The 130,867-nt window shown below is 53.5% G+C and overlaps 1 protein-coding gene across 1 annotated transcript; it reads left to right on the top strand.

Annotated features, from left to right (window-relative positions):
• The first annotated feature begins 52,808 nt into the window (after window positions 1–52,808).
• On the top strand, window positions 52,809–130,079 carry JAKMIP3 (Janus kinase and microtubule interacting protein 3). Its single transcript, XM_031651975.1, is given in 30 exon segments — window positions 52,809–54,659; window positions 71,728–71,798; window positions 71,800–71,895; window positions 71,897–72,215; window positions 89,185–89,400; window positions 90,904–91,023; window positions 91,704–91,850; window positions 92,786–92,917; window positions 93,021–93,056; window positions 93,877–93,936; window positions 96,429–96,557; window positions 97,864–97,992; window positions 101,042–101,125; window positions 101,454–101,516; window positions 103,962–104,060; window positions 105,251–105,349; window positions 105,578–105,637; window positions 108,552–108,617; window positions 109,362–109,430; window positions 109,516–109,593; window positions 118,379–118,522; window positions 118,524–118,583; window positions 119,888–119,944; window positions 124,244–124,285; window positions 125,210–125,357; window positions 125,360–125,410; window positions 125,413–125,454; window positions 125,457–125,543; window positions 125,546–126,255; window positions 127,357–130,079. Coding segments are annotated over 29 exon segments (2,943 nt in total). The 5' UTR covers window positions 52,809–54,524; the 3' UTR covers window positions 125,650–126,255; window positions 127,357–130,079.
• Window positions 130,080–130,867: the final 788 nt, after the last annotated feature.

The raw sequence follows: 130,867 nt of genomic DNA, 5'->3' as shown, positions 1-130,867 counted from the left end.
TTATTATCAATTTCCAATGATAGCCACCAAAATCCAGATTTTGAAAGGGAAAGATGAAGAGGACAGGTGGTGGGTTCAGTTCAGATGCCCCAAAAGAAACTGTCACCAGCATGCCCTGCAGTCAGTGTTTCTCACACTTCAGGTGCCCTGAGGGAGCCCATGTGCAGGGCACAACCTCCACGGCAGGCAGCTCATGGTCAGCAGGTTCCAGGCTCTGGGGTTTGGTCCCACAAGTATGCATCCATGACACTTTTGCAAGATCTAGGAGTTTGTGGAAAATGGCATAACAATAAACTAATTTTTTGAAAAAGATGACACAGGCCGGGCGCGGTGGCTCAAGCCTGTAATCCCAGCACTTTGGGAGGCCGAGACGGGCAGATCACGAGATCAGGAGATCGAGACCATCCTGGCTGACACGGTGAAACCCTGTCTCTACTAAAAAATACAAAAAAACTAGCCGGGCGAGGTGGCGGGCGCCTGTAGTCCCAGCTACTCGGGAGGCTGAGGCAGGAGAATGGCATGAACCCGGGAGGCGGAGCTTGCAGTGAGCCAAGATCACGCCACTGCACTCCAGCCTGGGCGGCAGAGCGAGACTCTGTCTCAAAAAAAAAAAAAAAGACACAAAGGAAATAGCGATGATCAAAATAGTCAACCATGGCCAGGTGTGGTGGCTCACGCCTGGAATCCCAGCACTTTGGGAGGCGCAGGTGAGTGGATCAGGAGTTCTAGACCAGCTTGGCCAATATAGTGAAACCCCATCTCTACTAAAAATATAAAAGTTAGCTGGGCATGGTGCACCTGTAATCCCAGCTCCTCAGGATGCTGAGGCAGGAGAATCACTTGAACCCAGGTGGCAAGAGGTTTCAATGAGCTGAGATCGCGCCACTGCACTCTAGCCTGGGCAACAGAATGAGACTCTGTATCAAAAAACAAACAAAACAAAAAAACCAGCCATCATAAATGTACTTGCTGTATGTATGGCAGGCTCTGTTCCAATTCTTTATCTGTGTTATGGTGTGTGGGTGTCCCACTGTTAGGGTACAAAAGCTGGGCTGCAGGGGCTCCGGAGAAGCCTGAGATGGGCTAGGAAGAGCTGCAAAGGCAGGTGGGGGCCGCACCCTTCACCCAGCAGCACATGTGTCTGAGCACCAGCAATGCCCGTCATGAGGCCACACGGGGAACCAGGCTCAGGCCACACCATCAAGAAGCATGCAGTTCAGCAAGGGGGGGCGTGCAGACATCACCTGTAATCACCAGGACTAAGGAGCTTGGAGTTGCAAAATCAACATTTGGACCTGTGTCTCATTTTTAAAAATATTTAAAAATTTTTTTTTTTTTTTTTTTTTTGAGACGGAGTCTTGCTCTGTCGCCCAGGCTGAAGTGCAGTGGCCGGATCTCAGCTCACTGCAAGCTCCGCCTCCCAGGTTCACGCCATTCTCCTGCCTCAGCCTCCCAAGTAGCTGGGACTACAGGCGCCCGCCGCCTCGCCCGGCTAGTTTTTTGTATTTTTTTTTAGTAGAGACGGGGTTTCACCGTGTTAGCCAGGATGGTCTCGATCTCCTGACCTCGTGATCCGCCTGTCTCGGCCTCCCAGAGTGCTGGGATTACAGGCTTGAGCCACTGCGCCCGGCCAAAAAAATTTTTTTAAAGAGACAAGATCTTGCTATGTTGCCCAGGCTGGTCTTGAACTCCTGATCTCAAGTGATCCTCCTGCCTTGGCCTCCCAGATGGCTGGGATTATGAGCATGAGCCACCGTGACCAGCCAGGACCTGTCTCTTAGTTGTGATTCAAGAACTTAGTCACCTCAGCTTGGGCCGGATCCCATACCAGGCCCCTGTCTGTCCTGCCTTGCCCCCTCGGGTTTTGACACCCCCCATACCCACAACCCCCAAGTGGAACAATCTCAGCCAGGCCACCCACCCTTTCCCAGTAAGGCCAAGGGCTAGACCCTTTCTCCCATGGCCCTGGACAGCATGGTCCCTGCACAGCTGTGAGGCCTGGTCCTCCACACCTGCCAGGACTTCCTGCTGCATGTCACCTGCCTTTGGCTCACTGGCTTCCCCGGCAGAGGTCTCTTAGCACAGCAGCACATCTGTGCACTCTGGAGAGGTGACCCTTGGTTTGAGGCCACCCCCACTCCCTCCATAGCGCTGGGCTGTCAAGCCAGCAAGGTCTGAAAATCTGGCTGGCCCCCCATTCCCTACAGCGGCATCCAGCAAAGGTCTTGAAGATGGGGGGAGCTTCATTTCTGGCCTCCTCCCTCGGCCTCCAGCCGCTCACTGCAAGCTCACTGCAAGCATGGGATGCTCTGCCTCCATGCCCCACATGCTGGGGCGCCTCTGTGCAAGTCACGCTGTGTGTGGAGGTCTCACTGCTCCCCAAGTCTTTGCCATGACACTAAGCACAGGCTCCTTCACAACCTTGTGCTTCTTTTGTTTTATTTATAAAAGTTCTAAAATTTCAGAAGACTGGGCTGAAGACAATCAGTACTCATAACTAATACCTGCCCAGGTGACTTCTGCAAGTCATTAGGTGTGCTGTGGATCAAATTGTGTCCCCCAAGTTCATAGGTTGCGCTCTAACCCCCAATGTAATGGTATTGGGGGGTGGGCCTTTTGGGAGGTGGTGGGGTGAGATGAGGTTGTAGGGTGGGCCCCCGGGATGGGATGGGTGCCCTTACAAGAAGGGACACGGGATTGGGCTGTCTCCACAGGGCATAGAGGCAGCTCTGTGAGCCAGGAAGGACCCTCACCAGGAACCAAACCGCCGGCTCCTTGGCCTCAGAATTCCAGCTCCAGAACTGAGAAATGTCTCGTTTAGGCTACCTGGTGTGTGGCATATTGTGATGGGAATGAGCTGACCAAGACAGGGCCCTCCCCTCGCTCCGTATCTAGACATCTGCCGGCTGCCTGCTGACCTCCTGACCACGGATGGGTTTGCAAACTCCCCCAGCCACATACACAGTTTGGATCATGTTATAATCATTTTATATCCTGCTTTTTAAAAATGTCATATTCGTGAGCATTTTTATACTATTCAATTGTTTCTTTAATCAGTTCCTTATAAGGTATTTTGGGTTGATTTTAATCCTTTATGATTATGAACCACTCCGGATGAGCTTGCTTTTTCGTCTTCAATTTTTTTTTATCGTGGTAGATAAGAACACTTCACATGAGATAAATCCTCTTAAATTTTAAGCGTACGACACTTAAAGTGTCAGTGACCCTTGATGGTTGGTACAGGTTCAGCGCAGAGTAGCAGATTTCTGGAGGTTATTCCTCTCACTTAACATTAACGGAAACTTTTCCTCTGTTGGGAGCTCCCACTTCCCCTCCCTAGCCCTGGAAGCCCCCTCTTCCGGTCTTTTTTGTGATTTGACTATTTTCAACACCTCATAGAAGTGGAATTGTGCAGTACTCGTTTTTCTGTGCCTGGCTTATTTCACTTAGTGCGGTGTCAAGTTTCATCCAGGCCGCAAATGGCAGGAGCACCTGTGTCTCACGGCTGAGTAGTATTCGTCAGATGTGCACACCACATTTTCTTTTATTTTGAGACGGAGTCCCCCTGTCACCCAGGCTGGATGGAGTGCAGTGGCGTGATCTCAGCTCATTGCAACCTCTGCCTCCTGGGCTCAAGCGACTCTCATGCCTCAGCCTCCCAAGTAGCTGGGACTACAAGTGTGTGCCACCATGCCCAGCTAATTGACACCACATTTTCTATAAACATTCATCACCTGTTTATTTTAAGGCTTTCCTGGGGATCAGACAAACGGCGTGCATGTGTTTCAGGGAGTGGAGAGTGGACTGGAGTGGGTGGTAGGTGCCAGTGGGAACAGCCAGGGCAGGGAACCCTGTGAGGAGGTGAGAGGATGAGGGCAGCTGTGTTCAGGATCCCTGCAGAACGGGCTGTGTTCCGGGAGCTGCTGCCACGGACGGGCACAGTGGTGTACACCAGGAGCCAGTGTGGCCCCTCTGCTGGGTGTCCCCAGGCCCTAGGAGGTGCATCCCCGGTGTTGGGAGTATGGGAGACTTGGCTGGGGCTGGGCTGGCTAGGCTGACACCCCCACTCCATTCCCACTGCCGGTGGCAGCATTGAGCACCGTGGTCAGGAGAGCTGGAAACACAGCACGCTGCCCCATGGCCCAGGCTGGGTGGGCATGTGAGCTGCTGAGAGAATTGCATGGTCCCTTATAGCTGGCCTGAACTGTTGTGCTGCCAGCCTGTGCCAGCAGACACCTGCTGTGCCTGGGATCCCACTCTCCGAGGCCTCTTCCATGGCTGCCTGTGTTTCTTTTCTTCTTCTTCTTCTTTTTTTTTTTTTTTTTTTTTTGAGAAAAAGAAAAGTTTTGCTCTTGTTGCCCAGGCTGGAGTGCAGTGGCGCCATCTCGGCTCACTGCAACCTCCACCTCCCAGGTTCAAGCGATTCTTGTACCTCAGCCTCCTGAGTAGCTGGGATTACAGGCATGTGCCACCACACTTGGCTAATTTTTGTATTTTTACTAGAGTCAAGGTTTCACCACATTGGCCAGGCTAGTCTTGAACTCCTGACCTCAAGTGATCTGCCAGCCTTAGCCTCCCAAAGTGCTGGGATTATAGCTGTGAGCCACCTTGCCCTGCTCGCTTCGTCTCTTCCTTCGTCTCTTCCTTCGTCTCTTCCTTCGTCTCTTCCCTTTCACAGGGTCTCTGTCACCCAGGCTGGAGTGCAGTGACATGATCATGGCTCACTGCAGTCTCCACCTACTGGGCTCAAGTGATCCTCACATTTCAACCTCCTGAGTAGCTGGGACTACGTGTTTGCACCACCACGCCTGGCTAACTTTTGTATTTTTGTAGAGACGGGTGTGGGCTTTTCCTCAGGGCAGCAGGACACCACCACGTGCTGCACTCAGAGGATGGAGGTTTTAAATTATGGTGAAATACACATAAGTCACCATCTGAACCATTTTTAGGTGTGCAGCTTAGTGAGAGTAGGTGCAACCACGGTGCTGTGCAAACACCATCTCCAGAAGTATTTCATCTTCCCAAACGGCAACTGTACCCCACACCCAGCCCCTGGCACCCCCACTGGTCTTTGACTCCTTTGGGGCCTCAGCTGTGTAGAATCGTGGTATTTGTGTGTGTGCGCGTGTGACTGGCGTGCTTCACCCCTGTTGCCTGCGTGTCAGGATTTCCTTGAAGACTGAATCCTACTCCAAAGAAGGGATGTGCATTTTGCTGACTCATCACCCGCAGATGGACACTGGGTTGTTCCACATTTTGCTCTTGAGAATCATGCTGCTGTGAACAGAGACGTGCAAATGCCCGTCCGAGATTTTGCTTTCAATTCTTTCATCCTGTGTTTCACAGTGCCTGCCTCAGTTTAGGTTCCCATCAGGCGTGCACAAGCGTTCCAGTTTCCCCACATCCTCACAGCACTCCCTTTCCACTCTGTTCCGTTTTGATCCCAGCCGTCCTCATGGGTGAGCGAGTGGCTCACTGCAGCTGGGTCTGTGTTTCCCTAGTGAGCAGGGATTCTGAGCCGGTATCATGCTTGTTGGCTGCCTGGATGTTGGCTCCTCCCTTCTTCCTGACATGTTTTTGGGCGTGTCTCTGTCTCCCCAGCATATTTTAAGCTCCTCTAGGAGAGGGTCCGAGGCTGACTTAGCACCGCACCACCCTCCACCCGCACCTGGCACGGGCGGGTGCCCAGGAGAGCGAGCTTCCCCAATGAGTGAAGGGCACACGTGGCTGTGCTGAGGCCCTGTGTCTTCCAGTCCTCAAGGACAGCCCGGAGTGTGAGCTGAGGTGTCGAGAGGGAAGTGTACTGAGGTCTGCAGCTCACTCGGAAGTGAATACAAAAGTATAATATGTGTTTATAATCCTTTTTTTCAAAAATATACTTTAGCTGGACACGGTGGCTCACGCCTATAATCCCAGCACTTTGGGAGACCGAGGAAGGAGCATCTCTTGAGCTCAGGAGTTCCAGACAAGCTTGGGCAATATAGTGAGACCCTATCTTTATAAAACATCTGGAAAAAAAAATTAGCTGGGCGTGGGGGCACATGACCCAAGTCCCAACTACTCAGGAGGCTGAGGTGGGAGGATCACTTGAGCCAGGGAGGTAGAGGTTGCAGTGAGCCGAGATTGCATCACTGCACTCCAGCCTGGGTGACAGAGCAAGACCCTGTCTTAAAAAAAAAAAAAAGGCCGGGTGCGGTGGCTCAAGCCTGTAATCCCAGCACTTTGGGAGGCCGAGACGGGCAGATCACGAGGTCAGGAGATTGAGACCATCCTGGCTAACAAGGTGAAACCCCGTCTCTACTGAAAAATACAAAAAAATTAGCTGGGCGCGGTGGTGGGTGCCTGTAGTCCCAGCTACTCGGGAGGCTGAGGCAGGAGAATGGCCTGAACCCGGGAGGCGGAGCTTGCAGTGAGCTGAGATCCGGCCACTGCACTCTAGCCTGGGTGACAGAGCAAGACTCCATCTCAAAAAAAAAAAAAAAAAAAAAAAAATACACACACACACACTCTTTATATTCAGTTTAAGGTAAAATTTACACACAATGAAATGCATGGATCTTGAGTGAGTTTTGATGAATTCACACACCTGTGTAACACCCCTCCTCAACAGATATTACAGAACATAGCCATCAGCCTAGAAGGTTCCTCACACCCCCAGCCGCCGCGCTCCCACCACAGATGCATTCAGCCGCTCTCCGACATCACGTAGATAAAACCGTCCAGGGCGTCCGCTTTGCGCCTGGCTTTCCGTTCTCAGCATCGCGTCTTGGGTCTTCCATTTCTGTTGTCCAGCTCGCCCCTCCTCACGGCCGCGTGCTGTTCCACTGTGAGCATCCACCATGGCTTATTTATCCATTCTCCTGGTTTAGGCTCTTTTAAGTCAAGCTGTCATGAACATTTTTTTTAAGTTTTAAAATAATTTTAGATTGACAAAAAGTTACAAACACAGAACAGAGTTCTGTATACCCCTTACCCAGGTTCTCCTAAGGTTATGTCAACCTAAGAGGAAGAAGCTGAGGCAAAATTAACCCACGCAGAGAGCTATTTGGGCCAAGCTTGAGGAACTTGCCACTTGGGAACACTGATTAAAGTTGCCTTTAATATACACTGTGATTAGCAGTAGTTACAATTGGATTTTTTTTTTAGTTGGGGTCTTGCTCCAGGCTGGAGTCGGGGGCATGATCAGAGCTCTTTGCACTTTGTACTCCTGGGATCAAGTAATTGTCCAGCCCCAGCCCTCCTGAGTCACTGGGACTACAGGTGCCACCACACCCAGCTATTTAAAATTTTTGTGTGTGTGTGGAAACAGGGTCTCACTAGGTTGCCCAGGCTAGTCTTGAACTCCTGGCTTCAAGCAATTCTCCTAAAGTGCTGGGATTACAGCCCTGAGCCACTGCACCTGGCCACAGCAGGTTTTTAAAGGTAAAAAGGCGGGGCAGGGGGTGGACTGATATAAAGTTGTTTGTCAGAAATTCTCATTGGTTTGCAGAGATAACATTGATTGGCATTGGCTGTCCATAGCTAAGCTACAGGCCATGGGTTATGGTGTCTGGTACAGCATTACTGAGCTAATTGATAGTTACCGTGGCAATAGCAGTTTGGAGAGAGGAACGCATAGCTCAAAGTGGGGGAGTATGGCATGACTGCTGCCTCATTTTAATGTGTCTGTGGGCCTGATCATTAAAAGGACCTGCATTCTTCAGATAAAAGTTCTTTTTCTTTCCTAGTTAGCATCTTGTACAGCCACAGTACATTTGCCAAAACCAGGACACTAACATTGGTTCCACACCATCACCCAAGCCACAGACCTGTCCCAATCCCACAGGTTCCCGTGGACATCCTCCTCCTGACCCAGGGTCCCCCCACCCCCGCGAGCTGGCGGTGTACGGAGCTGTGTGTCCCCCGCCCCACCAGGAGCTTTCAGTGCACAGAACTGTGTGTTCCCCATCCCCCGCGAGATGACGGGGCGTGGAGCTGGGGTGCACGGCGCTGTGTGTGTCTCCTCGCATGGCTCCAGCTGTGGCACCGCCTCTGTCTTTCCTTGTATTGGTCCTTCTGGACACTTCTCATCGGTTATTTCATGAAAGGTCCCCAGTGTGGGTTTAGCTGGGGTTCTCTCCTGACGGGAATGAGGTCGTGCATTTTGGTAGGAGCAGCATGAATGATGCATCCTCTGAGTGGAGCGGGTGTGATGTTGAGGGCGACGTTGCTGGACCACGGGGCGGAGGTTGTGTCTGCTGGTTTCTACTCAGGGAAGGGGCTTCGTTTCGGGAAGTCCCTGTTCAGAGCTTTCCTCTGTAGTTAATGGCTCTCGAAGCGCTGCTTTGAGACTGTGCAGGGCCTGGTTCTCCAGTCTCTGCTTCCGGCCTTGGCACCAGGTTCTCTGGGGCCCCTGGGCACTGGCCTCTTGTGCTTTTCCACTCCCTGCGATTTCCTGTAAGGAAAGGCTGTTCCTTCTCCCCATTTATCTGTTTGTTCATGTCAGTAGGGACATGAGGATACTTATTCTGTGGGTTAAAATCCGGTAATGACAATATTTGTTTTGTTAAATCACTCTGGCTTTGAGCTTCAGGAGCTCCTGGCTGGCTGCTGTGTTCTGTTGACCAGCTCATCGTGGTTTTGGGGTTTTTGTGTGTTTGTGTGTGTTTTGTTTTGTGAAGCACTTCCTTACTTTCTGGAACCATCAGAAATTCCAGGCTTGACTGTTTCTAAAATCCTTTGTCCATGCTCTCTTTGATGGAGCTTTTTTTTTTTTTCTTTTTAATGTTGCCGCATTGTTTCTTTACTTCTCTGCATGTCCTGAAAGTCTGCTGCTGGCCCGGGCCTGACTCGTCAAGTTAATTGACCTTTTTGCCTGGAAGCCTTGAGGATTTTATCTTTAGCTTTGAAATGGAATAGTTTTACCAGCATGCCTCAAAGTTGGTGGTCTGGGTTGATTTTTTAGCGGCTAGTGAGCCCTTTGCACCATGGATTTGGGCTTGTTTCTATGTACGGATGGTCTTCCTGGAGCACAGCTGTAGCTATGAGCGCTGACACATGGCTTTGCTTCCCTTCCTTGGGGCTGGGATTGCTGCTCTCCTCACCTTCCACTTCCTCCTCTTTCTTGCTGACCTGTTACTTTTCTCTTTGCATTTTATTTTCTTGCTTCTCCCCTTGCCTATTCCTCAAATGCCTCTTATTAAATTTTCGTTTGTGTGATACTCCCTTGGGCATCTTACAATTTATTTCTCATTTTTGAGGTGCTTTTTTTTTTTTTTTTTTTGAGTTCAATAAATTCTTTTTTCATTTCTCCGATTTTTTTTTGCCCTAAGCTGTTGAATTCCTAATTCAGGGTGTTTTTCTGTACCCTCGAATGCTGTTCGCGTGTGCCTGGTTCTGTTTGGATGTACAGGTTTCTTCTGCCTTGTGTCTTGTTTTCTTTTTTTAAAGCAGGGGGTGGGGAGGGGGGGTCTCACTATGCTGCCCAGGCCGGTCTCGAACTCCTGAATTTAAGTGATCCTCCCACCTTGGCCTCCCAAAGTGTTGGGATTACAGGAGTGAGCCGCCCTGCCCAGCCCTATGGTGGTTTTTAACAGGGAGGGAATTCTTATCAGTTCTTTTTCCTGATTTTCTCCCATAGTCTTCTGTGACCTTTTTCTTTTGGCTCATATTTTTGATGTTGGGATATTTTACAAGGTTCCCAGCTTAATGAGTCCCTTTTCTGTCAGCCTGGCGATGTCCACACATTTCAGTGAGGTTTTTTTGTTTTGTTTTGATGATGGAGGTTTGTGAATATTCCCAAGTTCATGGTCATATTTTGTCTCTCAGGACCTTATCTCTCTCTCTTTTTCTTCTTTTCTCTTCCTCTACCCGATTGCCAGAGGGAGCTTCTCTCTTCCTTTTTGCCGCCGTTTCTCCCCGGAAGCTCTGTGTTTGCAGGACTGATGTTTTCAGTCACACGCCTGTCTGTTTCCATCACTCTTGCCTCTCTAAGCTGAGTTTGCCTCTTTGAAGAGCTCACCAGACCATGTCCTGGCCCTCAGATCCTCGCGCTGCCTGGTAACGGGGTCTGGCTGCTTGGGTCCTCTGAGGCTCCTTTCCTGCAGTGACGGAGGTCCTGGGACGCCCAGGCACCTCTCTGACTCACCCACGTGGAGAGCAGCTTTGTTCTTTCTGGTGGTGTCCGATGGACCCTTCGTCACTCAGCCTGCGTCCCTGTGGTTTCTCCTGGTCACCTTTGCCACCAGAGAGCGGGAAGTAGTGGGGTGGGGAGCGGGAGGATGTGGGGCCTGGATTTGTTGCTTTTCTCTTTTTATTCTGTTACTCAGCAGTTTTTGGTGCTCTCCATCTTCATCTTCACGTCATGCCAAGGGTGTAGTTTGCTGAAGGATTTTTTGAGGTTGTAAAATTATTTTACATAATTTAGGAAGGAGATTTGGGGGGCTGATTATTGTAACAGCCTACAGTAGCTTCCACCTTGATCATTCTCGTACAAGTCTTTTTGAGGGCACATTTTTTCTTTTCTTGTGGAGAACCTTCTAGGGGTGGAACCATTGGGTTGTAAGGTAGGTGTGCATTTTGATTTGTAAGAAAACAAAACACCACGTGTACCATTTTGGATGAAAGTTCCAGTTGTTCTGCATCCTTGGTAACATCTGGCACGGTTGGTCTTGTTAGTTCCAGCCGTTCTGGTGGGTGGGTACCTGCCTGTCTTTGTGGACTTAATGACCATTTCCCTGACTGCTCATGATTTTGGGGGCTTCTTTATGTTTGTTGGACATTCGTACATCTCCTTTTGTGAAGTGCCTGTTGGATTTTTTGGCCTATATTTTTATTAGGTTGTTTGTCTTTTGACTTTCCTTTTTTTTTTTTTTTTTTTTTTGGAGACAGGATCTCCCTCCGTTGCCCAGGCTGGAGTGCAATGGCACCATCTCAGCCCAGTATAGCCTTGACCTCCTGGGCTCAAGCCATCCATCCTCCCACCTCAGCCTCCCAAGTAGCAGGAGACCACGGGCATTGGCAACCACACCCAGCTCATTTTTATATTTTTTGTAGAGATGGGGTTTTGCCACGTTGCCCAGGTTGGTCTCAAACTCCTGAGTTCAAAATAATCCACCCACTTCAACCTCCTAAAGTGCTGGGATTACAAGTGTGAGCCACCATGCTTGGCTGGCAGTTATTTTTCTAAAAGCATATTTAAAACATTATCCCAGCCGGGTGCGGTGGCTCACACCTGTAATCCCAGCAGTGAGACCTTGTTTCTACAAAAAATAAAACCACAATTAGCCGTGTGTGGTGGTGTATGCCTGTAGTCCCAACTACTCAGGAGGCTGAGGGACAGAGAACTACCTGAGCCTGGGAGGGTGAGGCTGCAGTGAGCTGAGATTGTCCCACTATACTCCAGCCTGGGTGACAGAGTGAGAGCCTGTCTCAATAACACAAAAGCACGATTCCATTGTCATGTGGCTTTCCTTGTCCCTATAAGAAGTCAGCTATTAGTCTAAATGTCCTTTGTTTGACCTTGAGCTTTTCCCTCGGGCACATTTTGTTATTTTGTCTTTGTCTTTGTCTTTGTCCTTGCTGCTCCTTCTCCTTGAGTTTTCTTATGTAGATCTAGATTTTGACTTATTTGGAACCTTCGGATAGTTGTCTTTCATCAGTTCTTGAGAATTCTGTCACTATATCTTCAACTTTTATATCTGCCAAGTTTTCCCTTCGTGTCTCCCTCTGAGAGACCTACTCATTCTCTCCTTTCTCTCTCGTAGCTGCTTCTCTGGGCTCTGCCTCTTCGTTTGTTTCTTTGTGCTTAATTCCAGGTAATTTGTTCTGAATTATCTTCAGTGCATCCGTCCTCTCCTCTGTGGTCCAGTCTGCTGCCGAAAGTGTCCATTGTGCCTTTCACTTTAATTATTACATTTATTTCTGAAAATGTTCTTTTATTCAAATTCGGCATATCACCTTTTATAGTTTTCTACTCTATGAAGTTATTTTCAAGCTTGTAATTTATTTCTTCAAAGAAATAGAAAAAGTTTATGTGACGGGGAGTAAGAGTGTATGGGAATTCTGTGCACTTTCTGCTAACTTTGCTGTGAACCTAAAACTGTGCTAAAAAGTCTAGTTTTAAAAATAGAATTGTTTTGTGAACTGTATTTGTCAATTCTAATGTTCAAAAAGTCTGGGTCTTTCAATTATTTTTATCCTGGCTCTTCCTCATGTACCTTGTTTCCCGGTTTCCTGGTTCTCATTGGCTGCATGTTAGGACATGTTTATGGGGTTTCTCTGAGAGCTGGTATGAAGGTGCCTTCTCCAGAGAGGGTCACAGTTGCTCCTGCTGGGCAGCTGGAGGCTCTCAAGTTGGGAACCACTTCAAGCCCAGGTTTCAGTCTGGAGTCCCTTGGTCTGCTGAGGTCATCTGATCAGTCTGTGTCACCACCCTCAAAGTTGGGATTTCTCCTTCCTTTTCCTTTTTTTCTCCTGCTGCCTACCAAGGCGGGCTTCTCTGCAGTCCTGTGGAATTGGGGTGGGGCAGAGCGTGGGTCGTCTAGTTCTGTTTCCCCTTACGCTAAAGGTTTGCATGGGGGAGAGTGTCCTGTGGGACCCCACACCAAAGCAGACACGGGCTTTGTCTCTCATCTCCCTTGTCCCCACAAGGTGATGGAACACAAGTGCAGGCTGGGTATTGGCGAATGCCCTCAGGCGAACACTGCTTTGGTTCTTCAGTAACTTGCTCACGTCTCTCAGTCTACGTAGTCCCACGTGATGTGGCCTCTCAGCACTTTTGTTACTTAGGTGGGAGGTGAGTTCTGACCCCAACCAACCCTAACCTAACCCTAGTTCTGACCTCACCTCGCTCGCCATTACCTGAGAGAGCTCTTGCTGTCCTCGTTGTTTCCATGGATTGAAGAGGCTTTGACAATGTTGGAGGAGTGGAGCAGTGAGAACAAAATGCCAGCCACTGCGGGCGCGGTGGCTCACGCCTGTAATCTCAGCAATTTGGGAGGTCGAGGCGGGCTGATCACAAGGTCAGGAGATCAAGACCATCCTGGCTAACATGGTGAAACGCTCTCTCTACTAAAAACACAAAAAATTAGCCGGTCGTGGTGGCGGGAGCCTGTAGTCTGAGCTACTTGTGGGGCTGAGGCAGGAGAATGGCGGGAACCTGGAGGCGGAGCTTGCAGTGAGCTGAGATCGTGCCACTGCACTCCAGCCTGGGCCACAGAGCGAGACTCCATCTAAACAAACAAACAAACAAACAAAAATGCCAGCCACTGAAAGCAGAGCTGTGAGCGTGGGGCCACCATGTCACAGTTTTCAGCTCATTTCTGGAATGGCCAACGACGGACCAGGGGAAATTTGCATGAACTTGGAAGAGGACATGGAATGAGGCCTCTGCATGTAACTTCGCTTCCCAGTGTCTGTGTAAACTGTGACTTGGAGGAGCTGGCAGGCTCAGGGAAGGTTCTGTGAATGTAAGGGCCATGCCCGGAAAAGGCCTGGGTACCCTCCTCTTTTTTCCCCAATAACTTCGATTTACCAAAAATGTAAAAAATGGGCGTGTGTAGGAAAACCACCAAGAAGCTTCCTCTGTGAAGAAGCTCAGTATCACTCACCTGTGGGGTGCAGGCCAACATGGGAGGCTCTGCCGGAGGTTAGGGGCTGGCTTGGCAGATATGGGGGAAGACAAGGTGTGGCACAGGTGGGGTGTGTATGAGTCTAGGCCAGAACCACCCCTGGGCAGCCCACCCTACGGACCAGTCTCTGCTAGGGCTGACGCCAAGAGCTAGGTCGAGAGTCAGGCAGACGCAGGATTGGTTGGTACCATAGATTAAGGGAGGGGTCACCACTAGGTTTCAGACCGCGTTAACAGATAATACTAAGGTGCGGTCAGTGAGCTGAAGTCAGGAATAGAGAGAAGCAGCACCACGGACAGCACCGAGGCTGTTCCCCTGGGCTCCGGGATAGCAGCCCACTTCACAGAGGCAGTTCCAGCTTCCTGAGCCAGCCCTGGCACTAAGGCCTGCAGATCGAGAGAGTCCTGCACTCCTACACCAAGGACCCTCTGGTACACTTGAAGGGTGTTGGGTGCCTTGGGGGCTCAGGGGGCACAGATTTCTTAGGGCTGCTGGGGTTGGTTTTGTTCTTTTTATCTCTCCAGGGACCTGAGCAGTGATTCGGAAGTTGGACTCTCAACTGGGAGGTGCACAGCAGATTCTTTTCTCAACAGGAGTAGTGCCTTTCTCTGGGAGGCATAGAAAACAAACTGCTATCAATAGAACTCTTTTCAAGACCCTTACAAATAAACCCCAGAAAGACTGAAGCAGATTTCAAATGAATTGTCCAAGTATCAATGACAAACATGTCCTCTATGAGGCAGGTCACGTTGGCCACCAGCATCGATCAGAACTTTGTCTTGAAAACAGTGACTAAGAGCACATGATTTGAGAATGGCATAAGAAAATTAAAATGCAACATCTTTTTTTCTTCAATGTTTGGAAATAAATTAAAACCGAGCAGGTCTTGCCAAGAAGCCTGCAGGCCATGATGACATGGGATTGGGACGCAGGAGTGAAGGAGAGAGGCAAAGGATGGATGTGTGTGTGCTCTTTGCCCGCTGGCGAGCGGGGTCTGAGCCATATCAGTTGGCACGTGCCTTGGTCTTAATTAATGCCTGCTCTCACTTCACTGTCTTTTTATCCCGACATCTTAACATTCTATCTGAACTTGGTCAACGGGAGACTAATGAGCTGCCCCGTGGTGTCCTGGCTCAACCACCCTCTCCCTTTCCTCCCCCGGGATTTGTGTCCCACTGTGCCGTTGGACAACCTGGGGGTGCAGGGAGCCCAGTAATTAGTCTTCTCCCCATGGGGTTCCTGGTCTTCTGCCCCCTTCCTGCCTCAAGTCTCGTTCAGATATTCTGAAGAGGAATTCCAGCTGTCATTTTCCCTGGAGCTCCCCACAGTGCATGCGGATGGTCCAGAATGAGTTTTCTTCTAAGTGCTGTGAATGTGACTCCACCTGGGGACACTTGAGTCTGCCTGGGGACAGGCGCCGCCCTTGCCCGTCCGTCTCCGGCCAGCATTGCCTCCTTATTTCTGGTCAGTTCGTGTTTGTCTTTTTAAAAGTTCTGAGCCAAAGTTGGAAAATCTGGATGAGCCTGGCCTCATTCCTGGTGAGTGGTGGGACCCTGGGCACCTCTCTCACCCCCACACTCGGTTTCTCCACTGACAGTGAGGGCGCCTCTCAGCACATCGCCACCGGCCTGTAAAGCTTGCCCGTGCGTGGGGGAGCCTGGCCTGTGGAGGTGATGGGTGCAGCTCATCCCCAGCATCTCTGCTGCTCACTGTTGTCCACATTCAGTTGGTTTAATCGCAGGCTGTGAGCATGTACTCTGCCTTTATTTTCCGTTCACAGAAATCCCTGGAAACCCAAATACCCACTAACCCCATCCAGGTCTTAGGGTCCCATCTTTTCCTACAGGGCCCTGACTTTGGTGCTGGAGACCAATTGAGGCCGTGTGTTCTGTCCCCTTTGTGACTCTGCTGCCCTTAGAGTTCCTGCGCCTGGTGTTCAAAGGCCACAGGACGCTAGGGCCTCCTTATCTGCCACCACAAGGGCCTTCGGACTTGGGCAGTGTGCCCTGGGTTGAAAGCGAGCCAGACCATGCCTGTCATTTTCTTTATGCGAGGCCACTGAAGCTGCCAGCAGAAGCCCTCTGAAGTCCTCACAGCTGCACTGACCCACGGGAGCCAAGTGGTCCCCACCTCCCGTCTGTACTTTGTCCCAGTGTACCACCAGTGAGGCTGCTGAGTGCCAGGGCATTGCCACCCACACCTACTGCAGGGGGGCTCTCACCTGGCCTGATGGTGACTGATCCGTTTCCAGAATACCAGGCACCCGGGGGTCCAGCTCCCGCCCTGGGTTCCAGGTCCTGCCCTGGGGTTTGGATTCTACCCTGCTTCTAGGTCCTACCCAGGGGTCCAGAATCCCACCCTGGGGGTGGCTCTCAGCCTATATCCCACCAGTGCTCACCCCAAGCGGAGCTGAGACAAGGACCTGCGTGTGGCGTGTGGTATAGGACCTGTGTGTAGCGTGTGGTATTTTAGGAAGGACTCCGGGGACAGGAATGAGGGCTGGGAAGAGTGAACCAGGGAGGGAGGAAGGCCAGCCCCAGAGGATGTGCTGGCTGCTGGCCGCTGGTGTGGCAGCATCTGGACGCAACCCCTGGGACCCGCAAACGAGCCGGAGAGTGAGCCTCACTGTTGTCCAGGAGGGAAGAGGCGTGCGCTCAATCCCTGGCTGTAGACCTGCTGGCCGACATGCACTGGGTGTGAGCTCCTTGCACGCCAGGCTTTGCGTGCATGAAAGAGGCCTCATGTCCTGTGGTGCCAGCAAGCCCAGAGCCCAGCATGGGCAGGAGCACACCACTGACTGCCTTGCCACTGTATAGCCCTCAGAGGTCAGTTGCACGGCCATGCTAAAGGAAGGATAAACGTGGGATGCTCACAGGACACACATTGCCCCACCGGTTAGTGTCAGGACTGCATGAGACGCAGCACCGAGTGCGTTTAGAACGGCCCTGGCATGTGGCACAGGCCCCACGAGGCTGGCAATTCCTGTCGTCACCTGAGCAGCCCTGCACGTGTGTGTTCTCCACTCGGCCTTCTCGTCCCTATGCAGGTATCGCTGCTCTTTCCAGTGCAGCAGGGGTGTCAACCCCCTGGTGCTGGGCGCTCAGGGCTGAAACGAAGGCAGCTGGGTCCTGTGTCAACCCCAGTGAGAGGGACGCTGTCTCCAGTGCTGTCCTGGACAGCGCCTCCCTCCCTCAACCCAGCATGAATGCAGTGTGATTGCGGTAGTTTTGGATCAGATACACTAATAATGCATATAATGGTGCTGTGTCCACACTGCACACTGGTGTGTACGAAGTCGGGAGAGGGTTCAGGTGATGCTCAAACATGAGAGTCTGCAGTCAGGGCCATATCCTCAGCCCCAGACAACTGAAGTCCAAGTGCTGCCCGCCACGTGCTTCTTGCAATTAAGGACTGGTTTGGTGTCTGGTGTTTAGTGCTGCTTGGTGGTGGGAGTGAGTCTCAGATCCTGTGAGAGCCACCGACCTATGAGAATAAGGCCGAGGTCAAGGCCTTGGGGCCCAATTTATTCCCATGGATTCAGCAGCGACTTTGGAACGAGGCTGCTTTCATCTGGTGATGGATTCGTTTAGCACCCATGGGTGGAAATACAAAGTGAGGGCCACAGAGCTGATCTCTGATGTGGTTTGTGGTTCACAGGGCTCTGGAAGTAGCCCCTGCTGCAGCCTGAGTCAGCCCTGTAGACCAGGCACAGGTGTATCCAGGCCCCAGGGGTGCAAGGTGACTGCCTCCATTGGGAAGAGGTGGTGAGGCTTTTGCTCAACTTACCTGCAGGTGAGAGGAGGAGCCTGTCCTCCCCACAACGTTTCTCCGGATGGTCCTGTGTGCTGACCCCACCTGCTGCTGAGCAAAGAACCCCCTCCCCAGAGGCGGCTGCCCTGGGCACACAGGTGGTGAACCTCAGCAGTGACTCATTTGCCACGTGCACCTGATAAAGATGCTTCTTAGTATTTTTATGTGTCATTCGGGCTGCACGTGTGTGAGGATCGATAGTCAGTTACCCAGAGCAGTGGGGAGGGGACACACCAGCTGGCGGAAATCACAGGTTGTCTTGATGGACGCCGCATCCAGATGCTTCTTGACAGATGAGGGGGTCATGTCCTGACAAATCCACCATACGTTCAAATGATCAAAACTGCATGAAGTACCCCAGTAAACCCATCATAAGGTCGAAGCCTTGTAAGTTGGCACCGTCTGCGCTACTGGTTCAGGATTCTGGACGGAGCTTCCTATGTGGCTCCTTGGTTACCCTTCGTGTCGCGCCCAGGTGTGCCCGGCTGCCTGGCTCTGGCTTCATGCCACCGAGGGACTGTCCCAGGGCCACAAGCCCTGGCTGCAGTGGTTGGAGCTGTCAGATGCCCGGCTTGTGTCTGTCTGACTCTGAACGGCTGTTCACGCGTGCGACAAAAGGGACCCAGGATGTTGCCTTCTGTGCATTTTCAGCTGCCGCGTCCCTAAACGAACGTTCTGTGGCTTTTGCTAAACTCCCTGCAGATGGAAAGGAGGAGCCTTTCCTCCCGCTGAGCTTCCTTCGGACAGCCTCTGGGTGCCGTCCCCACCTGCTGCTGGTGCCACGTGTGCCATGGGGCATCGTGATGAAGCAGCTTTGGGAGCCTGGGCCCTGTGCCTGCCAGGAGACGCTGTGCACTGGCCACAGGATTGTGCATTTGAAGTCTTTGATATGAGCCAATAGTTTCCATCTTATTGGAGATGAAGATGCAAGAGATTGACTTGTTCAAGTCAGGGGGAAAAATGCCCACGTTTGTTTATTTCTAACTTAACAGAGCCTGGCGTGGTGACCACAGCAAGGATGACCCAGCTGCCCCATGCAGGAGGAGGCCAGGCCCAGCCCTGAGGCTCTGTCCCTTTCTGGGGCTCTTGGGCCCCCACCATCCTGATGTCTGGGGGTGCTGAGGCCGACCCCTCAGGGCATGCAGCCTCCAGCAGTCTTCAGAGATGCCAGAGCAGCCTCGGAGGATCGCAGCAGCTGCTTAGTGGGGTGGTGGTGGCGAGGGCCCCACCCACCTACAAGAATGAGGCAGGCGAGAAATTGTCCCCAGGGAGGGGGGCCAGTGCCAGGGCATCCCAGCTCCACCCTGCCTGTCCCTTGTCACTGGCCTTGCCAATTCACAGGTGTTCAAATTCCCAGATATAAGCTGACTTTACCTTGGAGAACCAGAGGGACTGAGAGAGAAGGGGGAGGAGGGAGAGGGAGGGAGGATGGGCAGCGTTTGATCTGGGTTGCTGAAAAGGACAGAGGAGAGTGGAGCCGTGAGCCCTGGAGCCACAGCCACAGCTGCTGGGGTGGGCAGGCCACGCTGTCCCTGGGAGCCAGAGGCTGCATCTTCATGCTCTCTTGGGAACAGGAAGAGGAGACAAAACGTTGCTGAAGGAAGCTGCTGCGAAGACCTTGGCATAGAGCTTGGACCCTCAATGCACTGTGCCCTGTGATACTGGACAAAATAAAGCCACCTCAGCACCAAGAGCGGGCAGACTGTTTCCACTGACTCTGGGTAGGAGAACATTTCGGGGGACTTTGAAGAGCCAGGTCTTTGCCTCCCCAAGTTTGAGGCTGGAAATAATGCAATCGTGTGACTGCAAACCACCCGCTGGGGGCTGATAATGAGATGGGGGTCAGGCAGGTTCTGGGAGTTGGGGGTGGGGGCTGGGCAGTCACAGGGGCAGGCACAGGCAGGCTCTGAAGAGACAGGGAGAGAACAATAGGCTATTCTAGTAGATGCAGAGAAAGTGCTTGATGAATTGTAACACCCATTCAGAATTTTAAAAAATGAACACTTAGCGAATTCGGAATACAGTCTTTAACCTGAGGTAGTGAACCTACCAAAATCCTGCAACGACCCTGGTGCATGTTTCTGTAAGACAGGAATGAGAGAGGGGTGCTGGTTCTCTCTCGTGAATGAGTTTGCCTCTCCTGAATGACTAATGATGTTTCGTGTCATGGAAACCCTACCTAGCACAAAAAGGTAGGAAAATAATGTATAAAGATTGGAAGGAAAAAACCAAAAATATTCACAAATGATTTTCTACATAGAAAATACAAGAGAATGGCCAGGCGCAGTGGCTCATGCCTGTAATCCCAGCACTTTGGGAGGCTGAGGTGGATGGATCACTTGAGGTCAGGAGTTTGAGACCAGCTTGGCCAACATGGTGAAACCCCGTCTCCACTAAAAACCGAAAAATTAGCTGGGCATGGTGGCAGATGCCTGTAATCCCAGCTACTTGGGAGGCAGAGACAGGAGAATCGCCTGAACTTGGGGGGTGGGGGGAGGTTGCAATGGGCCAAGATCTCACCACTGCACTCCAGCCTATGCAACAGAGTGAGATTCCATCTCAAGAAAAAAAATACAAGAGAATATAGAAACAAACTCTTAGGACTAATAGATTTCAGCAAGTTGCTAGTATAAGGTAAACGTGAAGTCAGTAGGACTCCTGAACACCACCTTCTTGCTAGTTATGGTGAGGAAAGGTATCAATAGCACAAACACCTGCTATGATGGCAGCACAAATATTAGGCACCAAGGAGTAGATGTATCACAAGTTGTGCAAAACCTTTTGGGGAAAAGCTATATAACTTCATTGAAGACATAAAAGAAGTCCTAAATAAATGGAGAACTATCCTATGTTCACAGGCAAGGTTCAATGTCAAAGAGATGTCATTTCTCTCCCGGTTAATCTATAAACTCATAATTCCCATCAAAATCGAAACCAGTTTTTGAGCTTGGTAAGTTGACATGGGCCAAATTTGAAAATTACATCACTAAATAGAGGCACGTTGGGGCAGAGCTTGACAGAGACCATCACAGTAGAGAACCTTAGGGTCCCCGAAAACGGAGCAGAGCTGCCACCCAAGCTGGCATTGTCAGGTCAGGGGTAGCACCGGGCTCTCAGTGGGGAAGGGTGCATGCTTGGCCTTCCACACGGAGAAGACCCAAGGGTGAAAACCTTTAGGAGGAAGCCTGGGAAGATGTTTTCATGTATGAGACACACATTTCCTAAGCAAAAACATAAAACAAGGAAAACATGGGTAAAATGGTTCACTTGAAAGTTTCTGGAGAACGGAAGGCAACATAAAAATTACAAAGACTAGCGGAGGCTTCACCAACACAGGACTCCTATCCAGATCGCAGAACAGCCTCCTTCAAAGCCACGGATGATGAGCCACAGAGACAGAGGGGAAGGGGGGCCGGGCGAGCCCAGAGGCAGAAACCTGGGCAGCCAGTGAGTGGCTGATCATTAGTACTCAGGAAATACACGTTAAATTCAACAGGGAGAAATCCTCTCCGCCCCTCACACTGTCCATCAGGCTTGGGAGGTGTCGGGAGACAGGCGCTCATCCTGGTCGTTGCTTTGGGTAGCAGCCTGCGGTGCTGAGACCGTCAAAGACGGCTGTCCCTCCCTCAGCCCCACCACCTCCCATTCAAGCGCCTGCTCTGAAGGCTCCTGAGCAGATGGGCCTGAGACACAGGCAGGGGCGCTCATGGCAACACCATGTACAAAGATGAGAAAAGCCGCCTGACTCCCCATCAGCCAGGAGGAGGTGGGAAACCAACACAACACATGGTTACTTCATACGTGGGGATACAGCGAAGACGGATGAAGATCTACACGCACCAGTGTGGATGGCCCTCAAGGACATGATGTTGAGTGAAAAAAAAATTGCGAAAGAATATGTATGGTATGATGCCAATTATGCTGTTTTTCCAAAACACAAAAAGCAGTGGTGATGAATTCATAGTCACGTAGTAAAAATACAGAGCCATGCATGGGAATAAAAACAGGTCTCAGTCATGAGAGGGAGGGACCGAGGATGGGGCTCCCGGGGGCAGTCCTGGCGGGACTCCAGGAGGAGGTAGCTTTGCATGACAGGAGCTGGGTTGGTGGTGGGTCCAACAGCTGTGTGCAGGGCCTGGAGGCGCAGGCCTGTCTGGGAGGGGAGGAGAAAGGGAAGGCAGCCATGTTTTGCTTGGATAATAACTGGTGAATGGCTGTGTCAGGACCTGCAATATAATAGGAAGAGTGAAGTTTGGGGTGGGGCAGGTTATTTCTGGACCCGCCGGGTCTGAGAGGCCCCCGAGGAATAGTATGGAGATACGGGCCGGCAGGAGGCCGGGTGGGTCTGGGAAGCAGCAGAGCCTGGATTTGGGAGTGATCGTGGGGAGTGACCAAGCTCCCCCAGAAAGGACAAGTGGCAACTGCCTGTGGGTGGGAAAGGGAAGCCAGGGATGGGCTGTGGGATTGGACCTGGGCCTTGTGCCTGGCGAGGCAGCCATGTGAGACATGGAGACCCTCTGGAGGTCGCGGTTTTCCCAGACCCTGTCTGTGACACCGGTGAGCCCTGCTGTTTAAGCCTCCTTTCCTCGGAACACGTCCTGGGGGTGCCGGCTCTGTCCCGGGTGCTGAGGCTCAGTTTCCGGGATCTGGAAGAATTAGGGTGGAGCTGGCAATGTGGCTGGGAGGCCCTGCTCAAGCTCAGCTTCTCACAGACTAGCAAGGATGGTTTTCTTATTCATTTATTCCTTTATTTTCCAAATCCTCTACAATGAGCACATTTCACTTTTACAACTAGAAAAATTGATGCCATTTAAAGAACAGGCTACTCCCTGAGCTTGAACGTCAGGCCCCAGCACCCGCCCGCTCCCCGCCTCGGCCAACGTGGGGATTCGGAAGAGGCAGTGTCTCCCTCTGGGCTTGGTGTAAGGACTGAGCATCTGCAAGGGCCATGCTTACTGCAGGAATCAAAAGCACATACATGCATGTGCATCAGTTCGAAAATGAAAACAGATTTTTTTTTCTGATTCTAAAAATATCGTTTCCGATTCTAAAAAAAAAAAAAACCCATACAATTCAGAAAGATACAAAACAAAATATCAAGTCACCTGAGATCCTATCACCTAGAGATACGGCCACTTTAGAGCTTGGTATCGACACTTTCGGGCTTTATTTTTTTCGAGTGCAACACACAGAGGCACGCATTTTTAAAAACAAATGTGATCATACTAGACACGCGTTTTTATAGCTGGCTTTAAAAAACTTAACACGTTGTTTACATCTTTCTGTTAAGCTTGGACTGGGGACATTTTTAAATGGCCCCATTGTATTTGGATGTATGTGCGTTTCCCGTCGCTTGTTAAATCGCTTCTCTGTTGTTGGACGTCTAGGATGTTTCCAATTATTCACTGTTATATTATGGACAACATTGCCATGATCGTCCCTGAGTTATATTTAAAGTCTTCCAACAGTGCCTGGCACGGGGTAGGTGCTATAAAGTATTTGGACTAAAGTCAAATCTTTGCACACACCATCCTTGTGTTGTTTCTGCAGGATCGATTCCAGCAGGAGGACAGCTGGGCTGAGGGGGCACTGCCCGTGTCGGGAAGGTTGTCCCCGTGGCCTGCCTGGGCTGAGGAGGAACCACCCACAGGGATGGGCATGGGCCCCAAGCCACAGGCGTGGGAACCCTCTTTGCTTTGGGGCGACATGGGAGGGGTTTGGCTCTCGGACCCACCGTCCTGGGTCTGAATCCAGCTCCGGGACCTGACAGGGATGTGATTGTGAGGCAGCTGCATGGCCTCCCAGCTCCAGCCTCCTCCCCTGTGACAGAGGCAGCGATGGTTGGTAACCAGGGACAGTGGGCAGCTCTGTCACACGAGTCAGGACGCGTGACCCTCGGAGGGTTGTTGCACCCTGGACGTTTGGCCAGACGTGTGGCCATGGTTGTAATCAGGACAATTTTGTTGCTTGTTCTAACTTACGAGGGTGGCCAGATCTAGACAGACAGCAGATACAACCGGAAGTCCTGGCCTGCCCCGTGTCATCCTCTGACATGCTGTCATCGGCGTTCACTCTGGGCTCCTCTCGGGGTGGTGCCGGCCGGTCTCAGCTTTGGGGTGAAGTGACATTTGGCCTTGACTGGAAGAGGTGGGTTGAGAGGGCAGGCAGGGTGCAGGCGAGGGAACTGAGGCAGAGTGGGCTGGGAACAAAGGGGATGTAGGGTCCTCCCGGGCTGACCACCAGAACCTGGGCGTGCAGGCCTGCTCTGGGGTCCAGGCTCCGATGCAGCCTCAGCGCAGGCCCTGGTGGCTGGAGACAGGGCAGGGCAGGAGCTTCAGGCCACCCGCACCAGCAGCCCTCAAGGCTCCTTTGATGGAATCGGACCCACACGGACTCCAAAAGCCCTCCTGCGTGGAAACCCTGTCGGACCCTGCGTTTTCTACGGAGCAGCTTCAGTTACACGGCTTTTCCAGAGGGTGGTTACGGACTGCATCTGGGACTGATGGGCCAGGAGAGCTCATGTGCTTGTCCTTCACACAGGAATGCTGCTGGTCTCGTGTGTCTGGTTCCCGTCTGCATTTTCATTCCTCCCAGTTGAGTGGGTGCGAATCCCTCCTATCACCTGACATTTAAAATAGATACCCTCAGAGTGGAAATTCGTTCCCATTGTTGACCCGCTCGCTCTGCAATCCTGAAGGGGGTTCTCCAAGCAGGAGGGAAAGCCGGCCAGAACCGGTCCTGGAGCAGCCAGGAAGCCAAGGGAGCAGCGCGGGCGGGGATGGCCCAGCCGTGGCCTCTGCCGCTGGCTCATTTTCACGTGAGACTGCCGCCGGGCCAACCCGGAGCCCAGGCCACCTCTGCATCTGAATAGAACCAAGCTGCTGCCAGGATCTCACCTGCGTGGCTGTGCCTTTGGCCAGCCGTGCAGAGCTGCAGGCCCCTTCCCCACCAAGAAGCCTGAAGCGTCTGTTTGCGCCCTGCAGGGAGCTGGGCTGGGGGCTCAGAGGGTGCCTCTGTGCTTGGCCTTAACTGTGCACAGGGAGCGCTTGGGCGATCTGGCTCACAGGCTCTGCTCGGAAACAGCTCGGGGAAATGGTTCCTCCCCCTGGATGTAGTCACAGCGTGGTAAATTCCATCTGAAAAATAAAAGCCGAGCTCTTTGCTGAGTCATAGAAGCTTGGAGCTGATTTGCGCAAAAGCCGGACTGAGTCTTGGACGAGCTGGGAAAGATTCTCACAGTCGAGCGATGGGAGAGAGGAGCCGACAGGGAGCTTTGGAATGTGAGTGTTTATTTTCTGAATGCTGCAGAGGCTTTGTGGGTTTCGTTTCAGGCTGTCTTCTGCACAGGCTCTTTCCACCTGGGTGCTCTTCTATATTTAACGCTCACACGTATGTGGCTGGGAAGTTGACAGGTCGGGGTCTGTCCTCTGAGGGTGCAGGGACGATCATAGAGGAAGATGCTTCATTTGTCCGTTTTCACGTTCGTGCTCACGCACATATTTGGAGGAGGCTTGGGCCTGCGTTCCGAGTAGTAGGTTTCTCCTTTAAAGCATGGGTGTGTGTTTCATCCCATATGTAAAGCGGATGCTTGTTCACGCGGCAGCCGTGGTGGGGTGCGGTGGGGAGGCCAGGCTGAGTCTGTGTATTGCCGGCTGTGGTGAGAATCCCACGGACACAGCACAGAGAGCTGTCTGCACAGCCTGGGAGGCCTGCGGCGGCTGGGTGCTTCCTGGCTACGTGGGGTAACCGCCTGGACTTTTTTGCTCCTTGTTTTCCTTTTAAAGAATAGGTCATCTTTATGGCTTGAGGCCTCACCACCTACCTGCGCGTTGATTGGATGGTGTCTTCTCTTTAAAACTTAATCAAGAATCACACATCGCTCATTGATATAACTTCTTATGCAAGGAACTCCGGGTTCTTGGGAAACGACAGCTTATTAAGTTACTAATTCACTCTTCTTTGAAGTTATTGCACCATGCCTCAGTTTCTACAGTTGTTCAAAGAAAATCCACTGCTGACGGGGGCTGGCAGGGCTGTGGTGGAAAGGGTATCACAGGTAATTTGGCAATACATTGTTGTACTGATGTTTGCGGAGATGTAGATGAGACTGGCCAGGAAACCATGCAAGCACCTGGGGATGTAAATGCTTGCTGCTGCCATTGATTTTGTTTTTCACAGTGTGGGAGAGCCAGTCACAAAACGGTTTTCTCGTTCCAAACCAAGCCTGGAGTTGTAGATTTGAGAGTCCTCTCAGCGGATCCAGGCCTTTGAGCAGGTCTGTGGTAAAACGCCACCTCAGTTCCCGAGAAGAGAGCAGAAGAGGAAAGTGAGCTGGGCCAAGGAAGGACCCTCAGTTTACCTTCACAGCATTACCGGCAAAAGGCCGGCGTTTGGGTGAGGTTCCCTAAGAATCCCACAAAGTGGGTCATTCTGTGCTTGTAGAAGACAAGACTCCTGCCACATTCACGTTCCTTCTTAAGGCTGAGGGTTGGGTGGAGCACACTGGCAAGCCTGTTATTCCCGAGGTTTCCCTGCCTCTCCTGTGAGTTGAGGGCACCCCTGTCAAACCTAAGGGCATGCTGTGGCAGAGAACACACACGGAGCTCCTGTTTCTCTCCCGACAGCCCTAGGAAGGCCTTACTGCTTTAGGTCCTAACTGATGATATCCAAATGACCAGGTGGTGGTCCCACAGCAAGGGAGCTACCAGAGTCAGCTGTGCCTCAGTCCCCGTATTTTGGATCCAGCTGCTCTAAGAGAAGTAAATGTCCTATACATGCTCTTGGAAGGTTGATCTTGACTGTGGGCTTCCGTGTGGACTCTGGGCTTCCATGTGGACTGTGGGCTTCCATGTGGACTGTGTGCTTCTGTGTGGACTCTGGGCTTCCATGTGGACTGTGGGCTTCCGTGTGGACTGTAGGCTTTCATGAACTGAATTCCATTCAGGACCAATGCCATATCTTTTTATTTTTCCTTGATTCCTCAGTTTCCAGACAGGCAAGCTAGGATGTGGGCTGGATGGTGGTGTTAATTTTCCACTTGGACCCTGAAACAGCCCTCTTTAATACAGGGATTGAATAAGTTCAGGACACCAGCCACCGAGATGACTCTTTTTGAAAGAGCCTATATTGGCCTCCTAGGCTTCTTCCATGAACCTCTTGGGCAGGTGTTTCTTATCTCAACATGGCCCTGTTGGTCTGGCACCCCAAGCTGAGCTCTGAGTTATGTGAGCTAGACGTGCTTTGGGAGTCGGAGACCGGAGGTGTCTCCTGTCCTGTCCTGCACCTCAGCCCCAGGAGCTGCCGGGGCTGCTTTCTTTGCAGACGACTTGTATTTATCAGACACCAGTCTGCTGCAGGCAGGGGCCATGCTTGCTTTCCTTTGGGGTCCCTCTGGAAGGCTCTCAGGAGCCGAGTTCTTGATTGCCTGGGGTTGATGACCCCAGGACGTGACATCAGGAATGTCCTGTGGTTGCCAGTTTCCAAGCAAGCACAGCGGGCAGGGGCATCATGGAAAACCCCCTCCTTGGCACAGAGAACTGGTCTCCAGAAAAACCGGGCCTCAAAGTGAAGCTGAATTCAAACCTAGGGAAAGTGACCCGGGCCAGCTCAGGATGAAGGATGTGACTGAAGGGGAAGGTTGCGAATGTGCTGGATCAGGAGGCTTTGCAGACCTTGCTGGCCTTAGTGCTCAGCCTGTGGCTGAGTTTGAGGTTGAGCGTCTTTAGCTGGACTGATCCAGTGTGTTTAATTGGGTAAGGAGGAATCCTACCCTGGCGCCCTTCTTCCTGGGCAGGGAGCTGATTAAAATTATTAAAACTTGCCCCAGCTGCTGCTCTTCCCGGGATCCATCCTGCCTGGTGGGTGGTTGACCCAGGACCACTTTGACTTTGAAGGACCCCAGGTCTTCCTGCCTGGGGAGGACTCTGAGCACCCATCCAGGGGTGGGAGGCCAGAGGAGGGGTCTGGAGGCCTCGGTTTTTCTTCCGAAGGGACGCTGGGTCTGTGTTATGCCCCTGAGGACACCTTTTCCCAGGTCCACACTGACCTGTTTTGCGTTAAGCTGAGATCCAGTACCATCCTGATGATGGTGGGGTGGGTCTGAGCAGGAAGGGGCTTGGAATCCATCCCATCTTCACCAGGGTCCCCCAGACGACCTTCTCAAGGTGCTTGTGGGTGTTTTGGTAATGAGCTTCGATGGGGAGGAGTTAGGACTTGGGCTGAAGCTCTGCTGTTTGAAGCAGTCTGACGTGTAGGTCTGGCATCCCCCTCTGCGTGCAGGTCTCTGTGGTCAGCCTCCTGTTGTGGCCAGTGGCCATGCCCATTTCAGAGTTTTATTAAAGAGCACAATTGGCAGGTGCGTAGCACCTGGTAGCCTGCACCACGGCTCTGGTCTCAGAGTGGGAAGAACAGGTAACTATGGACAGAAGGACCTGCCAGTGACACTTAGCAAAAAGAAGCAAAGTGTGGTGGTTATGTTGGGTTGGAAATGCGGGGGCTTCCTGAGCCCACCCTTGCTGCTTATCCATTCCGCCAACATTCACTGGCACCAGCACCCTGTGTGTGGGCACTGATGGCATAGGGCACAACGGGAGCACATATGGGGCTCCGTCCCCAGTAGAGTGTGACCCACATGGGGAGTTCTGCAGCCTACCCCATACCTTAGAGAGTGACACGGGGCTGGCAGGTAGCCGGTGGCCTCAGGAGCGGTGAGAGGTGTGGCTGCTGGTATACCGCCCTGTGGGTGCTTCAGGCACCAACTCCCAGTGAGTGTCTCCACCTGATCCACCTCTGTCTAAACAGTACTGTCTTCCCCCCCTTTTTTTTTAATTGCGTTTTTATTTTTTGAGATGGAGTTTGGCTCTTGTTGCTCAGGCTGGAGTGCAGTGGCGTGATCTTGGCTCACTGCAACCTCCGCCTCCTTGGGTTCAAGCAATTCTCCCGCCTCAGCCTCCCAAGTAGTTGGAATTACAGGTGTCCGCCACCATACCCAGCTAACTTTTGTATTTTTAGTAGAGATGGGATTTCGCCATGTTGGTCAGGCTGGTCTTGAACTCCTAATCTCAGGTGATCTACCTGCCTCTGCCTCCCAAAGTGCAGGGATTACAGGCATGAACCACCACGCCGCACCTGTCCTCCCTTTAACAGCACTTCTTACACTCTGCTGCTTTTTGATGTCTTCAGATCATTAATCCCCACGCATGATCTTTGCTTTTTGAAGTAGCGGTGCTCCCAGAAGGCCTTTTGACCCTCTTCCTTTTATGTAGATGCTTTTGTCTACTTACTCCTGAAGTCCAAAGGGGCGCGGGGTCCAGCTTCTGAAACAGACCTCCCTTGAGCCACCGCGCCCGGCCGGCCATTTGTCTTTTGAATAATGTGTTTATATCTATCCTTTGCCCACTTTTTAATGGGGTTTTCTTCTGGTTGAGTTCTTGGGGTTCCTTGTAGATTCTGGATATTAGCCTTTGTTGCATACATAGTTTGCAGATATTTTCTCCGATCCTTTAGATTGTCTGTCTACTCTGTTGATTGTTTATTTTGCTGTGCAGAAACATTTTAGTTTAAGTTCCATTTTTCTATTTTTGTTTTCGTTAAGTTTGCTTTTGCAGACTTAGTTGTGAATTCTTTGCCTAGGCCAATGTCCCGAAGAGTTTTTCCTAGGTTTTCTTCTAGGATTTTTATAGTTTTAGGTCTTACTTTTAGGTCTTTAATCTATCTTGAGTTAATTTTTGCATACGGTGAGAGGTATGGGTCCAGTTTCATTCTTCCGAATTATGGCTATCCATTTTTCCCAGCACCATTTATTGAAAAGGGTGTCATTTCCCCAGTGCATATTTTTGTTGACTTTGTTGAAGATCAGCTGATTGTAGGTGTGTGGCTTTATTTCTAGATTCTCCATTCTGTTCCATTGATCTATGTGTCTATTTTATACTAGTACCATGCTGTTTTGGTTAGTATAGCTTTGTAGTATAATTTGAAATCAGGTAATATGATGCCTCCAGCTTTGTTCTTTTTGCTTAGGATTCCCTTGGCCATTTGAGCTCCATATTAATTTTAGGGTTGTTTTTTCTAATTTTGTGAAAAATAAGGTTGGTAATTTGATAGAGGGCATTGAATCTGTAGATTGCTTTGGGTAGTATGGATTATACCTCTCTTTTAACTGAAATTTTAGTGTTTGCTTTAGGGTTTTCAAATAAATTTACAGTTTTCACAGTCCTTCTTAAAGAAATAATGCTCCCTTTAAGTTTTTCTTTTTTCTTTTTTTTTTTTTTTTTGGCTATTGTTTTCATATACTTCACTGTTTTTTTGTTTTTTTTTTAAAGGCAGCCTCACTTGGTCACCCAGGCTGGAGTGCAGTGGTGTGATCTTGGCTCACTGCAAACTCTGCCTCCTGGGTTCAGGTGATCCTTCTATCTCAGCCTCCAGAGTAGCTGGGATTACAGGCATGCACTACCACACTGGGCTAATTTATGTATTTTTAGTAGAGACAGGGTTTTGCCACATTAGCCAGGCTGGTCTTGAACTCCTGACCTCAGGTGATCTGCCTGCCTTAGCCTGCCAAAGTGCTCATGCCTGTAATCTACTGCGCCCTGCCTCAAATACTTTACTTCTATATATGTTAGGAACCCTCCAATGCCTTGTTGCTAGTTTTTCTGTGCATAATCTCTTATCCTTCCAAATGAATAAAAATAAAAAAGTCTTTTTATATACCCTTTTTTTTACTGTTTTGGGAATGCTTCATTTCTTTATGTAAATTCAGTTTCCATTTGACAACATCTCATCCCCTGAAGAACTTCCTTAACAGTTTTTGTAATGTAGGTCTGTGGGCCACAACTCCTTTCAACTTGTGTCTGTCTGGAAACGTTTACTTCTCCTTTTTTGTTTTTTTTTGGTAACAGTTTCAATAAAATATAACTCACATACCACACAGTTTGTCCCCTCAAGTGTGCATTCACAGGATTTTAGTGCATTTACAGAGTTGCACAACCATCACCACAAATGCAGAACATTTCCATCGCCCCCAGAAGGAACTCCGGACCCTTGAGCATTCACTCCCCACCCTCCCTGCCCCCAGTCCCTGGCAGCCACGCATCTCCCTTCTTCCTCTGTAAATTTGCTTCTTCTGGGCACGTCACATAAATGGAATAATACACTCTGTGACCTTTTGTGTCCGGCTGCCTTCACTTAGCGTGGGGTTTTGAGTTCATCCATGTTGTCGCGTGCGTCAGGGTTTCATTCCTTTTCATGGCTGGAATAATATCCTATCGCGTGGATAGACCGCATTTTGTTTACCTGTTCACGAGTTGACTAATGTTTGGGTCATTTCCACTTTTTGGCCAGTTGTGAATCACGTTGCCGTGAACGTACCTGTGTGTGTTTTTGTGTGGCCTTGTGTTTCCGTTCTCTTGGGTTTACACCTGTGGTGGATGGTTGGACCACGGTGGCCCCAGGTCCAATGGCGTGAGGGCTGGCCTGTGGGGCCCCAGGTCTGATGGCATGGGGACAGGCCTGCGCAACCCTGGGTCTGACTGCATGAGGACTGGCCTGTGGTGTCCCCGGGTCTGACGGATTGAGTGCTGGCCTGTGGTGGCCCCAGATCTGACAGCAGTGTGAGAGCTGGCCTGCGGTGACCCCGGGTCTGACGGCGTGAGGACTGGCCTGTGGTGGCCCCAGGTCTGACAGCAGTGTGAGAGCTGGCCTGCAGTGACCCTGGGTCTGACGGCGTGAGGGCTGGCCTGTGGGGCCCCAGGTCTGATGGCATGGGGACAGGCCTGCGCAACCCTGGGTCTGACCGCATGAGGACTGGCCTGCGGTGTCCCCGGGTCTGACAGCAGTGTGAGAGCTGGCCTGTGGTGGCCCCGGGTCTGTGGTGGCCACACCGTCTTCAGACAGCTGCTCCACCTTCCGCCTCCACCCCAGCACGTGAGAGTTTTCTGCTCTTCCCCAAGCGGCGACCAACTTCTGCCCACGTGGCTTCCTCTCTGTGCTCAGGGGAAAAGGTTTTTGCTTCCATGCTTAGCCCAGAAGAGGCAGATCCAGGAAGAAGGGCGCCTCTGCTTCCTCCCCTCCCGGTGACCTGGGGAGAGAGCTTGCTATGCTTCCCCCATTGGCTTTGTCCGAGACAGGGTTCTGGGCAGCGGGTGTCCGGTACCTGCACCTGGGGCCGCTTCCTGTCTTCTGCCCTCTCTCAGCCTTTCTTGTGGGTGCCTGGTGCCATCCCCTCTCTGGGAACTTGGTCGCAGCTCTTCTGAAGGGCACACCGGGCCACAGGGGGCCCGAAGAGTCCTCGCCCACTGTCTGCTGTGCCCGGCCGGCGTGGGGAACCTGGGCCGAGGGTTTGTCACCATTTGGAATTCAGCCCCTCGGGGGGCCCGGAGCTCATCGGTGGTTCCAGGAAGACATGATTCTGTGGACGGGGCGGTTCTGTTTGTTTCCAGGATGGGAGCAACGTTCTCTTGTGATTTTCTACATCTTAAGCGGAGGTGGTTTTCTCGTTTTTATTTATTTATTTATTTATTTTTTAACTTTTATTTTTTTGAGACGGAGTCTCGCTTCTGTCGCCCAGGCTGGAGTGCAGTGGCCGGATCTCAGCTCACCGTAGCCCGGGCCCGGGTTCCCGCCATTCTCCTGCCTCAGCCTCCGAGTAGCTGGGACTACAGGCGCTGCCACCTCGCCCGGCTAGTTTTTTGTATTTTTTAGTAGAGATGGGGTTTCACCGTGTTAACCAGGATGGTCTCGAACTCCTGACCTCGTGATCCGCCCGTCTCGGCCTCCCAAAGTGCTGGGATTACAGGCTTGAGCCACCGCGCCCGGCCTATTTATTTATTTTTTGAGACAGAGTTTCACCCTTGTTGCCCCGGCTGGAGTGCAATAGCACAATCTCAGCTCACTGCAACCTCCACCTCCTGGGTTCAAGCGATTCTCCTGCTTCAGCCTCCAGAGTAGCTGGGATTACAGGTGCCCGCAACCATGCCCAGCTAATATTTTTTTTTTTTTGAGGTGGAGTCTCACTCTGTCACCCAGGCTGAAGTACAATGGCATGGTCTCAGCTCACTGCAACCTCCACCTCCCAGGTTCAAGAGATTCTCCTGCCTCAGCCTCCTGAGTAGCTGAGACTACAGGCATGTGCCACCACACTTGGCTGATTTTTATATTTTTAGTAGAGACGGGGTTTCGCTGTGTTGGCCAGGCTGGTCTCGAACTCCTGGCCTCAGGTGATCTGCCTGTCTTGGCCTCCCAAAGTGCTAGGATTACAGGTGTGAGCCACCTCACCCAGCCTCTTGTGTTTTTATAAAAACGCTTTTGTTACCTTGTTTCTAAATTACCTCTTTTGATAGTTACCAGTTTATCTAGGGAGATCTTATTGGTTTTGTTATCAAATTTCACAACCTCCTGATGTAGTAAAGATACTTTGTGTTGTATTTACTGCAAAGGTTATTTGGACTGGTTTCTAGTCTCTCAGTTGCATCACACGCTTATAATAAAGATGTGGAAGTATTTCATTTGGTGGGATTGATGTGTTTTTCCTTTTATATATTCCTTTTATCTTTTTTAAGCCTAGAAAGGCCTCTCCTCTCCAGAGATTTGAAAAATGCTCACTTTTGCTTTTTCCCAGTGGTTTTAATGCTTTGACTTTTTTCACCTTTAATTCCCTTTAATCCATTTAGAATTTTAAGGTGGAACGGCAGTGATCCATAGATTCATTTTTCCTCACAGTCAGCAGCCCAGCAGCCCATTCCCTGCACGTAACACGCCCCCTCTCCCGCCGAGCACAAGGTCCTTCTCCGTGTGGGGTGTCCTGTTTCTGGCCATGTGCCCCTCCTGCTCAATCATCTGGTCACTCATGAGGTTTTGGGATTTCTTTTCCAGTTGGGTAAAAACCGCATTATTTGGACTAGGGAATTGTTTTTCTGTTTGAAACAAAGTTTGCCGCTTTCTCCCCAGGCCCATTTGAAGCTGCTGCCTTGGCCTGGCAGCCGGAACCTCCCCCGAGTGTGTTCCTCTTCTGTGGTGCTGCCACTGTGCCGGCTGCCAGGCCTAGGAGGGGCTGGACGATTGGCCGTGGCTGCCCTGCGTCCTGAGCTGCCCGTCACGAGCCAGTGTTGTCTGACTGCACAGGCCATGGCGTTCAGCAGGCACAGGGCTGGGTGGCCCTGAAGGGTCAGCAGCACGTGGGAGTGACCTGAATGTCCACTCCTGCGCTGACACCCTCTCTCCTGGCACCTGCGGCTTTCAGGAGACCCCACAGCCAGCTGCTGAGGCAGAGGAGGCCTGGGCCTGGCTTACGGTGGCCTCCACAACATGGACACCTGGCCTGGAAGTGGACAGCCCAGCCCCACAGCGCAGGGGTCTGTGGACCCTGGTAACCCCACTTCTGGTAGTGGGATCTGCATTTGTTTTCTCTTGCTGCCATGACAAATTCGCATAGAGTTCCCCTCATTAGACGGGTCCCTTTGCTGCCTCTTGCTGTCCTCTCTGAAGTCTGGGATGGGGCTCGTTCCAGGCGCTGGCCCCACTGCCTTTCCTGGGTCTCAGCTCTTGCACTTTGGGTCGTTAGCAGAATTCAGCTGTAGCACTGGAGTGCATGCATTTTCATTTTTGTTTTTTTTTTTTTTTGAGGATTAAAAGTTGTTTGTTTACACACACATGCCAGCAGTTGGCTGCAGGGATACCAAAATGGAAATGAGCCAGGAGGGTTGACACTATTTACGTATAAAAGAATCAAGATTGGGACATGAAACATGAATATGCCACCAGTTTTTAAATTTTAACTGTGGTAAAAGAGACACGACATAATTTTTACCATCTTAGCCATTTTTAAGCATACACTTCAGTAGTGTTATGTATATTCACATTATTGTGAAACCAATATCCAGAACTTTTTCATCTTGTAAAACTGAAACTCTATCCCCATTAAACAGCTCCTCACTTCCCCTCCTCCAGCCCTGGCGGCCACCTTCCATCTTCCGTTTCTATGAGTTTGTTCCAAAGACCTCATGCCTCCGTGTTGTGGCACATATCAGAATTTTCTTCCTTCTTCAGGCTGAATCATGTTCCATCTTGTGTGTAGACCACATCTTGCTTATCCATTCATCTGTCAAAGGACATTTGGGTGGGTGGTGTCTGCCTCTAGGCCATGGTGAATACTGCTGCTGTGAACACGGGTGGACAACTGTCTCCTCCACACCCTGTTTTCAATTCCGTTTTTAATATTTTGAGGGCATGGTGGCTCACACCTGTAATCCCAGCTACTCAGGAGGCTGATGCAGGAGAATTGCGTGAGCCCAGGAGTTGGAGGCTGCAGTGAGCTATGATCACCACTGCACTCCAGCCTGCGCAACAGTGTGAGACCCCACTCAAAAAGATTGTTTTTGAGGATCCCTCATACTGTTTTCCACAGTGGCTGCACCATTTGACATTTGTGCCAACAGTGAACCAGGGTTCCAGTTTCTGTACACCCTTACTAATACTTATTGTTTTTTGGTTTTTGATCATAGCCAGCCTAATGGGTGTGAGGTGGTATTGCATAGTGGTTTTGATTTGCGCTTTCCTGACAATTTGTGATGCTGAACACCTTTTTATGTGCTTATTGGCCATTTGTATATCTTCTTTGGAGAAATGTGTATTCAAATCCTTTCCTAATTTTAAGATCAGATTATTTATTTTCTTGCTATCAAGTTATAGGATTTTTTTTTTTTTAAAGATGGAGGCTCTCTCTGTCGCCCCAGGCTGGAGTGCAGTGGTACAATCTCGGCTCACTGCAACCGCTGCCTCCCGAGTTCAAGCAATTCTCCTGTCTCAGCCTTCTGAGTAGCGGGGACTACAGGCACATGCCACCATGCCCAACTCATTTTTTTTTTCCTAGTAGTGACAAGTTTCACCATGTTGGCCAGGCTGGTCTCAAACTCCCAACCTCAAGCAGTCTGCCCACCTCAGCCTCCCAAAGTGCTGGGATTACAGGCAAGAGCCACTGTGCCTGGCCAAGTTATAGAAATTCTTTATCCTGGCCACGAACGCCTTGTGAGATATGATTTGCAAATATTTTCTCCCATCCCACAGGTTGTCCTTTCAGCCTGTTGATTATGCCCTGTGATGCACAAAAGTTTTAAATTTTGCCATAGTCCAATTTATCTATTTTTACTCTTATTGCCTCTGCACTGATGTCATACTCAAGTGATCATCCTTAAAATGTCGTGAAGCTTTTGCCTTAATTGTTTTTTCTCGAGTTTTGTACTTTAAGGTCTTACGTTTAGGTCTTTGATCCATTTTAAGTTAACTTTTGCATAGGGTGTAAGGTAAGAGTCCAACTTCATTCTTTTGCATGTGGGCATCCAGTTTTCCCATTGAGTAGTCTTAGTACCCTTGTCAAAAATCATTTTATATGTGAACTCACACTTATTTGTAAACCCAGGATTTATTTCTCCTATGTTTGCTTCTATAAGATTATTGTTTTACCTTTCACATTGTTATCTGCAGTCCATTGGAAAATGATTTTTTTTTTTTTTTTTTTTTTTGAGACGGAGTCTCGCTCTGTTGCCCAGGCTGGAGTGCAGTGGCCGGATCTCAGCTCACTGCAAACTCTGCCTCCCGGGTTCACGCCATTCTCCTGCCTCAGCCTCCCGGGTAGCTGGGATTACAGGCGCCCGCTACCTCGCCCGGCTAATTTTTTTTTGTATTTTTAGTAGAGACGGGGTTTCACCGTGTTAGCCAGGATGGTCTCGATCTCCTGACCTCGTGATCCACCCATCTCCGCCTCCCAAAGTGCTGGGATGACAGGCTTCAGCCACCGCACCTGGCCGGAAAATGATGTTTTGTCTATGGTAGGAGCAAGCGATATTTTTGCGTGTGAATGTCCAGTTAACTCAGCACCATTGAGAAAAAAGACTGCCTTTGCCTGGTGCCTCACAGTATTACCTGCATCACAGACCAGCGACTGCTCACATGTCGGTCGGCTCCTGAGCTCTGGAGCGAATCCTCTGAGTCTTGTCTGTTCTTGTCCCAGTGCCTGCATCTTTACTAAAGTGCCGTTGAAGAGGTCCGGATACAGGTAGTGTGAGGCCTCCGGTTCTGCCTTCGTCGTCACAGTTGCCTCGGTTATTCTTGGCCTCCTGTTCTTTTATGTGCAGCACAGGTCTAGCTGCAGTGATGAGCAAGCCCCACTGCTTGGGTTTGTGGTTCTGCTGAGCCAACCGGCCTTTCTGAGGAGTCTCAGGGGGAGACACAACGCTTTCCTGAGGTACAGGAGCAGCAGCACACAGAGAACCACACGTCGCTTCCCTACAGAGCAGTCCTCATCGGCCTGGTTGATTTGGGTCTTTTAAAATCTTTGCATGTCTCTTCTTAATCGGCCACTGTCTTCCTCTGCTTTCCTGCACACAGGGATTTTACTTATCTGGCTGTTTTCCTGTCTCTGCCTACGAATTCTGTCATCTGTATCACGTCTGCATTTGTCTCTGTGGGTCAGGTTTACCCTCCTCATCGTGAGTCCCAGGTCTCTGCTCATTGCATGCTTGGCAATGTTTTAAATTTAATTTTTATTATTTTGCTTCCCATTGACCAAACCCAACCTGGTCATTCTTGATTAGATGCCAGACATTGGGCATTGTTTGTTTTGTGGGGGGGGAGGGGCGGGGGTACTGAATTTTTTTTTTTTTTGCTTCACTTTAAATAATTTTTAAATTATTATGTTTTAAATTTTTTATTTCCAAAGGTTATTGGGGAACAGGTGGTGTTTGATTACATGGGTAAGTTCTTTAGTGGTGATTTGTGAGACTTCTGGCGCACCCATCACTTGAGCAGTATACACTGCATCTAATTTGTAGTCTTTTATCCCTCACCCGCTTCCCACCCTTTCCCCCTGAGTCCCCAAAGTCCACTGTGTCATTCTTATGCCTCCTTGTAGCTTAGCTCCACCTACAAGTGAGAACATACAGTGTTTGGTTTTCCATTCCTAAGTTACTTCATTTGGAGTAATAGTCTCCAATCTCCTCCAGGTTGCTGCAAATGCCATTAATTCATTCCTTTTTATGGCTGAGTAGTATTCCATCATATATATATACACCACAGTTTCTTTATTCACTTGTTGATTGATGGGCATTTGGGCTGGTTCCACATTTTTGCAATTGCGAATTGTGCTGCTATAAACATGCATGTACAAGTATCTTTTTTGTATACTGACTTATTTTCCTCTGAGTTGATGCCCAGTAGTGGGATTGCTGGATCAAATGCTAGATCTACTTCTAGTTCTTTAAGGAATCTCCACACTGTTTTCCATAGTGGTTGTACTGGTTTACATTCCCACCAGCAGTGCAGAAGTGTTCCCTGTTCACTGTATCCATGCCAACATCTATTCATTTCTGATTTATTTATTTATTTCTTTTTTCTTTTTTCTTTTTTTTTTTTTTTGAGACAGAGTTTCACTCTGTCTCCCAGGCTGGAGTGCGGTGGTGCGATCTCGGCTCACTACAAGCTCCGCCTCCTGGGTTCACACCATTCTCCTGCCTCAGCCTCCCGAGTAGCTGGGACTGCAGGCGCCTGCCACCTCGCCCGGCTAGTTTTTTGTATTTTTAGTAGAGACGGGGTTTCACCGTGTTAACCAAGATGGTCTCAATCTCCTGACCTTGTGATCCACCCGCCTCAGCCTCCCAAAGTGCTGGGATTACAGGTGTGAGCCACCACGCCCAGCTTCGTTTCTGATTTTTTTATGATGGCTGTTCTTGCAGGAGTAAAGGGGTATCGCATTGTGGTTTTGATTTGCATTCCCCTGATCATTAGTGATGTTGAGCATTTTTTCATATGTTTGTTGGCCATTCTGTATATCTTCAAGAATCGTCTATTCATGTTCTTAGCCCACTCTTTGGTGGGATTGTGTGTTTTTTTCTTGCTAATTTGTTTGAGTTCATTGTAGATTCTGGATATTAGTCCTTTGTCAGATGTATAAATTGTGAAGATTTTTCTCCCATTCTCTGAGTTGTCTCTTCAGTCTACTGACTATTCCTTTTGCTGTGCAAAAACTCTTTAGTTTAATTAAGTCCCCACTATTTATCTTTGTTTTTATTGCATTTGCTTTTGGGTTCTTGGTCATGAAATTCTTGCCTAAGCCAATGTCCAGAAGAGTTTTTCTGATGTTATCTTCTAGAATTCTTATAGTTTCAGGTCTTAGATTTAAGTCCTTAATCCATCTTGAGTTGATCTTTATATAGGGTAAGAGATGAGGATCCAGTTTCATTCTCTTACATGTGGTTAGCCAGGTATCCCAGCACCATTTGTTAAAAGGGTGTCCTTTCCCCAGTTTGTTTTTGTTTGCTTTGTCAAAGGTCAGTTGGCTGTAAGTATTTGGGTTTATTTGAACCCAAAGTTCTCTATTCTGTTCTCTATTCTGTTCCATTCATGCCATTCAGTCTACATGCCTATTTTTATACCAGTACCATTTTGTTTTGGTGACTATGGCCTTATAGTATAGCTTGAAATCAGGTAATGTGATTCTTACAGATTTGTTCTTTTTGCTTAGTTTTGCTTGGCCATGCGGGCTCTTTTTTGATTTCATGCGAATTTTAGGATTGTTTTCTCTAGTTCTGTGAAGAATGATGGTGGTATTTTGATAGGAATTCCATTGAATTTGTAGATTGCTTTTGGCAGTATGGGCATTTTCACAATATTGATTCTACCCATCCACAAGCATGGGATGTGTTTCCACTTGTTTGTGTTATCTATGGTTTCTTTCAGCAGTGTTTTATGGTTTTCCTTGTAGAGGTCTTTCACCTCCTTGCTTAGGTGTATTCCTAAGTATTTTATTTATTTTGCAGCTATTGTAAAAGGGGTTTGGTTCTTGATTTGATTCTCAGCTTGGTTGCTGTTGGTGTATAAGGAGCGCTACTGATTTGTGTACATTAATTTTGTATCCGGAAATTTTGCTGAATTCTTTTATCAGTTCTAGCAGCTTTTTGGAGGAGTCTTTAGGGTTCTCTAGGTATATAATCATATCATCAGCAAACAGCGACAATTTGACTTCCTCTTTACTGATTTTGGTGCCCTTTATTTCCTTCTCTTGTCTGATTGCTCTAGCTGGGACTTCCAGTACTATGTTGAAGAGAAGTGGTGAGAGTAGGTGTCCTTGTCTCGTTCCAGTTCTCAGAGGAAATGCTTTCAGCTTTTCCCCATTCAGTATGATGTTGGCTGTGGGTTTGTTATAGATGGCTTTTATTACACTGAGTTATGTCCCTTGTATGCCAATCTTGCTGAAAGTTTTAATTATAAAAGGATGCTGGATTTTGTCGAATACTTTTTCTGCATCTATTAAGATGATCATGTGATTTTTGTTTTTAATTCTGTTTATGTGGTGTATCACATTTATTGACCTGCATATGTTAAACCATCCCTGCATTCCTGGTATGAAACCCACTTGATCATGGTGGACTATCTTTTTGATATGTTGTTGAATTCAGTTAGCTAGTATTTTTTTTGTTGTTTTTTGTTTTGTTTTGTTTTGAGATGGAGTCTCGCTCTGTCACCCGGGCTGGAGTGCAGTGGCCGGATCTCTGCTCACTGCAAGCTCCACCTCCTGGGTTTATGCCATTCCCCTGCCTCAGCCTCCCGAGTAGCTGGGACTACAGGCACCTGCCACCTCACCTGGCTAGTTTTTTGTATTTTTTAGTAGAGACGGGGTTTCACCGTGTTAGCCAGGATGGTCTCGATCTCCTGACCTCGTGATCTGCCCATCTCGGCCTCCCAAAGTGCTGGGATTACAGGCTTGAGCCACCGCGCCCGGCCAGCTAGTATTTTGTTAAGGATTTTAGCATCTATGTTCATCAAGGATATTGGTCTAGTTTCTTTTTTGGTTATGTCCTTTCCTTGTTTTGGTGTTAGGGTGATACTGGCTTCATGGAATGATTTGGAGAGGATTCCCTCTTTCTCTATCTTGTGGAATAGTGTCAATAGGATTGGTACCAATTTTTCTTTGAATGTCTGGTAGAATTCAGCTGTGAATCCATCTGGTCCTGGATTTTTTGGTTGGTAATTCTTTTATTACCATTTCAGTCTCGCTGCTTGTTATTGGTCTGTTCAGAGTATCTAGTTCTTCCTGATTTAAGCAGGAGGGTTGTGTCTTTCCAGGAATTTATCTGTCTCTGCTAGGTTTTCTAGTTTATGCACGTAAGGGTGTTTTTAGTAGCCTCGAATGATCTTTTGTATTTCTGTGATGTCAATTGTAATATCTTCCATTTCATTTCCAATTGAGCTTATTTGGATTTCCTCTCTTCTTTTCTTGGTTAATCTTACTAATGGTCTATCAATTTTATTTCTTTCTCTTTTTTTTTTCGAGATGGTCGCCCAGGCTGGAGTGCAGTGGCACAATCTTGGCTCACTGCAACCTCTGCCTCCTGGGTTCAAGCAATTCTTCTGCCTCAGCCTCCCAAGTAGCTGGGACTACCAGCACACGCCAACATGCCTGGCTAATTTTTTATTTTTAGTAGAGATGGGGTTTCACCATATTGGCCAGGCTGATCTTGAAATCCTGACCTCGTGATCCGCCTGCCTTGGCCTCCCAAAGTGCTGGGATTACAGGAGTGAGCCACCGCGCCCAGCCTTATTTCTCTTTTCAAACAACCAGCTTTTCGTTTCATTTATCCTTTGTATTTATTTTTTGTTTCAATTTCATTTAGCTCTGCTCTGATCTTGGTTATTTCCTTTCTTCTGCTGGGTTTGGGTTTGGTTTGTTCTTGTTTCACTAGCTTCTTAAGGTGTGACCTTAGATTGTTTGTGCTCTTGCAGATTTTTTGATGTGGGTGTTTAGGGCTATGAACTTTCCTTTTAGCACTGCCTTTGCTGTATCCCAGAGGTTTTTATAGATCACTATTGTTGTTCAGTTTGAAGAATTTTTAAATTTTCATTTTGATTTCATTGTTGATGCAGGGATCATTCAGGAGCAGGTTGTTTCATTTCCATGTATTTGTCTGGTTTTGAAGGTTCCTTTTGGAGTTGATTTCCAGTTTTATTGCACTGTGGTCTGAAAGAGTGCTTAATATAATTTTAGTTTTCTTAAATTTATTGAGGCTTGTTTTGTGGCCAGTCATATGGTCCATCTTGGAGAAAGTTCCACGTGCTATTGAATGGAATGTGTATCCTGCAGTTGTTGGGTAGAATGATCTGTAAATATCCACGAAGTCCATTTGTTCCAGGATATAGTTTAAATCCATTGTTTCTTTGTTGACTTTCTGTCTTGATTACCTGTCTAGTGCCATCGGTGGAGTATTGAAGTTCCCCACTATTATTGTGTTGCTATTTCTTTTTTTAGGTCTAGTAGTAATTGTTTTATAAATTTGGGAGATCCAGTGTTAGGTGCATGTATAATTAGGGTTGTGACATTTTCCTGTTGGACAAGGCCTTTTATCATTATATAATGTCCCGTTTTGCCTTTTTAAATTGCTGTTGCTTTAAAGTTTGTTTTGTCTGATATAATGATAACTACTCCTTCTCCCTTTTGGGGTCCATTTCCATGGAATGCCTTTTTCCACCCCTTTACTTTAAGTTTATGTGAGTCCTTGTGTGTTAGGTGGGTCTCTTGAAAGCAGCAGATACTTGGTTGGTGAATTATTATCCATTCTGCAATTCCTTATCTTTTAAGTGAAGCCTTTAGGCAATTTACATTCAACATTAGTATTGAGATGCGAGGTGCTGTCTCATTCATCATGCTATTTGTTGCCTGTATTACTTGACTTTTTTTTTTTTAATTGTGTTTTTGTTTTATAGGTCCTGTGAGATTATGCCTTAAAGAGGTTCTGTTTTGATGTCTTTCCAGGATTTGTTTCAAGATTTAGAGCTCTTTTTAGCAGTTCTTGTAGTGCTGGCTTGGTAGTGGCAAATTCCCTCAGCATTTGTTTGGAAAAGACTGTATCTTTCTTTCATTTATGAAGCTTAGTTTCACTGGATACAAAATTCTTGGCTGGTAATTGTTTTGTTTAAGGAGGCTGACGATAGGGCCCCAATCCCTTCTAGCTTGTAGGGTTTCTGCTGAGAAATCTTCTGTTAATCTGATAGGTTTTCCTTTATAGGTTACCTGGTGCTTTTGCCTCATAGCTCTTAAGATTCTTTTCTTCATCTTAACTTTGGATAACCTGATGACAATGTGCCTAGGCAATGATCTTTTGGGGATGAATCTCCCAGGTGTTCTTTGAGCTTCTTGTATCTGGATGTCTAGGTCTCTAGCAAGGCTGGGGAAGTTTTCCTTGATTGTTCCCCCAAATATGTTTTCCAAACTTTTAGATTTCTCTTCTACATCAGGAATGCCAATTATTCTTAGGTTTGGCCATTTAACATAATCCCAGACTTCTTGGAGGCTTTGTTCATATTATCTTGTTCTTTTTTCTTTGTCTTGGTTGGATTGGGTTAATTCGAAAACCTTGTCTTCAGGCTCTGAAGTTCTTTCTTCTGCTTGTTTGATTCTATTGCTGAGACTTTCCAGAGCATTTTGTATTTCTATAAGTGCGTCCATTGTTTCCTGAAGTCTTGAGTGTTTTTTATTCAATTTCACTGAATGTTTCTCCCCTCATTTCTTTTTTTTTTTTTTTTTTTTGAGATGGAGTCTTACTCTGTCACCCAGGCTGGAGTGCAGTGGTGTGATCTCAGCTCACTGCAACCTCTGCCTCCCAGGTTCAAACAATTCTCTTGCCTCAGCCTCCCAAGTTGCTGTGACTACAGGCGCCTGCCACCATGTCCAGCTAATTTTTATATTTTTAGTAGGTTCACCATGGGGTTCACATGGGGTTCACCATGTTGCCCAGGCTGGTCTTGAACTCCTGACTTGTATCATTTTCTTGATTTCCTTAAATTGGGCTTTGCCTTTCTCTGGTACCACCTTGGCTAACTTAATAATTGACCTTCTGAATTCTTTTTTAGGTTTATCAGGGGTTTCTGCTTGGTTTGGATCCATTGTGGGTGAGCTAGTGTGATTTTGGCGGGGGGGGGGGAGGTAAAAGAACCTTATTTTGTCATATTTCCAGAGTTGGTTTTCTGGTTCGCTCTCATTTGGGTAGGTTCTGTCAGAGGGTGAGTTTAGGGCTGAAGGCTGTTGTTCAGATTCTTTTGTCCCATGGGGTGTTCCCGTGATGTAGTGCGCTGCCCCTTTTCCTATGGATGTGGCTTCCCAAGAGGTGAGCTGTAATGATTGTTATCTCTCTTCTGGGTCCAGCCACCCAGCAAGTCTACCAGGCTCCGGGCTGGTACTGGCGGTTGTCTGCCCAGAGAGCTGTGATGTGAACCATCTGTGGGCCTCTCAGCCATGGATACCAGCACCTATTCTGGTGGAGGTGTCAGGGGATGCCCTGGCCTTAGCTTTGGTGGTCTAATGCTGTATTTTTGTGCTGGTTGGCCTTCTGCTGGGAGGTGGAGCTTTCCAGAGAGCATCCACTGTGGCAGCATGGAGAGGATCCCATGGTGAGTGGGGCCCTAGAACTCCTAAGAGTATATGCCCTTTGTCTTCAGCTACCAGGCTGGATGGGGAGGGACCATCAGGTTGGGGCGGGACTAGTGTCTGAGCTCAGACTCTCTTGGGCAGGTCTTGCTGCAGCTGCTGTGGGGCATGGGGGTGAGATTCCCAGGTTAATGGAGTTGTGTACCTAGGAGAATTATGGCTGCCTCTGCTGAGTCATGCAGGTTGTCAAGGAAGTGGGGGCAAGCCGGCAGCACAGGCCTCACCCAGCTCCCACACAAATCAAAGGGCAGGTCTCACTCCCACTGTGCCCCCACAGCAGCCTCGAGTCTGTTTCCAGGCAGTGGGCGAGCAGGGCTGAGAACTTGCCCCTGGCTACCTGCCTCCCAGCTGTGACAGTGGAGCTTTCATTCTTCCTCCACCTGTGGAGTCTACACTGGATTCACGCCCTCCCCTGAGTTCTGGCCAGGAGGCTTCTCCTTATGTTGGAATTGTTACAAAGTTCAGCTGGAGGTTTCCTTCTCCCTGTGGCCTTTCCCCAGTGCCTCTGGCTGCCCTCCCCAAGGACCCCTCTGAGGTAAGGCAGAAATGGCTTCCTAGGAAACCCAGAGAGCCAACAGGCTTTTCCCGCTGCTTCCTCTGCCCCTATATTTTGCTCGGCTCAGCTCCAGGTGAGCTCAGAATCTTCTGCCGTGATCTAGACCTTCAGGTTCCGCAGTGGGGGTGTGTGTTTGGGGGTGAACGGTCCCCCTTTCCCACTTCCATAGCTTGGGCACTCACAGTATTTGGGGTGTCTCCCAGGTCCTGCAGAAGCAATCCGCTTCCTTTCCTTCCCTTCCCTTCTTTCCTTCCTTCTTTTTCTTTCTTTCTTTTTCTTTCTTCTTTTTCTTTTTTTTTTTCTTGGAGACAAGGTCTTCCTCTGTTGTCCAGGTTGGAGTACAGTGACATGGTCACAGCTCACTGCAGCCTTGACCTCCCAGGCCCAAGAGATCCTCCCACCTTAGCCTCCCAGGGAGCTGGGACCACAGGCGCCCACCTGGCTAATTTATTTGTTGCAGAGATGGGGTCTCCCTCTGTTGTCTAGGCTGGTCTCAGACTCCTGGTTTCAAGTGATCCTCCCGCCTTGGCCTCCTAAAGTGCTGGGATTACAGGCCTCAGCCACTGTCCCCGGCCAAGATCACCTGTCGATAAAAAGTGAAATGTGCTAGATTCAGTTCTGCAGATGAGGACTGATGGCTCACTGTCACCATCTAAACATTTATTGATAAAAATGTGAACGTGTTGAAGTCAATGCAGAGATTTTGTCGATGATCCCATGCTTCTTTTCAGAAAGTCCCTCATGGCACTTCCAGAGGACTATGTGGGTTGTTGTGGGATGAAACAGCCTCTTCTCCATCTTGAAGCATCTTTAGCATCCATCGGAGTGGCCACTGCAGATCAGAGTGTGGACGTCCCATAAGGGCCCTTCTAGGTATCACTGCGAGGCCAGCTGAGTGGCGTTGCTCTTCTCCTGGGTGCTGAGTGACTGCCAGAGCCCCCAGAACCCCCACTGGGCTTCTCCCACCCTGGGTGCAGTCTTCACCGTGATCTCCGGCCACACCAGGGGTGTTTGCAGTGAGGAAGGGGGCTCTCTACCACAGTGCTCCTCTCTCAGAGCTGGATTTGCGTCACCGGTCTTGTGATCAGGAGCTGCGGGTGAAGTCCTGGGCACTTCGTCCTCCTGGAGAGACAGGCCATTCTCAGTAAACCTCCTCAGGGTGTTCTTATACTCAGCTGGGTTTGGGAACCATTTAAAAAAATACCTCACAGCCAGGCACGGTGGCTCAGCACTTTGGGAGGCTGAGGTGGGCGGGTCAGCTGAGGTCAGGAGTTTGAGACCAGCCTGGCCAACATGTTGAAACACCGTCTCTACTAAAAATACTAAAATCAGCTGGGCGTGGTGGTGGGTGCGTGTAATCCCAGCTTCTCAGGAGCCTGAGCAGGAGAATCGCTTGAACCTGGGAGGTGGAGGTTGCAGTGAGCTGAGATCGTGCCATTGCACTCCAGACTGGGTGACATAGTGAGACTCTGTCTCAAAATAAATAGATAAATAAAAATTAAAAAATATAATAAATAAATAAAAACCTCCAAAGGGCTGTCTGCCTCGCAGCAGGGCACTGTGAGCCGGGGAGAGAAAGAGGGAGTTCCCGGTTCCCCTTAAATCCTAACTCCCCCAGCAGGTGTGGCTCTGCAGGGGCCAGGCTCAGTGACGCTTTTATTTATCTGAAAGCATCTTTTCATTCCCTCCCTCCCCACCAAATTCCACTACTAACAACTTCAAATCTGTTTCCTGAGAATGGTTAGGGGTTTGTACAAGATCAGCATAAATCAACTTCATTGAAAAACATACAGTTAGAAACAAAGGTTCTAAACCAAGTCCTTAATAATTCTCAATCTGCCTTTTAGGAGATTTAGTGAAAATCACTGTGGGTTTCTAAGCTTGTGGTCCATTTACCCCGAGGCAAGCCTTCTCTATTTGATTTGGAGCCGCATGTCTTGTTGATTGCTGTAGTGAAAGGAAAGCACCTGGGCAGAGCCCCTCAGTCTCGATGGTTTCAGCCTCCAAATGGAATTCTGCCATTCTCGGCAAGACATGCTTCGAAAGTCAGTGGTGTGCCAACGCAGTTCTTCCTTCGAAAGTCAGTGGTGTGCCAAGGCCGTTCTTCCCGGGAACGTGCAGAAAGATTCCATTCTGAAACCGAGGGGTCCGTTTGGAAAGCAGAGCCATCGGGAAGGCAGGAGGAAGGTGGGCTGTCCCGTGATACTGGGCGGTACCACCAGGAAGGCAGGAGGAAGGTGGGCCGTCCCTGTGACACCGGCCGTGACCACATGAGACTTGGGGCCCCGTCTTAGGGTCCGGGAGAAATTCCCGCAGCCCATGCCCCAGGCCGGCCCGTGGGCAGCTCCCAGCGGGTGGGGCAGTTTTTCTCCAAGTCAGGAGTGGGGGATCCAGCCCAGGCAGACTGAAGCCTGGCGGCTGAGGTGAGGGCTCATGAGGAAGACCTGGTCCTGAAGGCCTGGCCTGTGTGTTGCCACCTCTCTGGTCCCTTCTGAGCAGCTGTCCCCTCGCAGAGGCCAGGTTGTCAGGGCCGGGCAGTGGCCACCCCAACGCCTGCGAGGCCACCTAGTGTCCCCAAGAGTGGCTCAGAGGAGAAGGGGCTCCTGCTTTACTCAGAGCCGCAGAATCAGGACAGAAGCGAGATGAGAGTGGCTAACGCCTTCCACAGCCTCGAACAGAAGCCTGGTCGGGGCTCCAGCTCTGGGTCCGTCCTGCAGACCTGGGCGCTGCTCCCCGCCCTGGCATCCCCTGTGCATCTGCCTGTGTGGCTGCCCATTTTCCCCCGTCTCTGTCTCCAGCGTCTGGAAACACATCCAACTTTGCTCTGGCCTCACCTTCACCCAACCCCTTCTCTGACCCACTGGCTCTCTCGGGTGACACCAGCGTCCTTAGTCTGTGCGGAAGGCCCATGTGCTGCGTCTTTGTTTGAGGCTGTTTTCCGGGACCGAGGGTGGACGTGGGCCAGCAGAGTGCGGGGCTGCCCCTGGGCCTTGGGGCCTGGCACACCTGGCTGGACCCCGGACTGACCCTGAGTCGACGCTTGTGTTCTTCACGTGCGTTGGGTCTGACTCTGCCTCTGAAAGGGGCCCTGTGCCGTGCCTTGAGCATGATGGAAGCACTAACCTGGGCCGTGCGTGGGGGGTACCCTACCTGGAGCCCAGCCAGCAGCTTGACCACGTGCTGTGTGAGGGACATGGCCTGGTGGCCTTGGGTCAGGCAGAGCTGGGTCACCTGATCATGTGACCCCAGACAGTGTTTCTGCGTCTGATTCTTCAACTGTGAACTGGACTCGGTGACATTCTCTGTCCCAGGGCTGATGTTTATGGGTGACTAAAGTCTCACCACACCTGCGATTTTCCACAGCGGTGGTTGGGGTGACAGCTGGCCGCCAGGCCTGTGGGGGATGGGCAGTCCCTGGGCTGAGCCTCCGGGATTCCAGAGGTCCGTGGTGCTGGGCCTCCCTCCGGCCTCTGTTGGGTCTTTTACCTGGAGTGGTTGGTTGATCTTGGGTGACATCCACCCCCTGAGTCACCCTCCCCCAGCCCCCACTGCCCCTCCAGCCACTAGAGCCCATGTGCCCTGGCCCCCCAGGCCCTGGATCTTCCGCTCGGGAAACTCCCTGCACCACCCGAGTGAGGTCCTGCTCCAGAAACGCCCTGCACCACCCGAGTGAAGTTCCTCTTTCCTGGCGTTTTCCAGGTGTGGCTCCCGTTCTCTAACCAATGACATTGACACCCAGGCACGAAGGGCCAGCTCATGTCCCCCTCTGAGTGCTATTTGTCTTTAATGGGTGATGTGCATCTCTGCAGGGTCACCTGGAGGCTCATGCCCCGTCTGCCCCAGAAGAGAAGAAAAGGTCTGTGGCCCCTGACCTTTCCCTCAGCCCCCTGCCAGCAGCTCAGCCTGCCAGGATCACTGCGAGAGGCCCAGCGGGTAGGGGAGGCCCCGGGGCCTGCGTCTTCATCCTTTCTCCTCCCCACACAGCCTGGGCATCTGTCAGACATGACCCGCGGGGAGCTGCAGCCTGGACCTGGTGGGTCCATGTGTCCCCTTCCTGTGGGGTCTGACAGGGGTCTCTGACCCTCCTCCATCCCCTCCTCACCCTACACATTGGATTTCTGTGGAAAGGAATCATCAGATCCATCCTTTCTTCTCCGTAAACCATTTAGCCCAGAAAGAATGCAAGTTAAATGCTCACGGCCTTGTGAGGTCACGGGAGCTGCAGAGACATGGACTGTCTCACCCCAGGACGCCCCCGAATCACAGGAGGTGGCTCTGAAGACTGCTCGAGTCTGCCTGATTTCTCGGTGTCCTCTGCATCGCATGGTGGTATTGAAGCCCAAATCCAGAGGCTCAATGCTGAGTAAACAGCCCGACAGGGACAGAGTGGAGCAAAGCCCTGACCAGGCCAGCCTCCTCGTCAGTGACACTGAGGTTCACTGTGGTGATTCGCCAGAGGTGGAAGGACATCTGTCAGCCGTAAAGCTCTGTCTTCCACACGGAAACCTCCTGCCGTAAAATGACTTACCAGAGGTCAACCCAAAGCACTTCTGCAGCCTTCAGATGATGACTGGGAAATAAATTGTCTTTATTACCTCCTCAGAGACCCCGAAATAAAAGATAGGCAATCTGTGCTGTTAATGTAATGACTTCCCTGAGGAAACGATGAAGGTGCAGTCCCGCTCTGCAATTGACAGCAAAGCCCGCTGCAGCACCCTGTGCAGCAGAGGAAGCACTCTCTCCACGGGGGTCTGGGGAGGCCTTGGGTGCAAACTCAACCTCTCTCGGATGTGCCGTGGGTTTTCCCCGACTAGCAGGCTCAGGACTCGTATTTTTCCTGGTCAAATGCAGCTCTGCATGTGTGTAAGATACCCAGTGCTTTAATGCATGTCCTGATTGTATCAATGCGCAGCTCATGTGTGCATTCATGAGTCCTCATTAGGCCGGTCCCCTGGTCACTGCCTGCCCTGTGCCTTGTGGCTCACATGCGTGTCACGGATGGCACATTCCGCGGCACCGCAAACCCCTTGCTGCACTGCCGTGCTGTCCGTCTGCAGCTCCCGTGCTCTCCCTGGTGATGGTCGGCATGAGCAGAGTCCACAGTGTCTGGAGGGCTCGTCCGCATCTGAGATTCACGCTGCGTTGCTGTGATTCCCGGTGAAGGGACAGCCCCGACCCCAGCTGTCCTGTGACCCCATCGTGGTGAGGGGCTGGTACAGTGATGTAGGGGGTGTCTGCTCTGAGCTTGCACCCACCCTGACCCCTCCTGACTCCTGCCCTGGGGCTGATCCAGGCTTCCCAGGGCAGATGCAGCTGTGACTGGACCGCCTTATGAGCGTCTCACAATGTGCTGCCCTCGCAGACCCCCACACAGGCCCCTCAGACCCACTCCCACCCTGTCAGGGAACTGTGGGTCTCCTCGAGCCAGGACGCCGTGGTCTGGGACTCAGTGCTGAGTGTGCCACGTGGGGCCCAGCCCTTGTCATGAGCCGGCTGGACCTCCTACATGGCTGAAGCCCCTGGCACGGCCAAGGTGGGGGCGTCTGGGCTGCCACCAGCTAGATCTCCTACTCTCGCAGCCTTTGGGTCTCTCTCTAGTCACCCTGTCTGCCTCCCGAGTGTCAGGAAGGCCGTGAGAAGATGTATTGACCAGAACAACCTTACACACATGCTTGAGACTGGATGATTCTCTACACCCCTGGTTCCTTATGAGAGATGGGGGGGTGGACAGAAGAGCTCATGAAACCCAGCAGCCACCCCAGGGCTGGAGCACAGGCCACAGCCTCCCAGCAGCTATGAGCTCTGTCTCCTGCCAACAGCAGCAGTGTCCTTGTGGGGAAAGGAGATGCCTCCGTTTACCAAGGCTATGATCATCCAAGGTGCGGAGCCTCCCAGCCACCCCAATATCATTTCGCTTTAGGATGTGAGGCGACACTTGAAAGCCCTGTTCTCTCTGCATGAGGAACCGCAGCCGTGTGCCCCATTCTCTCTGCATGAGGAACCCCAGCCGTGCACCCCGTTCTCTCTGCGTGAGGAACCCCAGCTGTGCTCCTGGGCGGGAAGGAAGAAGGAAGATGCAAATCAGTGGGAAACTAGCTTTGGCACCTCTGGAGCATCAACTGTTTCACAGCCTAGCTGACCAGCCACGGAAATGATCAGCCACGGAAACAACCAGCCACAGAAATGACCAGCCACGGAAACGACCAGCCACGGAAACGGCTGCCTGGAGAGGCCGTGATCAGTCCATCCCTGCAGGGGGAAGATGAGCTTGTGCAGGCCACTGGCTAACGCAGTTCATCCCATGCCTCCCACATACCAAGCACTGTGCCAGGTGCTTTTCACTTCTGGGGTGCCCGAGCCTCAGCACTTGGGGGAGATTCACGCCATCCCTGCTCATTTCATAAGGAATAAACTCAACATAGTTACCGTATCAGTTCCCAGATTGGTGCTGGAGAAAAATATCAACTCTGCCTCTAGGGAGATGCCGATGAAAGCTCTCAGACCAGGGTAGCCAGTGCGGGACCCAGAGTGAGCTTGAAGCCGTTCGGAGGAGCTGGGCAGTCCCAGGCCTGGGACGGGAGGAGGGAGGCCAGTCTGGGGAGTTTTTCTGCAATGTAGACAAGATTTTAACTTTCTACACTTTCGCACTTTCCCTCCTCCAAATTGGAAATCCATGCATGGGAGGCTGAGGCGGGAGGATTGCTTGAGCCCAGGAAGTTGAGGTTACAGCGAGCCGTGATTGCACTGCTGCTCTCCAGCCTGGGCGACAGAGCAAGGACCCCCTCCCCCAGCCCCACCGCTGAAGTCTCCCCAAAACAAAATTAACTAAATGCTACAAACAGTGGGTTAATCAGAAATTAGCTCCTGGGATGGGTCTAGATATCAACCCTTGTGTATTAGCAACCATGACCCTTTACAGTGGATTCTCTTTCAAAAACTGCTTCATCTATTTTCAATAGCAAAGCTATGGGAATGACAACTGTCTGGCAGCCAGATTTTATTTTCCCTTTTCCTCAAATGCTCAATGCCCTATGACAGCGGATGGGAGCGAGTTTCTGCCGCTGTCAGTGAGCACTGCACAGAGTGGTGCTGCAGCCAGGAGAGGGCAGTGGTGGCCCGGGGCTGGGTCCTGGAAAGGATCTGCCGCCCAGAGGAAACCGGAGCCCTGTCTAAGAGGACTTGAATGGAGGTGGGAATGTGTTATTGGAGGTGGGAAGTTTACCAGAACAGTCACCTGTGGTGGCAGAGAACCCGAGTGCACAGGACAGGACCCGGCCCTTCCCCAGTGGGGTCTTCATCCCCCTGGAGGGTCCCCAGGGAGGACAGTGGGAGGTGGGCTCACAGTTCTGGAGTCCACAGGAGCCCACCTGACGCTCATGGGGTTGGGGCCAAGAGTCACTAAAACACTTAAGGGTCAGCTGGTGTCTCTCTTTAGAGCAGCTTGTTATCAAGAGACAGCAAAACACCTTCAGAACCTCCTATCCCATCTCTAGGAGTCCGTGCCCACCCGATGTTCTCTCATGCTCCAGCAGCAAGGCCAGCCAAGCCCCCTTTCCTCCTCCTCCTCAAGCCCCTCTTCTTGCACACTTCTCAGGCCTTTCCCAAGCTGCCTGGGGTTTTGTCCTTAAGACGGAGCCGGAAAGGGGAGAGAGGCAGCGTGCTGGGCCTGGTGAGCACCCTCTCCTTTGTAAATGAAGATGCCTCTGGTGACATCCGCGGGGCGACGTGGGCACAGCCTCAGCCCCATCCATGGGTCCATCCCCTCGGTCTGCAGTGGCATCCTGAGGGCACTTTCCTCCCTCTGTACCCCATGACAGCTTCCAACTTTGCCATCTGCCCGAGCCTGGTCCCGTCAGTCCCCGCCTCACATGTGCAGGGCTGACATCCACCCTGCTGGGCCCTTCTCCCTGTCCAGGTGGAGGCCGGTGGCCCTGCAGGGTGAGACATGCCCAGCATCTTCCCAGTTCACCTTTCAGCCATGCAGGCGCCTCGTGGTTCCTTGGTGTCTGCATCGCCTCCCGGTGGGTCGCCTCCGACCCTCCTTTCACTCTCCCTCTGTGAGGCCATCTTCGCTTGCCCCTGGAAGCCCACCTGGCTGCCCTGTGGCCCTCCCACCTGCCCGTCCTGCCACCTCTGCTGGTCTCTGAGCCCCCACACCCACACAGCTTGGCCTTCATCAAACTGCAGGACCCATATCCAAGTCTCCCTCCCAGGGTCCTATGAACTGATAAATAGGAGGCTGGAGACAGACACAGGAGTAGGGGGAGGGCTGTGTTCACCAGGCTGGAGAGGAGATGCAGGAGTGATGGCGGCCCATGTTCACCAGGAGAGGAGACGCGGGAGTGGGGTGGGGGAAAGTGTTCACTGGGAGAGGAGATGCGGGTGTGGGGTGGGCCTGTGATCATCAGGAAATGGGAGCAGGAGTTGGGGGGATGGGGGCTGTGTTCACTGGGAAAGATCCCATGTTTGATCTGCCTGCTTCTCCCTTCCATCCTGGCTGCCTTCACTGCCCTATAACAGGTGACAAGAGCAGAAGGTAAACAAGGATAAGAGGGAAAGCTGGTCATGGTGGAGATGGAGGCCGCAGGAGCAGGAGGGCCACAGAGGAGCCCAGTGGACCTGTTAGGAACACCAGGGGTCCTTGCCCCTCTAGACAGCCAAGAGGAACATCTGGGGTAGGAGCTGGGGTAGAGAAGCAGCTACCAGAGAGGAACATCAGAGGGAGAAAGGAACAGCTGGAGGGGAGGAGCAACTGGAGGAGAGGAGTAGCTTGTGGGGGTGGGGGAGCCTCTGAGAGAGAGGAACAGCTGGGGAAGGTGCCTGGCAGCACAGAAGGAAATTGTGAGGATCCCACTAGCCTCGTCCAATCACCCCTTCTTAGACAGTGAGAAGCTTCCCTGGGGTTGAACCTGGAGGACTTGCTGTGACCAGTGGAGATCACTGGTTGCCTACACCAGGTTCCTGGTGCCTGGCCATGGATCAGTACCTGTCCGTGGTCTGTTCGAAGCTGGGCCACACAGCAGGAGGCAGGTAGCGGGCGAGGGAGTGAAGCTTCCTGTGTATTTACAGCCACTCCCCTTGATGGGACACAGAGCCAGACCCTATCTCCAAAAACAGAAAGAAAATCCATCTCCATTAAACAGTAGCTCCCGTTCCCTCTCCTGGCAGCCCCTGGCAGCCACCATTCTACTTTGTTCCCGGGTTTGCTGACTGTAGATCCTGAATATATATGTGAAATCATGCGGGGTTTATCCTTCTGTGACCGGCTCATTTCACCCAGCCTAATCTCTTCGGGGATCCTGCTGTCGTAGCGTGTGTCCGAATCTCCCTCCTGGTTACAGCTGGATCATATTCTATTACGTGGATATTCCGCGTTTTGTGTAGCCACTCATCCGTTGATGGACGCTGGTTGCCTCCACTGTGCAGCTACCTGGATTGTGCTGCTGTGAGCTGGGCATGCGCTTCTGTTCCAGTTCCTGCTTTCAGTACTGCTGGGCGTTTCCTGGGTGCAGCTTTCAGGTCTCTGGAGGAGACCGGAGGAGGAGGAGCCCGGTCACGGGGTCCCTCTGCTGTTGGAGAACTCATGGTTTATACTCACTGTTGCCGCAGTGGCCTCACAGTCACGTACAGAATTCCGAGTTTGAAGCTGGGTGCCCACTCCCTCTCTGATTCCGAAGGGGGAAAGAATTCGCCTGTGCTGAGTGTTCATCCCATGCTAGGCACAGGGATGTGCTCTTAGATGTGGGGTCGCTGTTTGGGGGCACCATATGGCGGGCCGATGGGCTCTGCTGTCTGGGGCTGGTTCCCTGGCCTGCGTAGTGCAGGTGGCATCCTCAGCGCTGGGATGAGGGCAGGTAGGGGGTCCGTGTGCCCCCCTCGCACACGAGCCCCCGAGCTCCAGGCCGAGGCTCCGGAGGGGCTGCTCACCCCGTGTGCTTTCCCTCCAGGTGAATGAGAAGATGTAGCACAGCGGCAGCCCGGGTGACACCTGCTGGGAGCTTGGCGTGGACACCCCAGCCACCCCCAGCCCAGCCCAGCCAGAGCACCTTGCCCCTGGGCATCCCCCCGGCCATCCAGCCTCACCATGTCCAAGAGAGGCATGGGCAGCCGGGCCAAGGGGGACAAGGCGGAGGCCCTTGCGGCACTGCAGGCGGCCAACGAGGAGCTTCGAGCCAAGCTCACAGACATCCAGATCGAGCTGCAGCAGGAGAAGAGCAAGGTGGGCTCTCCCCAGACCCCTCCTTGAATGCCCCTCCCTCCCGCCTCCCCCGGGCCCCAGAGGCTCTTCCTAGAGTGGGTTTGGCCAGGTCCCTGTGGAAACCCCCACCCGGTCCTAGAGGCTGCCTGGGACAGACCACGTGGTTGGGGGTGGGGGCGGCAGGCAGTGGGAGACCGGATGAGGGCTCTGTAGGCAGAGGTGCTATGGTGGTTGCCGCAAACCACGGTGAGCTCACAGAAAATATCCTCTGCTGTGCGGGGACAGCCCTCCCATCTGGGGCCGCAGGGCCTTGAGGGTCTGTGCCTAGTGGGGCCGTCCCTGGAAAGGACGCTGACTTTCCCACTGCAGCATCCGTGGTGGAACTGACCTGAAACCGAGTGGGCAGGTGTGGCTCTCGCGTGGGAATAAAGGAAAAAGACGGGCTGTCGGTTTAGAGCTTCCAGGTTCAGAGGGACAGCGCCTGTGACCAAACGCGGAGATGCAGGGGCAAGCCCAGGGGGATAGGGAGGCCCATGATGGCCTCTGGCTGGATGCCCAGCGCTTTGGGGCTCTTGAAGCCTCGGGAAAGATTGGCCTGTGCTGAGCTGTGCTGGCAGCCAAGGTGGGGGGAGTCTGCAGCGGGGGTAGGGGCTGACCAGAGGACAGGCCAAGCCCTAGGGTGGGCCACCCTTGCCTGAACCTCTTTCCACCTCCAGCATGACCTTTGCCCTCTCCTTTCCATCTCCTGGTCCCCAGGAGCCATTAAGAAGTGTGCCCGGGCTCCTGGAAGGAGAAGGCAAAGGAGAGAGCATCTGGAGAGAAGGCAGCACCAGGAAGGGGCTGGGCATGAAGGCAGGTGCCTGCCGCGGGCTTGGAAGCGCCTGGGTCATGCGTGGATGGTGTCCCCGCTCTGGACCCTAGTTCTCTTCCTCCCCGCTTCTTCCCCAGCAAAGGCATATCTCTCGGGGGTGCATGGTCTGCTGGTGGAGGGGAATCGGGTTATTTGGGGCTGGTTGCTTAACCTCTGACTTATTCAACCCCCTGTGATTTCACCTCCTTGTTATATCAAAAGAAGAAGAATGTTGCGTGATACGTGATAATCATGTGTAGTTCAGATTTTGGTGCCCACACCACAAGGAAAGTTGTATTAGAACATGAGTCATCCCAGCACATTAGGAGGCCAAGGCGGGAGGATCGCTTGAACCCAGGAGTGCAAGACCAGCCTGGGCAACATACGGAGACCTCATCTCTGCAAAAAAAAAAAAAAAATGGACAAATTAGCCGGGTGCAGTGGTGTGCTCCTGTGGGCTCAGCTGCTCAGGAGGCTGAGGCGAGACAATTACTTGAGTCTGGGAGGTTGAGGCTACAGTAAGCTGTGATTATGCCACTGTACTCTAGCCTGGGTGACAGAGCGAGACCCTGTCTCTCAAGAAATAAAAATGATTAAAAAAAAAACAAAACCCCACAGCTGCACCTGCTCATTTGCATATTATCCTCAGAGTTGACCCACAAAACCTAAAATATTTACCATCTGGCCCCGCCCCCATTCCTCCCCCTCCTGCCGTGAGTTCCCTCCTCTGTAGGGTGGGGATGAACACAGCGCCCACTGCCTGTGGCCTGGAGGAGGGAGTGCTGCTGAGGCTTCCGGGCACAGCTGGGGGAGAGTCTCGCTTCTAGGATACCAGAAGGCCGATGGCATGGGGACATGGTCAGTAAATGTGCGTCCAGCACCTGCTCTGTGCCAGGTGCCCATAAATTGCAAACAGCAATGCCCAGAGGCCCAGACTTGCTGCAGGAGCACAAGGTCAGGGTGCTAATGCCCCCCACCCCCGAAAATGGGGAGTTGCCCCAAATGGAGAGACCAGGCTGTACGGCGACCCTCAGACGTGGCTGTCGTCCTCCCTCTCCCCGTTTTGCTTGTGGAAGAAGAGATGACTTGTCAAGAGCCCAGGGAGAATGAAACCCTTTCTTTTATTGAGTAAAAGTATAACAATTATCTTTTTTTAAAAAAACAGTCTCTCACTCTGTCACCCTGTCTGGAGTGCAGTGGTGCGATCTCGGCTCACTACAGCCTCGACCTCCTGGGCTCAAGCAATCCTCTCCCCTCAACCGCCCCAAGTAACTGAGACCACAGGTGTGCACCACCATGCCCAGCTTTTTTTTTTTACGTTTTTGTAGAGACTGGGTCTCGCCATGTTGCCCAGGCTGGTCTCAAACTCCTGGACTCAAGCGATCTTCCTGCCTCAGCCTCCCAGTGTGCTGGGATTACAGGGCTGAGCCATTGCCCCCGGCCAATAATTATCTTCTTAACACAAACACCACATGTGGACATCCCAGCTTTAGTGCCCGGTTCTCTGTCCACCCAATTACAGCAGCATCATGTGACGTTTTGTGCAGTTTTGCCAAAGCACATCCATCTGCGATGCCCCGAGGGACACACGCTCCTTGATGGTCAACAGGCCAGGTTTGCGGGCTCTCCAGGTGCCGGCAGGAGTTCCAGGGCCAGCGTCTGATGGCTGCAACCCAGACCCGCTGGGCACCTTGCGGGGTGTGTTTAGTTGTACCTGGAGGAGAGGATGTTCCCTCTTGGCACAACGTGCAGAAGGCACCAGAGGAAAGGAACCGAGAAGAAGCCTGTTTGCCTCAGAGCTCCTCGTCCTGGACACCCTCACCAGAGAGTTCGTGTCCTGGTTTCCTGCATAAGCGATCTGAGCCCCGCCTCCTCAAGCATAAGTGGCAGCTGGACGCACAGGCAGCACCTCCCGTTTGCCAAGTGACCACAGCGCCTCTTGGAGTCAGTTCCACGTGGAACAGTGCAGCTGGCACAAGCTCGTCCATGGTATTCACGTGCCCCACCGTGTTGGGCCTGTTGACAGCATCCAGGCTGATTCGATTTTCGGCTGATACCGCAGCCCTGTATGTGGGTCTTGGACCACATGCAAAAGAATTCCTGTAGGAGACGTTCTTGCAAGCCAAATTGCTGGGCCAGAACGTGTCTATGTTTGCAGTTTGACAGTGACGTCCCCAGGGCCCACGGAGAACAGAGAGGGCCCTTCAGGGAGGTCCAGCTGGCTACAAAGGGCAGCTCCAGGAGCCGGGCCAGGGCAGAGTCCTTGCCACTGGCTCACACCGGTGGGAAGGTGCTGGCTGCTCTGGGACCACTGGGGTTCAAGATCGTGACTCGGTGCTACTCCTTCCTGCAGACCTAGTTATCCGGGCCTAACCAAGGACTCTGAAATATTCTCATCTCTGCCAGGGGGTTCTTTCTAGGCTGGGGTTTTCACACCTCACTATGCAGTAGAGCCAGGACCTTGGTCCTGCTGGAGCAGAAGCTGCCGGGAGGCATGGGGAGGCATCGAACACGCCCAGGGCTGCTCAGCGTCTGCATCATGGACTTGCCCTCCCACACCAGCTCCTCTGGTCAGCTCCCTCCCTCTCCCAGCCCTTTCATCCTGCCAGTCCCAGGGGTCAGTGGATTTCCAACATTAAAGGAGCTTCCAGGAGATGCAGAAAATAACTATTCTTTGTCTCCTCAACTTCCAGGGTCTACAGCTAACTAAAGCAGGGGGCTAGAGAGGAAAAACGATGGGTGGGACACAGATGGCGCCTTGGACAAGAGAGAGCCCCTGGGCCACCAAGACCCCAGAGCATTCTCTGACCCTGCTCCTAACTCATTAACTCCTCCCTCCCCTGCCTCCTTGGCCCAACCCTCCCCCACCTCATTCACCTGCTCTTCTCCTACCTGGTCCTGTCTCCTACTGGTGCCTCCAAGCCAAACCTGGACCTTCCCAGCCAAGCAATATTTAAAACATTCAAGGCCGGGTACAGTGGTTCACACCTGTAGTCCCAGCACTTTGGAAGACCGAGGTGGGAGAATCACTTGAGCCCAGGAGTTCGAGACCAGCCTGGGCAACTTGGCAAAACCTGGTCTCCACCAAAAAAAAAAAAAAAAAAAAAACATATATATATATATATACACACGCACACACACATATGTATATGTTATATGTGTGTGTGTATGTGTATATATATACACGTGTGTGTATAATACACATGCATATGTAATACACGCATATATATATATTTAAAAAACTGGGCATGGTGGCACTCACCTGTAGTCCCAGCTACGTGGGAAGATGACTTGAGCCCAGGAGGTTGAGGGTACAGTGAGCCATGATTGTGCCACTGCACTCTAGCCTGGGTGACAGAGCAAGACTGTCTCAAAAAACAAAACTTTTTAAAATTAAAAACATTTGAGGTTAAAAAAGATCGTGTGCACACAGAAAATAATATGGCAGGCAGGCAGATAGGCACCACCCACAATTAACAAATTACCTCATTTGGGTTCAAATATAAGCAAACTAGAAGCTCTCCGCCTGGCTGCCTGCCCTTGTTCCTGCGCGCCCGCTGAGAGGTCTGGGTCCCCCTGCGCCCAGGCATCTTCCTGGCCTGACAATGACAGCAAGGGTCTCACCGACGGTAATGAGACTTCAGCTCATTGCACCTGAGGGCCCTGAGGACCTGGAGCCTACAGCCCCTTTTCTTCCAGCTCCCACCTGGGCTTTCTCTTCTCCCTACTCCATTCCATAAATGGACTATCCCATCTGAGTCGACCTTCGAGTCTTCCTGAGCTGGGAAGGGCTCGAGGCTGTAGCTTCTGCGTGGTTAGAAACAGGACCATGGGAAGCCTTCAGGGGCCCCTGGGCTCTTGCAGCTCACACAGCATCTTGGCCTCTACCACAAACATGGGGATTCTTGATCTGCAAAACACTTGCATAAGTCATGGCCAAGCAGGGAAGAGAAAATAGGAATTCAATCATTGCAGTGGTCAGCATCAATGCTTCTGAAGTCTTTACTGTGTCCATGCCAAAAGTAATATCGTCATTACAACCCCAGGACAGGAATCTGTAACTAGACCTGCAGCTGTGGAACCGGAGCCTCCTATCTAATTTCCAGCAGATCCAGATACCTCAGAAGCACCCATTGGGGAGAATCCAGTTCTGGACCTCAAGAGAGAAATCAGTGACCGGCCAGAGGAGCCATTCCCAGAACAGACCGACCTGCTCCACTGGCCTCCTGCAGCCTGGAGGGGACAGGCAGCCCCCAAGCCAGTCTGGAATCCAGCGGTGCCCTGGAAGCTCCCACAGCCCACTAGTGGCCAAGGCGGCATCTGGCGGCCTCCACCAGCTCAGGCATGGGCAGGTGCTCCTGGGCTGCCGGTGCCTCCAGCAGGGCCTGAGCCTTCGCAGCTCCCAAGGCCAGATCCCAGCGTGGGCCCACCGATGGATGGGCCCTGCCTTCTGTGCAGTTTCCCTGCGGTTGTGGGAAGGTGTGCTCTCCTCTCACGTGGTGATTAAATCCGTTTACATTGAGCAACCGAGGGAGGGGGTGCTGCTTGTTCCTCTGCCATGGTCTTGGGCTGCTATGCACCGAGGAGCTCATCTCTTTATCAGGAATCATTAGAATTCCGCAACTGCATCATCAGATTTTGCAGGCTGCAATTTTCAGGGTAAAGAAGGTTCCTGTGAGTTCTGGAAAAAGCATTTCGGATTTCAGTCCGATGGTTAATCGATCAGCGAGGAAGACTTGAGCAGACTGAGATTTGACAAGTCAAAAATAAAATGTTTTAAATAAAAGCTGACCCTTCTCCAGGTGCCAGCCCTCTGGGAGAGTGAGATGGACGCTTCCCAGTGAAGAAGGGGAGGGGCTCACAGGAAGGGCTCTCGTGGGAACTGCAGGGACGTGAACTCAGTCTTATCTTGAGCTTGTCTTGAGGAAGGTGCAGTGTGTGCTCCTTTAAAGCGGGGAAGAGCCGTACATGTCGTGAGGATGTAAGTCACCGTGTTTTTGTCGTGGACACAAAGGCTGCAGCTCTGGCCTGGGCACAACAGGGCCCCTGATGCCTGTTCCAGGGTTTGGCCACTGCCCACCCTCCTGCAGGCTGAGCCCCGCCTCTTGGAACTGCTTGATGAGGAACCAGTGCAGGGAGCAGAGAAAATCCACGGCAGTCACACCTTTCAGAGGTGCCCGGAAAGTCCTACAAGATCCCGGCTCTAACTGGGGGGCCTGCTTAGAGGTGGGAGACCCCGTGGAAGCTCCAGCCTCCTGCCCCCACAGGAAATGTGTCCTGGGCAGCTGTGCCCCTGCAGGCCTGTGGAGGGAGGTGGCAATGATGGGGACAGGGGCCGAGGCAAGGGGTGGCAGAGCCAGCAGACACAGTGGGTGGTGCTGGGGTCACTGCTGAAGAAGTGGCTTTGGAGCAGAGACCCCCCATGAGCACAGGAAGGCTCCGGGTGGGGCTAGAGCCCAGGTAGAAATGGGGTGAATGGGCATGGGTGTGACCTGGAGCACCAGGAAGGCCAGGGCAGGTGCAGCCATCATGGGGAGGGTGCAGGAGAGGTTGGCAAAGGTGGCCATGGGCCCCGGGTCCGGGCAAGCGGGGGCCTAGTAACGTATGGTCCACATGGGGACACTTTGGAGGGAGAAAGGGGGTTACTGATCACTATGCTGGAACAACAAGGAAAGCCAGCCTCCCCGGACTGCTGGGCATCCCACCGTGGCAAGGCAGGGAGCTTGAGCCATGCTCCAGGCAGGGCCAACAGCCTCTGGGAGCCTTAAAGCTGGACATGACCTGACTTCTATTTGCATATTATATATTGTAAATACGTTTATTTAAAGTATTTTGATGTTTTGAACATACCCTCTGGCTGCTGTGGGAGGGGCTGAGGGGAGCAGAGAGCAGTGGGAGGCGGCTGCTCAGAGGTCCATGCCGTGGATGAGGGTGGCAGCTGTGGAGGGACACAGGGCAGAGACACCAGGATATGTGGGCAGGCAGGGGTAGAGTCTGTGGGTGGACGGTGTGTGGAACAGCTCTGGGACACGGGGGAGAGGAGCCAGGAGGTGTGGGCAGGTGTGGGGGTAGAGTCTGTGGGTGGACGGTGTGTGGAACGGCTCTGGGACACGAGGGAGAGGGGCCAGGAGGTGTGGGCGGGTGGGGGTAGAGTGTGCGCGTGGACGGCGCATGGGATGCTCCAGGCTCGGGTCTGAGCAGCAGTGGCCGGGCTGCCCTTTGCTGAGGTGGCATCTGGGCAGGATAATGGGCACTGGGGGCCGGAGAACATCAAGGATTCTGCATGGGACAGGGCACCGTGGAGCCTCACACCAACATCCAGGTGGGGGCTGCCATGTTGGCGGTGAGCATAGGTGGCCACTGTCCTGCAGGGCACACGGGTCTCAGGTGTGGGAACAGGGTCTCCGGGTGGTGGGAGATGCTGCCCGGAGAACAGCTCGAGGGGAGACGGGGCTGGGACCCGCCCTGGGCACCCGGCTCGCCAACTGGGAAGCCTGGAGAGGGCAGCGAGGAGGCCGTGCTCTTGGCCTTCACCCGCCTCACATCTGCTTCCAGAACATTCCATCCCGCCTCTGTTCTTTTGGGCTGTTAGGTTTTAAGAAGGGTCTCTTTTCCTGGTTCCTTATTTTGTTCAGTTGTCTTCTTTTTTTCAGTGTTTTTGTCTACAAAGTCCCACGTGGCTCTTTTGATTTACATGAATGTCTTGCATTTAAAAAAAGTCTCTGCCTGCCCCTGGGGACTGTCTGCTTATTACTGTGGGTACCTGTATGTTCTGAGCCTTTAGGAGTGGGGAAATAGTTCCCGTAAAGAGTCTGGGATTCAGATTCTCCTTGTCCACAGCCACGTGTCTCCTGGGACAGAGCAGCTCTCCACCTCCCCTCTGACACCGGCTCACATGGAGGATGCATCCGACTACCCGGCTGCCGCTTCTTGGTCAGCCTCCCGCTGCCTGGCTGCGAATCCCCTCTCTCCACTCCCTCTGTCTTTCCCTTCTGCCCGCTTTGGCTGCTCCATTCTTTCCTACTCCTCAGAAAGAAACAGACAGTTCTCATCAGAGAACATGCACAGCTAGGGTTTGAAAGACTGTGACCTTCCCACTTTCTAAAGCGTGACTTACTGAAATGCACAAGAAATACACCTACCTAGTGACCAGGACGCTGTGTATCCCTGGTCTGAAAGCAGTTGTCACCTCAGTCCAGGGCTTACCAGCCACTCTTGGCTTTAGGGGATTCAACTTGCACCTCCCAGGATTCTGTGATAAAGCTCAGGAGGTAGATCTGTGAATGGCCAAAAGCATTAGCGGTATTATTTAAGGACATGCAAATCAAAACAAAGTCGAAGGCACCTAGTTGCTTTTATACACAGCAGATTCCTGGGGTCGCTGATTGGGTGGAGAAGTGATGCTCTCAGAAGCCGCTGGAAGCTTCTCTGCAGGTGCCTTGGCCACCAGTGCACGGCCCTGAGATGCTGCCAGGCTTCTGTGGCAATGACTCCGCTGCTAGGAAAAGCAGAATCCGGCAGATACACAGCGTGTTGGTTTTAGCTCTGCTAATGAGAAGGAACAAAGTGGCCACCTGGCTGTCCCGACCTGAGGAAACTGCTAAGGATGTTAAGTTGTGTTTATGCAGCAGACTGCCCTGCAGCCATTGGAATCTCATTGAGGAAGAATGTTTGCTAATAGAGGAACTCCCCATTGTCAGGCTAAGAAAAGCCTGGGAAAGGGACAGCAGGGTTTTGTGGAGTTTTCCTGTTGAGGAAAATCTTCACCTGTACCAGGTCATGGAGACACTTTCCTATGTTTTCTTCTAGAAGCTGTGTTGTTTTACCTCTCAATTTTAAATCGGAAACCCACCAGGGATTGATTTTGGCACATGACGTGAGTAGGATATGATTGTGGCTATGAGATGGACCTGGCACCTTTCCCGTGAAAAAGGCTTTACCCGCTGCACTTGCAGCTTCTCTTTTCCAATAAAGCCGTGGCCATGCGTGTGAGCCTGTGACATAGTCAGCGTTACCGGCCAGTCCTTCGCCTCTTCCGGGTGTGAGCCTGTGTCATAGCATTACCGGCCAGTCCTTCGCTTCTTCCGGGGGGATGCCTGTGCCGTGCGACTTTGCAGAGCTTTGCTTTGTTCTGGTCAGTGCAGCAGTGACCTGGGCCAGGCCCAAGCCCAGCCCTCTGTCTCCCCTGCTTACTCCTTCACCTCTGTCCTCCTGTGTCTAGATCAGTGGCCAGTCCCAGGAAAAGTGCCACGTGGTATCCACTGAGCCCAGCCTAGGCCACCTGACTCCAGCTGACTACTAGACTCATGAGAAAAAAATGAATGGTTGTTGCTTCTGTGTAGCATGGTGAAAGTTCACTTATTATTTTAGAGACAGGGTCTCACTCTGTCACCCAGGCTGGAGTGCAGTGGTGCGATCATAGCTCACTGCAGCCTCTACCCCCTGGCTCAAGCAATCCTCCCACTTCATCCTCCCAAGTAGCTGGGACTACAGGCATGCATCACCGCACCTGGCTAATTTTTTAGTTTTTTGTACAGACGGGATCTCACTGTGTTGCCCAGGCTGGTCTTGAACTCCTCAAGCCACCCTCCTGCCTCTGCCTTGCACAGTGCTGGGATTACAGGATGAGCCACCGTGCCCGAACAGCAAGAGTTGGCTGTTAGTCACGGAAGCTCCCTGATAGCCTGTTTAGGATTCTATTCTCTCTCGGTTCTTTGCATTTCCATCTACATTTTAGAATCCCTTTGGAGATTTGCATTTTTATAACAGCTTCTATACATTGAGTTGCATCGAATCTATAGATCAGTTTGAGGAAAATAAACATGTTTATAATGTTGAGTCTTTGGATTCATAGTATGAGATATTCTTCCATTTATTTAAATGCTTTTAAATTTCTGTCTAACACTTGGTAGTTTTCAGCACAGAGGTCTTGGGCACGTTTTCCAACACGTATTCAAAAGTGTTAGATTTTTTGGATACCATTATAAATGGTACATTTGATATTTTCATTCCTAATTTTTTGCTGATGATATATAGAAATCCAGTGATTTAAAAAATATTTGAATTGAGCGTTCCTCAATGAATTCATTTCTTCATTCAACCAATCTAATGAATACATATTTTCCATGACATGGGAAAAGCGTGGCGAGTGGCTGCATGATCCGGGCGACAGTGAGTTATGCACGAAGTGTTAGCTGGTGCGGCTCCGATTCCATAAACACTTCCCCGAGCTGCCAAATGCCAAAAAATCCGCTCAAATTAGCGCTGAGCACCGTTCATATACCTGCTCTGCCGCCAGCTCCAGCCCTGGCGGGTCACTGCGATTGCGGCTGGGGTCACCCTGGCGGGTCACTGAGATCACGGCTGGGGTCACCCTGGCGGGTCACTGAGATCGCGGCTGGGGTCACCCTGGAGGGTCACTGAGATCGCGGCTGGGGTCACCCTGGCGGGTCACTGAGATCGTGGCTGGGGTCACCCTGGCGGGTCACTGCGATCGCGGCTGGGGTCACCCTGGAGGGTCACCCTGGCAGGTCACTGCGATCGTGGCTGGGGTCATGCCAGTGGTACACTTCTGTGATCAGAGGGGCACTCTGGGCCCCCTGCTACCGATGGGCTGGGATCCCACCAGCAGCCCAGAGGAGGTCTCCACACAGCCGCTTGTCAGCCCGGCTGCACTCATCTGGGCCCTTCTAGGCGCCACAGCCCTGATCTTGAACTCCAGTTTTCTGCGTTATCCTGGAGTCATCTCAGGGGACATTCCGGCTGGTTTAAAATAGAGATGTTGACCTGTGACTCGGTGACGGCAGGACAGGCCTGGTAGAGGAGGTTGGTGTGTTCCCCTTCAGTGTTTGTCATTTGCATAAAGGAAATAGTCCTTAAATAGTTGTCTCCAAAGAGGACCCCAAATTCTAGAGCAATTGTTGGAGGTTAGCGGAAGATACTTTCTCTGGAAATAAGACTGTAGAGAAAAATGTTTCTAGTAGAAATGTGGTTTGACTAAAAGTTACTCGTGAAAAAAATGGAAAGGACCTTTGTCCATTTCATTTAAGATTCTATCAACCTGGGAGCAGCCCTGAGGGCTCAGCAGTCCTCCAGCTCCCACTGGAGCCGTGAATGTTTGGCGACATCATAAATGAGTATGGCCATGTCCAGCCATAAGCGGGCATTGGGCCGGATGTGCTGGAAACTTCTCGGAGTGGGAGCGCAAGGCCCTTGGCAGCAGACCCTGGTCCATGGTGGGCAGGGGCTCTCGGCACTGTGGTCCGAATGTAGGACCCCCATAGCGTGTCCTCCCCCAACCCCAGACAGGGCCCTTGCTGGGCTATTTTGTTGCTTGTTAGAAGGAAGTGCCTTTTCTCCACGGTTTAAAACAGTAACAATCTCAACTCCTGGAATGTATTTTTGATTCAGATGCCAACAATTCTCATGAATAACAACGGATAAAACCTTTCAGCGCATTGCAGATTCCAGTGGGTGACCTCAGGTTTGCCTGAACGGTTCCTGCTGCTCAGGTATTCAGTGCTTTGCAGATTTGACGGTGACCTCAGGTTTGCCTGAACGGTACCTCTGCTCAGGTGTCCCTCAGGACCTTCCCCAGGTGCGGCCTGGTCAGGACTGTGCGTTGTGGCCACCTGTCCTGGGAGCGCCGGCTTTGTGCCACTTTGTGCTGGTCATTGGATCTCACCCGAACGAGTGGGGAATGGTCCATCCTCGTGGCATCCAGGTCTGGCCTGAGGGTTGAAGCCGATTTTGACCCAGGGAGGGAGCATGGTGGCACCTGTCGCTGCTGAAATACAGGTCTGCAGGCGACGTGGGTGACCTTGTTTCTAGGTGTAGGACAGAAGCATCTGGGTGGCCAGGCTGGGCTGGGCTCGCTGCACTGGGGCCTTGTCCACTGGAAAATGTGGCCTTGCCCATATGTGGGCCTCGGGGCCTGGCCAGTGTCCACACTTCCAGCTCTTGTCCACCCTTCAGGGTCTGTCCTGATGCTGTCCGGACTCTACCTCTGAAGGGTGGCCAGGCCTCTGGCTACCTGCTGGTTTCTGGCTTGGTTTCCCCCCAGGTCACCCCTGCTTCACCCCTACTTCACCCCTACTTCACCCCCACTTCACCCCTGCAGCTGGACAGGGCCACACCAGTGTGGCTGCCCAAGCCCATTGGTTAAGGGAGGGATGGGGCATCCGTCAGAAACACACACAAACACCTGGTGTCCCGTAGATCAGGGTGGTGCTTGTTTTGAATTGGTGGTAAAGCACATTGGGGCTCACAAAATGTGACCCAAATTCGGGTGGCATTTGTTTTGAACTGGTGGAAAAGCACATTGGGGCTCACAAAATGTGACCCAATCTGGGCAGGCGTGACAGGAAGGAGACGTCATCCTCGACTCTTTCAGAAGTAGGTTTAGTGGATGTTTCAGAAATGACTTTAGTTAAATGCCTCATTCACACATGTCAGAGCCCCCGATGGCTAAATCGCAAGGTTTCCAAGCCCCATTAGGTGTGGGCAGACGATCTCATCTCGACACCAGACTGCAGCACAGCAGTGGTCCAGACCGCAGCATCGTGGAAGACTGGTCTCGATAAGATTGCAAGACCATTGCGATGCAGGCGAGGATCTGGCAAGAATCAGCATCAGGCGACAGCAGGAATCCGGCGTCCAGGCATCGCAGCAGTGGAGTGGATATCCGAGTGGCGGCGGCATCAGGAATGGATGAGGCAAGAGACCGGCAGGAGAACTATGGCGACCGCAGCAGTGGAGGCGATCAGGCAGGTGCAGGAGGGCAGAAAGATCGTGGATGAGGAAGACCGGATCCGAGAGTAACGACGGGTGGAGGGTGGACATTGCAGGCATGACCGTGTATGTGCACATGTGTGTATATGTGTGTGGTGTGTGCCTGTGTGCCTGTGCGTGCATGTGTGTGGTCTGCACATGAGTAGGGTGAGGGGAACAGGATGGGTGAGGCTTGAGCAATCAGTGTAGCTCTCGTGGGTCTCCCCAAGGCCCCCCTGGGACCTCACAGCTCCACATGCCAGCTCTCCCTAACCCCTTAGACTTCTAAGGGTGGAGCCTCAGATGTTAATGGTTCAGGACTCTAGGCGCTCTATTTAAACAGTGACTCTACCCTGGCCCTATGTTACAATCCCCTGTGGAGTGAGAGATGAAGAACAGCCCAGCACCCAATTGCCCCCACCCTGTGCCTCTGCCCAGAGATCCCTTTCACCCCACAAGGCGTCTCCTGCTTTAGGCCTGTCCCCAACCCCCTGGGCAGATTTACCAGTCTCTGGTTGCCTGTGGTTGTTAACTCAGATGGCAGCAAATAGCAGTGCGTGGCTCCTGGGGGATGCTGGGGAGATGACTGCAGCTCACCTGGGGGTCAGTGGGGAGATGGCCACAACTCACCGACATCTGGCCCACCTGTGGATCCCAGGAGAGGTGTGAGAATAGACACCAGAGCTCACTGTGTGGAATTACAAGTGATTACATGACACAGAACCCAGTTAGATATTTCAGGGAAATTCAGGAAGACTGAAATAACAGAAGTGAACAACAAGAAAATAAATCTCATCAAGTTACTATAACAAAAAGAAATAAGAAGTAGAAAAACGTTCCTACAGACAATGAAACCATACCGGACAAATGCTCCAAAACAGATGGAAGCTATGATGGGCTGTTTCAAAAGGAACTAAAGGACATCAATAAAATGATATAAAGGGCTGGTGCGGTGGCTCACGCCTGTAATCCCAGCACTTTGGGAGGCGGAGGCGGGCGGACCACCTGAGCCCAGGAGTTTGAGACCAGACTCGGCACCATTGACCCATCTCTGTGGCACATGCTGCGTAATTTCTTTTCTCTACTGATTCCCATTCAAGTTTTCATGAAGGTGAAATTATTGCCTGGTTGGAGGAGGGGCAAGCTGGGCTCTGGGCACAGTGTGGGCGTCAGTTCTGGCTCCGCCATGCCTCACACAGGACCTGCTGTCCCCGAGCCACAGCCCCACAAGCACGGTGAGCAGAACAGCCTCCCCAGCCTCCTTCCCCTACACACCACGCGTGTTCCGGAGCCCGAGTGAAGGGGATTCGGCACGGGAGGAGAAAACGCCCTGGAAAATCTCGCTTTTTTACCATTGAACTCAGTGTGAGCTGGAAAAGCAGGAGGTCCCACCTTAAGTGGAAGCCGAAGTGAGGACCGTGTCTGCTCACCCCGGCCTCTTGGGAGTCAGCAGAACTCACACGGCTGGACCAACGACGCTCGCTGGGCCCCGTGTGCAGTTGTGGAATCTCTGAGCAAGGTTTGGAGAGAGCGGAGAGCGTGGTGGCTGGGATTTCTCTGTACTGTGGGGTCTGGGCAGACCAAAAGGAAGGCTCAGGGTTGAGCCCTGCAGGACACAAGGACTGCCAGCCAGGGAGCAGCAGAGTGAGTCAGTGCCACACGTCCTGATGGGGAAATAGCAGCCACCTGTCCCCCAGCAACCCCTCCCCCAGCAACCCCAGAAAGCCTCCGGAAGGGAGGGAGACAAGACAGTCACAAAGAGAGAAATAAGCGCTTTTACGGAGTGACCACCGCTGTGCAGCAAGTGAAAAAAAGTAACAACATCGGCGTGCCTGGGAGGGCAGGGACAGAAGCCCTAGTGTGGGGACGGACTGTGCTGGGCCAGGAGGAGATGACACCAGGAGTCTTCAGAGGCCACGCCACGTGCTGCAGGAGGGCTTCCGGCTGGGGGGGAGTCGGGGGTCCAGGTTTTGTGGGATCAGAATTCCTACAGCTATGGGTGAAGAAAACAAAATGCCAAGTTCAGAGTTGCCAAGAAAACAAAATGCCAAGTTCAGGGCGTGGGTGAGGCCGTGGATGTGGGTGAGGGCGGGGATGAGGGCATGGGCGTGGGTAAGGGTGTGGGCACGGGTTAGAGCGTGGGTGAGGGTGTGGATGTGGGTGAGGGTATGGATGTGGGTGAGGGCGTGGGAGAGGGTGTGGGCATGGGTTAGAGCGTGGGTGAAGGTGTGGATGTGGGTGAAGGTGTGGGTGAGGGCGTGGGAGAGGGTGTGGGCATGGGTGTGGGGGCTGGAACCTGCGTTTCATTCTCTGTGGTGCCCTTTCCATGGGGCTTGAGGTCCTGTGGCTCCTGCAAGGACCTTGCTTATATTCTAAGTGCGCCTGAGGGTCCCAAGAGGGCTGAAGCATTGAGCTTTATGTTCCAAGGGACCCCTTTTCTGTGGGATTGTGGCACAGCGGGGGGAGGTGGGTTGGAAGAGGACAAGGCCCTGGGCAGGAGAGCAGGTGGCAGGCTTGGGGGTACCCACAGCAGGAGCTGACAGGTTTGCCCACAGTTGGGAGCGGGACGTCAGGAAGGACGGGAGCCAAGAGCAGAGGCTCTGGCTGAGGGGCCGTTTCCTGGGACCAGGGCTGTGGCGGAGTTCTGCTTGGACAGATGGGACGTGAGATGCCCCTTGCGTGGCTGTATATTCCTCAGGTCCTGGCAGGAAGCAGATGATGCCCGGGGCATGGCCAAGAGGTTACCCAGGGGCTGTTTCTCTGAGTAGATGGGGGAGGTGGAAGAGCCGGGGCCAGTGGGGACACAGCTGACTCCATCCTGCCTCTGTAGGGACAAGGGGGGCGTCTGTTATGAGAGGTGCGGCCTGGGGAGCAGGGCCACCTCCCAACAGAAGTGGGGGCCACAGACGGACCTCCTGGGCCTGCTAATGGTGCCTCTGTGGTCATGTTCCCTGTGTCCTGTTGGGGCTACCCACTGGCCGGACCCAAGAGGGGTCAGAGAGTGGGGGTCCCGGAGAGGCAGCCTCGCAGGCTAGCCCCCCGCATGCAGGCCACAGGACCCTCACAGTCACCAAGGCCTGGCCCCCAGAGTTCCAGAGAGGGAGGTGGGCCAGTGATGAGAGCTTGGGGGCCAGCAGCATGCAATGGTCTTGGAGGCCCAGGAAGGAACAGAGGGAAGAGGGCGGGGCTGTGGGTGCACCCCAGAGTCATCAGGCCAGAAGATGGGGGCTGTGCGTGCACCCCAGAGCTGTGAGGCCAGAAGATGGAGGCTGTGGGTGTACCCCAGAGTTGTGAGGCCAGATGATGGGGGCTGTGGGGAGCATGGGCAGCCAGGTGAGTGGGAGCCCTGAGTCACAAGAGCAATCTCCCAGGGGCTCAAACGCTATGAAGTGGGCAGGAGTCCACCACGGGCCTAACTGCTCAGCTGGGTAGGGGCACCGGAGTCCCAAAATGGCAGGGAAGGGGGCCAGGGTGCCGCTGGAGATCCAGGTTTTCCAGTAGCACTTGTCCCGCTGTGGACTTGGGTTTGGAATGGAACTGGGGACAGGCAGTTGGCTGCATGGCCCAGAGTCAAAAATCCCAGGGTTCCCCTTAGACACCAGCCAGATGGCGCAGTGGCTCAGATTTGTTTCCAGGTTTTGCGAGGAGGCAGCATGGACACAGCGCAGCTCCTGCCATGTGGGTGAGGCTGCAGGAATGGGCAGGAGCTGCCGAGACCTGGGGTACAGCCAGGCCAACTCAGAACCCAGGGCTGCGCTCCTCGCTGGGCCGTGTCCAAGGGGAAGAGTCCCACCCTTTTCCTGGTGGATTCACCTGGGAGGTGACCAATAGTGCACTCCCCTGTATAGCCCTGATCCTGGATTAGGTTACTCACGTGGACTGAGTGTGTCCGCGGTCTCATGTTCCGGGCTGGAGTGTCCCCTCTGAGGGTCCTGTGGATGCTATGAGTGCACATTCCTGCCCTCCAGCAATCAGGTTTGATTCCAGGTTTTCGTAGCCATGTTTGTTGGGAATTTGGGAATGAAGGCAACCCCAAGTTTGAAATCCTCCCCAAATTGCACATTGATTTGGCGTTATGCATCATGGAAGCTCCTCCCAAATACACATTCAGGCATGAGTGTGGCCTGCGGCGTTATTCTACACATTCAGAGTGAGTGTACGGCGGAATAAATACACATTCAGCGTGGTGGCGGCGAGAATGACACATCCAGGCCTGAGTGTGTACGGCGAACCAAACACGCATCAGGCCTGAGTGTGTCAACGAGCCAAACACTTTACATCAAGCGTGAGTGTGTACACGGCCCGGAGCCAAACACACATCCAGGCGTGAGTGTGTACGCGACGACCAGAAACACACATTCAGGCATTGAGTGTGCACTGCGGCCGAGGAGCCAAACACACACATCAGAGGCATTGAGTGTACGGCTGGAGGGCTCCTCACCTGGTCCGGTCTAAGCTGTTGTCTTTCAGGTCAGCAAAGTGGAGCAGCGAGGAAAGGACAGGGCGCTGCGGCAGGTCTTGAGCATGAAGCAGCCTAAGACTGGTCTTGCTCACAGAGCTCAAGGCCGAAGCTGCGGGGAGAGATGAGCTACAGGCGGTCGTGAGGCAGCTGCTGGGCAGCATGAGGCGACTGCTCAGAGGTCAAGATCAAGGACAACGAGAACCAGCGGCTGCAGGCACTGCTCAGTGCCCAGCGTGATGGTGGCCCTGACAAGGTCAAGACCGTGCTGCTGTCCGAGGCCAAGGAGGAGGCCAAGAAGGGGTTCGAGGTGGAGAAGGTCAAGATGCAGCAGGAGATCACCGAGCTCAAGGGCGCCAAGAGGCAGGTGGAGGAGGCGCTGACGCTGGTGATTCAGGCGGACAAGATCAAGGCCGCGGAGATCCGCAGCGTGTACCACCTACACCAGGAGGAGATCACCCGCATCAAGAAGGAGTGTGAGCGGGAGATCCGCAGGCTGGTACGTGGGCGGGCAGGGGCGGGCATGGGCGAGAGCACAGGTGTGGGCTCCGGGAGCATGCAGGTAGCACCTGGGCGGCTCTGGCTTCACCCCCCATGACATTCTCAGCACAGGCTCCTCATGCCACCCCTGTTGGTTCTGAGGACCCTAGAGTCATGAGACCACTAGAAAAGGTTCAGACCCATAGTCAGGCCCCTACAGGGCAGGCCAGACTCTCACCTCCCCTTCTGCACAAACACCAGCTCTACTTCCTTTCTTAACTTGGGCCAGAGCAAGAAACCTAGAAATCGGCGCTGCCCATTCCCACCGCAGGGTTCACGGACACCTCTTCTTAGTGTCCCAGGTTATACCTGACGCCAGGCAAGCCTCAGTGTTTTGCAGCAGGAGTCCCACACGTCTTCATGGGGGGACTCAGAGGGAATTATCCAGTGATTCTCCAGTTGAACTCACTGGATCGAGAGAGACCAGGAGGCCCCGGGGGGTGCGATGGCCTCCGGCTGCCCTGAGGTCCCCGTCTCTGCGAAACCATTGCACTTGGGCTGGACCAGATGAGCTGCCGGATTTGTGGGTCAATGAGGTCTAATGTTGGCACCTATACCTGGAGCATCCTAATAGCTCCAGAGACTCGGGCACCCATAGTAGGCACCAGTAGAGTCGATATTCTCAAAGGCCTGGGGTTCAGCTGACGAGAATGTCCAGGGATTGCAAGGGACTGATTGCACCCGATGCCCCGATGCCCCTTGTCCTTTGGAGAGGAGACTGTCCTGTGATTTGAGGGGAAACGGATCTCTGTCTTAGAGGTGCGTGCCCCAGCCCTGTGCCTCTTCAGGACCCTGAGCCCCGGGCACCTTGATGGGTTGCAGTGATCTTTCCACATGGTGTGACCGTGCACCTGGGGCAGCTTTCCTCTGCCTGCTTCCTGGGGCCTCTGGTCTCCAGGGATGGCCTCCAGGCTGGGCCAGCGTGTGGAACTCCCAGAGAGGGGCAGCCACTCTCCACACCTACAGCCAGGAGGGGAGAACCAGCCACTGTGGAGTAAATATGACCTTGCCACGGCATACACATGGGTGCCCCCAAACATGCCTAACCTGGGTGATCGATCCCCTTCCTTTCCAAAGTGGTCCCTGTTCCAACCTCCCCTACACCTCTTCGCCCTGTCCCGAGCTATATATCGATGTCACCTTAGCAACCCAAGGACCTGGCCCAAGCCAGCACTCGTAAGAACTGGGTGCTTTCCTCGCATGACGCAGAGCTTGCTTTTCTGTGCAGGGAAGGAAGGAAGCATTGCCACTGTCCTGGGAAGGTGGGAGGGACAGGCAGCTGCCTCTGCCCAATGCTACACGACCCTTTCATTTGTCGTGGTTGGATTCGATGCTCTCAGTAGAGGAAGACGGCTTTTTCCTTAAGTAAAGGCTCGTAACAGAAACCAGCAGTTCCCTGCCATCCCCTCTCACCGTACTAGAGCAGCTACTCGTAACTCCTCTGGCTGATTCTTCTGGATTTTATTTCAAATTTTTGAAAGCATGTTCCAACCTGTGTCTTCACTCTCCATCCTCGCCAGATCTCCCCCTCCACACAGGCTTCTCTGCAGGCAGGGGCAGGCTGATCCTAAAACCGCCCCCAAAGTGCAGGTGTGTTACCTGGTCTGTGGATTATCTTTTCCCCGTGCTCAGCAGCATCATGTTATGATCTAAGGTCTTACATTTTAAAGTAAAACAGTCTAATTTGTTTATCTTCCCCCTTAGGATTGGCACTCACTTTGTCTTGTTTAGGAAATCTTTTGATCCCAAAGTTTGGGAGCCTCATCTTTTGAACATGTTATAGTTCCATCTTCCATACTTATGTCTGTAGCAGCCCTTGCTTAAAAGACTGTCTCTCCACTTCCCACAGCGCCTCTGCCAGCTCGCACCTGTTCTCACAAGAGTGGACTTTCTGCTGTGTCTCATTGTCAGTCCCTCCTCCACCCTACTTTGTAGTAGTTATTCTAGCTTTATAAAAAGGCTTCATTTCTGGAGTAGCACGTTCTCCCACTTTGTTCGCCTTAAAGAGTAACCTGCCTCCTCTTCTTGGCCCTCTAGAATTCCATATAAATTTCAGAATCATCTTTGCTCTAAATAAAAAAACTGTTGGAATTTTGGGATTTTAACCAAACTGTTCAAGGATAAATTTTAACAGAAGGTATAATCATGACTCTCATACAAACAGTGAACACATGTCAAAGATTTTATTAACTCATTACTTTCAACCAATGCAAATGAGGACTTGACCCACAGAGATTCACATTCCCTGCCTGACAAAAACCGTTTGTGTTCCAATGCGCAGGAATCGTGTCCGTCTGCGCCCAGGAAATGAGCACTTTGCTCACACCCTTCTCAGAGTTTAACTGTTTTTCCGTGGAGTCGTAGAACAGCCTAATCAGAGACGAAGGCACACCCTCCTGGGGTCAGGTCGGCCCCAGGGGCTCCGGCATTCCAGTACAAGGACAGTCAGAAATCTTCTCTTGCCTGTTTCAAAGTCTTATATGATCTTTTCCTATAGAATCCGTAGATTTGGGACATCTCCTTTATTTATTGTTTTGAAGCTTAAACACACATACACCCTGTCAGTGGGAAGACCGTGCTGCCCGTGAGAGGCCCCCACCACCACCATCCAGGAACTCTGGGTCTGCTTGGGTCCTGTGGAGGAGGGACTGGCTGGGGGCTCACATCCCATCCACAGCGTGACTCACCGCTTCCCCCAGGGGTGGCTGTTGGAGCCCAGCCCAGTCTGCACAGCTGTTGGGATGCACTTCCTTCTTCTAGTCCTGACCACAGCTGCCCAGGCCTCATCAGGGACACACCTCCCATCAGTTCATCCTCAGCCCCGTTCCCAGAGCCCAGCTATCTCTCTGTCTATATCCTGGTTTTGTGCAATTTAAATAAAATAATGAAAAACCCAGGGAGTACTTGGCTCCATGCCCAGAGCACAAGAGGTGCCCTGGGGGCATCAGCTGGGGTGATGGAGCTTCTGGTGGCACCAGGAATCCAGCCACTGGGACACTTTCTTTCTGGGGACCCTGTCCCAGTGGGGCCCACTTGCCTAACTGACAAGGGCCCCAGGACCTCAGATCTTCTCCTTTAAGGGCCATCATTTATGAGAACATCCTGGCCTCTAAAACCCAGTGATGACATGCAGGGCTGCTCCCCAGGCCCAGCTGTGAGGGAGTGTGTGGAGTTAAATCTAGGTGTGAGGTGGAGGGGCTGGGAGAGCCGGGCAGGTGTGAGGTGGGGGGGCTGGGAGAGCCGGGCAGGTGTGCGGCCTCTCCAGCTGTGGGGGCTGTGGCACAGTGCAGTGTCCAGCCTGGGCACAAGGGGCAGCTTCGTGAGGATGGGGAAGTCTGGGGTGGAAGCTGCTCAGAGAGGGACTCAGAGCAGGGCTGGGGTAGAAAAGTGGGAGGAAGGTGGCCCAGAGGTGGCCCAGCCCCAGGGGACTGGGGGCAGTCAGAGAAGAGGCAGGCTGGGGTGAGGGTGGGGTTCAGAGGCAGGGCCCTGCCCTGAGAGTCAGCAGAGCCAGTAGAGCTGGGGGTGCAAAGCGCTGCTGGGCCTTTGAGCCTGGGGCAGCACAGTGGCCTCCCAGGCCTGGCAGGAGCTGCAGGCGGGAGGAGCATCATTTCCAGGTTCCAGGACAGCCGCCGACCCAGCTCACAAGGCCCCAGCAAGGCCAGGTGGGTGACAGAGGCCTCGGGTTCTCCCAACAAGAGACCTCAGCTACTATTACAGCTGAAAATATCGCACAACCTTGGTTCCTTACATCAGCCAAACATTTTGCTGTTTTTGTGGCCATAGCACAGGCTGGCACCTGAGTCCTGGAACATTCTGGTGTGGGATGCTCGGCCTCGCCAGGCCCTGAGTGAGGACACAGTGGGTCAGGGATGGATCTCTGCTGCAAGGAGCACCAGCCTCTGGCAGGAATCGATCTTTGCTCACAGTCAGACATGCTCCTTTGAGAGCCGTCCGGTGCTGGCTCCCACCCCCTGGGTGTGGGCACATAGCCGTGGCCCTGGGAGGGTGATATCTGAGTCTGGGGACGGACAGGCCTGGGGATGGAGCACTGTGGATGAGGCCGGCCTGACTGGGACACTGGGAGCTGGGGGTTTCTGTGCCTCCCTCGTCTACTTAGCACCACACGCGTGGCCACAACCCAGCAAGAACGTGCTGTCTGAGGGCACTGCTCCCACGGGGTGAACCTGTCCCACCAAAGTCCACCCTGAGGACAGTCACGTCTGGCAGGGCTGGTGAAGGAGGGAGGGTCTGAGAGTCCTGGGTGTTCAGCACACACTCAGGACCATCATCTGCTCTTCCCAAAATGGACCCCGTGATTCGAGGTTCTGCCTCCCTAATTCTGGCCAGCAAAGCCTGCTGTCTTTACTTTGGGTCCGTTTTGTTCACTACTCAGTCCCCAGCACCTAGGGTAGGTGTTCAATAAATATTTGTTGAATGGATTTCATCAAGTGGCGGCCTGTTTGCAAAGAGCACAGCACCCCCATCCTCCCAAAGGCCCAGAGTCAGAGGCCTCCCAGCCCCCCAGTCGGCTCCCTGGCTTTTGGGACTCTGCCTGCCACCTGCCCCAGCACCCCAGCCTTGGCCCAGACACCAGCCTGACCATGGGTCTTCTGGGCTGAGGCTCCTGGGTGCCAAGGGCCCATCTCAGGGGCCCACTGGGCACCTCGGCTAGCCCTGGATGGGGAGAGACTGGAGGGGCCACACAGCAGGGCAGGGACTGGGCAGGGGCAGAAGCCCAGCCAGGCAGGGCCACACCTGCTCTCGGAGCATGGAGGCTTAACAGGCAAGCCCCCTGTCTTGTCCTGGGACCCTAAGTGCAGGCCTGGAAGTGTGGCACCTGGTGGGGGCTCAGGGTCTCAGAGAGGAAGCCAAGTGGAGGGGAGAGAGGAGAGGCCTGCAGGGTAGGGATGTAGGGGCCAACAGACACCCCAGACAAGCACGGTCACTGCTGCCAGGGCAGGGCTGGACACAGCAGGGCTGCAAGGCTGCACTCAGGGCTGGGCTGCTAGAGAAGCTGCTAGAGAACTCACGTTATCCAGCGGGTCAGGAACGCCCTCTCCCTGCCCAGAAGGTTGTGGTGGGTGGCACTGGGGTCAGAGCTGCCCCTGTGCTGGACACATCAGAATGCCTTGGCTAGGGAGCTCAGGAATCACCCACCGGCCCAGGGCCCATCATCTTCAGGCCCTAATGATTCCACTGTGCAGACCCCTTGATTTTACAGCAGGGGACCCTGGAGCCTCAGAAGGCTCCAGAGCCAAATCCTCGTCTGTAAGTGACCCACTCCGTGCTCCAGGAGAAGCTGGGCTCCCAGTGGCTTTCTTGGCCAAATTTCTGCTAAAGTTAGACGTGGAAGGCGTGAGGCACTTCCCACCCACAGGTATGCGATGACCATGCCAATGCCCCGTCCCCTGCGCATCTGGCTGGTGACAGGCTCTGAGGACAGGGCCGAGCTAGGGCCCCAGGAGCAGCCGTGTGGCAGATCTGTGCCATGTCATCACGGAGCCTGAGAGAGCTGTCTGGGTGCACGCAGCTACTGCACGCTCAGCACGTTTGCTAAAATACAAGCTCAGACTGTTGTTAAAGACTCTATAAATTCAAAGAATTACAGGCAAAAGCCAGTTTCTCCTTTCCCATAAAGATCTGTGATTTATAATACGGGTTCCGCCTCCCCCAGTTGTCTAGACAGCTAGTTAAAGTGGAATGCTAATGTACAGCAGTGATTAAAACCCCACACAAATATGGCTGTAAAAATGAGGTCAGTTTCTCCCCAAGTGCTATTTTGGGGGTGGGAGTGGGAGGAGTAGCCTGTCCTTGCTTTTCGCCTGGAGACCGGCGTCAGGTAAGTGGCCGAGAGCTTGTGCCAGGCCCTTGCTCTCTCATGGTGTTGCGCAGAGTCTGGGCATCAGTGTGTCTTCAAAACTGGCGTTGCCGAACGCAGCAGCAGCAGCTTCCTTTGAGCCCCAAGCCTGGCTCCCACACAATGCTTTGGTTTTGCTGAAAACCCCAGATTGTGATTTCCAGCCATCCACAGCCAGATGCAGCATCAGCTTCTGGGGCCAAAGCCTCGCCACACAGGCGCTTGCCTTGCAAACGATGAGGGAGTCCTTGAAGTAAGGCCCCACCCTTGAGTAGCTGCCCACAGTCCTGGCTGTGGATGTCCAGAGACACCTGCTTGGGACGAGTTTGGGAATATTGAGAGCTTTTACAGTCCCAGGGCACAGCTGCGCAGAACTAACCCAGAATTTCCGGAGGGTGACACCTGGCATCAAGGTTCGCTTTTCTTTCCATGTTGTGGATGTTGAGGAAATGTCTACAGAGAACAGGCTCAAATCTGAAGGAAATGCGTGATGCTCTGGGGGTGTGTGTCCACCGTGACCCAGCACTGGGGTGGAGGCCCAGCAGGGCTGCCCGTCCCAGCAGCACGTGTCCTGCTGCTGCTGCTGCTTTGCCCACCCCAGCGTGTCACAGCCGAGCCGGCCATGTCGCCTACATCCATTGCCACACTGTCATCTGTCCAACCCTGGCACATCACAGCCGAGCCGGCCGGCCGCACTGCACACATCCATTGCCATGTGATCATCCATCCCACCCTGGCACATCACAGCCGAGCCGGCCGGCTGCGCCATACACGTCCATTGCCATGTGATCACACGTCCCACCCTGGCACATCACAGCCGAGCCGGCCGGCTGCGCCATACATGTCCATTGCCATGTGATCACACGTCCCACCCTGGCACATCACAGCCGAGCCGGCCGCGCCGCACATGTCCATTGCCACGCGGTCACCCGTCCTGTGAGAGGCATTGGAGTCGTGTCCCACACGTGGCCGTCATATGAGCACTGGTCACATCCTGGGTGGCCACGTACATGCCTTTCTCTTGTGCATTCACGGGGCGAAGAGGGGAATTGCGGGGTGATGAGTCAAGCAAACGCTTTACCTCAAGACAGAAAAGCCACTCGGCTGGTGGGCAGAGCCCCACTTCACACCCTCGTCAGGGACAGTATCGCCGCCACTTTAGGAAAGCGGCAAGAGAGAGAGAGCTGGCCATTTCGGTGCCCATCCGCATATCACCTTTCATAAGACACCAGCTCACGTCTTCCCCACCTCTAAGCCGGAGTATTATTCTTCTCCCCGCTGACGGCTTCTCTCAGTTTGTGGCGGACCCAGTCATCTTCCTCATGCTGGCTTTGGATGAAAGAAGTTTGGCATTTTAAGGAAGCCCAATTTGTTGGTTTCTTTTGTGTGCTGTGTGTGTCCGGTTTGGACATCCTTGGCCCCTCCGAGGGCATGAAGGTGCCCTGTGTGTGTCGCTCAGATGCCTTATTGTTTTTCTCAACATTTAATTCTATAATTCATCCGAGTTCAGTTTTTGTGAATAGTATGAGATGGGGACATGTTCCCTGCTTGCCGTGTGGATATCCAACTATTCCAGGATCATTTTTCGAAGACTGTCCTCCTCCCCTGTGCTGCAATAGCACCTTGGTCATGTATCAAGTGAGCCCACAGCTGTGGCCCCATTGCATTCTGCTGGTCTGTTACTCTGCCCTGCTTCATTAGTACCATGTCTTAGTTCTGACACTTTAAAGTACATCCTGACATCTAGTCGTCTAAGTTCTACAACTTCTTTCTTTCTCTTCAAGATTGTTATTGCTTTTCTGTATGAAACTTAAATGAGCTTGTCAGTTTCCACAGAAAAACTGGCACCTTGAACCTTAACTAACCTGGTGTATTTACTATTACATTTTCTCTTCTGTCAGCCATGTTTTGTAAATTTCAGTGTAGAGGTCTTATGTATCATTGTATCCTTGCTAAAATTATTCCTAAATATTTAATGCTTCATGCTGTTATAAATGGTCGGCTTTTCAAATTTTAAAATATTATTTTCCAATTATTTTTTGCTGCTACACAGAAATAAAATTGATTTTTATATCGATCTATCCTGCAGCCTTGCTAAATGCACTTATTAATTCTAACAACTTGTTTGTATATTTTAAAAATATTTTCCATGTACACATAATCATGTTGTATGTGAACAAAGACAGTTTTGGGGGTTGTTTTTTTGAGAGATAGGTTCTCATGATCGTATCTCACTGCAGCTGTAAACTCATGGGCACACGCGGTCCTCCCGCCTCACCTCCCAAAGTGCTGGGACGACAGGAGTGGCCACCATACGTCATCCCAAAGACAGTTTAAGTCTTCCTTTCCAAGCTCACACCTTTTGCTTTTTTCTTTGCCTTGAGGCACTGTGAAGGCCTGCAGTGTAACTGTGAACAGAAGTGTTGAGAGTGACCACCCACCCGTCCTAATTCCCAACTGCTGGTCAAAGTATCAAATATTCATTTCACCGAGTGTGACGTTAGTTGCAGGTTGGTTGGTTGGTTTTGCTTTTGTTTTTGTTGGGTTCTTTGGCAATACTTTTTTTGTTGTTTTTTTCTGGACACAGCCTCGCTCTGTCACCCAGGCTGTGGAGTGCAGTGGTATGATCACAGCTCACTGCAGCCTTGGCCTCCCAGGCTCAAGTGATCCTCCCACCTCAGCCTCCTGAGTAGTTGGCACTACAGGCACATGCCACCATACCTGGCTAAGTTTTAATTTTTGCTGCAGACAGGGTCTCGCCTTAACTTGTTGCACTTAGCTGGTCTTGGACTCCTGGAAACCAGCTGGCTCTCCTAAAGTGCTATGATTACAGGTGTGAGCCATTTCACTCTCCACAGTACTGTGATTGCAGGTGTGAACATTGCACTCTCCTGAAATGCTGTGGAATTACAGAGTGTGAGCCATGCACTCTCCTAAAGTGCTGTGATTACAGGTGGCAGTGAGCCACTGCACTCTCCTGAAGTGCTATGATTTGGTGTGAGCCAGTGCACTCCTGAGGTGCTGTGACTACTGAGGTGTGAGCCACTGCACTCTCCTGAAGTGCTGTGATTACAGGTGTGAGCCAGGCATTGCTCTCCTGAAGTCTCTGTGAAGGTTACAGGTGTGAGCCAGTGCCTCTCCTGAAGTGCTGTGATTATGGGGTGCAGGCCACTGCACTCTCCTGAGGCTCACTGTGATTGCAAATTGTGAGCCAGTGCACTCTCCTGAAGTGCTGTGACTACGGGTGAGCCACTGCACTCTCCTGTAGTCTTTATAAATTTTTGAGTGTATGAGCCATTGCACTCTCCTGAGAAGTGCTGTGATTACAGGTGTGTAGGCAGTGCACTCTCCTGTTCACTGTGATTACAGGCTGACTGATGCTGCACTCTCCTGAGTGCTGTGATTGCAGGTGTGAGCCAGTGCACTCTCCTGAAGTGCTGTGATTGTGGAGGTGGAGCAGGTACACTCTCCCCTGAAAGTGCCATGATTGCAGGAATTGTGTGAGCCACTGCACTCTCCTGAAGATATATGCTGTGATTTGTGCAGGTGTGAGCCAGTGCAGTCTCTGGTCACTGTGATTGCAGGTGTGTGTGACAGGTGCACTCTCCTGAAGTGCTGTGATTACAGGGGCGCTGACCCTGCAATCTCCTGAAGTGCTGTGATTACAGGTGAGCCACTGCACTGTCTGAGATGCTACTTTGTGACTACAGGTGTGGGCAGTGCACTCTCACTGAAGTGCTGTGATTACAGGTGTGAGCCACTGCACTCTCCTGATGCTGTGATTACAGGTGCTGAGCCCAGGCACTCTCACAAATGCTGTAGATTACAGGTGTGAGCCACACTACTCTCCTGGCGTGCTGTGATTACGGAACGGCCACTGCACTGTCACAGAGGAAACACTGTGACTACAGGTGTGAGTCATTTTGCCGCTCTCCCCAGCGATAACTGTGATTACAGGTGAGCCACTGCACTGTCCTGAAGTGCTGTATTTCACTGGGTGTGAGTCCGGTACACTCTCCTGAGATGCTGGAGTGCACAGGTGGCAGAACCCTGGCCTCCTCCTGAAAGTGCTGTGTGATTGCAGGTGTGAGCCGGTGCACTCTCCTGAAGTGCTGTGATTGCAGGTGGCGAGCCACTGCACTCTCCTGAAGTGCTGGAATTACAGGTGTGGTGCACTCTCCTGAGTACTGTGATTACAGGTGTGAGCCACTGTACTCTCCTGAAGTGCAACCTTGATTACAGGTGCATGGCCATTGCAATCTCCTGAAGTGCTGTGATTACAGGTGTGGCGACAGTGCACTCTCCTGAAGTGCTGTATTCTGGGTGTAGAGCCACTGCAATCTCCTGAAGTGCTGTGATTACAGGTGTGAGCAATTGCACTCTCACAAGTCACTGTGACTACAGGTGTGAGCCACACCACAATCCTGAAGTGCTGTGATTACAGGTGTGAGCAATTGCACTCTCCTGAAGTGCTGTGATTACAGGTGTGAGCCACTGCAGTCTCCTGAAGTGCTGTGACTACAGGTGTGAGCCACTGCAATCTTCTGAAGTGCTGTGATTACGGGTGTGAGCCATTGCACTCTCCTGAAGTGCTGTGACTACAGGTGTGAGCCATTGCACTCTCCTGAAGTGCTGTGATTACAGGTGTGAGCCATTGCACTCTCCTGAAGTGCTGTGATTACAGGTGTGAGCCACTGCACTCTTCTAAAGTGTTGTGATCACAGGTGTGAGCCACTGAATCCAGCCAACATACTCGTCATCAGATTAAGAAAATTCCCTTGTATTCCTACTTTGGTAAGCATTTTTTTTGTGAATGGCTATGGAATTCTGTCAAATGCTTTTTATGCATAAATCAAAATGATCATTATTTTTTTCTTTATTGATGAGATGACACATTAATTGGCTTTTAAATATAAAATAAGCATTGTATTTTTGGAATAAATTTTACTGGGCCATGATGTCTATTTTATATATAAGTATACACTGGATTTAGGATTTTTTCCAACTTTTTATAATGTCCTTGCCAAGTTATGGTATCTAGATTTGGCTGGCCTCATAAAATGATTTTGGAAGTATTTTGCTTTTTCTATTCTCTCAGTGAGTTTGTTCAATGTAAGTATATTTCTTAAGTGTTTGGAAAATTCACCAAAGAAGCTATTTGAGTCAGGAGTTTTGTGACATATTTTTAAATTACGAATTAAATGTATTTAATATAAACTTCAGATTTTATATTTATTTTTATGTTAAGTTTGGTAAAATAGATTCTTCAAGGAGTGTGTTCAGTTCATACACGTCTTCCCACTTGTTGACATTAGACTTTTCTTTTTTTTCCTGAGACGGAATCTCACTCTGTTGCCCAGGCTGGAGTGCAGTGGTGCCATCTTGGCTCACTGCAACCTCCATCTCCTGGGTTCAAGCAATTCTCCTGCCTCAGCCTCCCGAGTAGCTGGGATTACAGGTGTGCACCACCATGCCTGGCTAATTTGTGTGTGTGTGTGGGGGGGGTTTTTTTAGTAGAGACAGGGTTTCACCATGTTGGCCAGGCTGGTCTTGAACTCCTGACCTCAGGTGATCCACCTGCCTCAGCCTCCCAAAGTGCTGGGATTACAGGTGTGAGCCACCACGCCTGACTGCTTGCTAGACTTTTAATGAGAGCTGCTTGTTATCTATTCACTGTCTCTTGTTTCATTCCTGATGCTAGGAATTTGTGTTCTTTTCTCTCTGTTTTTTACTCTTGTCCCCCTGTTCCTTTTTTTTTTTTCCTCCCTCCCTCCTCCTCCCTCTCTCTACTCCTTGCCTTGGATGAGGTTATCCCATGGGGTTATCCAACCATTGTATGGGATTATCTCCTTTTGGTCAACATTTAGTGTTATTCCATTAGTAGTTACAGAGAAATATTAATATGTATCCTTAACTACATTGTATCATAAATTAGTAATTTTGCCATATACCCAAAATACAAGTACCTTATAAGGCAATAGGTCAACCCCATTTACCCACTTCTCCTATTATTGTCATATATTTTACTTTGACACATGTCATAAGCCCCCAAAGAAATGGCTTTTACTGTTGCCATAAGCAGCCAATGGTCTTTTATATTTATATCTTCACAAGTTCTCATCTGCAGTCTTTTCCCTTCAGCCTGAAAGATTCCCTTTAGAATTATTTGCATTGTGGGTGTATTAACAAAGGATGCTCTCCACTTTTGTCTAAGGGCATCTTGACTTGCCTTCATTTTCCAAGGATGTATTCATTGAGCCTGGAACTCTCACATTGTCAGGCATTTTTCTTAGCACTCAAAAGATGTCCTGCCAGTGTCCTCTGATTTTGTTAGTTTCCTTTGAAAAGCCAGCCGTCGCTCTTAGAGGTGTTGCTTCAGGCAATGTGTCTTTTTTCCTGTCTACTTTTAAGATATTCTCTTTAACTCTGGTTTTCATCAATTTCACTATGATGTGTCTAGGTGTGTTTTTGTAATTTAAAAAGAAAAATACTGCTTGGGGACAGCTGAGCTTCTTGAATCTGAAGTGATATCTTTCACCAGATACAGAACATTCTTGACCATTATTTAGTCAAACATTACTTCTCCTCCTTTCTCTTTCTGGGATTCCAATCACATGTATATTAGACACTTTGACTATAGCTTACAGTTTTCTTGAGCTCTATTCTGTTTTATTTTTCTGTTTTTCCTTTTGTGCCTTGGTTGGATATTTTCTATCATTTTATCTTGGGTTTGTGATTTTACTGTGTCCAGTCTGCTTTGAAACCTTTGTAATGAATTTCTAATTTTAGACCTTGTATGTAGGATTTGAGTGCCTACTTAATTCTTTTTAAGAATAGATCCTGATTCTCCTTTGAATTACTGCATTTTAGTCATTTTATTATCTCTGTTAGAAAAATATAATGTGTTAATTACATTAGTTTTAGTGAGTTAATTACAACGATTTAAAAAGTTCTTAGGCCGGGCGCGGTGGCTCAAGCCTGTAATCCCAGCACTTTGGGAGGCCGAGACGGGCGGATCACGAGGTCAGGAGATCGAGACCATCCTGGCTAACACGGTGAAACCCCGTCTCTACTAAAAAATACAAAAAACTAGCCGGGCGCGGTGGCGGGCGCCTGTAGTCCCAGCTACTCGGAGGCTGAGGCAGGAGAATGGCGTGAACCCGGGAGGCGGAGCTTGCAGTGAGCTGAGATCCGGCCACTGCACTCCAGCCTGGGCGGCAGAGCGAGACTCCGTCTCAAAAAAAAAAAATAAAATAAAAATTTAAAAAAAAAAAAAAATAAAAAGTTCTTATCTGCTTACTTCAATACCCTTACCATCTCTGGGTCTGTTTCTATCAATCACAATTATTTTTTAAGTTCTTATTGACTAACTCTAGTCATCTTTTGATTTGTTGCCATAGAGTTAGCTTCATTATTGGTTATTTTTCCCTGCTTCTTCACGTGTCTAATGATTTTCATTAAATTCTTGGCACTGTGGGTGCACATGTCTAATGATGCTCGTTATATTCTTGGCACTGTGGGTGATGTGTTGTGAGGCTGAGCATTATGTTATTGTTGTCTTAAGAATGTTGAGTTTTGTTCAAGCAGACGGGTACTGACCAGCAGATTACCTGGATCCTTTTGAGGTCTGGTTTCAGGCTTTGTTAGGTAAGGTCTGTTTAGTTTTCTCTTAATATGAAGGTTTTACTCCTAGGACATTGTCCTGCCCCTAGAGTGTAACCTTTGCAGGACCTAGAGAAATCACTATGATCTTCTATTCTGTCTGAGCTTGAATTGCAATGTCTCCACAGCCATGTGCAACCACTTACATTTCTATTAACCTTTCAGATTCTCAGGAACTGTTTCCTGCAAGGCTTCTGGGAATCCTGCCTTGCACATGTACAGCTTAGCAGGGGACCAAGGACCTAAGGGAATCCTTAGTCAGATCTTTGTCATTCCTTTTCTGCCATTCCCTCCTCCACTCTCCAAATCCCAGCTGCTGTAGTAGCCCCAACCAAATTCTAATCTTAGTTTCCTGCAACAAAAGAGGCCTCTGCGGCTCGGGGCTCTGTTTCCCAGGAGAGAAGTGGCGAGAACACCCTCAGGGAAAACGTTAGGGGAGGTGGGGCCCTGTGATGAGAGGCACTGATCTACAGGCTCAGGGATCTGCCTGTGGACAGCGGGGGCCCTGTGCTGACAAGCACTGATTTCCTTGTCTCCTTCTCCTGCCCCTGTGTTGTGTATCCTGTTCAGCTTCTAGACTTGTTCACCGCAGAAGGGTAAGTCTAATGCCAACTACCCCATCATGTCTGGAACCAGAAGTTTCTGGGCATCAGTCTTTTTTTTTCTTTTTAAGAGAAAGCTTCTTAGGTGATTCCAGCACGAGACCACCAGGCTTGGGAACCACCTTCCCATGGTGCTGGCAGATTATCCCATGATTGAGGGGGACCTGGACATTCTGTCTAGAGAAAAATTCCCAAGGGTTAATTCCCAGACATGCAGTAAGTTCTGGTGTCTCTGGGACACCAAGGGGCTTGGGCTCCTAAAATGTCACATTTCCCTCATCTTACAAGCTCTCCTACCCCACCAGAGGCTGAGGGAGGCTTGGCTGCCTCTTCTAGCACCTCCAACCGCCCCCCCGCCTCCCCCCACCATCCAGGTCTCTGCTTTCTCACAGGGAATCACAGGACCAGGCTCTGTATCTCATCTGTGTAATTTTTCCCATCTCCCCCACCCATTCTAAGCTCTTGGGAGTTGGGTGATGGGGGTCCTTCCTTCTCTCATCAACACCCTCTGTGCTAGGAAAACAAGCCCCAGCTAGGACAAGGCACATCTTCTTCCTTATCTCTAGCACATCCACTGGGAGCAGCAGCCTTTTCTGTCTCACAAGGCGCATTCGTATGCTCAAGTCACCACCCACGGAACCAAGAGTCGATGCGGAGGGAGGGCTCCCCTGAGGCGCAGACCCCTCTGGAGGAAGAGGTGGTGTGAGTGGCACCCGCCAGACATGAGGGCTCCCTGCACAGGCCCAGTCTTTGGAAGGAGTCCTGGCTCCATGGGCCCGGGGTCAGGAGACCTGCTGGGGGGTCGCAGGTACTCTGCCAACACCTTAGACAGTCACCTGTCTGCAGCACTGAGGCATGGTCAGCCCAGTTGGGAGCAGCCACAGCTGCCAGTGACTATGCTGGGGATGATGACGTGCCCTGTGTAGTGAGCGTGCTTCATGGGCGTGGCGGGACACACGCATGCAGGGGCCTCAGCACTGTGGGGCAGTGGTGAGATCATGTCTGTGGGCTTCACAGTCAGCAGGGAGGCTTGTAAAATGCAGCTTCCCAGGCTCCACCCTAGAGGTTCTAACTGCGCATCTGGGGGGCTCAGGGACCTGGCCATGGACAGCTGTCACAGGTGGCTGTGATGCTGCGTGTCGGGGCCCCGTGCTGAGACACACTGCGGGGCATACCTGGGGGCAGGCGGGTCAGGGGCGGGCAGAGTGGAGGGGCATCGTCTCTCCTCCAGCCCCAGCATCGGCCTGCACACCCCTTGCACTGGAGACCACCGTCCCAAGGGCTTCTCTCCAGTTTCCAGGCATCCTCTGCAGCTGGGAGTGAGGGGGTCCTGGTAAAAGAAAATCTTGTTTGAGTCTGAGAGTGTGAGCGCCAGGCCGCAGGCACAGCTGCTGATGGACACGCTCTTATTTCACCAGCCGCCTTCCCACTAACTGACTGTGTTGCCTCTTTCAGTGTTGCTGTGTGCAGAGAAGATGGGGATTTAGCAATTAAGGATTTCTTTTCTTCTGTTCAGCTCATCACTTGCTCCATCTGGGCTAATTAGACGTCTCCTTTCTTTGTTTCCAAGCTAACTTCAGCAATAGCAGATTTATTAGCTTGTTTAAACCTCAAACAATGAGTAAAGCAGCAAGATATCCCATTCTGCTCTGTTGTTCGAAAATATATTTCAAACTGAGCTGTTCATCCCCGAAGACCTTGTCTTCTCGTAAATCTAGTGCCGTGGATAATGACGTCCAAAGTGCCGAGCGTGTCTGTCTGAAGAGTGGGGGGCCGTCGGGTCGGCTGTGCTGCGTTCTGGCTGGCGCAGCCCTGCCCGGAAGCGGGCGGGGGCTTGCAGGCTGCGGCTGCCGTATTCCCGGAAGGAATGGCTTCTTCCCTCTGTGGGTTGAGCACAAAGCATCGCGTTGTAGGGAGGGTGGGGAGGGCTGCCAACCCCTCACAGCCACTGGCGGGCAGACGTCCTGCACACCCCTGGGCTGCCGTCTCACCCCGAAAGCCCCGGCTCGCAGCCAGATTAGTGAGCAATGTGGTGCTGCCTGAAGACAGCTGTGTGGGGTCCCAGCCTTTTAGTCATGCCCAGAAGCATGGAGGGGCGGTGTCCAAAGACCACAGTGATGCCCCCATGTTGCACAACCTTCCCCTGGGGGGTAGGCCCGGGCTGGGGAAGGAGTAGCACTGGCTTTCAGGCCAGGGTTTCTGTTCCCCATGGTTTCCCCTGCCTGTTTAGAGAAGAATCTTGCCCATGGCACCTTCCTATTGGCAGAGTGTGGGTAACTTGGGTGTCCTCCTCTCTGTCCAACCTACGGCAGAGGCAGGAGCTGGAAGTGGCTTCCGCCGACTCTGCTAGACAACACCACCCCCATGTGCACCCAGGGCCCCAGCAGGACAGCACCGAATGGGGTGCCGTGCCAGAGCACACAGAGTCTGGGGACCGTCAGGAAGGAGTCCCCTGCTGGCAGCAGCTCTGTGTAGCCGGCTGAGCCAGGGCCTGATGGGAGCCGAGGTGTCGTGCCTCAGCCCAGGGCCGGGGCTCCTGCTCTCCGTCGTGCCTCAGCCCAGGGCCAGGGCTCCTGCTCTCCGTCCGGGGCTGGGGCTCCTGCTCTCCGTTGTGCCTTAGCCCAGGGCCAGGGCTCCTGCTCTCCGTCGTGCCTCAGCCCAGGGCCGGGGCTCCTGCTCTCCGTCCAGGACGCTCCGCTCTTGCTTCCGGTCTCAGAGCCCGAGCCTGGCAGGGCTGCGCTGGTTTCTATGGTAACTGCAGATCCATGTCCTGCCGCCTGTGTGATTGTGTTCTGTTCTCCTTGTAGATGGAGGAGATAAAATTTAAAGACAGAGCAGTCTTCGTGCTGGAGAGAGAGTTAGGGGTTCAAGCCGGGCATGCTCAGAGACTGCAGCTCCAAAAAGAGGCTCTAGATGAGCAGCTGTCCCAGGTCCGAGAGGCCGACCGGCACCCGGGCAGCCCCAGACGGGAACTTCCTCATGCAGCCGGTGCAGGAGACGCTTCAGACCACTCGGGAAGCCCTGTAAGCACCTCCCAGGCCCGCTGGCCCACCCGTGTCACAGACCCGGCCATGTGGCTGCATGGCCCTGCATGGGCCACTCCCCCAGAGACCAGAGCCCGAGTCGAGCCAGCACCCTCCTGCCTGGGCACCTCCCCACCCAGCCTGGCCCTAGGTGCTCAGCTCCTCTGGCTCTGGCCCGGAGGGCTGGTGGACTCATCTCCCTCCTTCCTGTCAGCATAGCATCGGCCCCAGCCCTGTCACCCTCCCGTGGGCCCCGGCCTCAGGCTTCTGCTGCAGTCCATGGCGCTTGCCGGCCCAGGGTCTGGCCCTGGGTTGGTGGGAGGAGGCTGTGCTGGGTATGCGCTGCCGCCATCTCCAAGCACACGGCCTCTGCCTCTGGCCCGGGAAGGCTGGTGCACCGGCTCCCTGCCCACCGTGTGCCCAGCTGGCCCCTCGAGGGTGATTTCTGGCACTCGCATCACCAGTCACCCTCCCACCCGCTTCTCATGTGATCATGCCACTCTCTGCTCCTCCCTGGGCCGCTCTGCCGTGTGGGGTCTGCCGACCACCCCGGGCTGAGCTCCACCCGCTTCCTCGCTGCTGCTCTGCACTCACATCCTTGTCGTGGTTCTGGGACACCCTGGGGTAGCTGAAGTCCAGGGACCCTCCAGCTGGTCCTTCTGGGTCTTTGACCCCGAGCCTCTCCTGCACCTGTTGAATGAGGAACTCGAGTCGGGCCCAGGACCATCCTGGATGCTGCCTGTTCGCTTTGAGGACAAAACTGTGTGTGAGCTGAGCCGGTCCTAGGACAGCGATATCTCAAGAATAGAAAATATTATTTTAAGATCTCATTCAGACGGCTTCGTTGAATGAGATCCAGCCCCTCCTGCTGGTGTGTGGTAGACTACGGCATTCACTCCAGAGATTTGAAACTGGATTCAAACGTTTCCACCGATTTTTGAGTGAAGTTCCAGGGGTCCCAAAAACGGCCCTTTAGAAGTCCCATTGAGGGAGGTCACCTCTTTTGAAAGTCTCCAACAAGTGTCTTTCCTGTGCTCATGTCATCGAACCACAGAAATCCTGCCCCTCCGGGCAGGGGACACACCCTCCTGAAGGGGCAGCAGCAGGGGCCAGGCAGAGGGCTGGGAGCTGGCCAGCGTCTTTCTGGCATCACCCACACTCGCGGTTTCTGCATTTGCACGTCCCCGCCCTCTCCATCTGCATACTTGTAGACATGTCTGCTCCTTTTCGTTATTTTACTTTATGTTATCTTAAAATAGTTGTTGTGTTTGAGGCAGGGTCTCTTGCTCTGCCTGTCGGTTCTGTCACCTCACGCAGTTGCAGTGACCACGGTGCTAGGCCGGGTGCCTTTCCCCTGGGGGATCCGAACCTTCGCGGCAGCCTTGTGGAGGCAAAGGCGCTCGTCCCGCGGCAGGGTTTTGGTTCCTGTAGCGTGCTGGGATTTGCGAAGGCTTCCCAGGCCTGTGCGTAGGAACAGTTATTTGCAGTTGATTTTTGTTTTAGGAACAGCAGTTGGATGAAAAAGATGCCCGGCGCTTCCAGCTTAAAATTGCAGAGTTAAGTGCGATTATCCGCAAACTGGAGGACCGCAACGCCTTGCTGTCGGAAGAGAGGAATGAGCTGGTGAGCGCGGGCGGGGGCTTCTGGCTCCCGGGGGTTTGTGACTGCGGAGGTAGGGACCTGGGGGGAGTTCACTTTCAAAATTCCTTGTGAAAAGGAGTGGTGGTTGCAAGGATCGGTCTTGCATCTAAGTCTCCTGTGTTCCAGTTGAACTTTATTAGCAAAAACAGATAGGGGCCACATTTACCCCTCAAGGGCTGGTTGACTAACCCCTGCCCTGCGTTACTGGGGACGGAAGCCTTCTCTGTTCTGTAGATGATCTAGGATGTGCAGACACGGCCCCTCAGTGGGGTTGTCACCATTGGTCCTTATAGCCACTGAGATTTCCAGGTAACTCGAGATCCTGGAGGGTGCGTGAGCTGTCACGTGTCTGCAAGGGTCCAGTGGGCTGGGCAGTTTTACCACAGCCCTTCTTGGCAAAACAAGGCACTGGCCCTGGACTGCTGGTCTTCATCTTCATCCCCATCTGTCAATGGGATGGGACTCACCCGCCCCGGACGCCGAGCCCAGCCCTGAGCTTGGGTTCACCTGGGCGTTGGGCGAGTGGGTGCCTCTTGGAGGCATGGACTTTCCAAATAGTGGGCTGGGAACTGCGTTGTTGCAGCCCAGGCTCTGGTCAGTCTGCAGACTCTGTGTGGAGACCTGCCACTTAAAGAACAATCATAATTAATTTTGTCTTTCAGTTAAAGCGTGTAAGAGAAGCCGAGAGTCAGTACAAGCCACTGCTGGATAAAAACAAGCGCCTCAGTCGGAAGAATGAGGATTTGTCTCACGCTTTACGCCGAATGGAAAACAAGTTAAAATTCGTCACCCAGGAGAACATAGAAATGGTGAGGGGGTGGGGGGCTCCGTGGGGCCACGGCCGCATGCGTGCTCCAGGCAGCAGCTCCTCCCTTCTCCATGCGAGATTTAGCATGACAGCTAGTCCCAGGCGGACGATCAGGCCTTCTACTGGAGTCTGGCCTCACGCATGTTTGAGGGGGAGCAACCGCCAAGCCCAGCCCTGGGGAGGGGAGCCTTGAAGGAGGCCCTGACCATGCAAAGGACGCGGCTGTGGGGCATCCCCTCCCCAGGCCCGTTTGCCCACGTCTCACTTGAGGGCCTGGAACAGGCCGCCTCCAATTCGGAAAATCCCGGGCGAAGGTAGTAAGAAGCTGCAGGGTCCCGGCTGTTGGGGAGGAGAAGAGGCCTGGCACACAGCACCGAGCAGGAGTCAGGGGTGGGAGGTCTCTGCTCTGCCAAGGCCACGAGCCAGGAGTGGGGGGCCTTCAGCCAGTGTCACTGTGTTTCCCTGCCCTGAAGACCCTGAAGGCCATGAAGCCAGAGTTTACCCAACGAGTAATTCAGCAGGACGTGGAGGAGAGGCGCCCTCCATACGCCTCTCTACGGAAGCCCCCTTCTTTTCACACTGAGTTAAAGTCAGGAGGGATTTGGGAGCGGTGGCCAGGTGGGAAATGGGCACAGACAACCCACTGTCAGCTTCAGGGCTCTGAGCGATCCCCTCCAGCCATGCGTTCTGGGAGACCAGCAGGGCCCATCTGTGTCCGTTCGGGCTGCACACACCTGCTCTTGCTGCGGGACTGGGCCTACGCGTGGCCTCCTTTCCCCAGGGCCTCACAGCTGGGCTGTTCTGAGGCCTGAGCAGAGACCACCAGCCAGGCAGCTGAGAGTGGGCAGTGCAGGTTGAGGGAGAACCCCCTGCCCACTGTGTTCAACCAGACCCCTTCACTCCCCAACTTGTGATGTGGGCTGCTTGGCGTTTCAGAGACAGAGAGCCGGAATCATAAGGAGACCCAGTTCCTTGAACGACCTTGATCAAAGTCAGGATGAAAGAGAAGTCGATTTCTTGAAGCTTCAGATTGTGGAGCAGCAAAACCTCATAGATGAACTATCTAAGGTACCTGGCGGGCTGTTTGCCGCGGCACCATCCTCTGGCTCCCAAGGGGCTTGGCTAACAGGGGCCCTTAGCAGTTCTGTAACGTGCTGTCTTCCTTTCCTAGACCCTTGAGACCGCCGGCTATGTGAAGAGCGTGTTAGTAAGTACGGTCAGCGCCCGCCTCCCCCGCCCCCGCTCTCCACACAGTCGCCCGTGGGACCCGTTCTGTGCCCAGGGCTCCTCACAGACCAGACAGAAGCGGCCGTGGCAGCTTTTCGGGTGGATTTTGTTGTTGCTACCTGGCCAAGGCTGTGCACGGGTGGCTGATGCCCTTCCGAGTGGGTCAGACAGGAGCTAGGGATGCCCACTGATGCCCCAGTTGAGATGGCACCAGCTTGGGACGATCGTGTTTCTGAGTTAATGGCCAGGGTCAGATGGCTGCCCTTCTCTGGCTGCTCACCCCACAGTGCATTTCTCCCTGGCCAGCACAGACAGGCAGCCGCAGCCCAAGAGGTTCACCATCACGGCCATGAAACCACAGCATGGGTTCCCTGGAGAGCAGCAGGACCCTGGTCTCCTTAGTATTTTGAGGGCGTCAGTCCCCACACAGATGTGGACGCCACCCCTGCAGGGTCCAGAGGGGCCGTGGTCATAAGTCCCTTCCAGCTTCCCACAAATCTGTGTCCCTCAAGTCATCTGCCCCGTGTGGCCCCCAGATGCATTCAGAAGGAGGGGCTGGTGGACGATTGAGCAAGAGAAGCTCAGAGCCCGCCTCACCGGGGAGCTGCCCATGTCACCCTGGAGACATGAGCTCCCCGAGCAGCAGAGCTGGAGCCAGGGCCTCCCACTGTGGTGTGGGGACAGCCAGCCCGGACACCATCTTCCCTGTCATCCAAATGATGGGACGCGGGCAGTAAACCGTGGACTGAAACTGATGGAGCTCTTCCACCACTTACACAACCTTCAACTGACTTCTGCAGGAGCGGGACAAGCTGTTAAGATTCCGGAAGCAAAGAAAGAAAATGGCAAAACTTCCCAAGGTAAGGAACAGCTCACCAGCACGTGTGGAGAGTATGCCAGGTGTGTGTGCAGAGGACTGAGCCCGCGTGTGTGGAGAGCGCGGGTGTGTGTGGAGAGGACCACGCCTGTGTGTGTGGAGAGTACACCCAGAGGGTGTGCAGAGGACCATGCCTGCGTGTGTAGAGTACGCTAGTACACTGGGTGTGTGTGCAGAGGACCGTGCCTGCATGTGTAGAGAGGACTGAGCCCGCATGTGTGGAGAGTGCCAGTGTGTGTGCAGAGTACCGTGCCCGCGTGTGTGGAGAGCGCTGTTGTGTGTGTGCAGAGGACCGTGCCCGCGTGTGTGGAGAGTGCCGGTGTGTGTGCAGAGTACGCCGGTGTGTGTGCAGAGGATGGTGCCCGCGTGTGTGCAGAGTACGCCGGTGTGTGTGCAGAGGACCGCGCCTGTGTGTGTGGAGAGTACACCAGGTGTGTGTGCAGAGGATGGTGCCCGCGTGTGTGGAGAGTACGCCGGGTGTGTGTGTGTGGAGAGTACACCGGGTGTGTGTGTGTGGAAAGTACGCCGGGTGTGTGTGTGTGGAGAGTACACCAGGTGTGTGTGCAGAGGATGGTACCCGCGTGTGTGGAGAGTATGCCGGGTGTGTGTGTGTGTGGAGAGTACACCGGGTGTGTGTGCAGAGGACTGCGCCTGCGTGTGTGGAGAGTGCTGATGTGTGTGGCGAGCGTGCTGGTGCGTGCTTAATAGGAGTCAGTCTTTGGAGATGAAAAGAAAATTTTTATTATTTCTAAAAATTGTTACTGTGAAATGATCAAAATAAGACCCAGAGTAAATATTCTGTTCATCAGTTTTAGTAAACTTGTTTCTTTCAATTTCCAAGAGAAGATAGGAATTGGTAACAACTGTACCAGCAACACTAGCAATGAAGAGGTGGCGGCTCTGGCGTCCTCACTGCCCGTGTAGGTCCGAGTCCCCACGACCCATGGGATGCATGGCTCTGAGGACGGGCGGCTGTGGCGGCTCACACTCACCCGTCCTGGCTGTGGCACACACCCCACGCTCGCCTGTCCTGCTGTTCACCATCCTCGGCCACTCCTACAGGCTGCAGCAGCCTCCTTCACAGGCCCCACAGGGCAGACCCACGTCCCCAGGAAATGTGAACGCCTGTCATTTCTCTACAGTAGAATCCTTTGTGATAAACCTGTGTGTTTTATTAAGGGAGCCTTTGGAGCAGCTGCCCAAGCACCTAACTCATCTCCTGCTTTATGTTGAGTGTGTATGTCTGTGTGTATGTGTGTGTGTGCATTTGTGTATATGTATGTGTGTTTACGTGTGTATGTGTCTATATGTGAGTGTGTACATGTGAATGTGTCTGCATGTGTGTGTGTGAGAGTATGAGTGTGTGTGTGTGAGAGATTGTGAGAGTGTGTATGTGAGTATCAGTGTGTGTGAGAGTGTGAGAGTATGTGTGTGTGTATGTGAGTGTGTATGAGTGTGTGTGAGTGTGTGTGTGAGTGTGTGAGAGTATGTGTGTGAGAGTGTGTGTGTGAGAGTATGTGAGTGTGTGTATGTGTGAGAGAGTGTGTGTGTGTGTGTTGCTTTTCTGCAGTCAGCAGTGTTTGCTGTTAGGTTGTTAGATGCTCCTTGGTCACAAACACTTGCCCTCTGAAAGGTGGGGAGGAGGAGCTGTCCCGGCCCTCCCTGCTCGGGGCCCCTCTGGGATGTGGACGTGTCCAGCAGATGCCTTGGCCCTGCGAAGGGAGGACACAGGGTGTGGGGAGGCACACAGGACAGGAGCCAGCGGTTGGCAGGGGTAGGAGAAGCCGGTGGCCTTGGGGTCCCAGAGGGAGTTTTGCTGGAAAGTTCTGGCAGAAGAACTGGGAGGAGACCTGGAGGCCACCGTGGCCATGGCGGAAGGGACTGAGAAGATGGCAGGCTTTGCGTTTTGTAACACTTCTAAACCCAGATGAGGAATCTTGCGATTCTCGAAAGCAGGGGTGAGGGGACCCTAAGGATGCAGACATCAGGGTGAACCTGGGGGTCCCCGAAGGCAGGGCCTCTCACACCAGCTGGCGGAGGACCCTGTTTTTGTTTTTATTCCAATCAGTCAAGGGCTGAAACTTTAAAAAATAGAACAGAAATGCATCACTGGGAATGAGATCACAGAGAAGGCACCCACCATCAATTCCATTATCCTGGGCACCACCCTCAGGGAAGTGCAGGGACGGCGCCCCCTGAAGGGCCTCATTCCCCACCACTGAGAGCAGGTCCAGGACCTGCTCACCCGCGGGGCTCCAGGCCCCTCTCCCACCTGCCCCGCCAGCCTTGCCATATAGAGCCCCCTCACACCCAGGCCACCTCCTCGGCCTGCACCAGGGCGGCCGGGGACAGAGATGGGAGTGTGTTGCAGGGCGGGGCTGTGGCCCCCACTGTTGGGCAGCAAGAGGAGGAGGCAGGTGAAGGCAGCTGTGCCTGGGTCTGGTTTGAACTGACATGTTGCCTTTCGGTCACAAGCCGGTTGTTGTGGAGACCTTCTTTGGATACGATGAAGAGGCCTCCCTGGAATCCGACGGTTCCTCCATCTCTTACCAAACAGACAGGACGGACCAGACCCCGTGCACCCCGGATGACGACTTGGAGGAGGTAACGAGGGTCTCCTGCTGGGTCCTGGGCTTGGAGGAGGTAATGAGGGTCTCCTGCTGGGTCCGGGGCTTGGCTGGGCGTGGGCTGCCAGCTTTTCACAGGGAAGCCCTTGGCAGCCCTCACTGGCACTGACCCGCTGATAGCTGGCTTGGACGTGGTGAGAAGCTCCGATGACGTGGCTCGGGGTGTGGGCTGAGGCCCGCTTCTTGCTCCCATGAAGGCCAACCTTGCCTCCTCCTGCCATTGAGCCTCCGCCCCTTCTGCACAGGGGTACGGCGAGCTCTCCCTTCTTAAGGGGCCTCCCCAGGAGGGTCCGAACCACTCTTCAGGGAGTTTGGTCCCAGTGCCAAAAGCACATTAGAGTGAGAGGGGTGTTGAGCCGGAGTTTTCCTTCTGATAACAGCACAGGCGTTTCTGCCCACCAGCCCCTTCTTCCGGAAGGACGGCTACACTCAGGTCCAGGCAGCCATTTCAGCACCACGTCGGAAGCTAGGATTTGGCGTTGTGGGACGCAGGCCCTGTGGCCGTGGGACAAGGAGTGGGGTCCGCAGCCAATGGCACAGCCAAGGATTGGGCCTCCCTTGGCAGACCCTGGAGGGCGGCCCAGTGGCCACAGACCTGTTGAGGGACCTGAGACGTTCTCGCACAGCCTCAGGTGCAGGGTGGGGCAGGGGAACTGGGCCAGGCCGAGGTTTCTGGGCTCAGTCACTCCTGGACATGGCCAAGCCTTTCAGCCCCGGGGGCCCACTGGGACCCTTTGAAGGCCAGGCTCACCTGTCTTCTCCCTGGGGTGGTGGGGGGCACTGCAGCTAGCAGGGCGAGCCTGCAGGAGTGCGCCTGGGAGGAAACGTGCTGCCTGGGCTACTTTACACCCTTCACAAAGCCCAGCTTTCTTCCCAGGACGCATTTCAGCAGAGCAGAGCATATGCAGGCCTGGTTGGTAACGGAGGGTCTGCTGGGTCAGGGCAGCCTGGCTGGCAAGCAGGAGCCCCAGCTGAGCCCCTGGCCATGGCCACCAGCCCAGCGGTCTCACCCTGGCCTCGGCCGTGCAGCCGGCTCAGCTCCCACTGCAGGGCTCGGTGCTCCCCTCTCCAGGGAAAACCTTTCTCCAAACAGCACTGCGTCCCCAGGCAGCCGCCCCTCCCTGCACACTGGAGTGGGTCCCCTCCCTCACACTGCTAGAGAGACGCCCCCCCCACACACCATTTGATGTCTGGGGAGAAGGGAAGCCCCGGGACCCGCCGTCGGAGGAGGTGCTGGCCGCTGACACTGCGTCTCTGCGGGTGTGGCATCCGTGTCTCTCCAGGGCATGGCCAAGGAGGAGACGGAGCTGAGGTTCCGGCAGCTGACCATGGAGTACCAGGCCCTGCAGCGCGCCTACGCCTTGTTGCAGGAGCAGGTCGGAGGGACGCTGGATGCAGAGCGAGAAGTTAAGGTCTACATGACTTCCACCGCGCGCGTTCCAGGCCCCCTTGTGCCTTCCTGCTTGACCCCATGGCCCGGGCTCGGACACCTCTCTCGCCATCCCTCCTGGGTCTGAGCCCCTGCTGTCCTGTCTTTGCCTCCGGTCCTGATGGTGCCCATGGAGACCAATTAAAACCAGGGATTGGGGAGTCCGGTGCTGGGAATTGGCCCAGGTGGGAGGGTGGCCCAGAGCAGTGCCAGGCACAGGTGTGAGTGTCCTGGGGGATGGTGGTGGTGGCAGGGGCCCACAACGCCCAGGATGGGTCTCCTTCCAGACTTCCTCTCCCGCTCTTGGCAGCATGGCAGTGACCCATGGCAGCATCGAGGTCAGTGTTGAAACTTGCGGAGGTCATTCATGCTCACGCAGGCTGTGCCTGCCCTGGCCCTGGCCCTGGCCCCTCTCCCCCGGCCTCCCCACTGGGCAGGATCCCAACGGCCGTGTCCCTCCACCTGCTTCCCTGGCTCACCTTAGCATCGTGCCCCAGGAAAGGCCCCAGTGTGGCTGGCGGGTGCCCTCTGTGGGCCGCGGGGGGTAGTGCAGGCACCAGGCATTGTGGGGAGAGCATGGGTCATAGGTCGGGGGTCCTCTCGCCACCCCCCCTCACTTCCTGAGGCTTGGAGGGGAAACCGCTGAAGGACCTGCACCTGGTGCCCCTCACAGCGAGACGGGCTGCTTTCTAGGGGAGCTGAGGGGTTCTCCAGAGCGGGCAGCTGTGGGGTGTGGGGTTCCCGTCGGCCTCCCCCACCCCACAACCACCCTGCAGGGCCAGAGACGCCAGTGTCCAGCAATTCTGCAACTTAGGGTGGCTGAGCTGGGTGGGGAATGGACCTCTTGGGGCGAGGGGAGAGTGTGCACAGAGCACCCCCAGTGTGGTCCACACTAGTGCCCCCAGGGAGCCGCTGGCCTCACCCTCTGCCCACCTAGACCACCCTGGTGACATGGCTGGTTTCCCTCCTGCCTTCCTGGTACTGCACTGGGGATGTCTGTTGTGAAAATTAAGAGAGCTCTCTGCCCCTCCGTGCCCCTCCTCCTGTCCTGAGTGGGGAGGCCTGACTCCCCCTCCTGAGGCTCGGAGAGATTTGTCTGCGTAACTGGGGACTTTAAATATAGCTGCTTTCACTTTGACTTAATTTTTGCATGACCCTTGGAGAAAGGAAAAAGTCAAAGCCTTGGCTCAGAGCATCATAAAGCACGGCAATCCCGAGACGGCCCAGAGCCTCACGGGCCCAGCCTTTCCCCCCACAGCAGGGGCGGGGCAGCAGCCGCATCCTCCTGGCCAAGCTCGCCAGGAGCTAGGGGAGCTGGAGGAAGCGTCCTGTCTTCCCTTTTTCCTGTCAGCTGCCAGAGAAACATTTGCTCGGGGGCCACGTGAAAACACAGAACTCAGAAGCTTTTGCTTAGAGAGTGAAAATGTCCAAATTTCATGTAAAATTTGTTAATGTCATTTAGAATTAGAGGAAAATCTGACGCCAAGAGGGCTGCATGGTTATTTTAGAAATTGGAAGATACAGACAAGATTAATGAAGAAAATAGACTAGCCGGCATCCCGCAGTCTGATTCTGTATTATAATTGGAAATGTCGCTCCTCACTGTGGAAGTCGAGGAAGCCTCAGGATAAGGAAGGGGGTGGGAGAGGACAAGCGTCTGAAGACATGGACGTGGGCCCATCCCTGCCACGGTCCTGAGGCTGCGGGGGGCCCACAGCCCTCTGCGGGCTCCGTTTCCCTGTCTGGAAGCAGGGTTAGGACTCACTAGAATTCCCTCTGTTGAGGATTCTCCAACCCAAGGGCTCACTCCCACGATTGTGACCCGTTAAGGGAGGGAAGAGGTCAGGGTGATGGCAGGAGCCCAGGAGGGCCTGGGGGCAGGGAGCTGGGACCCAGCACTCGGGGGCATCACAGGCCACGCCTTCGCCCATCCCCCACCCCGGCTCATGGATCCTCTGACCGTGAGCCTTGTCCCAAAACGCACCCCTCCCTTGGAAGCTATCCCCAGAGAGAGCAGGAGCCACCGTGGGGTGAAATGCCCCATGGTTCGGAGCCACCAGAGCAAACTGAATTAAGGGAGGGTGGCTCAGACCTTGGCTAGAAGCCTTGGTGGCGTTCGGGAGGGACTTCACAAACCAGGATGCTGACAGGGAAAGCACTAGGGCTTTTCTTGCAGACGTGGGGCGGGCTCTGGGAGTCAGTTAAGGAACACAAAATTCAGGAAGGCAGTGAGCCCTGGGCCGAGGCAGCTCCGGCACAGGCAGCTGCATCAGCTGGGGCTTCCAGCAGGGTAGCTCCTGCACAGGCAGCCACACCAGCCGGGGCTTCCAGCGGGTCCGTGTGGAGAGTCCTTCGAACGAAGCTCTCTGGCCGGCACCTGGCAGGGCTGAGCACACACTAGGCGTCAGTCATCCTCATCAGCTGTGCCATCCTGTAAACAAAGATTTCTCTTGAAAGTCCTCAAAATTAACCTGCAGAATTTCCCCTTGGAATCTAAGTGAGATCTCTTGCTTCAAATAAGCCTTAAAGTTCTCCCTCCAGGGCTGGGCATAATGGCTCACTCCTGTAATCCCAGCACTTTGGGAGGCTGAGGCAGGCAGATTGCTTGAACTTGGGAGTTTGAGACCAGCCTGGGCAACATGGTGAAACCCCGTCTCTACAAAAAATACAAAAATTAGCGGGGTGTGGTGGTGCACGCCTATGGTCCCAGCTGCTCGGGAGGGTGAGGTGGGAGGATCACTTGCGCTCGGGAGGCAGAGGTTACAGGGAGGCAAGATTGTGCCACTGAGCTCCAGCCTGGATGACAGAGCCAGACCTTGTCTCAAAAAAACAAAAACAAAAACAAAAAAACCAAAACAACAACAGAAAACAGTTCTCCCTCTCTTAGAAAGCATCTCTTCCAAAGGAAGGGTGAACAGTCACTTCTCAATGAACTGAACCAAAAGACAGACCCTTCGGATATCTTGCGAGTGTGTGTGCTGTCTGTCTGGCTTTTAGAGAAAATTTGATGTATCTTTCCTCCCGTCCTACAGACCCGTGAGCAGCTACAAGCCGAAGTGCAGAGGGCACAGGCACGGATCGAGGACCTGGAGAAGGCCCTGGCAGAGCAGGGGCAGGTGAGCCTGCAGCCATCTGTGCGGGCATAGGGGGCACACGTGGGTGGGAAGTATTTGGCTGCACCTGAAGACAAGCTTCAGTGGTGCGATCATAACTTTCTACAACCTCGACCTCCTGGGCTCAAGCCATCCTCCACCTCATCCTCCCAAGTAGCTGGGACCACAGGCATGTGCCACCACGCACGGCTAATTTTTGTATTTTTTTGTAGAGATGGGGCTTTGCCACGTTGACCAGACAGGTCTTTGGTGTTCTGCCACATCACGATTTAAACGTTAGTTTATGAGTTCCTCTCTCCATGTCTTTATTTCTTTCAATTCAATATTCAAGGATATGAAGTGGATTGAAGAAAAGCAGGCGCTGTACCGGAGAAATCAAGAGCTTGTGGAAAAGGTGAGCCCTGAACCCCTGGAGACCCTGGCAGGACTTGCTCTATGCTCCTGGGGGCTGCAGTGGTCCCTGCGAAGGGTGGAGCAAGGGCTGAGGCTTCTGAATGGCTCTGCCCCAGGCCCCTTCTGCTCTGCTCCCTCCTGCGGGACCCTGTCAGGAGCCCTGGGGAGGAGGACAGCCTGGACAGAGGGAGCTGGGGCCTGTTCTCCGGGGTCCGGGCAGGCCCATCTGCAGCAGCATCTCCATTCGTGTCCTGTTGTGCTGATGGTTCTGTGGGTCGGCTGGTTAGAGCATCGTGACAGGGGTGCCCTTTTGAGACCACTGGGATCATCCCCCTGGGAAGCCTGGCTGGGTCAGGGAAGTCTCCTTCCAGCAACGCCTGTGGGGAAGCTGGAGGGTCGTCAGGGAAGAGCCCACGGACCAGCCTGGTTGAGCGAGTGCGTGTATGAGACTTTGCCAGGGTGTCACCTGGCAGACCCAGGTCCAGGCTGTCTTGGCCCTGGATGACAAGAGGCTCCCAAAGTGATGCCCCACCCCCGCCCCCACCCCCACCCTGGCCCGGGCTTTGTGGGCTGGAAGACTTTCTCAGACGAAAAACAGATCAGAACATGCGACGTGCGGCCAGGCTGCTCTCGGTGGCCTTAGCTTCTGCCTGGGGTGCAGGGAAGGGAGTGTAGGTTTCTCTCAGGGCACCTCCCCACCACATCAGGCCCACCTGGCTCAGTTGCTCCATGCACTGGGTTAAAGAGGGGATCACAGCACCGAGGGCCCTAGACTTAGGTCTGGGCAATCCAGAGCCATCCCAAGAGGGGTGCACCCCGCAACTGTGGGAGCAGGTGATGTGGCCCGAGTCTGGGGCGGGACTGGCTACGGGTCCAGGGGCAGGAGGGCCAGCAGGGCTGTCATTACCACGCACGGGTGAGGTGTGCTCCGTGTTGTGACCCCTGCCCCACTTGTCCATGGGCAGGGACAGGTGTCCTGAGGAGGCAGCAGTATCTCACACTAGCAGGTGCGGCCCTCTGGGGAGAAGCCAGGGTAGCCTGGCTGACGAGTCTGACGTGTGCCAGCAGGACAGAGCTTCAGACAAACAGGGACGTCCACCGCAGCCCCTGCACTGCTGTTAGCCCATGGCCGGTCATGCCCTCTGGGGGTCCTGCTTTAGGCTTGGTTCACATCTTGAATGGCGAACGACACCCCCATGTTTCCTGTGGACACATGGAACATCTCTTAAATTAGAAGAGCTGTTTCCACAGGGCTCAGCACAATGCTGTGTGTGCCAAGTAAATGCTGGCACAGGCAGAGATTCACATGCACTTAAGGGCACACACTTAAACACCCACACACATAAATGCCTGCATGCACACTTGAACATGGCACACACAGAAATGTTTGCACGCGCACTTGAACACATGCACACAGAAATGCTGGCACACACAGAAATGCTTGTGCACATACACATGTGCCCATGTGCACACCTGGAGCCATGCTTTTCTCTGGCTACATGGGAGTGGCTCACGTTCCTGGCCCTGCAGGTTTTCCACGGTAGGCCCACTGTGCAGCGGCACACAGCTGGCCCTGCGGGAGGGTCCAGCTCCCCCTGAGCTGGCTCACTGAGGATGCAATGCTCCTGAGTTTATCTTGGTCCCCTGAGCATTGGAGCAGCTCCCTCAGTCCCCCAAGCTCAGCTGCAGGGGATGGACACAGCTGTCTGCCCCTGGTGGACCCTGTCCATACACACAGCCGTCTGCCCCTGGTGGACCCTGTCCATACACACAGCTGTCTGCCCCTGGTGGACCCTGCCCCCATGAGGCTGCTGAGGACACGTGCCATGGGCCATGTCATTTACCCTTTGGAAGGCATGGGGGACTCTTGCATCCGGTTTACTCCCAACTGGTTCCGCTTAAACAACCCCTTAATTAGCCAAGTGAATGCCGGTGGCCAGGTGACCACGGTACCCACTCCTTCCATTGGGCACAGCCTGGGCTCCAAGGGGCACCAGGGAGGGGAGTCACTTGGGACATTTATCCTCCACGACCTCCCTTCCTCATCCTAGCTCAGAGCCCCACTAAGGCCCCCAGGCTCCTGGCTTGCGGTGCACAGCCCCTGTTGGAGACTTTTATCCTTGACGCCTCCCTTCCCCCTCCCTGCCCAGGGGCCACCCAGGCTCAGGGTCCCACTACGACCTCCAGGCTCCTGGCTTGTGGTATGCGGTGCTGCCTGCCCAGCCCCACCCACCAACGGATGGCTGGGCCGTCTCACTAGGACAGACCCAAACATACCCAGGGCTGTGAGGAGCTTCCAGGGCTGGGCACCTGGCCAGCCAACTGGCCTCCCCGACAGCCAGCAGCTGTCCAGTCAGCCGCTGTCCAGTCAGCCTGGAGTTGTCCTTCCAAGACCTCTGGTGGGAGAGAACCAGACCCCTCACCTCATGCATCTTTTATGTTATAGATCAAACAAATGGAGACGGAAGAGGCTCGGCTTAGACACGAGGTGCAGGATGCCAGAGACCAAAACGAGCTGCTGGAGTTCAGGATCCTGGAGCTTGAGGTAGCTGGGCCAATGGCCGGCACTGTGGCCTGTGGCCATGGCCTGTGGCTGTGTCAGGGATCCAGTCCTCAGCCTTCCTAACCCACATAAACCCCTGAACATGAACCCAAAAGGCTGGCTCAGGGAGGAAAGAGGCAAATGGCTGTAAATCGCCACCTCTTCATACCGGCCACCCAAAGCATGTGTCAATGGGGAACATGGGCCGTGGAGCTCAGTGTCATGCAGGGAAACAAAACAAAAGCACGACGGGTGACAGTGCAGCATCTCCTCCCGATCTGTGGGCCGAAGAGCCGGCACGTCTGTCCTCCATCCACCCCCGTGGCCCTGCTGCAGCTGGTGTGCGGCCGTGCCCGGGCCTTGGTGGTCGGCAGACATTTGTTTCTTGCCCCTGAGTGAGGGCAGTGGGGGCCACGCGGCGACTGGGAGCCCTTTGCCTGTGTCCTGCTGTCCCTGGCCCTGTGTCCTCTGCCATGACCTGCACAGGAGGAGGGAGGAGGGGGATCCCACCAGGCAGCTCAGGCCGGGTGTGAGCAGCCACGTCCCTGTGATTGTTTCAGGATAAGGGCAGTCCACCTGTGGGGCTGGGAGGAAGTGGCCCACACAGGGGCCGCCCCTGCCGAGCACCACACACACCGCGAGGCCTCCGTCCCGGGCCAGCACCTGAGGCCTCGGAGTCCAGCTGGAGCCCCTCTTAGAGCCCTCCCGTCCACCGCCGGAGGACAGGGCAGCTGTGTGGTCACGCCATGTGTGGATGACCTCGGCCACGTGGGCTTGCCTGTGGGGACAGTGGCAGCAGCGCTGGCCTGTGTCCTCCAGAGACTCTTCTGGTTAGGCCTGCAGGGGATGCGACCTGCAGCCCCTCCCCTGGTCCTCCCCATAGCCCCTGGGATTCACAGAGGGATGTGCCGTGGGTTCAGGGTGGGGACTGCCCAGGCCACGTGACTGGAGTGTGATGAACTCTGCCCGGCCCATCTGGGGTCGGCGAATACACAGGGGCCCGGTCCTCGTGGGCCGGTCCAGGTCCAGTGCAAGTTCTGCCACCACGGCTGCTGCTGCGGTTTGGTTTTCATAAATGCTGTGTTGATCCTTGGTTCCATGGTCTTGGCCCATGTTCCTCAGGCCCCAGCACAGCCCTCTTGGAGGGAAGGGATAGGAAGGAAGCGGCTCACCCTTCTGCCCCTCTGTCCTAGGAGAGGGAGAGGAAGTCACCCGCCATCAACTTCCACCACACGCCCTTCGTGGATGGGAAGAGCCCCCTCCAGGTGTACTGCGAGGCCGAAGGCGTGACTGTGAGCCCCGCCCCCACTTCCGCCCCTCCCCGCCCCACCCCGCCCCTCCCCGCCCCTTCCGCCCCTTCCGCCCCACCCCGCCCCTTCCGCCCCACCACGCCCCTTCCGCCCCGCCCCATGCCCTGTTCCGCCCCGCCCCTTCCGCCCCGCTGCATGCCCTGTCCCGCCCTGCCTCGCCCTCTCTGCCCACCCGAGGCCGCTCACCCCTGCCTGTCCTCTGTGCCTTAGGACATTGTGGTCGCGGAGCTGATGAAGAAGCTGGACATCCTGGGCGATAACGCCGTAAGTGTATGTCGCTCTCCTGGCTTGTGCATGCCCCTCACACCCACAACCCCCAGCCCAGCCCTGCCCTGCCCCTCTGGGGTCCAGGAGTCCTACCAGCCTCCCACAGCCCTGCCATGGGCCACACTGCCTGAGACCCTTCCCGCGGCCCAGAGCCTGCTCAGAATCGGAGGCTTCCTCACACTGCTCCAGGGCCCAGTGGGACCTCTGCTGTGCACACCTGGTTCTTCCAGCTGACGGCACTTCCCGTCACACTGCCCAGCTTCTGGGGTCTCTCTCTCAGCCCTTCCAGCCTTGCCGTGAGGATAGGGGGGCTGTTGCTCTTAGACAAGCCAAGACCCTTAGGGATTCCACTTCCTTGGCTTGGGGGAAGAAGCAGACTCTATAGATAACCCCTAAATTTCATTGGGGCAGAGTTCCAATTTCTATAGCAAACTCCTTGAAAGGATGTTAATTACTGAGTGGGCAAAGTAAACGCACCCTTTCATCCCACTTTTCATTCGTCCATCACTAATCCTGCGCTCTCCATCCATTTATTCCCCATCAATGCATCATCTACCTAGCCCTTCATTCATGCTCTGTCTTATATCTATCCATCCATCTATCCTGTGTAATCCATCCATCCATCCCCCATAATCCATCTATCCGTCCTCCATCCTTCGTCTATCCTTCATCCATCATCCTTAATCCATGAATTTATCTATCATCCACAATATGTCCATCCATCCTCCATCCATCCATCATCCACTCATCAATCCATCCATTCTCCATCCTCCATCTGTCCTCTATCCACAATCCTCCATCCATTCCTTCTCCATCTACCATATTCTACCCATTAATCTTTCACCCATCCATCCATCTCCCATTCATCCTCCATAATCCATCCTTCATAATCCATCTATTCATTCTCCATCCATCCTTCGTCCTTTATCCTCCATTCATTCATCCATTCTCCAGAATCCATCTATCAATCCATCCACCCTCCATAATTTATCCATGCATCCTCCATCCACCATTCATCCATCCATCCTCCATAAGCTATTTATCCATCTTTCCATCCTTCATCCTTTATCCTTCCATCCATCCACAGCCCCTCCCTCCCTCCATCCATCCATCCATCATCCTACCTTCATTGGTCTACTCCATCCAGGGTCCTGCATCAGAGGACTCCCTTCTCCCCTTGCCTGCCCAGCCCCTGGGGAGCAGTGAGGCACAAGGCAGGGGTGCTTTCAGCAGGGAGGCTCTGGGTATGGGTCTGCTTCTTTCAGACCTGGGGCTCCATTGTGGTCACAGGTGGCCGAAGAGTCACAGCAGGGTGGCCGTGGACCTGACATGCTCTGGGGTCCAGTCCTGGGTATCAGCCCCCTCATGAGGTCTTGGGAACTGTATTGGGCAACTCTCTGATTCACAGTTGGAGAGGCTGAGTCCCCAGAGGTACTGCCCAGGGTCACAGAGCTGATGTAGTGGCAGAGTTGGGGACATGCAGCCCCGCCCAGGCCTATTTCAGGGTTCCTGCCCAGCCCCATAGCTGTCCACCAAGAGTGCCACTGAGTGTGGTGGCCCTGCAGTCATCATGCAGCCTCTGAGGCCATCATCACAGAGCCCAGGGATGGAGGAAGTTGGGGACTGGAGGGCTCATGGCCAGGCTTAAGCTCAGGGGACCTGTGGAGATGCTGGGGAGCTCCTGACAACAGGCTGACTGCATCCCTTCAAGCCTGTCTGTGCAGTCAGTGTTGAGCAAGCTTCACATGCACCTTGTGGTTTAACCACATCGGGTAGATTCCCTCCATCACGCTGAAGCCAACTGCTCAGCCTCCCCAACTTAAAGTGTTGGGAGAAGTCTGTGGCCTGCCTAGCCCTGCCCAGCCCTGCCATGGGAGAAGGGAGCAGGGCAGGAGAGATGAGGGCACCCAGCCCCAGCCGTGCAGGGTGAGGTTCTTGCCTGAGTCAGGAGTGCAGCTGGCCCCCACCATGGACTACAGACTGAGCCTGACTCCCCTCTGTGGGAGACCCGTGAGGACATTGGGAGGGGGAGACCCGTGAGGACTTTGGCAGGGGGGAGACCCGTGAGGACGTTGGGGATGGGGGAGACCCGTGAGGACTTTGGCGGGGGGAGACCCGTGAGGACGTTGAGGGGGGCGTACAGCAAGAGTTGCCTGCCATTAAGGAGCTTGCACTCTAGGGAGAGAACGGCATGGGCAGGGCTTTTGGAGTGAGCTGGCATGAATCAGAGAGGCTCTGGGGAAAGGAGCAAGGGCCTCCCTTCCCCGCAGGGACCGGGCACCCAGCCCCAGCTGACCCATGAGCTAGAGCGGGGAAGGCCTGGTCTGGATGCAGGCTGCAGCGGGGTCTGAGAGTGTGAGGTGCCCACATCCAAAGCCGTAATCACTTTACCCAGAAGGGCCACCCAGGGTCCCCTCAGGTGGGGAGGAAGCATGAATAAAACATGCGTGAAAAGACAAAACCTTCCAGGGATTCAGCCATTTCACAGCCATGAACGTGTGGTCTCTCCTCCGCTGTTCTAAGTGGTGTTTTCGTAACCACAGGTGCATATGCAGAGGCTGGCTTTAGACACAGAAGGGGACAGAAGCTGGGCAGAGCAGCAGCTGCTGCTGGGGATGTCGTGGCAGCCTCTGCCTGCACTGAGCAGTGCATCTGCATCTGCCTCAGCTGGTTACCTAGACCTGGTGGTTACCAGCAGAGGGAGGACGAGAGAAAACAAAATCGACAGCACCTGGAGGAAACAAGCTTGAGAGTCGAGGGTGTCAGAGATGCTGGGAGGGAGATGTCAGTCAAAGCGCTTTTTAGCTGTGACCCAGCACCCAGGCGTCCCCAGTCAGCCTCCCCATGCATCCGTCACTCACCCTCACCCCCAAAGGCACTGCTTCTGACCACACCTGTGTTCTGCTTTTGGGTGCAGAACCTGACCAATGAGGAACAGGTGGTTGTCATACAAGCCAGGACAGTCCTGACCTTGGCTGAAAAGGTAAGAGCAGCTGTGTGGACACTCGGGAGAGGGCCGGCCTCCTGGGGACTCCTGCCCTGCTCAGCTCAGAGAAGGTGATCTTCTTGGGAGGACCTTGGTGGCCTGCAGGACCGGGTTTGGGGGGTCCACTAAACCCTGTCTGCCCTGGGAGATCTGGCATACTCAGGTCAGACAGCACCCACTGTGCATGTTTGCAAAGGACAGATTCAGCTCCACTTTGCTTTGACAGCAACCCTGTCTGGGTTTCTTCCTAAAGGCGGGAAGGTATGGTGAGTCTGCAGGCAGCATTCTCTGTTCAACTTATCCTGACCCCCTTATGGGGCCACCCAGCCCACCACCTACTCCTAGTCCCAACCCTGGCCCTGACCTGCCTGGTGGGCTGGGCCTCCCACAGCAAGGAGAAGGGGTGCTCCTGGCACATAGGGGTTTGGAGAAACAGGCCACCCCTCCCCGCCCTTGGTGGCAGAGCTCTGCAGATGTGTCTCTCCCACAGTACCCCAAGCCAGTGTCTCTTCTCTCCTGGAGGTGGTATCAGGGGCAGACTTCCTGGACACCTGAAGGGTGGGAGGGGCAGGGCCATGATTCCAGCACAGCCCCAACTCCCTGGAGAGGGCTGGGCTCTCCCCTCCCTAAGGAGAAGAGGAAGGAAGACCCAGGCTGCCCTGGCTTCTCTCTCAGCTGTCTCCGCAAGCCGGGGTGGGGGACCCTAGGGGTCATTGTCCTGCTTGTTCTGTTTGTGCCCAGTGGCTCCAGCAGATTGAGGAGACAGAGGCCGCACTGCAGCGGAAGATGGTGGATCTGGAGAGTGAGAAGGTTGGTGGCACCTTCCCTGAGGTTCTGCGGCTCGGCGCTGCAGGTGGGACATCCGAGACAGAGGCATGGTCCTCCTGTGTTTCAGGAGCTGTTCAGTAAGCAGAAGGGCTACCTGGACGAGGAGCTGGACTACCGGAAACAGGCCTTGGACCAGGCCCACAAGGTGAGAGGCACAAGGCTGCTGGAACCCTGGGGAGGGGCATTGGGGTGAAAACAGCCACGTGGCTCAGGTGCCCAGCGGTGCCTCAGATGCCTATGCGAATCAGGTTACAGGGCCCCTAACAGCCCCTAATGACACCTGCACAGCAGGCCCTGGCTCTCCAGAGCTGCCTGATGGGGTCTTCACTTGGAGCTTCATAAACAGAGCAGGATTAGTTGAGGGGGCCTAAACCCACACTGTGCCATGAGAACGTTCTGCAGTCTTTGTGCAGGTCACTCGGGCTCACAAACACACCCTGATTCCTAAAGGCTGTCCAGGCATTGGTGCGGGCTGGTGTCTACCTCCCACCCCTCCCCTGAGAAACCGGTGGCTGCTCACTAGTGGAAGGTGTGGTCTTGTTTTATTTCATCTGCTGTGGCTGGGAGGAGCATAGGACATTTCTAGGTTGAAAACTAGGCTTCAGAACTGGGTTCTCCTGCTGGGAGCTACTTCCCCCGTGACTGCACAAGCAATCATCTGTCCCTGCTGGACTCCTATCACGTGATGGAAGGTACGACCGGGAGGATGTTCAGGTCGTGTTGTGGAAAGACAAGTGTCACCACCGAGAGGTTCACCTTGGGACCCTGCCCAGCAGGCAGGATCTTGACTGTCATGCCTGTGAGGAGACCTGCTTGGCTACCTCCCAAGGGAAGGTGGACAATGAAATACCCAAATAGCCAGCCTGGGGAACTCTCAGAGTGATGGTGATGATGATCGTGATGATGATGGTGATGATGACAATGGTGGTGGTGATGATTCTGCTGGCAGTGATAATGGTGATGGTGGTAGTGGTGGTGGTGGTGATGGTGATGTGGTGATGATGATGATGGTGGTGGTAGTGGTGATGGTAATAATGGTGGTGGTGGATGGTGGATAGTAAAGGACATGGATGGTGGTGGAAGGATGGTGGAAGGACAGTGGAATAATGGAAACAGTGGTGGAATGGATGGACAATGGTGGAGTGGCAGTGATAGTGGTGATGGTGGTAGTGGTGGTGGTGGTGATGGCGATGTGGATGATGATGATGATGGTGGTGGTGGTAGTGGTGATGGTGATGATGGTGATTATGATGGTGATAATGGTTATGATGCTGGTGGTAGTGATGAGCGAGAATCTGATGGTGATGATGGCGGATCATGACGGCGGATAATGGTTGGCGGCGTGATGGTGGTGGTAGTGATGGTGATGATGATGGTGATCATGGCGATGATCATGATGGTGGTAGTGGTGATGGTAATAATGGTTATGGTGGATGATGGTGATGGTGATGATGGTGATGATGGTGCCGATGATCATGATGATGGTAGTGGTAGTGGTGATGGTGATGACGGTGATTATGATGGTGATAATGGTTATCATGATGCTGGTGGTAGTGATGATGGTGATTATGATGGTCATCATGGTTATGGTGATGATGGTGGTGATGTGGTGGCGATGATGATCATGATGATGGTGGTAGTGGTCATGATGATGGTGATGATCATGGCAATGGTCACGATGATGGTGGTAGTGGTCATGATGATGATGGTGATCATGGCGATGGTCATGATGATGGTGGTAGTAGTGATGATGGTGATAATAGTGATGATGATGCTGGTAGTGATGGTGGTGATCATGATGGTGATAATGGTTATGGTGATGATGATGGCAATGATCATGATGACGGTGGTGGTAGTAGTGGTAATGGTGATGATAGGTGATGATGCTGGTGGTGATGATGATGATCATGATGATGGTGGTGTTAGTGATGGTGGTGATATGGTGATGATCATGACAGTGGTGGTAGTGGTGGTGATGATGGCGATCATGATGGTGATGATGGTGATTGATGATGGCGACCACGGTGACAATGGTGATTGATGATGATGGTGATGGTGATGATGGTGGTGGTGATGATGAGAATGATAATGATAGTATTATAATGAGAGCCTACTCGAGAGGCTTTCCCATGTGGCAGGCACTGATCTGGCCAGCCAGGCACAGAAGCTGGTGACCTGCCCAAGGACACACAGTCAGAATGAAGGCAGGAGTCGAATCTCAGCATTCTTCCCCTGCACCCACAGCCATGACTGCTGCACTAGGCATCTCTGCTTCCCGCACTTGTGGATTCGAGTTCCTCACATAGAGGGGCCAGGGCTCAAAAGCAGAACCCTACAGAGCAAAGAGCAGTCACACCAGGCACCTGGCATCCTGGGCAGGGGTGCAAGGCCCATGTCAGTTGCTGTGGAAGCCAGTGTGGGAGCCATGGGAGGCTTTGGAAGCAGATGACCTGGGTTTGAGGCCCAACTCAGCCAGTAACCACTAGGGATTGGGACTTCCTGTAAGATGCTGGGCATGGAGGCTAGTCCTGGCTAAACTGGTAATGGCCCTCCTGTTGCTATGGTTAGTTTCACTATTGCTGACCAGCACGTGTGCACATGCCTGCGTGGGAGCAGCTCACAGGTTGCTGGCTATCCTTCCCGGGCCACTGTCCTCATGGCCTCTGGGTACTGAGAGCCAGTCCTGGGTGAGCTGGCCCCAGCGGTGGTGAGACCTGCATTCCTGCAGGTGGCCGGAGACCCGCGCAGCACGCAGCATGTCTGTCCACCCTGCTCATGGGGCAGCCCCCAGGCGCAGGCTGCTGCAGGCTTAGCTTCCTGGGCAGTCCTCTGGGTCTTGCCTGCTTTGGTCAGAAGGAAAGAGGCTGGAAATGGGTGGTTGCTTGATGTAAAAAGCAGAGGCCCCTCAGTGCCCCAGGCCATCCATGCTGCAGCCAGCTGATACTCCTCTGCCCACGCCTTCTGGGATGCCTGGCTGCCCTTACTGGAGAGACTTTCTTGGCGAGGCGACAGGTCCTGCAGGCTCTAGGCTCCCGCCTCCCCCCCTCAGCTCAGTCTCTGTCCCCTGAAGCCCCTTGGCTCTCCAGCCTCCTCATACCCCCTCATTTTCCTCATCCTGTTCATGCTGATTGCTGGCATAGACAGGTTCCTCTCTGGTGGATGAGGAAGAACCCTCTAGAACAGTGATCTCCCATGAGCACCAAGGCCCACGTCGCTTCCTGGGTGGAGAGGCAGCTGGGATCCAGCTAGGGATCAGCCTACTTGGTAGGCATCTCCACTGCTATGCAGCCACCACCACCGCAGGCCAGGAGACGGAGGACCCCACCCAGCCTTCGCTGATGCTGTTCCGTCCTTCTGGGGCTCCCTCCCTTTCCTTCTCCTGCCCATCCCTGACTGACACTGCAAGCCTCAGTTTAGTACCTCATCTCCTCTAGGAAACCTTCCCTGACTCCCAGTGAGGTGGCCCTGACACGTCCCACTCGTGGAAATGGGTCTGCCTTTCTATGGGGCAAGCAGGGATCGTGTGCATCTGCTACCATCTGGTCTCCTAGACCAGCACGAGGCCTGGCAGGCAGCAGGTGCTTTGTGGGTGATGCATAGGTGAAGAGGAAAAGAGCTAAGGATTGTGCAAAGGTTTTTAAATCCAGCCCACCTTGAGACAGGAAAGGGAAGAGAAGGGCATGCATTTCTTTTTTTAATATTGCATTTTTTTCCTGAATGAAAAAAGAATCAATGTACAGTTCTAATTTACAACACAGAAAAATCCAAGAAAAAATTCACCATGTGCCCAGCACACAGAGAAAGACTGTGGGCATTCTGGTTTCTCTCCTGGTGGTCTCTTGGCAGGATGGGGATACGCATAGTATTTTTGCAAAAGTGGGGTCCCCATGCTTATCTGAGGCTTGCTGTCTGAAATCTTCTGAGAGATGGTCATCACGCCAATGGTAGGAAATGTTCACAGTAGGAAAGGACATTTTCTTCCCGTTCCTGTTCTCTGGACTCCAGATGCCACCAACAAAGGGGACCCACTTGCTGGTTCTCTTTTCCTTCCTGGATTACACCCCACATGTGTGTGCATGTACATTTTCATGGATAGCCTGAGAACCCCAACGAGCTGCAGCACGCTTCCCTTTCACCTGACCGTGCACAGCCAGGGCGCTTCCCACCAGCCCAAGGGGCGACTTGGTGTGAGCGTATCATGGACTGTTTGTCCCCAGTAGTGGACTTAGGTAGTGTCCATGCATTAGCTATCACCAGCAAAATAGCAATTCCTATCCATTTCTGACATCCCAACACACAAATAGAAATTATCTGCAGGAAATATTCTTTGGATCGACCAAAGGGTTATGCACACTTAAGGCATTGTTAGGAACTGTCGAATATTTCTCCCCATAGTAGGTACAACTTGCACCCCAAACTTCCACCGCATGGTGTGCAGCTGCCTGGTGCAGTCCTAGCAGGCGTGTCTCCTGGTGAGCTCAAAGTTTAACACGTTTCTATGCAACTCCACGCCACGTCTGTTTGTGACCTTTCCCACCTCTCTCTCATGCTATCTACCTTTTGGTCAGAGTTCTTGATAAAAGAAGGCAACCAGCCCTTTGCCATCCATTGCAAATATTTCCTTTATTTCCTCACTCAGAAGAATGGTACATTGCAAATATTTCACCCAGGTTGTCAGTTTCTCTTTGATGTCAAACACTGTTTTGAGGGCCTGGAAGAATTTGGGTAATTTTTATGAGGTTGATGGCCTCCAGGTTTCATGGCATAATTTCAAATTTGTCCTTCATACAAAAAAAAAAAAAAGATTGTACAAAAATATTCCAATGTTTTCTTTCAGCATTACTTTGAGGTGTGTGTGAGGCACGTGTAAAGAGGAAAAGGAAATTTATGCACCTCCAGGATGGCAGCCCCCCACCCCGCCCCCCAGGCAGCATTTGTCTACTCAGCCACCCACCTTTTCCACCCTAATGTCACAGATAATTCCCCTTTGTAAGATCGTGTCTGGAGTGATGCCTCAGGCCCAGAATCCCTCCACTGGGTCAGGAGAGTCGTCCCATGATTGGAGAAGTAGCCTGTGGGCCCCTTGACCTGACCAGAATGCAGAATCTGAGCACAGAAAGCTCCAGGAGTGGGCCCTGGCCTAGAGCAACTGCCACCGTGGTCCCTGTGATCGAGCATCCTGTGGACACCCCATGGGATTGGAGATGTGGGTCTCTGCACACATTTCCAGAAGATCAAATCAGCACTGCTTCAGCTTTCTGCGAGGCCACCTCTCTCTGCACCTCCACAGTAGCTGTGTTCTCAGGCCTCAGATGGGGCCAACGGCTCAGCGGATCATTCAGCCCCAAAGTCCAGTCAGGGGGGGCACATGGTTGCTGGTTGGACCAGGATTACTGCCCCCTACTCTGGAGGGGACTGGGGGCATCTTCCTGTGAGATGCTATGGGAGGGGCATTTTCCTGTGAGATGCTGGGCAGGGGGGCCTCTCCCTGTGTGATGCTGGGGGGGTCTCTCCCTGTGTGATGCTGCCTCTCCCTGTGTGATGCTCGGGGGTCTCTCCCTGTGCATGCTTCTTGAGGAGGTCTCTTCCTGTGTGATGCTGGGGGCGGGGCCTCTCCCTGTGTGATGCTGGGGGGTCCTCCCTGTGTGATGCTGAGGGAGTCTCTCCCCTGTGTGATGCTGGGGGGTCTCTTCCTGTGTGATGCTGGGAGGGCCTCTTCCTGTGTGATGCTGGGGGTCTCTCCCTGTGTGATGCTGGGGGCCCTCCTGTGTGATGCTGGGGGTTCCCTCCCTGTGTGTGGTGCTGGTGGGCTCCTTCCTGTGTGATGCTGGGGGGCCTCCCTGTGTGATGCTGGGGGAGTCTCCCCGTGATACTTGGCGGGGGTCTCTCCTGTGTGATGCTGGGGGGCCTCTCCCTGTGTGATGCTGGGGGTCTCTTCCTGTGTGATGCTGGGGGGCCTCTCTCTCTGTGTGGTGCTGGTGGGGGGTCTCTTCCTGTGTGATGCTGGGGCCTCTCCCTGTGTGATGCTGGGGGTCTCTCCCTGTGTGATGCTGGGGCTCTCTCCCTGTGTGATGCTGGGGCCTCTCCCTGTGTGATGCTGGGGCCTCTCCCTGTGTGATGCTGGGGGCCTCTCCCAGGATGCTGGGGTTTCTCCTGTGTGGGATGCTGGGGGCCTCCCTGTGTGATGCTGGGGGCCTCCCAGATGCTGGTGGGGCCTCCCGTGTGGTGCTGGGTGGGGGCCCTCCCGTGTGATGCTGGGGGCCCTCCCTGTGATGCTGGGGCCTCCCGTGATGCTGGGGGGCCTCTCCCTGTGTGATGCTGGGGGCCTCCCTGTGTGACTGGGGCCTCCCCGTGTGATTGGGGCCTCCCCAGTGATGCTGGGGGTCTCTCCCTGTGTGATGCTGGGGGTCTCCCTGTGGTGCTGGTGGGGGGTCTCTCCCTGTGTGGTGCTGGGGAGCCCCTGTGTGATGCTGGGGAGCCCCTCCCTGTGTGGGATGCTGGGGGCCTCTCTGTGTGTGATGCTGGTGGGGCCTCTCCCTGTGTGGTGCTGGTGGGGCCCTCCCTGTGTGGTGCTGGTGGGGGTCTCTCCCTGTGGTGATGCCGGGGCCTCCCTCAGTGATGCTGGGGGCCTCCTGTGTGATGCTGGGGGCCTCCCTGTGTGATGCTGGTGGGCCTCCTGTGTGGTGCTGGTGGGGCTCCCCTGTGATGCTAGCCTCCCTGTGTGATGCTGGGGGCCTCTCCCTGTGTGATGCTGGGGCCTCTCCCTGTGTGGTGCTGGGTGGGGGGCCTCCCTGTGTGATGCTGGGGGGCTCCCTGTGTGATGCTGGGGGCCTCCCCGTGTGATGCTGGGGGGTCTCTCCTGTGTGATGCTGGGGGGCCTCCCGTGTGATGCCGGGGGTCTCTCCTGTGTGATGCTGGGGGCCTCTGTGTGATGCTGGGGCCTCCTGTGTGATGCTGGGGCCTCCCTGTGTGATGCTGGGGGGCCTCCTGTGTGATGCTGGGGGTCTCTCCCTGTGTGATGCTGGGGGTCTCCCTGTGTGGTGCTGGTGGGGCCTCCCTGTGTGATGCTGGGGGGCTCCCTGTGTGATGCTGGGGGCCTCCTGTGTGATGCTGGGGGTCTCCCCGTGTGATGCTGGGGGGCCTCCTGTGTGATGCTGGGGCCTCCCAGTGGATGCTGGGGGTCTCCCTGTGTGATGCTGGGGGCATGTCCTGTGGATGCTGGGGCCTCCTGTGTGATGCTGGGGGTCTCTCCTGTGGTGCTGGCCTCAGGTGGATGTGCTGGGGGCCTCCTGTGGATGCTGGGGCCCTGTGTGGTGATGCTGGGGGGCTCCCCCAGGGAAAGGGGGGGCCTCCTGTGTGGATGCTGGGGGCTCCCCTCAGGATGCTGGGGGGCCCCTGTGTGATGTTGGGCCTCTCCTCGTGTGATGATGCTGGGGGTCTCTCCCTGTGTGATGCTGGGGGGCATGTCCCTGTGTGATGCTGGGGCCTCCCTGTGTGATGCTGGGGGCTCCTCCCCTGTGTGTGCTGGGGCCCTCCCCGTGTGATGCTGGGGCCTCTCCCTGTGTGGTGCTGGTGGGGGGTCTCTTCTTGGGTGATGCTGGTGGGTCTGCTTCCTGTGTGATATTTGGGGGGCCTCTTTCTCCACTTCCAACAGGAAGGCCCCCACATTTGGGATGCTCCGCGTTTCCTGAGTTCCTGTTGATTTCCTTCCCTTTCCCTGCACACTTGCCTGGTTCTCTCCTGTGTCGTTCACGGTGTGGCTCTCGGTCACTCAGGTGCCCTCAGGTGACCCACAGGCCTGTGAGCACTGAGGTTTTTTTCTGCACTTCCTGCTCTTCTTCTGGGAGACACTGGGGCAAGGAGGGGAAGAGCTGGTTCCTCCTGGGGCAATGACGGCTCTTTACGGCAGGGGCTGGTGCCGACTTTGCCTCTCTGGACATGGGTGTGGTAGACCGTGGTCTGTGTGGCTGCTGAAGGCAGGGAGGCTCATCCAGGCAGCCCACAGTTCATGTCACCACGGAGGTCCTGGTGAGCACCTCCCACCACCAGGTGCACGTGAAGCCACTGTGAGGTTAGTTCCTAGTCAGCAGTCGACCAGGTTTATTTTTAGAAGCTGGAGCTCATCTTAAAGGCACCGAGCTCTTTTCCTCTAAGAAGTGGAGGTTGATGTGCGAGCTGGTTGTGACAGCTGGGGACAGTTTATTTTGTGGCCGTCAAGAACACTAAAGTGTAACTGAGGCCCAAAAGTATTTTTTTTCCATTTCCTAATATTTCTGCTGTCTCTGAAGATGTTACATTTGGTTGGGAAGAAAGAGCCTCTGTAGTGTGAGAATTTGTTTTTTACAAAGATCCTGTCAATAAAATTTGCCTAAGAAAAGCTTTGGAATATGCAGAGCAAACTGCCAAACCCCAGGAATTTATGAAAAGGTGTGTACTTTGGCTGCTGGGTTATTATGTACTTTGGCTGCTGGCTTATTATGTATTTTGGCTGCTGAGTAATTATGTATTTTGGCTGCTGGTTATAGCACCGGGATCGGGTTACATGGGTCTATGAATTGGATTTGGGGAGGCAGCGGGTGACCCCACGCTCAGCTCCCTCCCACCTTGCTGCGTCCCCACAGGCCACCTGCAGCCCCTCCACCTCCCACTCAGCTTCCCCACTTCATAGCTCAGTCCTCCCCCACCCTGGAGCTCAGGGTCCTGGCTTCTGCTGGCCTGGTCAGCGTCTCTACTTCTAGGGTCTTCTCACAGACTGGGGAGGTCCGTGGGGCCCCAGTCCTTCTGCAGGGGCCACAGCACTGGGTTCCTGTCTGTTGCACATCCTCCTGGCCCTGCTCCCAGGCGGAGGGTGGCCCGGCCTCTGTTGCCCTTCCTGAAAGGTTTGTTCTGGGGAGAAGGCAAGGACTAAGGCATCTCCCCTTCCGCCCCAGCACATCCTGGAGCTGGAAGCCATGCTGTATGACGCCCTGCAGCAGGAGGCCGGGGCCAAGGTGGCTGAGCTGCTGTCGGAGGAGGAGCGTGAGAAGCTCAAGGTGGCCGTGGAGCAGTGGAAACGCCAGGTTATGAGGAGCTGGGCGCTGAAATGATGCCCAGATCCTGCGGGAGCGCATGGAGCTGCTGCAGCTGGCTCAGCAGGTGCATGGCAGGCGGGAGTGGGACTGGGGTAAAGACCAGGCCCTGGGCCTGCACAGAGCCAGGCGGGGCGTCCTGTGGCCACATCTCCAACGACTACCCCTCTGTGGCCCTACCCTCCGGTGGCCACACCCCTCATAACACATATTCTGATGGCTACACCCTGGTAGCCGTGCCCCTAATGGCCATGCCCGCTGATGGCGATGCCCCCCAATTGTCATGCCTTCCACACACAGAGCCTTGGATGGCCACACCTTCTGATGATCATGCCCTAGAATGGCCACGCCCCCTGTTGGCCATGCCCTCTTGTGGTCACACCCCTGATGGCCATGCCCCTGATGGCCATGCCTGTCAATGGCAGGCGCTCGGGCCAGACTGCCTCCCTCACCAGCCTCGTGTCCTGGGCATGTTGCAGAGGCCTCTGGGTGGCAGTTCTTCTCTTTTGGACGCCGGCTACCGTGTCTTTTCCATGACACCGTTTCCTGATGGCAAGGGTGTTCTCTGGGGACAGCAGCCCTGGCTTGCCTTGGCCTCAGGGCACTGTGGGACCTCAGGCCTGTTGGGTCAGTTCTGCTCTAATGGGAGGTGAGAAGCCTCGCAGACTGGACGACCCAGATGTGTAGGACACAGCCCAGCTCCTCCATGAACCAGGTTGGCTGGGAGGCGGCTTTATGGATGTATTCCTTGTGAAGAACACCCCTAGCGAAGGCTTAATTGAAATTCACATAAACAAGTGCCCTATGTGCCAGCTGGCCGTGGGCATCGGTGGGCTAATGTTGGACGTGCTCTGCTGGCTCCTCGTTAGCCTCCTGGGCCCCTTTGGCCTCTGGGGGCTCAGGGTGAGGACAGTCACCTGCAGCCCCTTTGTTGCCTCAGAGGGGCTGTGGTTGGAGCTCAGATGCTTGGGGGACCCCAGGCACTGGCATCCCCCTCACCAGGAGATTCTGTGCCCAGCTCTTCTGTGACCCTCTGGCGGCCCCTTACTCTGCTGCAGTGGCATCTGGGGGGACCGGGAATGCATTCCTACCATTTCCTTGGATGTCTGGCGTCGTGCTTTCTGAGTTGAAGCTGCAGGAATCGGACGCATACTGTTCCCACCACAGGGAGTGTGACATGGGGAAGGCCCTCTGCTCTCCTGCTGGAACAACGCAGCAAAGGCTGGTGTCCTCGTCAGGAGCCACAGCCCATGGCCATGCCAGTTGCTCTGCCACCATTTGTTACCAAGGAAATGCATGAAAATCTTGAAGGATTTGGGTTTCCCAAATACTGTGACTGTTGAAGATTTTTTTCCTTTTAACCTTGCAGAGAATTACAGAAGAAAAGAACAGCCTGTGAAGAGACAAATAAAGGAACTGGAGGAAAAGGTAAAACAAATGCAGTTTTGGGGTTTTTGCTTGTTAAGATCAAGGGAGAGGGCCACTCCCACTGAGTCACTCAGCTCCAGGCAGCTGGGGCAGCAGACTTAGCTCCCAGCAGCGGCAGGAGGCGGCCACCTGAAGACTGGGTGGAGCTGAGCAGAAAAAGGCTTCAGGGTGGTGGCTGCTGCAAGGGCTCTGGACCGGGAGACAGGAGCCCTGCGGTCTAGGAATGCCCCTGCCAGCGCCCAGCCATGCGACCTCAGAGGAGCCACTCCTCTTGTGGCCTCAGTTTCCCCATCTGGAGCCAACGGCCTCGGGTTCCTCTCATCACGGAAGCCTAGACTGTGTGGAAGCCTTTGATCCCTGCAGGTTCACCTTGCGCTGGTCTGAGAATCAAGTTCCCAGATCAGAAGCACCCATTGAAGTGCAGTTAGGTTGAGGCCACATGCGAGGGCTGGGGAGGGCTGTCTGGCTCTTTCTCAGGGTCCTGGCTCCATGAGGTGTGTGGGGTCAGGGTGCTCTGTCCATGCACATAACAGGCTTGGTGCTCCCCAAGTCAGGGTGAGGGGAGCACAGCAGAGTCCCGGCCCTCCTGGGGATGCCTGCAGGTGTTCAGGGCAGGGCTTGTTCTCCCGTGTGGGGCTGGTTCAGTGATGTCTGGGGGTGAGTGTTCACTCCGTTGTGATTGGTCCTGGGGGCCTGGCTGCCAACCCCCAGCCCAGAGTGAGACTTTGTGCGAAGTCTGTGGGGTGGAGCTCCCTGAAGTGACCGACTCCCACTGGGGGCTGAATGAAGTGGCCAGTGGCCCCACCTTCAGCCTCGTCCTTCCGGAGAACACAGGAGGCTGGCATTAGGATGCCCCTCTGGTTGGCATGTGCTGGTCGCGGCCTGAGGAAGATCCCACAGATGCTCTGCACTTGCCAGGAGAGAGCCGGTCCCTCTGGACAGCAGTCACCTTCGAGGGGCCATGTGTCATCCCACATCCCACCCTAGGCCTACCCTGCCCCTCATAGGCAGTGACACCCAAGCCCTTCTGCTGGGCGCTCACTGCCGCCTGTGAGAATCATCATCCTGAAGAACGAGTTACTCAGGGCACAGCCTTTGAGGCCCCAGTGGACACCAGGCCACGTGGGGAAGCATCCACTAGCACACCAGAGCGCCCAGCAATGCCGGAGGGGACACAGTGTTCTTGGGGCTTGAGCCTCAGAGGTCTCTCCCCCAAACCAGATGTCTCTCACCAAACCAACTGTCTCTCCCCCAACCAACTGTCGTTTTGAATGACGACAGCGGGATCGACGACGTTTTTGAATGACGCTGAATGACGAGCTGAATGACGATTTTTCGAATGACGATTTTTAACGACGTTTTAACGACGACGTTTTAATGACGAGTTTTGAATGACGAGTTTCGAATGACGAGTTTTTCGAATGACGCTGAATGACGACGTTTTAATGACGATGATCGACGAGTTTTTTAACGACGACGTTTTAACGACGAGTCGAACGACGAGCTTTAACGACGAAATTTTTTCTGATGAACGACGATTTTTCTTTAACGACGACCGTTTTGACGACGCGGACGACGGATGATTTTGATGAATGATTTTGAACGACGATGAATCGACGGACGACGCAGCGGACGATGGACGACGCGGACGACGAAAGATCGACGATGCTGAATGACGAAAAGCGGATCGATTTTTAACGATTTTGATCGACGCGCTTTTGGACGACGACGCCTTTTGAACGACGAGTTTTGAACGACGAGTTTTGAACGACGTTGAATGACGCGAATGACGCGAATGACGTTTGAATGACGACGAGTTTAATGACGTTTTTGAACGACGTTTGATGAATGACGTTTTGAACGACGCTTTGAACGACGACGTTTTGAACGACGCTTTAACGAGGATGGAACGACGACGCTGAACGACGTTTTTGAACGACGACGCTGAACGACGCGCTGAACTATTTTTCTGGACGACGAGTTTCGAATGACATTTTTGAATGACACGCGAATGATTTTTCGAACGGATTGAGTCGCTTTTCGAACGACAATGAGTTTTTAACGACTGATTTTTCGAACGACGATTTTTTCGAATGACGACGTTTTCGACGACGATTTTTCGATGAATGACGAGTTTTGAACGACGAGAGTTTTTCCAAGATGAACGACGATTTTTTGAATTTGAGAGTTTTTCGAACGAGCGAACGACGTTTCGAATTTATCGAGTTTCGAACGATTTTTCTCGAACGACTGGAGTCTTTTTCGGACCATCGCGAGCCTCTTAATCCATCGAGCCTTTAATCCATCGATCTCGAACCATCGAGAGCCTCTAAACTAACCGAGCCTTTCCCTTAAACTAACCATCTCGAACTAACTGTCTTCCTCTAAACTAACCCGTTCTCCCTTTAAACTAACCAGGGTTCTCAACTAACTGTTCTCTCTTAAACCAATCTGTTCTCCCCTAAACTAACTGTCTCCCACCAACCAACTGTTCTTCCTCAAACTAACGGTTCCCTAAACCACCGGTCTTCCTAAACCAACGGTCTCTAAACCAATCGGTCTTCCTCTAAACTAACGGTCTTCTCTAAACCAACGTCTTCCAAATCCATCCGTTTCTTTCCTCTAAACTAACTGTTCTAAACCACCCGTTCCACCAAACCAACTGTCTCTCCCACCAAACCAACTGTCTCTCCCACCAAACCAACTGTCTTCCCCAAACCAGCTGTCTTCCTCAAACTATTGTCTTCCCTAAACTAACGGTCTTCCTCTAAACCAACGGTTTTCTCTAAACTAATCGGTTCTTTCCTCGCGAACCATCGAGTTCTCTCGTGAACCATCGAGCCTTTCAACCATCGGTTCTTTCCTTTAAACTAATAGTTCTTTCTTTAACGAATTGTTCTAACGAATGAGCCTTTTCCTTTAAACGACTGTCTTTTCTAAACGACCTGTTCTAAACGACCTGTTCTCTTTAAACGACCAGGTTCTCTTTAACGACCTGTTCCTCCCCAAACCAACTGTCTCTCCCAAACCAACTGTCTCCCCAAACCAACTGTCTCTCCCCCAAAACCAACCACAGTTCCCCCAAACCAACTGTCTCCTCCCCAAACCAACGCTCTCCCCAAACCAACTGCCCTCCCCCAAACCAACTGTCTCTCCCCCAAACCAACTGTCTCTCCCCAAACCAACTGTCCCCCCAAACCAACTGTCTCCCCCAAACCAACTGTCTCCCCCAACCAACTGTCTCCCCAAACCAAATGTCTCTCCCCCAAACCAACTGTCTGCTCTATTTTGCATCTTAACCAAGGACGCTTTGTTTGTATTGTCACTTCAGAAATGGCTGGCATGGTACTCCGCGCCTGTAATTCTAGTAATTTAGGAGGCCTAGATGGGAGGATCGCTTGAGCCCAGGATTTCGAGACCAGCCTGGGCAACAAAGTGAGACCCTGTCTCTAGAAAAAAATTCTTAAAAATAGCTGGGCATGGTGGCATGTGCCTATAATCTCAGTTACTCAGGGGGCTGAGGTGGGAGGATCACCTGAGCCTGGGAGGTTGAGGCTGCAGTGAGCCACGATCACATCACTGCACTCCAGACTGGGTGACCGACTGAGATCCTGTCTCCAAAGAAAAGAATAGGTCAGGTGTTATTTCTTAAATCTAGGTAAACAGCTCTTCATTTCCAAGCTATGCCCCGCTGCCCGATTTTCTCTCGTGTCCAGATGGGTCTGGCTTCCGACCCCCAGCCCAGAGTGAGGCTGTGTGCGCGTTGTCTACTCAGGGTGCTGGTTGTACTTTGCTGCCTGTGGTGGGACTGAGACCACAGTATTGTCACAGGCCTGCTTTTGTTTGCTGGGCAATTGGAATGTTTTCCAATACAACTTTCACCATTATTATTACCCCATTGGTGCTCTCGCCGAAAATTCCTGCAGCAGGTCTCAGCGATGGGTTTCACTTCAGGGAGGAGTCGTCCCCGGGAGGCTGGCCTTGTGCTGCTGGGGACACGCTGGGTGTGGGGCCCCTGACCAGTGCCCACCACCCGAGTCTGCATGGTGCGGGGTCCCTTAGCGTGTTCCTAGGGGTGGCGGCAGCACCCCTCAGCCCGGGGGATTTGGGCAGCAGCCCTCCCTCGGCCGTCCTAAATGGAGCCCTCTCCTCCCTGCCAGCAGCTCTGTCTTCAGTCTGTAATCGCGTGTATTTCTTGCCAGAAGCACTACCAACTCTTTTTTCTCTTTCTTTCCTTCCGTGTCCCCATCCTCCCCTTTCCGTTTCAGTTTTTATTTTTGTTCTTATTTTTCTCCTTAGCTTTCATTCTCTGGTCATAGTCCATCTTGGCACCCTAACGTGGTGAGTATTTCATTGGCAGGGCCCGGCAGGGGTCCCACTCTGCTTCCCGGAAGACACCTCGGCCCCCTGCCCTGCCGGGGAGCTGCCCCCCCTGCCATTTGATGAACCGGAAGGCATGACCCAGCATCCCCAAAAGGGTCGTTAGAAAGCCACCCGCGTCCTTCAACACCAGAAGTCCCTCCCTGGGGGTCAGGACCGGAGTCTTCCACTGTAGAAGCTGCAAGGTGCTCACCTTTCCTGAGCGGGAAGGAGAGCAGGGTCCATCCCCCGCAACCCAGTGTAGCAGAAACGTGCAGGACCCTCTCTAGGTGGTCTTTCTGCTTCGGTGGCACTAGGCAGCAGTTCCTGGGGACAGACACGGTGGTTCTGTGATTCATCCTCATTCTTTTTTGGGTGCTGCTGAGTACAGGCTTGGGTGGTGCTGGAGATTCAGCCAGGAGGGCTGGGTCTCCCTGCCAGGCTGGGGCGGCCTAGGCCGGGGTAGCTGGAGTCTGCAGGTCACGGCTGCTGCTGTTGCTACCATGGCACCTGCCAGCATAAATGTCTGCCTCCTTCCAAACTGGAAGAGGGACAAGTAGGACGTCACATCATCGTTCACCTCGGTCCTCGAGTCCCCACCCTTCATCAGGTCCCGAGAGGAGCTTCCCCTGGGGGCAGGGATCTTCCTCTCCACACAGCCCCTCGTCCCTCACCCCGGCTGAGCGGAGCCTCCCTGACATCCTCTGCACATAGCCCCTCACCCCTCGCCCCTCACCCCAGCCGAGCAGAACCTCCCTGACATCCTCTGCACGTAGCCCCTCACTCCTCGCCCCTCACCCCGGCCGAGCGGAGCCTCCCTGACATCCTCTGCACATAGCCCCTCGCCCCTCACCCTGACTGAACGGAGCGTCGCTGACTCTGCACTCTACATTTCTTTTCTTCCAGCCCCACGTTGAATCGGACCCTTTTCCTCCAGTGGGACCTGAGAGCAGGGACAAAACGGGACGTCGCGTCTCCATCCTGAAGACCCAGGGGGTCTTGGTCTCTGCACGCCCGTCCCGTGGAGGAAGAGTGAGAAGGGGCAGCATGTGCAGCGCAAGCTGCCATCCGCGTGGGATGCGCCAGGACTAGAACTGGCTCTGCCGACTCTGGGGGGCTTCTCTGGGAGAGGCCCGGCCTTGGCTGCTGGACCCTGGTCCCTCCTCCTGGACGGCAGTCCCCATCCCAGTTCCAGGGATGTGCAGCATTCCCTGCCAAGCAGGGGTGAGAACTGCTTCTGTGTGAAGCACCAGCCTCGGGTCCTCTCCTCTCTCTTGGTCCTCACAGTAGTTGTCACCAGTGTCTGGAGGAAGATTTTCAGAAACGACAGAGGCGTGGCCCAGTGACAAGATGAAGGCTGTGACTGAGCCGCCTGGATGGTGACCTTCATTCAAGGAGGCTCCCTGGATGGTCCTGGGAGGGCTCCCCAACACCTCAGTGGCCCCTCCAATGCTGCAATGTGTTGCTGGGGTCCTGAACACCTGCTGGCCAACAGACCCCACACCCACCCTCCTTCATCGTCATCTGTGTGGGGACAGACAAGAGCCATGGCCGCCGTGGGCCATGGGGTGCCCTCAACCCTCTGCCTTCCTACCCAGCCTGAGACAGGAAGGCCGCCAGCTGGGAGCACCACGGGACTGATCCAAGGAAGGCGTGGGGAGTGTGGTGACAGGAGATGGGACGAGGGGGCAGAGCCAGCTGGAACATGGATGCCAGAGGCTGCCTCCATAGTGCATCTCCAGAAGTCACAGAGGCCCTGAGCGCCCAGAGCCACCTGAGCCACCTGGCCTGGAAGCCCCTGCGCAGGCCAGACCTGCAGGCCATGGACCCCAGCAGGAACCGAAGCCTCACCCCAAGCCTTCGTACACAAGGAGCAGCCCAGGTGAGGGACGGCGGACGCACCTGTGGCTCTACTGGTGCAAGAAGGGAACCGTGGTCCAAGAAGCTGACAGGTAAGGGCTGCTGTCTGTCCACAGGGACGGCCTTTTCCCTCCCGCCCTGTGTGGTGACCCTGCACAAGCTGACACACCCCCTTCCTGGCCTGCTAATTCTGCTTAGAGAACTCAGCCCCATTTGAGATGAGAATTAAATTTGCTGGCGCACCCTCCCTGCGAGGTGAGCCCCAGCTTCTCCTGCACACCTCTGTGTCCCAGTCTGCACATGTGTGGCTCTGCCACCCCCTCCACTGCTGGCCGTCAAGATCACCTCTCCCGTCACGCATGGGACAGGGCCTGGGGGCTTGTGTGGACTGTGGCCTGAGCTGTTGCTGGGGGCAGGGTCTGCAGACATGGTGCCCCACAGGGACCTGGCATCTGGCACGGTTGGCCGTCCTCCCACTTGCAGGAAGAGGCTTGCAGAAAAGGGAGAAACCCTGTAGGTGCGTCGAGGCCACTCTCCGAGTGCACCTCCTTCCGCTGCTCCCGTGCACTTGACCGTGAGCGCCGTCCCTCACTCGGACCCAGCACCTGAGGTGTCCGCTCTGGGGAGGTGACTCTGGTTGCTCCCAGCAGGGAAGGAGGTCAGGACTGGGCGGGGCGTGCTCCACCGCAGAGCTTTCCTGCCAGCGGGGTTCCCTACGGGAGAGTTGGAAGATCGGTTGTGTCTGTGGGGCTCTGGGGCAGGGTGAGCTGGTTCTTGGGGAGGCAGTGGCAGCCCCATGGGGGGCCACCCAGAGAACGCTCCACCTCCCCCACCTCTGACCCATACCGATAGGGTCCAGCCCTACGGGGCTTAGCAGGTATTCTCCCTGTGTGTAGAGATGAGAGATTGTAGGAAATAAAGACACAAGACAAAGAGATAAAGAGAAAACAGCTGGGCCCAGGGGACCACTACCACCAAGACGTGGAGACCGGTAGTGGCCCTGAGCGGCTGGGCGCACTGATATTTGGTGCATACAAGAACAAGGAGGCAGGGTAAGGAGGGTGGATCTTCTAAGTGATTGACGAGGTGAAGCAAGTCACGTGATCACAGGACAGGGGGCCCTTCCCTCTTAGGTAGCCGAAGTGGAGAGGGAGGGCAGCATATGTCAGCGTTTTCTTCTCTGCACTTATAAGGAAGATCAAAGACTTTAAGACTTTCACTATTTCTTCTACCGCTGTCTACTACCAACTTCAAGAGGAACCAGGAGTACGGGAGGAACATGAAAGTGGACAAGGAGCGTGACCGTTGAAGCACAGCACCACAGGGAGGGGTTTAGGCCGCCAGATGACTGCGGGCAGGCCTGGATAATATCCAGCCTTCCACAAGAAGCTGGTGGAGCAGAGTGTTCCCCGACTCCTCCAAGGAAAGGAGACTCCCTTTCGCAGTCTGCTAAGTAACAGGTGCCTTCCCAGACACTGGCGTTACTGCTTGACCAAGGAGTCCTCAAGTGGCCCTTACGTGGGCGTGACAGAAGGCTCACCTCTTGCCTTCTAGGTCACTTCTCACAATGTCCCTTCAGCACCTGACCCTGTGCCCGCCGGTTATTCCCAGGTTATATTAGTAATGCAACGAAGAGTAATATTAAAAGCTGATGATTAATAATGTTTATAATAATGATTGATAATTGTCCATAATCATTTCTATATCTAATATGTATTATGACTATTCTTATTCTAACTATTTTCTTTATTATACTGAAACAGTTTGTGACTTCAGTCTCTTGCCTTGGCACCTGGGTAATCCTCCACCCACACAAACCCTGTCCGAGATACAGCTGTGTCTCCTGCAGTGGGCAGCGGCCATGGGCCACAGGCATTGTTGTTCCTGGGAGATGCTCCCCTGCATAGAAAATGGGAGGGGGAGGAGGCGGTGTGACCACACCCTCAGCTCAGGAGCGGGCAGCAGCTCCGTCTTCACCCTCGATTCAGGAGGGGGCAGTGGCTCCGTCTTCACCCTTGACTCAGGAGGGGCAGCGGCGAGGAGGAGGTACGAGGGGGGCAGCGGCTCCATCTTGCAGGTCCCCTGGGGCATGTTCTCCAGGTGCATTGTGGATAAGGCGTTGTCCTTGTGTGGGTCGGGACCTGGGCACCAGGCAGGATCTGGCTCCTGCGTCCCCCAAGTGCGCCCAGGCACAGCCTCAGGCCAGAAAGTTCTCTGCAGGGGTTCATTCTAGAAGGAGTGGGAGGTCAACAGCCCCAGCCCTGTCCAAGGACACCCGCTGCTTGGCACAGGAGGGCACTACAGGCCCACCAGCCCTCAGGACACAGGAGGGCACTACAGGCCCACCAGCCCTCAGGACACGGCTCCCACATCCCCAGGGACTTCTGCTCCCACAGCAAAAGCTGGAGCCCCAAGCAGGGCGTCTCTAATTGTGCGGCAAGGACAGCGCAGCTAGACGTCGGGAGCTCCACTACCTCCAGGGTCCCCGGAGGGTGGTGGGGGGCAGTGAACACCCCACAGCGCAGCGACACACACGGTGTGGACATACGCACGACCCCGCGGACGCTTCCCGGCTGCCTCACTCCCACCCCCTGCGGACCAGGCCTCACAGCGGGGGCAGGTGGACCATCCAGGTGGACCATCCAGGCCGTGCTGAGCCCCGAGCAGTTCCCCACAACAGGTCACAGAGAGGACTCCGGGCTAGGAGAAGGGGTCCTGGGGAGCAGGGTCCCCGCACAGCCGCCCTCGGTGACATCTGGGACGTGGACATGAGTGGACGACGTCCCTGGATGGAGCCATTTCCTGGGTCCTGGAGCTGGAGGTGACGGAGCTTCTCCTGCTCCCAGCGTGTGCCCGTGGGGTGGTCAGAGTAGACAGGCCACACTGTCATCAGGGAAGAGCAGCTGGCCAGCAATGTGCAGACTATGCCTCAAGCCCGTGGGCACAGTGGGGACAGAGGTGGGCAGGTGCTTCTCCACCTGGGGGCTGACAAGCTACGGGCACATCGTGGACAAGGCGTCTGTGCGGCTCCGCGCGGAAGACCGCTCTCCTCGGCCAGGCCCACCAGCTTCCCAGGATCAGGGAGCGAGCCTCGAACGCTAGACCCGGCAGGAAAACATATGTGAGCCAATGGGCCCCAAACCGTCGCGTTGCACCAGATGGAGACCTCAGCCCCAGATGCTCACCCAGGGCTGTCGCCCGACCCTGCAACTACCCCGAGGGGTGGGGAGACCTGTGAGCGGAAACCTGTCCCCGCCCGGAGCGCCGGCAGCAATGCCCTCTTCAGTTTGTTCAGTCGAGGGAGGAGAGGAGAGTGATGCCTTCGCGGGCTCCCCTGGGGGAAGCTACAGAGCGGGGGCATTGGGCCGAGGCCACCAGCCCACAGGGCTCCTCTGAAGTGAGGCGGCTGTCATCCTCCCGGGATCCTCTCCCACCGTGTCTGGTCCGAGCGTGCGGTATCCAGCCTGAGTTCGAAGGGTGTCACGAAAGAGCTACTACCTAAATTTGCAGCCAGCAAGGGGCTTTTGTGCCCTAGTTCCCTCTCGCAGCCCTAGACCACCAACCCCACACCCATAGGAAGCAGAGGGCCCCTCACCCACAGCCCAGCAGGTGCACTGTGTGCCCTGCCCTATGGGAGAGGAACCGCCACAATGTCTGATCGAGCGTATTTTTGCACAGTAAATGAGACGTGAGATGTTACTGTGCTGTCTCAGTGAGCGTCTCCCTTCTCTCCAATTAGCTTTTTTCCCCAACTTTTTATTTTGAAATAATTTTAGACTTAAAATTGCACAAATTGTGTAGAGAGTCCTGTGTGCCCTTCAGCCTGCTTCCCCTGATGTTCCTGTCTTGTCTTTTCTTTTTTTTTGAGATGGAGTCTTGCTCTGTCACCAGGCTGGAGTGCGGTGGCACGATCTTGGCTCACCACAACCTCCTCCTCCCGGGTTCAAGCAATTCGCCTGCCTCAGCCTCCCAAGTAGCTGGGATTACAGGCAGGCGCTTGCCAGCACGCCCAGCTAATTTTTGTATTTTTAGTAGAGATGGGGTTTCGCCATGTTGGCCAGGATGGTCTCGAACTCCTGACCTCATGATCTGCCTGCCTCGGCCTCCCAAAGTGCTGGGATTACAGGCGTGAGCCACTGCGTCCAGCCTGTCCCTGTCTTACATAATCATGATACATTTTCAAAACTTTGCCACAACCTGGGTTCTGGTTTCTGGTTTCTCCAGGTTTCCTCCTGGCAAATGCTCCTTTCTGTTCCAGGATCCCACATTGCATTCACTCATCCTGTCTCGGTAGTGCCTGCCGTCAGTGACAGCTTTTTAGTTCTTCCTCATCACTCTTGGCCTTGATGCTTGGATAAGAACTAGTCGGTTATGTTATAGGTTCCTCAGGAGGATCTGCCTGGCCTGTGGTTCTGTGGAGGTAACGCATCTGGGGGGAATGCCCCAGGAGTGACGGACCCTAAGTACCACACCAGGGTGCCCAAGGTGGGTGTATTTCATCACTGATGCCGTAACCTTGATCACTTGGCTAAGGGGGTGTCTGCCAGGGTCTCCACTGAGAGGGAGCCCTGTGTAGTCTATGCGTGTACTGGGGGAGATTCGCCGAGACTGAAAAGACCACACTTCTCCGTGAACGTTGCCCAGATCTCTGCACCCGTTGGTGGATCTTCCCTGCAGCACTTCTTCCTGTGGGGACGTCCTCTC

Source organism: Papio anubis, chromosome 11, assembly GCF_008728515.1.
Source record: "Papio anubis isolate 15944 chromosome 11, Panubis1.0, whole genome shotgun sequence".
Lineage (NCBI taxonomy): Eukaryota > Metazoa > Chordata > Mammalia > Primates > Cercopithecidae > Papio > Papio anubis.
The sequence above is the reverse complement of the archived record's forward strand: the minus strand, read 5'-3'. Positions and strand labels throughout refer to the sequence as shown.